General features: G+C 33.9%; 11 protein-coding genes and 2 pseudogenes across 24 annotated transcripts; 3 read left to right on the top strand and 10 right to left on the bottom strand.

Moving 5' to 3' along the window:
- Window positions 1–13,455: 13,455 nt before the first annotated feature.
- LOC107946809 (protein BREVIS RADIX) lies at window positions 13,456–18,813 on the top strand. 2 transcript variants are annotated; one of them, XM_016881272.2, is made up of 7 exons: window positions 13,456–13,644; window positions 13,780–13,847; window positions 15,168–15,349; window positions 17,125–17,519; window positions 17,645–17,774; window positions 17,882–18,189; window positions 18,290–18,813. In XM_016881272.2, the coding sequence occupies exons 3-7, from the start codon at window positions 15,233–15,235 to the stop codon at window positions 18,366–18,368; spliced, it is 1,029 nt and encodes a 342-aa protein (XP_016736761.1). In that variant the 5' UTR covers window positions 13,456–13,644; window positions 13,780–13,847; window positions 15,168–15,232; the 3' UTR covers window positions 18,369–18,813. The 2 variants fall into 2 exon arrangements, with proteins under 2 accessions (XP_016736761.1, XP_040939281.1); XM_041083347.1 differs by lacking the exons at window positions 13,456–13,644; window positions 13,780–13,847 and adding an exon at window positions 14,050–14,180.
- Window positions 18,814–19,193: 380 nt separating this feature from the next.
- Window positions 19,194–24,563, bottom strand: LOC107946808 (cyclin-dependent kinase F-4). Of its 3 annotated transcripts, none has more exons than XM_041083345.1 (19): window positions 24,309–24,563; window positions 23,372–23,632; window positions 23,254–23,304; window positions 22,598–23,152; window positions 22,434–22,512; window positions 22,260–22,328; window positions 22,095–22,184; window positions 21,870–22,008; window positions 21,674–21,776; window positions 21,532–21,584; window positions 21,377–21,443; window positions 21,105–21,213; window positions 20,900–20,965; window positions 20,746–20,814; window positions 20,557–20,620; window positions 20,347–20,463; window positions 20,105–20,136; window positions 19,912–19,990; window positions 19,194–19,643 (listed from the first exon to the last, which is right to left on the bottom strand). In XM_041083345.1, the coding sequence occupies exons 4-19, from the start codon at window positions 22,603–22,605 to the stop codon at window positions 19,489–19,491; spliced, it is 1,299 nt and encodes a 432-aa protein (XP_040939279.1). In that variant the 5' UTR covers window positions 22,606–23,152; window positions 23,254–23,304; window positions 23,372–23,632; window positions 24,309–24,563; the 3' UTR covers window positions 19,194–19,488. The 3 variants fall into 3 exon arrangements, with proteins under 3 accessions (XP_040939279.1, XP_040939280.1, XP_016736760.2); XM_041083346.1 differs by having other exon boundaries at window positions 23,254–23,281; window positions 24,309–24,469; XM_016881271.2 differs by lacking the exon at window positions 23,254–23,304 and having other exon boundaries at window positions 24,309–24,491.
- Window positions 24,564–25,810: 1,247 nt separating this feature from the next.
- LOC107946807 (probable methyltransferase PMT21) lies at window positions 25,811–30,211 on the bottom strand. 5 transcript variants are annotated; one of them, XM_041083343.1, is made up of 9 exons: window positions 29,852–30,197; window positions 29,666–29,714; window positions 28,452–28,751; window positions 28,217–28,365; window positions 27,917–28,112; window positions 27,578–27,788; window positions 26,678–27,353; window positions 26,506–26,583; window positions 25,811–26,425 (listed from the first exon to the last, which is right to left on the bottom strand). In XM_041083343.1, exons 3-9 carry the CDS (start codon window positions 28,728–28,730, stop codon window positions 26,203–26,205), a joined length of 1,812 nt encoding a protein of 603 aa, XP_040939277.1. In that variant the 5' UTR covers window positions 28,731–28,751; window positions 29,666–29,714; window positions 29,852–30,197; the 3' UTR covers window positions 25,811–26,202. The 5 variants fall into 5 exon arrangements, with proteins under 5 accessions (XP_040939277.1, XP_016736758.2, XP_040939276.1 ...); XM_016881269.2 differs by lacking the exon at window positions 29,666–29,714 and having other exon boundaries at window positions 29,852–30,211; XM_041083342.1 differs by lacking the exons at window positions 29,666–29,714; window positions 29,852–30,197 and adding an exon at window positions 29,052–29,581.
- Window positions 30,212–36,679: 6,468 nt separating this feature from the next.
- Window positions 36,680–39,703, bottom strand: LOC107946810 (uncharacterized). The gene is made up of 4 exons (XM_016881273.2): window positions 39,252–39,703; window positions 38,477–38,643; window positions 38,029–38,322; window positions 36,680–37,608 (listed from the first exon to the last, which is right to left on the bottom strand). The coding sequence occupies exons 2-4, from the start codon at window positions 38,615–38,617 to the stop codon at window positions 36,958–36,960; spliced, it is 1,086 nt and encodes a 361-aa protein (XP_016736762.2). The 5' UTR covers window positions 38,618–38,643; window positions 39,252–39,703; the 3' UTR covers window positions 36,680–36,957.
- A 287-nt stretch (window positions 39,704–39,990) lies between these two features.
- LOC107946806 (replication protein A 70 kDa DNA-binding subunit C) lies at window positions 39,991–43,860 on the bottom strand. The gene is given in 4 exon segments (XM_016881268.2): window positions 39,991–40,296; window positions 40,404–41,089; window positions 41,092–42,701; window positions 43,323–43,860. Coding segments are annotated over 3 exon segments (2,415 nt in total). The 5' UTR covers window positions 43,640–43,860; the 3' UTR covers window positions 39,991–40,296; window positions 40,404–40,601.
- A 3,029-nt stretch (window positions 43,861–46,889) lies between these two features.
- Window positions 46,890–47,699, bottom strand: LOC107944267 (protein BOBBER 1). The gene has a single exon (XM_016878092.1). It carries the CDS (start codon window positions 47,697–47,699, stop codon window positions 46,890–46,892), a length of 810 nt encoding a protein of 269 aa, XP_016733581.1.
- Window positions 47,700–51,171: 3,472 nt separating this feature from the next.
- LOC121211090 (ATP synthase subunit d, mitochondrial-like) lies at window positions 51,172–52,103 on the bottom strand (annotated as a pseudogene).
- A 3,338-nt stretch (window positions 52,104–55,441) lies between these two features.
- LOC107946816 (protein CYCLOPS) lies at window positions 55,442–58,787 on the bottom strand. Its single transcript, XM_016881279.2, has 11 exons — window positions 58,172–58,787; window positions 57,999–58,054; window positions 57,775–57,915; window positions 57,643–57,691; window positions 57,504–57,556; window positions 56,704–57,374; window positions 56,469–56,512; window positions 56,307–56,355; window positions 56,143–56,191; window positions 55,877–56,005; window positions 55,442–55,722 (listed from the first exon to the last, which is right to left on the bottom strand). Exons 1-11 carry the CDS (start codon window positions 58,490–58,492, stop codon window positions 55,599–55,601), a joined length of 1,686 nt encoding a protein of 561 aa, XP_016736768.1. The 5' UTR covers window positions 58,493–58,787; the 3' UTR covers window positions 55,442–55,598.
- A 15,211-nt stretch (window positions 58,788–73,998) lies between these two features.
- LOC107946817 (uncharacterized) lies at window positions 73,999–78,118 on the top strand. 2 transcript variants are annotated; one of them, XM_041083339.1, is made up of 10 exons: window positions 73,999–74,185; window positions 74,620–74,743; window positions 74,971–75,109; window positions 75,235–75,312; window positions 75,471–75,834; window positions 75,972–76,084; window positions 76,322–76,486; window positions 76,637–76,776; window positions 77,440–77,532; window positions 77,618–78,118. In XM_041083339.1, exons 2-10 carry the CDS (start codon window positions 74,670–74,672, stop codon window positions 77,775–77,777), a joined length of 1,326 nt encoding a protein of 441 aa, XP_040939273.1. In that variant the 5' UTR covers window positions 73,999–74,185; window positions 74,620–74,669; the 3' UTR covers window positions 77,778–78,118. The 2 variants fall into 2 exon arrangements, with proteins under 2 accessions (XP_040939273.1, XP_040939274.1); XM_041083340.1 differs by lacking the exon at window positions 74,971–75,109 and having other exon boundaries at window positions 73,999–74,743.
- Window positions 78,119–78,744: 626 nt separating this feature from the next.
- On the top strand, window positions 78,745–83,498 carry LOC107946818 (ribonuclease H2 subunit B). 2 transcript variants are annotated; one of them, XM_016881282.2, is made up of 10 exons: window positions 78,745–79,274; window positions 79,376–79,435; window positions 79,557–79,658; window positions 80,239–80,315; window positions 80,934–81,057; window positions 81,408–81,472; window positions 81,853–81,922; window positions 82,435–82,510; window positions 82,669–82,762; window positions 83,004–83,498. In XM_016881282.2, exons 1-10 carry the CDS (start codon window positions 79,223–79,225, stop codon window positions 83,127–83,129), a joined length of 846 nt encoding a protein of 281 aa, XP_016736771.1. In that variant the 5' UTR covers window positions 78,745–79,222; the 3' UTR covers window positions 83,130–83,498. The 2 variants fall into 2 exon arrangements, with proteins under 2 accessions (XP_016736771.1, XP_016736772.1); XM_016881283.2 differs by having other exon boundaries at window positions 78,794–79,274; window positions 83,007–83,498.
- A 1,089-nt stretch (window positions 83,499–84,587) lies between these two features.
- Window positions 84,588–86,808, bottom strand: LOC107946820 (probable carotenoid cleavage dioxygenase 4, chloroplastic). The gene has a single exon (XM_016881284.2). It carries the CDS (start codon window positions 86,618–86,620, stop codon window positions 84,809–84,811), a length of 1,812 nt encoding a protein of 603 aa, XP_016736773.2. The 5' UTR covers window positions 86,621–86,808; the 3' UTR covers window positions 84,588–84,808.
- A 25,784-nt stretch (window positions 86,809–112,592) lies between these two features.
- On the bottom strand, window positions 112,593–119,222 carry LOC107946821 (probable apyrase 7). 5 transcript variants are annotated; one of them, XR_005906466.1, is made up of 5 exons: window positions 118,933–119,222; window positions 118,410–118,640; window positions 115,031–118,312; window positions 114,572–114,745; window positions 112,593–112,949 (listed from the first exon to the last, which is right to left on the bottom strand). XR_005906466.1 is itself a non-coding variant. In XM_016881286.2 (5 exons), exons 3-4 carry the CDS (start codon window positions 118,251–118,253, stop codon window positions 115,053–115,055), a joined length of 2,229 nt encoding a protein of 742 aa, XP_016736775.1. In that variant the 5' UTR covers window positions 118,254–118,320; window positions 118,410–118,640; window positions 118,933–119,221; the 3' UTR covers window positions 114,428–114,745; window positions 115,031–115,052. The 5 variants fall into 5 exon arrangements, 4 of the variants coding, with proteins under 4 accessions (XP_016736775.1, XP_016736774.1, XP_040939272.1 ...); XM_016881286.2 differs by lacking the exon at window positions 112,593–112,949 and having other exon boundaries at window positions 114,428–114,745; window positions 115,031–115,354; window positions 116,327–118,320; window positions 118,933–119,221; XM_016881285.2 differs by lacking the exon at window positions 112,593–112,949 and having other exon boundaries at window positions 114,428–114,745; window positions 115,031–115,354; window positions 116,327–118,312; window positions 118,933–119,221.
- An 820-nt stretch (window positions 119,223–120,042) lies between these two features.
- LOC107946822 (WAT1-related protein At4g19185-like) overlaps window positions 120,043–121,896 on the bottom strand; it is a 3,447-nt pseudogene continuing 1,593 nt past the window's right edge.

Raw genomic sequence — 121,896 nt, 5'->3', positions numbered from 1 at the left:
AGAGCTGCGAACTCCAAGCACCCTGGTTATTACCATTTTCTCCTCTTCCTGCATATTGGAACTGAAAAAAATTGTGGATTTCGTGTAATTAACACATTGATCAGAACCGAGTTCATATTTATGTAATATCCTCTTTAATGAATTTGCTCATCTCTCAGTGGCTTCCCCAAACAAAATACAATCATTTGCAAAAAGTAAATGCGAGATCTGTGGCTCGCTTCTACTAGCCTTAACTCCTCGAAGTAAATTCCCTTCTGTGGCTAACCTCATAAGACTAGATAAGCCTTCTCCACAGAATAGGAATAAGAACGGGCTCAAAGGGCCGCCTTGTCTAATATCTCTAGAAGGGATAAAATTTTCTCCAATAACACTATTAAAAACCACTGAATATAACACTGTGGTTACACATTTCATTAACACATCAACCCATTTTGCATCAAAACCCAGTTTCTTCATAATTTGTTCAACAAAACTCCATTCTACCCTGTCATACGCTTTACTCATATCTAATTTCACCGCCATACACCCTTTCTTCCCTATTCTTTTATTCTTCAAAGTATGAAGAATTTCATATGCCAATAGAACATCATCACAAATAAGTCTCCCCGATACAAAGGCACTTTGTGTTAGATCAATACATTTATTCATCACATGACGAAGATGATTAGTAATAACTTTAGCCAACAGTTTATAAAGCACATTACATAAACTGATTGGCCTAAAGTGGGTAATATTCAAAGGATTGGGGATTTTTAGAATTAACACAATATTTGTTTTGTTTATTGAGCTAATTACCTCTATTCAGTTGAACAAGACAAAATGAGGTAACTTCCTCCCCAATAATTAGCCAACATTTTAGATAAAACAACGCCGAAAATCCATCTTCACATGGAGCTTTTGTTGGACCCAACTCTGCTCGTGCTTCGCGAATCTCCTCTGCTGTATACCGTGCTTTCAACCTTAAGTTGTCCTCATCCAAGATGCAACGTTTAATTCCTGCCAAAATATGATCAAAATCACCCCTCCTCCCAGCAGAAAATAACTGTTGAAAATACAATCTGGCTATTCCCTCCATTTCCATAATATCTTCTGTGTCTCTACCATTATCAAATTGCATTCTACTAATAAAATTCCTTTGTCTTTTATGAGTAGCTTGTTTGTGAAAAAAGGCAGTATTCTTATCTCCATTCTTCAGCCAGTTAACTCGTGCCCTCTGTTCCCAATAGTGTAACAGCCAATTTTGGCCCAAATCAACAAACCAAAAATAAAAACCCAAAATACAATGAATAAAATAAAAGTCCAATAGTCCATTTACAATGTTAAACAGCCCAAAACTTAAAACCCCCATCAGCCCATTATCTTAAACATTTTAGCAAACAAAAAAACCCTACCGATAGCGGAAGTCTGTAGCCAATTCAAGATCAAACATCATAATTCATCACCATATCGCCCAAAGCTGAATGGTGCAGTGGAAGCGGCGAATAAGAACATCAAGAAGATCGTAGGAAAAATGACTGTGACCTATAAGGATTGGCACGAGAAATTACCATTTGCCCTTTATGCAAACCGGACGTCAGTCAAAACTTCTACCGGAGCAACACATTTTTCTTTAGTTTATGGAATGGAGGCGGTTCTGGCTATTGAAGTCGAGATTCCCTCTCTACGCGTGCTGTCAGAACTAAAATTAGATGAAGTAGAATGGATCCAGTCTCGATACGACCAGTTGAACTTAATTGAAGAAAATAGGCTAAAGGCTATCCGTCATGGTCAAATGTATCAAAAGAGAATGATATGGGCTTATAATAAGAAAGTTCGCCCTAGAGAATTCCATAAAGGAGACCTCGTATTGAAAAAGATCCTCCCCATACAAAAGGACTTCAGAGGGAAATGGATGTCAAATTGAGAGGGACCTTATGTGGTAAAGAAGGCTTTCTCTGGAGGAGCTCTGATTTTGATCGAGATGGATGGTAAAAGCCTGCCTAATCCCGTGAATTCGGATTCGGTCAAGAGGTACTTTACCTAAAAAAAAGGAAAAAATGAGAGGCCAAGGCGAAAACCCGTAAAAAGGCGCTTTGAGACCAAAGCGGTTTTGAATTGAAAACCCAAGAATGGACAATTCAAATTGAAGTGGGGCATCTAGTTGTATTGTCTTCTCTGAATTAACAAGAAGGAGGGATGCTACATATTGAGGCATCAACAAAGTATCCTTGGCCGTCCAAACACATACCAAGTTTCAAAAGGTCCTCTAGAGGATTTGTGCAACAAAGCTCATACTGCGATATCTAGGGCACTTATTCTTATCTCATTCATTTTGTATTCTTTGGAAAAATATGCTATCTTGATTAATTAATTACTTCTCATTTTGTATCTTAGCAAATTTGCTATCTCAATTACCCTATTCATTTCGAGCTTTGCTCTCAATAAAATTCCATTTTGTCTAAAGCGATAATCTTTTTTAAGCATTTTTCGTTGAAATGATGATTAATGGACTAATAGTATTCGCAAAAGAGTTCTGCATATTACTCTGAAATGCTTCGAAACAATACAAGGATCTGAAATGAGACTAATTAGTTTGAATTACCCAAATTCAAGGGTTGGAAGCGTTGGGGAAAGAATAGCCCAAATTGTGATTATTCTTTGGGTTTCCTGTCAGAGATACCAGTCGAAGAAAAGGCAGAGTAATACGTCATTGATAAAATCTCGGTGAATAACGAGTAATATCAAATCAAGTATTAAAAAATGATGACATTTTGCATTCATGCAAACATCATTCATGCACATCTAGCTAGGAGCATTTGATTCATTTTGATCATGACATCCTAATCATTTGGCATAAATAGGTCCATGAAATAGATTCAACAAGTCATGTTCTCTAAAGAATAGTGTAACAGAACAAAGAAATGAAATCCTACACCCCTGAAGATGCAATGGGACGGATTGAAATCACCATGGCGAATCTTGTCTCCCTGAAGTTGCAGCGGAGCAGATTAAAATCGCGAATCTCATCTTCTTGAAGTCACAGAGGAATAGATTAAAGTTGCAGATCTTATCTCCCTGAAGTTGCAGTGGAATAGATCGAAGAATAGCGAACCTTATCCCCCTGAAGTTACAGTGGGGCAGGTTAAAGTTACAAGTCTTATCTCACTGAAATTGCAGTGGGGCAGACTGAAGATAGAAAATCTTATTCCCCGGAAATTGCAGTGGAACAGGTTAAAGCTAGGAGTTATAAGTCCTATACCTCTGAAGTCGCAGTGGGTCGGATCAAATCTACCGTGGCAAATCTTATCTCTCTAAAGTTGCAGTAGAGCAGATTAAAGCCATTAATCTTATCTCCCTGAAGATGCAGTGGAGCACTTTGAAATTACCAAGTTTTATCTCCCTAAAGTTGCAGTGGAATAGACTGAAGTTAGCAAATCTTATCACTCTGATGATGCAGTAGAGTAGATTAAGGCTATGAATCCTATACCTCTGAAGTTGCAGTAGGTCAGATCAAGTTACCATGGCGAATCTTATCTCCCTGAAGTTACAGTGGAGCAGACTGAAGCCACAAACCACATCTCCCTGAAGATGCAGTGGAGCAGGTTGAAATTATCAAGTCTTATCCTTTTAAAATTCTAACGGAGTAGATCGAAGCTACAAGTCTCTTCTCCCTGAAATTACATTGGAGCAAATCATAGCACCAGTCTCTATACCCCTGAAGATGCAGTGGGATAGAACGAGGCTTTTAGAAGAAAAGAAATACCAAGAAGCCAAGATTCAGTGAGATTAGGCAAAATTGGCTCCTTTAAGGTCTTTGCTCCATTCACGTTACACGACAATGAGCAAAGAGGGGCAGCTGTAGCAGCCAATTTTGGCCCAGATCAACAAACCAAAAATAAAACCCAAAATACAATGAATAAAATAAAAGTCCAATAGTTCATTTACAATGTTAAACAACCCAAAACTTAAAACCCCCATCAGCCCATTATCTTAAACATTTTAGCAAACAAAAAAACCCTAGCCCCAAGGTGCAGCCGCCGTCCCTTCAGCCACTAGCCTCTGCCATTGACCAGCGTCGTACGTCACCGGCCCTCCACGCCTCTGTCATAGCCATTTCACACTCATCTGATGTCTCTCTGACACCACCTGCAACACGCAAAAGAAGAGGACAAAGAAGAAGAAAACAAAATAGCAGCAGAGAACAAAATGAAAACAAACAAAAACGGATCTTAGCATTGGCTATAAAAGCCAAGACGAATCTTTTGTACTTTTTTTTACAGAGATTATTAATCAAAAAGAGAACAAAAAAAGTTGTTTTCATATTTTCTTTTCTTGTTTTTTTCTTTCTTTAGATTTCTTTTTTTATTTTTTTGTTTCAAATCTATTTAAAAATAAAAATAAAAAACGAAAGAGGGGCTAAAACTTACCTATTCTTCGCGCCCCGCCACCATCGGAGATCCCCCCGATCCAAAAGAGCCACGAAACCCCTCAGGTTTCTCATTTAAGCCATGGAAAAAGGGGGGGACGAGTATCCGGAGGGCGAAATAAGGGCTTTCTCTCTTGAACTTGGTGTGAGGGAGGTTTGTTTCAGAGAAATGAAAATGAAAAGGGGGAAAGAAAGAGTTTTTTAGTTTTTTTCTCTTGAAAAAAAATGGAACCAGCAGAATGGAAAAGAAGGAAACCTTTTTTTGTTTTAAATCATTTGAAACGGTGTCGTGAGTGTAGTGGGGGGTTGTGAATTCTCCCTAAAAGGGATATTTATGCGATTAGTCCTTTTCATTCACAACTCCATTCAATCGGGCCCCATTTCCTGTTTTCTTTTGTATTTTTTTAATTCTAACCCTCAGATTTAGTTTGATTTTTGATTAGGTCCCTGATTAACTTTCCAGTATTTATAATTTTGTACCCCAAATTTTAACTTGTTTTCAACCATGTCCTAAATCTATTTAATCCATTTATTAACTTTTTAAAAAAAAAACATTTCATCTATATGTTATTTCAAATATTTTATATGTTATTTACTTTATATCTATTCCAACTTATTTTAATGTATTGTTTGTTTAAATTCTTATTATTTATTTTAACTTGCTTTATGCATATATTTTATCTTGGTCTATTTTATATGTATTATTTATTTTATATTCCTTACCTATTATATATATGTATACATATAGTTTACTCTAAGCCTCTTTATATATTTATAATTCTTTTAAAAATCGTTTTGTTATATATTTATTTTAAATTATTTTATATTGTTTATTTTTAAGTTATTGTACATTATATATTTCAAACAACCTTTTTTAATACCTTCGAACCGCTATTATCATAAAATATATTTATATTGTCTCTTTTTTAATTCTTTTACATATTTTTTTTAAACTTGTTATATATCATTTTAAATTAACTTATATATTACTTATTTTAAAATTATTTTATATACCTTATTTTAAACCCATTTTACTTATTTCAAATGATTTTATTATTATTTATTTTAGGTTTTTTTTACATATTATTTTACCCCTTTTATATATACATATTATCTATTTTAAAATTATTCATTTTTTTAAAAAAATTCTACTTTGTGTGGTTATGGATTTTAAAATACTTTTTTTTACATTACTTATTTTAAATTCATTTATTACCATTCTAAAATTTGGTCACACTTTATTTATTTAATTTGTTTTATACCTTTTTATCATTTAATTCAATGGCCCTTATTTATCAATGTTATCATTTAAATGTTGTATGATTATTGCTATTGCATGTACTATGATTCGTTATTTGTATTTTCATATTATCGTCATTCACTTGTATAATATTTTATTCATGTATTATTATTCCACGCACTATCATTTTATGCACATTACTATATTTTTATCTCATGTCATCGTATCGTGTATTAAACTTCAATCTTTTATCCAATATGGATCGTTCCACTTTTACTCCAAACAACTAATACACGTCGTTTAAATATTGTATTCGCTACTATTTAAAAACGAAATTTTCCAAATAAGGCAATGTTTTGCATTTTGTAATATCGAGGACTTGTGCCCTAACTTACGGGGTTTCGATTTTCTCGTTGTTTCTAAATAGTTAAATATCCTTTTTAAGTTTTATAACACATGAAATTCTTATTTAAATTAAAAGACGACCTTGCGCTCGGGAATTCATGGTATTGTGTCCTAACTTACGGGATGTGATACTCCGATATCTCAGGATAATGAAATCTTTAAGCAATCGTTTTAAGCTAATTCAAGAATTTTAAAATCGATGTTAATAAAAAAGGATCGTATTTCAAATCCATTCCCGATTTTCAATTTTCTACATTAAGACACTAACTAATCAATTCGGTACCAATTTTTGGGCGTGTCGAGGGTGCTAATCCTTCCTCACACGTAACCGACTCCCGAACTTGTTCTCTTGAATTTTGTGGACCAAAATGCCATTTTAGTAAACTAAAATTGTTTTATTAAAACAAATGTGATCCGATCACACCAAATAAAGATCGGTGGCGACTCCTGTTTTGATTTTCGTCTTTAAACAAAGTCGATTCCCGTTTTTCAAAAAATGGTTTCGATAAATAGCACTCATCTTTTTCAATCTCAAAATTAAGTTGGATTTTCGTATCTATGAGTTCTGCCAAGGTTTCATCATTTCTTTCATTCTCCTCAAACCATTCCAATTTTAAAATCAACGCCTCTTTCTTACATTTCCTGTTACGCTGGATCTCCTCAGCCCATTTCTTTAGACCTTTCTTAAGACTTTCAAGCTTGCACAATAGTTTTCCTGTAGTACTTTCCCAGATATTTCTAACCCTTGTAAAAAAGGTTTCCTCCAACACCCACCATGCTTCAAATTTAAAACTACTACTCATTCTCTCATGTTCCTCTCGTTTTGTGTTAATAAACAAAGGGCAATGATCTGAAAAAGAATGAGATAAATGTCAAATGTGGAACTTCAGAAATAGAGATAACCAATCGTCAGTAGTAAATCCCCTATCCAGGCGTTCCTGAATATTTGTTTCTGGCAGATTTCCCCTTTCCCAAGTGAACCATCTTCTAGAAAAACCCATGTCTTTTAATTTACAATCCTCCATGGCCTTACAAAACGCTTCCATTCTGCCCTCCTCACGAGGTAAACCTCCATTCTTTTCAAAACTATACAAAATTTCATTGAAATCACCACAAACCATCCAAGGAAGCTCCCCACCAGTACGTAATTGCTGCAATAGATTCTACGATTCTTCTTTATCATTTGAAGAGGGGGACCCATAGAAGCCAGTAAACCTCCATTTATTACCTTCATCTGTATCCTCAATTTCCACATCAATATGGCTTTTTGAATAACTTTTAAGCCTGATGTTAATATCGCCACGCCAAGCCAAGCATAAACCACCACGAGATCCTATCGCATCAACATCAATGCCATTTAAAAAACCACATCATCTTCGAACTCTTCCATCCTCCTCCTGTTAATTTTTGTCTCCATAAAGAAGACCAAATGGGGATTGTATAACATCAGCCAATGCCGAAGCCTAAGAACAGCCCGTGGGTTCCCCAAACCACGGACGTTCCAACTTAATATTTTCATTGCGATTGGTCGGCTTGCCTCCTAACAGCCGCCGATAATAAATGATTAGCTTCCACTACTCATCTATTTCTTATCACCAAAGCACTAATCTCTTCCTTGGCTGATCCATCTTCAATCTCTCCTCTAGTTTTTTTTCCCTCCTCTCCAATTAGCACCCTATCCTCCGAGTCATGATCCATTGAGGTGTGCGATAGACTTATAGTTGAATTCTCACCCCCATTAAAGGCTTTTGATTTCCCTTCCAGATTAAACCCCAACATTGGATCTATATTATTCAATTGTCCCATACTTCCCCTTAAAACCCTGCCACTAGGGCCTAATGCTTGGGTTACCCCACGATTTCCCCTCCAATCTCCTTCTTCTCCATGTAACCAAACACTACTCATGGCTATAGCTCTTCTCAATTGCGCTCGCAATGATAAATCTCAACCAATATCAGCAGCTTCCACGCCTAATCCCATCTTCGATTTACAAAAAGAGTCACTATGCCCTAGCTGTCCACAGTAAAAACAAAAGAGGGATAATCGTTCATACTTAAATTTAACATATAAACAATTACCAAAAAACATAATCTGCTTCTTCCTTTTCAGAGGACGTCTTATATCAACTTGAACTCTTATTCTCATGAAATTTTGATTTTCTTTTCCCAACTCGAATCCATCATACTCTATAAAAGAACCTATGAAATTACCCAACTGTATTGCCAACCTTTCAGAGAAAAGACCGATAGGAATATCATGAACCTGTACCCAAAAAGGTGAAGAAATCAAAGGGACTAGTAAAGGGTCCTCCCCTAATTGTAACTTGTAAAGCAATAATAAATGGTTGTTGAAAGTCCACGGTGACCCCTTCAATACCCTCTCCATATCCATAACATGAAAAAATCGGAATAAGTACATTTTCCCTCCTAAATCTCGGATTTGTACCTCCCTAACGGGATGCCAGAGGTTTGCCATCGTACTTTTCATTGCTAGAAAATGAATAGTACTAGCAGTTAAGAAACATCCTACTAATTGAAAAACCCCACATCCTCTTCCTGTTTGTGGCTCAGGTTGGATCTATAAAACTTCTTCTTCCTCCTCATTAAGTGTTAACCCAGCAAAATCAGACTCCATACTGTAAGATTAACTATATCGTAAAGAAAAACCAAATTACCAAAGAAAGATTGAAAATCTAATCACCGACGCAAACAATGAACAAAACCCTAAATCTTGCCAAATAGAGCAAACAGAGACGTACCAGAGATGGCAGACCTATACTTTTTGAATCGAGTTGTTACACTAATAGTAAAATTTAAAATAATGAATTTAACCGTAATAGTTTTGTGAGGCTATAATTTCAAATTTTCAAAAAATATAAAGACATAAAATTATAATTTATGCATAATACAAATACGAAAAATATAGATTATAGTAGAGGCGAATATAAAAAACATAAGCCTAGGTAGTTTCTATTGGGCTTCATCTTATATTTTCTAGATTTGAACAGAAGAGCCCAATATTTGGAGTTTTTGAAATGGGCTTTGTCCAAGCCTGCAAAGTACAAACGTTAGTTAGACCGTATAAAGTTGTAATTAGGGATGAGTGTGTTGGGAAGACTCAAAAGATTGGCCTGTTTTTCCGGGATGCCTCTTGTACTTTCTCTTTTTCATTGTTGTTCTCAGATTTTGCCCACTCTAACAGTGAAGTAACTTTATTTCAAAGAGAAAAAAATAGAATGAATAAAGAATTTGGAATGTAGCTCTCTGGCTTTGGAATAGCGTCATAAAGTTGGAGTGACTGCTAAAAGGAATGCAGCAATGTTAATGTAGTACCATATATGCTTCCACTCACTGTTCTTTTTTGAGAATCATCCTAAGCCTGTCCCAAATCTCCGCAGCTAGATGATGTTATAATTGGGTTTGGCCTTGTTTCTTCTTTTCTCGATTTGTATTTCAATAATAATGATTGGAGTATTTGTTTCCTCGGACATCATTAGTAGAAGATTTCTCAAAAGGGGTTTAAATTCAAATTTTAAATACTAGTGTTGTAACTTTGACTGCTGAACAATTCCTAATGCAAAAAGGAAGAAGAATGAGATTCTTCCCCATCAACCATGAAAAAAAGGGGACTTCTTTTAGTGAAGAGTGCAGTAATAGGGACGGTTTTGGGAACACATATATGTATCGATTTATTTTGAAATAAAGGAATATTTGGTGTAGTAGTAGTTAGTGTTAAAGAAATTAGCAAACCTTGCCTGCCTGCCTGCCTGCTTTTTTTCATGTATGAGATCAACTTTAATGGGCCATATATAGGTATGGGCTACAAATCAACACAGGCCGATATAATGATTGCAGGGGAGATCAGATCATCATAGATTCTGCTATTTTTTCTTTATTCTTTTTCTTCCTTCTAGATTCTGAAAGAGACTAGAAGATATTCATACATTTATGGAGATTGTGAATAACACGAGGAAGCAAGTTCTAATGTTTTAATATTTCCCTTCCTAGTACCTATATAGCCCTATGATAAGGTGTACGGCATCTTCAAAGTTAAGCAAGCATATACTTAATATAATATTTGAAACAAGAAGAAAACAGTCGGTCTCTTCTTTTAAGCAAAAAATAAAAATGGGAAGTGAAGCCGGAAATCAAAAGAAACAAGTGTAATCAAAATTAAAGTAATCAGAACATTGGAAATGGGGAAAGAGTTGGGGATTGAGATTACATTAGATCTACTTTAGAATGGATCGCTGAATGGCTTTATAATCACTTTTCAAACTACATTCCTAACGTTAAAACCATACCCCAACCCCCTGGCCCTACCTTTCATTTTTCAAGTGCCATCAAACTGTCTCACTTGTGCCATGTTTTCATGTTGCTACTACTTCATTTTGTTAAAACCTCTCCATCTTAATGTTTAGGAATAGGATAGGGGTTTATTTATTTATTTATTTATTTATTTCTGATATGCTGACTGGTACATGAAACATATATTAAATATGGTTGTTCCTTTTACATGCATTGAGAATAGATAAAGAGACGTGAAGAAAATCAGAAAGTTGGGTAATTAAAGTAGTAGATGGTATTTTTGAAATTGCTAAACCATGAACCAAATAAATAGGTAAGGGAATGAGTGGGATGGCTTTAAACCTTGACTATGCTTTTCTTGCTTAAGAAGAAGTTGTCTTTAACCAAAAGCTTAGCAGTGCCATGCCCTGCCATGTGGCCATCTCAACCCGGGGGGGGGGGATGGATGTTGCATATGTATTAAAGAAGAATATTGATTCAGCTTAGCCTCAAAAGAAGACAGTGGTTGGCAGTGTAGTGAAGAAAGGTTAGGAGATGGCATTGAGTTGTTTTGTTGTCCCTCTATCCCAAGCATTCTTTGCTTAAAGACAGGTTAGCCCCAGGAATAAAGCCAAGGCCAAAAACAAAAACAATACCTACACTGTGTGGTTAAAGTTAAGAAATATAAAAAAAAAAAAAAGCACACACTTGCCCATGATAATTCCAAAAAAACACCAAATACAAATAGCAACCAATGCTGACAACCGACAATAGCCAGTTAACATCTCTCTGGGTTAAAAGTTCTGCGTCTGCCATCTGTGCCCGAAAAACAGAAACAGTTCTCAAAAGGATTAGTGACCGGTCACCGGTCACAGCCGGTTTAGTTTAGTCAGTGACCAGATGTCTACTTGAAGTACAATAATCTCTGAAACATTAATGGAGACTTGGGATGGTTTCTTCAGTCCGTGGCCATTGCTCAGACAAATAAGAATCTACCATAACCGTAACCCCCCCAAACACCCTTTTCTTCTTAATAAAAAATTTTTAGTTTAAATTTGGTGTTTCTTATTAGAATCCATTTTTGCTATATATATATGTTGACAAGATAGGAGATCTTCCTATATTCCAATTTGGATTTGTAACAGTGTTGATTCTTTCACCAGCTGCGCATCCAAGTACCACACCTCCTTCAGTCTGATTGGACCATCCATCCATGCATGCACTCCAACCCGGCCCCCCTGTCTTCCCTATAAAAACTCCCTACTGTTTCATATATATATATATTGATGAAATACCAAAATACTGTTTATTTTAATATAGATATATATATGCAACAAAGTTTAAGAAGTACGTGGATCAATTGGTACGTGAAGCTGTTCCTATATATAATATTTTGACTGAATGTACTCGACCTTTCCGCTACTGATGTCACCGTCTACAGCAACCTCATACATGCCAGCTTAACTATTATTACACTAATAGCAATATACTACACGTATAGTTCTTCTTAGTGGTTAGTAATTCCTTAATCCTTACACATTTAAGAACGATTTCCACATTCATGATCGATGTATGCTTCAAAACTTGGCAACCTTGTTATTCCCTCTATTTCTTAATTCTTCATTTAATTACTTTAGTTTTTTTTCATTTTTCTCATGGAAGAAAGCGTGCATTAGGTTGCTTAATTACTTGGATTGCCAAGTGTTAAAAAAAGGTTTTGCATGTGCACAATTTAGCTACCCCTACCCCAAGCTATCTAATATAATATATATGTGTGTATATAGACACCTAAGCTAACCCTAATCTAGCTAATATATAGTTATTCTAAAGCCAAAACTTAATATTAACCAATGATTCTATACTTGATGGGTAGTAAACTTTTGTCATCACTTTTTAAGAAAAGGTTTTCCTTGTCTCGAATGAATGAATGACCAATCCCTTCATACACTTAACCTAAAACCAAACGTACTATTAGAACGTAAGCACAAACACTAGTTAAAATATTGAAGGCAGTGTCCATGATTGGCAAACACGTCTTTCTTAAGTTGGAAATAATATTAGAATATCCAGTGGTTTTTAAAATTTGTTGTTTGCGTATATAAAAACAAAAAGGAAAGTATCTTAGAAAGAGATATCATGGAATTACTTGATGAATTCCAATCCATCTGATCATATCAAAATTTTAACTTAACTTCCCCATTACCTTTTCCTTTTCCTCTTTTTCTCTTTTTCTTCACCTTAAGGGGGAAGCCATTAGCCAAGCCACAATTTTGTTTACTTTCTTCCATGGATGCACTAACAAAAATAATCGATATAGATTTTGCATGGTCGTGATGCCAAATTTCAAAATATTTGAATCATAAAGCTAATTAAAACGGGTGATAAAGCCAACAATATCTCATCTTTTAAAATGAAGATTGATGACAGCTAAAGAAATTTATATCAACAAAAATATTCACATAAAAAAGTAGAAATGTAGTTGTTGTTGTCGTTTTGGAGAAAAAAAAATTAAAATTGATAAAAGTCTCCTTTCAATAATATTCACTCTCTTTTTTTATGCAAATATTTTTTTCCCAGATAGTGGTGTAACAAGGACCCATCATCAGGGTGTCTTTAATTAATCAATGAGTTCAATTATTCATTTAATTTCAGGAACTGTGATTTTGAGGGATTTCTTTCGATATAAGATGAAAAAGGAGACTAGGTTTATATTAATATAAAAACAAAAATGAAATGGTGATGCGACGGTTCATCATAACTCGCAACTACTAATCAGCAGTCAAATTCTAATCACTAATCTCATAAGGAAATCCCAGCCATTGCTGTCGACGATTGAATCTAAACCAATACTGCTTCGCCACGTACCCTACTTACAATACACGTAAGAGATCCCAAAACTTTATTGCATCAGCAAAACACGTGGGGCCAACATGTCCTCCCGTCTCCCGATCAGCACCGATTTGTTGCCTCTAATAGCTAATAAGAACACATTTTTCCGTTTTTTAACGGCAGAATCCACTGATGCCGTCAACACCTCCTAACCCCGTCTCACAGTCTGAGTCAAGTAGTAGGGTGTCTATTACTATATAAATACCTGGCCCTCAATTTGTTTGCGTCTCCTTGTCTGTCTGTCCGAGTGTTTTTGTCTTAACATATATTTATTTTTAATTAGCTATTTTTGGCTTCATTTGCCGAAATCTAAATCCCCGGGCTTTCCATAAACAAAACATTCCGTTTTTGGGAAGGTCTGGGATTCTCGGCCGATATATCGCCTGCATTTTTGTCACCCAATCCGGATATATATTGTTGTACGTTTTCTGTTTAATCTGCTATCTTTTCCTTCTTCATTTATCAAGATTTTTTTTCAGCTGTAATTCATTGGATTTTCCATTCTTAAGTTTTAAAGCTTTCTTGTGTTCTTTTTTTTTTTTCTGGTTTCAAAGCTTCAAGCTTCAATCTTCAATCTCCAAGACATTCAAAGCTTTACTGGGTTATTAAAGTTGGCCAGTGGGTAAGTGGGTCTTAATTCTTTTTTCCCTAGCTTTTATTTTTCTTTAATTTTTTCTCAGCAACCAAACAAAGCATTACTTTTCCTTTATTCTTTGCATCATTGTTTACGTAGTGTAATTAAAGCTATGGCTTCTGAGTATGTGTTTGAATGAACGAGAAACCACCAGTTTTGATATTGTAGCTGTGGGAAAAAAACAGAGTAGAGCAGAGCAGAAAACAGAGAGCAGAGGAAATGAAATTAGAAAGAGAGAGAGAGAGAGAGAGAGAGAGTGAATTAGAGATATAAACAAAGACAGCTAAGAAAAAAAGAAGAGCAATTGAAGGATATTAAAGGGTAAGTCGTTTTCGAACAATAAATGATGCCAAGTAGTAGTAGTTTTCAGGCTTTCAACTGAAACAAATCTCAATGTCCAACAGTTGCTACTCAATATTCTCTCGTCACTTTGTCTATTTGTTTCTCGACACTTGAAATAGGCCCATCTTCTTCTTCTTCTTCGATAAATATACATTGGTCCATCCATCCATCTATCTCCCACCAAAAAAGAAAAAGAAAAACTACTGTGCTACTGCTCCAATGTTTCTCTATATTATTCTTGGGTTGCTTTTTTGCTTTTGGTTTTTTTAATTCAATTTCGTTCATTTAAATTAGTATGTCAGAAACATCGGCTTGCTTCAACAGATCATTGTTTTATTTTGAATCTTTGCTGGTTACGTTAAAGCAAAGCATAGATTCCAACCTTGGTCCTTGTTCAATTAGGTTACTTTCCAATTGCTTATGTCCCATTATGTTTCCTTTCCTTTTTTTTCTTTTAAAATTTTCCAATAATTGACTGCTTATTTTATTTGATTTTATTTATTTTTTAATATAGCAAGGAAACACTTTTTGGGAAGGTGTTGGGGGGCCTTACTTCTCTGATCCCAAGCTCTTTTTCTTTTTACTTCTCTTTTCCTTTCTGTCGTTGTCAAAAGAAAAAAAAACTCGATTCAATAAGGTATGATGCTGATGCAACATTCACACTTGTTGGGGATTGTTTTCTTGTATGGTTTTGATTTTTTTTGGGGGGGTTTTCTTTGTTCCTTTTCCATCCATTTGTTTTGTTTTTCTCGGGTGCCAAACATGCTGGAATTAGATCCTTTGTTTTTATATGAATGGAGCAGTCTTTTATTTTTATTGTAACAATGTCTGCAAGTATGACTCCCCATCTCTGAACCAACCAGTACTGCATGAAGGAATCTTCCATGCGTTTCAATTGACCATCATTACCCTCACCCCCCAAACGTGAAATAAATTAGTAATCTACAATTTGTTGCTTCTTTGCAGAGATAAGTAGACAGCAAAAACGAAAGGAGTAATCAAAAGCAAAGAGATTTTTTTAAGAAAAAAAAATGTTTACGTGCATAGCCTGCACAAAGCAAATGGCGGATGGAGGTGAAGAAGTAGAAGGAGCGCGTGGAAGTGGCACTCCCAGCACCAAAGAAGCTGTCAGAAGCCTGACCACGCAGGTTCTACTTATATCATCTCTTCGCTATCTTTTTTTTACAATGCTTGTTGGCATGGTCTGGCCTTGAGCCTTCCTTCTTTGCTTCATTCATTGAATCAATGGTAGCTTAGGCTTTGCTTTAGTTCAGTTTCCTTTTTTTCTACTTTGGGCTTTGTTTGTGAGAAAGAACAAAATCATAATCCCAATTAGCCTTGGGGGGGGGACCACCTTTTTCTTCTTTGGACGCTTTTCTCTTGGCATCTTTCCTTTCACGTTTATTCATGTATCTACACTACTGTTTTAATTTAATCCTATTACTTAATTACTATACTGTAAAAGCTGTGCATCGAGTGGGGCCTTTTAACCATTTCTTTCCATGTAATTCTGCTGTATTCAAGATATCGGCTATACGCAGTGATCCTCAAAAAAATCAAAAGTAGTGTTATAGGATGAGAGTAAATGGATGGATTTTGGGTTTGGCTTTACTCAAAACCAGCTTTAGGCTTCAGCCAGAGCATTAATTAAGAAAGAGAGGATTTTGGGCATGAAAACATGGGCAACATCCTTGGAAGGATCCGATGGGGAAACAGGGGTTTTAACAAAGTGGCTAAAAGTGGGAACCTTTGGAGTAAAACGGAGGGGTTCCAGTACAGTATGTATTTGAGTACAGTGCAGGGGCTATGGCTGATGGGATTTGAACCTAGGCCGCACTAGGGTGTTGGTATATGCTGGTAGATCTTTGCGTGACTTAGAGCAACAAGAATCCCGCCACAAGCAATCCCCATCCGCCGTTACCCTTGTACTAATTTATTAGTTTTTTCCTTCTGTTTCTTGTTTTAGACCTCTAGGAGTCTCAATATGTCTACTAATATGGGTGTTACTTATTCTCTGGGTTTTTAGTTTAGATTTCGATGGATAGAATCACTTCCATGATTCCTGGCCAAAGTTCTCCCTCCCTATGTTCCTTGTAGGATTCAAGAAAACAGATGTGCCTGACATGGACAGTTTCAAATTTTATTTTATGTACTTATTCAAGAAAAAGAAACAAATTTGTTGTTTTTACTACCCTTTTGACTGCTACCATTTCTCTTATTCCCTTGCAGCACTGGATTATTTTTGGGGGGTATGTTTAAATGGCTTTGAAAGTAAAGTCGAGCAAAATGCAATAAGGGGGATTAGGAAGTAAAGTAGGGATATGTTTAGTAAAGACAAAATGGTGTAAAAACGAAGAAAAGACTCCCAAGTGTCGTGGGCCTGACCCACCATTGAATTCTTGTCGATCCACTGTGTTTGAAAAGTAAGGGAGGGGGAGGATATGGGAAAAGAAAAGGGAAATTCTATGCGTGCTAATGGCTGAGCAAGTGAGTGATATCTCATAAATTGACAGCTAGAATAGAACAGCTCTCAGGTGGTAGCAGAGAAGTACATTTCTTTTATGATTTCAGACTGTTAGACCAACAGTGTTGACTGTAATAATATTCCCCATGATATTCACAGTTGACAATCTCCTTTTGGCGTGTGTATTCTATCCCTTTTTCTTTTTCGTAGATCTTCCTGTCGGCCTCTACTGTGCACACTAGCTTGGATTTGGACTTAAACACCAATCAAATAAACCACTTCAAATTTCTGCATAATTCTAGGCCTTATATTAACTTTGTAGTTTGAAATCAATAATTCGTAACAAGATAGTTAAGGTTTTGATTATGGTTGTTAGATTGAACACATCAATGCAGTTCCAGGAATGTGGAATTTTTGTTTTTGGCTTCTTATTTAACTTTAAGTTTTGATAATATGTAGATCAAGGATATGGCATTGAAATTTTCTGGAGCTTACAAGCAATGCAAGCCTTGCACAGGCTCCAGCAGCTACAAGAAAGGAAGTCGACCATATCCAGATTTTGATGCTGCTTCAGAAGGGGTTCCTTACCCCTACATGGGTGGAAGCTCTAGCTCAACGCCTGCATGGGACTTTACCAGTGCCAGTCATCATCCAGGAAGGTCAGATTCCAGATTTACAGGGGCATTCAGCGGTGACAGAACTCCTGGCTATAGGGAGTCTTTCTCGGTCCAGGACCTGGTGTTAGAAGATGAGGATGAGCCCAAAGAATGGATGGCACAAGTGGAGCCTGGGGTTCATATAACATTTGTCTCTCTCCCTAATGGAGGAAATGATCTAAAACGGATTCGATTCAGGTATACATGCCATCAACTTATCCATACCAGCAATGGGAATGTACTTTTTGAGCTGTTGTTAGTGAAATTTAATGAGGCGTGTATATATACGGAAACTGACGTTGCTTAGGCTTTGAATATTGAAGCCGGGAGATGTTTAACAAGTGGCAAGCGCAGCGGTGGTGGGGTGAGAATTATGATAGAATCATGGAGCTCTACAATGTACAGAGATTTAATCGTCAAGCATTACATACTCCCCCAAGGTCTGAGGATGAGGTAAAACACATTCTGTTAGTTGCATATAAATCTGGTGAGAATTATCATGTAAAACATGCCCTTTTATTCCAAGATGAAATCAGTAACAGAAAAATTACACACTTTAGACGCAGAGGGATTCGACATACTCGAGGGTGGGATCGGCAATGGAAAGCCCCATGGCTCATTGGACGCCAAGAAACAACTATAAGCCTTACAGTGCAGGGCCTAGTGGGTTTTGTCCGGGTGGCACAAGAGGGGATGCATCATTTGATGCTTCACGGACGACCACCTCCTCTAGAGATGAGCCTTCTGTTTCGGTGAGCAATGCGAGTGAGATGGAGGCAGAATGGGTTGAACAGGATGAACCAGGGGTTTACATTACCATCAGACAGTTAGCTGATGGCACCAGGGAACTCCGGCGTGTCAGATTCAGGTAATCTATTTACATTTAGGCTTAACTTGAGATTATGATTTAGACACGTATACCAAGAACATGTCAAATTTTGATGTATTTGGGTTATCAAATTGGGCAGCCGCGAAAGATTTGGAGAAGTAAATGCAAAGCAGTGGTGGGAGGAGAACAGAGAAAGGATACAAGCACAATACCTTTAAATTTATGATAGTATTGCACCAAAAAAAAAAAAGAAATTTAAAATTACAAAAAGGAAGAGCAGCGGTGGATCCAAATGTGTTACCAGTTGGATGTTCCCTCTCAATTTTGGTTATGATAGCGGGTAAGAGTAAGATTTTACAGGGCAATTGGGGGTTTTGTCACCTTTACTTTGTAACTGATCTAATAACATTAGGTCCTTTCACTCGAAAACTAATCTCAGTCAATTTTTCATTCATGGTGACAGCCCAATTGGGTTTTGTTTCCCAGCTGCTGCTGGCCAAATTTTTTTTTTTTTGTTGGTCTGCCAATTTTTAGGGGGCTTTTATACCACCACCTTAGAAGACCTTTTGGGTCGGGAACTACCTTCTCCGCGGTTGTTTTGTTTGTTATTTTGTAATACAGAACTTGATAGTTGAAGAAATGAAATTCACATTATTGTTGTTATGTTTGGATTCCATTGACATTGCTGTCTTTGTTTTCTTTTTCTTATGAATTAGAGAAATTACACGACACTTCGAAGGTAATAAAATTTTTGAAGGCGTAGCAGTTAAGCAACCATTCTCTCAACGTTGGAATTCAATAACGATATTATCTCTAGTATCTCATATATTAAACTGGTTTCAACATTCACACTCGGAAATACGTCCTTGACTAAGAAAAGCGAATTATAACTGCACTGAGATTCCGGAACTTTTGTTTTCTGAAAGACCAAGTTTATTTTCTTTACAATAAAATAATTAAAAAGAATAAAAGAAAACCTTTCACCCCAATACCGGAGATTCAATTATCAAGGAGAAGAAATTTCAACATGCAAACCAAAATCATTGACAAACTGGCACTTCATTATCAAAGCAAAGGTCAATAGAAACCAAGCCACTCTCTCAATTATTTGTAACAGAACACAACACATGTATCATATCATGGTTATTGTTAAGAAAACACACAAACGGAAGACATAACTGATAAAACCAAAGCTCTCTAGCTCATTTCGATATTTGGACTCCATCAATATATAATACCCCAAGATATGCATTATTATTAAAAAGACCATCTCATCATTCCACGCTACCTTCTTTCCGGTGATCAAGTATTAGTAGGGTTGGCAAAAGAAACATGTCGTTAAAATCCGCAGTCCACAGAACCCCAGCCTTTATATTCAGAGTGCCTTATTTGCCCAACATTCAGCCGCCGATTTCCAATTGTAACATTTGCCAACTTCTCCGCTACATCTGAAGCTCCAATGGCATTCCTATCCTTGTTGATGGATGTGGCAACTGGACCAATCATTATATTTTCATGTCAATAACATCCAGAATACCAAACAAGACAGTAACGCAAGAACATCTTTCCAGCTCAATTACATTCATCTTCAACAACCAAAATGTGTAAAGTATTATATCGTCGACTTTAACCTTATATAGAGTTCATTTTCCTTATTTTTAAAAGGGCTGTTAATATAGTCATGTACTCATAATATGATAGATATCTAGATACAATGAAAAAGCAACAGTTCAATACATACATAGATATATAAATGCTTACATGGACTCTTTCTTCCTGGTGGTCGATACCTTGGTTGTTTGGCAAAGCTCTTCAAGGATTTATCATTCTTATTAAGATCCTTTAGGGTGGAACAGGAAAAAAAGAAACAAAGAAAAAGACCATATTTAGAAGCATTGTACAAAAATCACTACTAGATAAGTAGAACCACTGATACACATTAGATTACAATTACCTGATTAACCATCTCCAGCTTGCGTTGCACACCTGCATGTATCAACCATAAGTAGGGAATCCCATCATATAAGATCTTGTAGGAAATAAACAGAATTTGGAGTTGCAATTTGGACGAACAAAACAAAGGAACAACCATATACAGCTCCATACAATTTAGTTGCTAATACCATCACTAATCAGAAGACCAAATCCAACGTCATTACTGAACTACCCCAGCAATTACACATTAAAATACATTACCTGTGCCCAAAGATGCATTTGCCTTCAGAGTAGAATGATTGCCAGTGAGCTTTGCATTAGGTAGAAACCCAGAGAATCTCCTAGGTGATTGCTGTTCCCATGTTCCTTTCACCCCAACTATGCATGCAATTAAATATTAGGAACAAACTAAACCAGATAACGAATTCTCTCAAAAAGAGTAAGCAAAATTGGTAAGAGCTTTGAACAAACCAGATGGAGGAGTTCCAGACACAGCTGCTTTGGGACGAAGAGAGGGTGGAACATAATAACAGCTCTGCACAACAAAGAGAAAATATGTCAGAAGAGCACTAGCAACAACATAATTGTCATTTTAACCTCGTAAAAGAACACCCCAGAACATTATTAAGAACACTGAAATAACTATAAAAGACACACCACCTGAAAGAAAGGATGTCGAAGGGCCTCAGCAGCCGATGGCCTTTTGCAAGGATCCCATGAACAGAGAGACTAAAAACAAAAGCCAAGCAAAAGTCAATTTGAACAGTCCCATCAAAGATAATAAAAAGCAACAAAGAGCAGACTTGCACTTAACTGTAATAAGGTTGATTGCATCATCACTTGCTGATGGTACCAACAAAGACAGATGCACACCAGGGACCTTAAATGTTCAATAACACAGATGAAAAGAAAAATCAGATTCTACTCTCTAATAATATGACCACACTAACTTTACATTGGTAAAATAACTTCGAATTAAAGCTATGAAGCGTGTAATCACAATTAAGAGGGAGTAAGACCTTTGGGAATTGGTAGTTTATAGATCTTGCAAGGTTAAGCCCGTCAGACCACGTATACTTAGTTGGAGTACCTAATACACTGCAGATTTTGTAGATTTCATCTGCTTCACTGCACACATAATGAAAGGTTAGCATCAATCCTGTGAACAACCAGCCAATTACCCCTAGTTGCAGAACAGACTAGTAAAGAAAAATAAACATCACCCATGTCTAAGATGGCATAATCTCGGGGGGAAAGTTCACAGCAAAAATAATAAATTAAAATAACATACCTGGCACCAGGAAAAAGAGGACGTAAGGTGAACAACTCGGCCATTATAGCACCCATCGCCCACATATCTGTAAGCAAGGAGATAAAGGCATAATTAGAAGGCTGCTAGCATTTCCATACATAAGTGAATAAGAACCGATTACACAGAGAACTTGCCAACTTTTGAAGTATACAGGTATGATTGAAGAAGTATTTCAGGCGCACGATACCTAAACAAGTCAAAGTTTAGATAGTAGTAATAGAAAAAAAACAGAAAAAAAAGGAAAACAAAATAAACTCTCAGAAGTATCAAACTTACCAGCGTGTTGAGACATATTCTGTGTATGGAGGATGTGAACTGATTTCACGTGCAAGACCAAAATCAGCAATTTTGATTATGTCTCTAGAAACCAACAAATTCTCTAGAAAGAAAAGGGCAGTTAGTCACATAATATATCTTTGAGTAAATGTACAGAGAAAAAAACATGAATCCTGTAGATTAAATTAAACAATACCTGGCTTTAGGTCACGATGAAAATATCCACACTGGTGCATGTATGCAAGACCTTGAAAGACTTGGAAGCACCAATTTCTGATTTCAACTTCTGAAAAATGCTTTTCTCTGTCTTTCATAAGCTGGTAAAGATTGCATTCCTGGATAATTGCATGTTTTCAGAAAGATAGCTAAAGCTCCAAAGATCATAGAGCAAGTTATAACACAAATACAAGCAGTCACTTACCATATATTCAAACACAAAGTACAGAACATTATTTTCCCTGATGACTTCCTTAAGCTTCACAATATTGGGATGATTCATTCTCCTCAGAGACTGTCAAAAGAGATAGATTATAATGCATATGAAAAGAAAAAAGGAGTAAAACCAGAACAAAGGGACTCATATTACCTTAACTTCTCTCAGATTCACACACTCTTCCCACGAGCAATATTTCTTCTTCATTTTCTTAATTGCAACCTTCAAAACAGATGATACATATTTGAAAAGGATATATCAGAGTCAACACATCAAAAGAAACGTGTTTTTACAATTTCAAATAAATAAAATTGTGGGCATACTCACAACTTCACCAGACAGCTTATTAATAGCTCTCCACACACAACCAAATGTCCCGTCACCAACTTCCCTGAGTAACTTGTACCTAATACCATCCAAAATTGATAAGCAAATCTTAACTTGTAGAAAATAAATATACTGTCTAGCACATCACAGATAAAACAACATACCTCTCCATTCTTGCAGAACAAAAAGTAGCCCTTTCTTTATTCAAGAGATGTATAAGAAACAACGATAGTCATATGAGATATATCTTCAGAAGAAGATTGCTTGTATTAGAAACTATAAAAACATCAACTGTGCTGCTGGTCAGCTAAATCCACCATTAATTTCCTCTGGCAAGATACAAAAGCATAAAACCAGAAATTTTATTGTTGATGGGCTTCAGAGCTTTATTTGTTACTAAACCCACAGCTTCGAGCAGAGAACAGGTATCAATTGAAGGAACAGATGAACTCCACAAAACATACTGATAGGACACAACCAGAATGATGTGCTCTATCAAACAGGAATGATCCCAAGCTCAAGATACACTTTACTTGGTTCAAAAGCTTCATTGCAGTCAACTCATCTAGGATAAATAGAAACTGTTGCAGAAAGCTCAAAACACCAACATCTCATCACTGATCAGTGCCCATCAGGAGCAATAACAGAAAACTAACATAGAACTACAACTGCTACAGGCTTAGCATGCAACTTTAAACTGCCTATCGATAGAGTCAGACCTGTGATAACAGAAGAACAAGAAAAATATGATAGAGATCAGAAAAGGTTCAACCAGTTTAACAGATATGGGCGAAAATGATTATGCAGATATATGGAGCACCTGAAAAGCATTTTCCCAAAATCCTCATCTGGATGTTTTGTCATCAATTCACTGCAAATAAAATATTTAGATCCTACTATCTTATTTTTAATCAAACACAGAAGACAGAATTGCTTACTTGCGGAAATGTGCTAAAAATCCAACACCTATCTCAGAAAAAACTAGCATTCCAGCTCCTGTGTTGAGTGTTAAAAGGAGACTGAGAACTAAGTGCAATTGACAAAGGAAACCAAAAGAAAATCTCCACGGGCAAGGAACCGCCAATCGAGTACTTCTTGGAAGAAAAACACTCGGAAAAGGTAGCAATTTGACCAGAAGCACACTTGTTCCATGTCTTGAAAAGGAAACTAAATCCCTCTAAATCCAAGTCAGGTACAAGCTGATATTAAAAAAAAATCAATCGAAACTTTGAGTTAAGATAGATCTAACATGGGCACATTGAATTTCTACAAGAAAATAAGAAAATAGTAACATAACTCATCAACAATACTTAGACAAAGCTTACTGTTTCTTGCCAGAAAAGAGAGGATAGAAGTACAGTATTACTCAGAAAAGAGTATACACTAATTCAAGAATACAATATGCAACAATGAAAAAAAACTGAAATAACTTTCAGTCTAAGCGATATATCTACAAAAACTGGAATAATCAATCAACAAAATCCAACTAGCGTCGACTCGGCAGATCAGGACAAGTCAATGCCCAATTCCAGTTAACAACAATTCATATTCTCCGATTATAGTAAACCAAACAAGCAAGCAAGAATCCCCGTGAGACAAGCATCATAAAACATCAAGAGCAACTAATTAATTTAGGAAAAGATGAACAAACCCCAAGATGTTATCTGATAAATCAAACACGGAAACCCTTATCGATGAAATCACTTAATTCAATACGAATCCCTCATTATGAAACAGGCGGAGAAAACAACGTGTCTATATCAATAAATTGGAAAATAGATTGGATAAAAAGAATCCTAATAAACCCTAAACACGAAAAAGAAAAAGAGAGAAAAAGAAAAGAAGGAAAAAGAAGAGAAGGTGTCAGATCTAAACCTGAAAAAGAAGCGGCATAAACACCGTCGCCAAGGACGGGAGGAGGTGGAATCCAGAGCGTCGCTATTTCTCTCTCGCAAAAGTAGAATTTTTGGGTGTCTTTTTTGTTTGTTTTGGAATTATTATGGTGCGAAATACGGAATGGCCTTTAATATTGTTATTGGTTGAGCCAAAGGGGGGTTCATCTTGTGTGTGCACCAAGAAAAAGCTTAATTATGTGGGTAATTTTTATTTTTATTGTTTGAAAATGCGTGTCTATACTGGGTACGGTAGTCAATATTCCTCTACTTGTAGTTGGCCCGTTCCTTCGCTCTCTCCGTTTCTTCTAGATTTCCTCCTGTCATTCTGATCATATTTGATGGGCCCAAATCCAACTCCATTGGTAATCAAAATACATTGTATATTTCTTTTTTAAAAGAAAATATCTTGTATATTAAAATAAATCTAAAAACGAGTTTAAACTTTTTTAAATTTTAATCTCATCAATATTAATATTATCTATCTGATTTTAAACCAGAATTTTTTAAAATGCAAATCTTTGCCACTATTTTGTTCAAATAAATAAGTTTTAGGTAAATTTAACAATTTGAATTTTATGAGTTAATATAATTGTAAAAAAATAATATAAAAAATGTTGTATGAATATCATTAAATTTATAAGTATATAGTGTAATTAAATAGATTTTGAAAGCAGTGAGATTAGATTTCTTCTTTAAGCATTTGAATCAAGTTTAAATTTTGAGTTCGACATGATAAAAAAACAAATAAAAATATATTTTTTAATATTTTATAGTGTAATCATGTGTTAATTAAAATAAGATTATGTGTTAATTAAAATAAGATTATAATATTTAAAAAATAATTATTTTAAATGAAATTTAAATAAAAATGGAGTTAATCAAATCTACTTTTAAAATTCTTTATAAAAAATCAATCCCAAATACAAATATTCTTCAAAAATACCTTTTTTTTAATCATTAGAAAAATGAAAACAATGATGGAAAATCAATGGACCACTTAAAAGAAGAGAAAAAGGGGAATGTAGTTTAAAGCTTGGTAGGTGCGTGGCAACATATTCAACCTCGCCTTGGGTTGCTGTTAAATGAAGTTGGCATTATATTTAGGGAGTTAAAAAGAAGAATATTGGGGTGAATGCTGAGGTGTTGTGATTGACTCGTAAATTGGCGCCACCTGTCCAACAAGAATTCTAGGTGTAGCTGTAGACTTACACGTCATTTACAAACTGACCGCCCCCTTTTTTTAATTGCAGAATACAACTAAGCAGTCAAAGCACCCGGAAACTAGGCGGCCATTGTGATTGCCACACCGCTATTCCCAAGCGCCGAGTTAAATATAATTTATGCTTAAATTTGAGTTCGGCAAATAGACGGTGCCCTCCGTCCCTACTTTGTTGGGCCTTCACTTAGTCCATAATCTTAATGGGCTGGACCTATTTTTTAAGAATGCCTTTGGATTTAGGGTTTTAGTCTAATAAAAAATGATTTAGAAAGCAGAAATAGTTTTCATTACACTTGTAAAATCACAACTGGGAAGGATGTGACAAAATAATAATATTTCCACAGCCATCCCAAATTGACAACATATAGAAGAAAGAAAATAAGGCCCACAAAAAAAATAAAGAAAAAAAAAATTAAAAATCTGTGTATAGAATAGATAGATGCCTTACAAAGAATATATATCTATAAAATCAACTATTATTGGGGGGAGGCTAACCCTTCAATGGACGAATATGAATCTAGAGGCTCTTTGATTTCTATGGATATGCTTGTATCCGTATGCAGCTTCCATCTTTCAGCTCCAACGTTACGCTTGGAAGAACAATAATATTATATTATATAGTACTTTTTAACTTAACCAGGCAAAACATATATTGTCATCTTGAACTGCCGCTAGCGGAATACCAGAGCTTTTTCTGGCAAACTAATAACTTCTCCTTGGCTACACCATATTCGGTGTCTTCTCTACGGCAGCTCCACTTCAATCCCTTGGCAATGCTGGCTATTGCATCAATAAAATAGCTTGATTCCCGTATTAATGCATAACCCTTGGGTCGCAGGATTCGGTCCATCTCCAACAGTACATACTTCATGTCACACCTGCCAAAACCAAACATGCAATGTTCTCAACCCAGAACAAAGCAAAGAACATCAAATGGGAAAATGCACCGAATATCTACCTGTGGCTCTCAGCTGTGAAGAGGCCGTCAAGGTGAAGGAGATCATATGTTCGAGGATATGTTGAAAATGCTTCACACCTGGAAAAGATACAACAGATTAGACACCCATGAGAAACATCAAAAGAACAACATGACTAGGATTCAGATGCCATGTAAATGCATTTGAAATTACCAATCATGAAAAGTTCCAATAAGACCCCGATCGTAGACCACAGGCAGTGTGTTGGCAGCGTAGGAAGACACCACATTCATGGTCCACAGGGGATCATCAATAACAGCTGCAGCAAAACCTCCATAAACTGTATTCATGTCCATAACATTCCTTATCTCATTGGTCCCAAGTGCAGGGAGTAACTTTTTGTAGTGCTTGGCTCGGACCTTCCACTTGCCGTCATCATGCTTTAAAGCACTGCTACTCCCACCGGGAACATTTGAGATGCGCTCAGGTGCGACTTGCAACCTCTCTGGCCACTTTGGCAGGGACTCTAAAGCTGACTTCTTAAGTTCTGGCTTTGGGACTACAACACACGGGCGGAGTGGAGTGTACCATGCTGAATCTGGTTCAAGACTATCATCACACTTGGCAGGGTAGACATCTGGCTCAGCAAGCTTATTGTAGCAACTACTATCTGAAGATTTCTGCCACACAGCAATATCGTCCTTCTTGGCATACATTTTAAAGCACATCGAAGTCAACAAGCCCTCCAACTTCTCATAATCAGATTTCTGCTCTTCCACAGTTGTATTCCATCCTCGCCAGCGGTTTTCGTAGTTTACAGGAGGTCCGGACAAGACCCAAAAACCACCAGGCCGGAGTATGCGATGAACTTCAAGGAGATATATTCCACCTGAAGGCAAGAGCATCTATGTTTTAAAAACTACAAGAGTGAACAAAAGGGGGGCACTTATTTGATACAATATAACCAAAGTAAAAGCATGCAGCATCAACAATGATAAATAACAAATTATAACGGAATCTCGTACTTTTTTGGCATAAATTCATAGATAACGAGAAGATTATGTTATTTCATAAACAACAGTTAAAGCACAGCTGAGAATGCAAGCTATTTACCGAATTCAGTCCATGGGATAAGGCATCTTGAGCAATGAGCCATATCAAACGAATTTGAAGGGAAAGGAAGGCGCTGGGTAGAAATTACACCAAGAATTGCAGGTATTCCTCGTTCCAATGCAAACTGCACCTGAGCTTCATGATTATCTCTCGGCGCAAGAGAAACTGTCAAAATCCCACGATCTAATAGATCGCCTCCCCAACTTGCAACCTGCAAATAAATCAGAAAAAGAAAAGGTTCAAATTTTGGAAAGAAATAGGAAGTGGGAAGCAAAGAGACAGACAATCAGTTGCTTCCATAAGTCAATTTAAACATCGGAAACAACAACTGCAACTCACCCCACAACCGGTATCAATAGCAGTTCGAACCGTGCCATCTCTCATTTCAGGGATCAAATCTTGCATCAAATCAACATATGCACCAACACCTCTAGGGAACATAGTACCACCACCAGGAAACAGGAATTTCTCTCCTTGTTTCCTCAACCAGTTCTGATTAGATTTCTGCTTATTGATCCAGTTATATGGCACATTCCTGGAAGTACATCAACATGTTATTATACCATGCGTATTTAAATAGATAGATAAATAATTAAACAAAGCAATTTGATCCTCTCAGTCATCAACTAGCTATAGTACCTGTACCAACATTCATCACGGCTCTTTGGCCATCTGATAGGTGGCTTATACCCATCAGGAGGTGGAACCAAGCATTGCTTCCTCTCCGACATCGGAGGACAGTGGCGTTCCAAGAAAGTAAGCCGATGCGAACCATACTTCCTCCACCTCTGCAGCAATAAACACAACTCATCAGCAAAACAATTTAAGGTCGAGCAGCCTTAACTTCATTAAATGAACAGTCATGTATTACTACCCTGGGATCAGTGCATGGAGTGTAATCCTGGAAATCAGCGCTGCATTCCGGGAAAGCCATGGATTTGATTTGAAGGGGGTCCACTGCAGGTTCCTTAGGAGAAGAAGCAGTCTTGGAAACATCCTGCACACTCTTTCCCTCTAGTCGACTTTTCTCAGAACAGAAGATTCCACCAAGATAGAAAGAAAACCCACATAGAACGATAACAAGCAATGTTGCAGGGACAATCTTGAAAGGTTTTTCAGGTTGTGAATGGTATTTTCCATCTTTATGCTTCATGATTTCAGAACTATTTAGTTACTGCAATACAAAAGCACCAATCAGTCAAAACAGAAAAGAAGAACTCAACTGAGAAACACAGTTTCTGATTTTTTTTTCCCCTCGGGTAGATGGGAGCAAGTGAATGGCTGTTGTTGAACAAAATTGGTGTGCAAAAAACTAAAAAAGAAAACCCATCAATATGTAACATGAGGTGCACGTACTGATGGTTTCATTTTAAAATGAGATGTTAGCTTTCTAGGAGAGATCGGAGTGATGGATACAGAAAGCATCCATCAACCCAGGAGAGGACGGAAAGGGAAAGGAAAACCACGCACGCACCACCACACCAGGAATCAAATTTAATGTAGATCTTGCTAGCAATCCGGAGCTTAAAGACAAGACCTTGAAAGCTGTAAAACTCGAGAGATCTAATGCCAACTACTACCGACATATAATACTCTGCATGGTTACTTTGCCTTTATATCTTTCACATGATATAGGGACCCAACTTAGCATTATAACCACGGTCCCCATTCATCCTATATTTGATACACACACTCTCTCCCCCACTTGAGTCAAAAAGGTAACAGAGAAACTACAGATTTGGCTTGCTACCCACAGCATGGAAAGGAAAAAAGGGAACCCAGACATGCTTTATAATCATTTCCTTGACATGGAAGAAAAGGTTAAATCGATGTCAGTGAAGGGCAACCGGATCTTGTTGTTTTGGTTTTTTATTTATCATCAACAATTAACCAATGAACAAAAATGCAAAAAGCACACAGTACCAAATGCCAATATGCCATTTATGCACTAACTTGGAAGCAAAGTAGGGAACTTTTTCTTTATTCAAAATTTAGAAACACCAAGAAAACAGGAAAAGAATAAATTAAAAAAAAAACAAAAACAAAGGAAAGATTTCGCTGGACTAGTAATTTAGAATGGAGAAGAACCACAGTTTGATGTATATAAGGAGAAACCAAGTCTTTCCCAAGTGATTAACTGAGAATAGGAAATTGAGAGAGAGAGAGAGGAAGAAAGAAAAAAAGAGGTCAGATCTGTTGAGGCAATGCCAGAGTTATACAGTAAAGAAAAACAAGAAAAAGAAAAGAAGGATTGTATTTGGACATTGAGTGTACCTTTTCTCACTTCTCTACAATTAGTTGCCTGTGACTGTCTGAGTTACAAAAAGGAAGAAGAAAATAGAGGGGAGGTGTATGTATGATTATGGTACAGGGATTTGTATTAAAACGAATGGGAGGATAAGAATAGAGAAAAATGAGCTGCAAAAACATACAAGTAAACACAAACAAACGCAGAACAAGCTCAAGCTTTTAAATAAGGTGAATGAGGTTCCTGCCCGTTCTTTCTGCCTGGCTGTCTAATCCCCCTCGTCTCCACTAATTTTTATTGCTTTTTTTCTACTAATATGTTTAGGTTTGTTTTATTACTAAAACTTTTGAACTTTTTTTTCTTTTGGACTTAAATCTTAAACTAAAATAAAGGGCATAAAAACTATATATATATATATATTCTTGGCTTTTGTGAGGATATTGCCGCTGCCTGAATTCTTTCTAGATTTGTGTTTCTTTATGTATTTTTCATTTTCATGAACAAAAATTATTGGTTTTTTAAATAATATAAATTAATTACAAAAATAGCTCGAAAAAATTATTTACAAAAGTTGTTTTATATTATTTTTGTAAAAAGCCAATTTTATTATAATAACAACGGTTAAATGCCTATACGAGTTCTTGAAATTCACAATTCTTAGTTGATATTTAAATTTAAAAACTATATATTATGGAAAATTATTTAGTAGATTACTAATGAAGTTCTTAAACTTGTAAGCAGAATTAAAGGGTTAAAAATATTAAAAAATGTATAAATATATCAATTTTTTAAAATTACTCGTGAAGTAAAATAAATATCAATGTTCCAAATACTAACTCATATACTATAACAATATAATATTATAACAAAACCCATTCTAGCATAGTTTATACAGTGTCGCTTGATGCACTAATACGATGACAACGATAATTAATAGGTTTCATTAAAAAAAATCATATCAATTATCATAAACACAAATTTCCGTATTGAAATAAAAAGATTTGACAAAATAAAATCAAGAGAATCAAAGATTACATAGAAATATTGAACCAAATAATTAAGGTAATCAAAGATAATGAAGATTTCCATATAGGTTATGATTTTATTCTGTATTGCTTATTTAACTTGGCTTCATTGTTTAAACTAGAGCAAAGATAAAATATAAGGAATAATATTTATTACACTACTAATAGAGTTTTTAGACTTCAAGGGCTGAAAAGTGTTTTATAATATTGAAAAATAAATAAATATTTGAAAATAAGAGACACGTGACATCTTTTTAAGATTGATTGTGAAATTAAAAAATATATAATATCAGTATACCAAATACTAACATTGAAATAAATTAATTTAACAAATATATGAAATAAATGAGCTATAAAATTATTCATATTATTATTTAATTTATAATAAATTAATATTTTATTTTTTATATTTTAAGATTAAATAACATTAATATAAGCATTTCTATTTCATTATATATATTTAAAAATATTTTTATTACATTTCTTTTTCGAGGAAATTCATTAATAATAAACAAAAATTAATGTTATAACGTAAAATTTTACAAAGTTAGTATATACAATTGACTCGTGCATTCTACGGATATACAAATTAATTTTTAACTAAGTTGATACTTTTTTGCGAACCTAGCTAAATCATTAATTTTTGCATCCGCGTTCATTAAAACAGTTACATGTGTTCAAAATTTTAAAAAAATATTTTTTACAATTTTTTATAAATTCTATATTTTTAAATTCATAACATATTGAAAGGTTATCACATGGTATCATAGAATGATTAGTAATGTCATATCAACACAAACAAACGAGATTAATTCAGAAATACCAATCTAATTGATTGTATATAAATTCAGGGACAAACTAAATAAAAAAATAAACTAAATACCCATAGATAAATTCAAGAGATAAAATATATATTAACCCTACATATTTACACGTAGGAAGGATTGAAATGAGTTGTTGTCTAAGAAAAAAAAAGAAAGCAAAGAGGTTGCTTGTTTCTAAATCTGAACATACCGGACGCATTTCCTGAATATAATATATAAAATATGTATTTTTAATTTTGTGATCAACTTTTTTTATTTATATCTAAAATAATATCATATGGCTTATTTATTTATATATATATACCTTGATATTTTGCAAATTTTTGTATATTTAAAAAAATTAGAAAAAAAAAGTATGTAAAACATTTGAGGACAAAAAATGACAAAATGTATATGTCATGACTGAAAAAAGTTGACCGAAGACTAAAGATACACATTTTGGAAAATTGAAAGACTAGAAATAATCAAATTATGGTAGAAGGACTAAATTCACCAAAAATGTATATATAAAGACTTTTTCATGAAATTTAACCAAAATAAATAAAGAAAACTAAAGAGAGAAGCTTTCAAATCACCGACATTGGTTTATTACTGACTTTATTTTTAAACTTTTGTTTTTTTGCTTTTCTTATTTTATTGTTCTCACAAACGCGTTTTTGCTTTGGTTTTCTTATCCTTTTTCCTTTTTTTGGAACAAGTTGCTTGTTTTATTAATTTTAATAATTTTTTTTTATAATCACAATTACTTCGAAATAGAGATAAGTTTTAATTTTATATTACTGAAATATTGTATTTTGAAATTAGATAATTTAAATAAAATATTTTTAATAGCAAATTTTAATGTTAAATACAGTAATATAAAAAGTAAAAAAAAATTAGTGGGCCCTTTATTTTCGAAAGATTTTAAATACAGAAAATGAACCAATAGTTTAAATATTGATTGGATTTAGTCTGACAAAGTTTAAATTATTATAATCTCGAAATAGACAACATATTAAGTTTTCCATTAATTAATCAGGATATTATGCAGGCTGACATATTAAGCCCTCTGTCTGCCGACAGGTTTAAGGAGGAGGAATATTTATTTGAAGATCACAGGAAGTAACTCGCTAAACAACATTACAGTTTATACCGACAACACCAAGGTTTCAAGTAGCAAATGGATCACATACATGTACATATACAACGTTTAACATATAGATTATTCTAATGAAATGTGATTGTAAGGAAAATTATTTTATAATATTTAATATAATTAAAAAATATTAGTTATAATTTTAAAAAAGTTATATTATTATATTTAATTAATTAAATAAAAGATAATATTTATGTATAGATTAATTAAATTAACAAAAAAGGAAGAAAAAAATAGCATTGAAATATATTTTTATTCACCAATCAGAATTGCCTCTTAAGATCTATAATTGTCTCAAAAAAAGCTTAATGTATATACATTACTAGACCTTTTGAATAACAATCGAGAAGACCTTATGAAAGTTGAACATTTTCGCATAGAAGATGTAAAACTAATATTGGACATTCTAGAAAAGAAGTAGAAAAAGCATTTTGAAATTGATTTATCAAAATTTTTAATCTAATAGATTTTAAACTTTCAGCACAATCTTTAGATTCTAATTAGAATTGAATAAATGTATATAGGGAAAATTCACTTTGACTTTGAAGTGATTATACGCACTGTATAATATATATATATTATAAAAAGAAAAAGCATATGTGCTCAATTTTTATAATAAATATTATTATTAATAATATATTTTAATTAATTATTTGTGATGTTAATTGAAAGTAAAATTATTTTAAATTTATCTTACATTTATATTGTAAATATAATAATGTACATATAAAATCATGTATACATAAAACTTGTTTTTGAATAATTTTTACATATAACACTTAAGAATAATCTATTGAAATAATACAAAATAAATCAAGTAGTAAGACAAAGGAACCTTAAACTGATATAGAACAAAATTAATTTTATCTTAATATTTTTTAAAAAATTTATTATCTACATGAAAAAAAAATATTCTCACATTTTATCATTGAAAAAATAACTATTAAAGGAAAGTTAAACTCCAAAAGAATTAAATAAAATTACTGCCCATGATACTACAGGCTACATAGTTTAAAGCTGATTGTCTATTTTGCCCAGTTGGGAGAATTTATAATGTTTGAAATTTGAGCTGATTTTTCAGGTAGGTGTTGTAGTAGTCGGTGGTCCAAATTTAATTTTTAATTCTTCTAGACAATGGTTCCCCTGGAAAATGTGAAAAATATATAATATGTAACACAAAGTTAAAAAAAAAACTTAGAGGTTATTAATATAATTATTTATAATGTCTGATTAGCATGTGAAGCCACAAATTAAAGCTTAAAATAAAAAATTTAAGGAAACTTCCTTTATTTGTATTAATTTCTCTTTAAATAATTTTTTATGATGACTACTATAATTCCAAATTATTATTGCTTAAAATTAAAGAGAGTGTTACGAAGATATTAAATTAATTTATTTTTGGCTAAAATAAATTTTTGATCAATTTAACACGTTTTGAGAGACTATAATAGAAAGGTTGATAATAGTTGTATCATATCCACGGGAGCCTAGATATATTATTGCTTGGAGACTTGGTAAAGAATTAGCCTGCATATGTAAAAGCAAAACAGGGTCAGATATCCTTTTATTTTTTCCCCAAACAAATTACTATCATCATATAATCAGAATAGCATGCTTTTCTTTTTCCTTTATGACTAGTAACCTACCTACTCAGACTTGTAATTTTGAATTAATAAAAATAAAAATATCCAAAATAAGGAAAATTTCAACCCTGATTAGTAGTTTTGACTTTTTATTATTTTATGTCCAGTCTCCAACTACTACTTAGTATGTTGGATTTTCACCCACTAAAGTCAATAATTATGCTTAAAAGGGTCGCAATCTGTAGGACTCAAACTGAATGGTATTTGGTAGATTAATTAAACATGCTTATTAAGTCCATTCACCCATCATTCAGTGGAAGAAATGAAAAGGTGAGATTTTGAGAGATATGGTCACCTCTTCATTTCTACTTTCTTTCTTTTATTTATTTTTAACATCTAATTCTTCATTAGTAGTAATTAAAGTACACATATAGAAGGGAAAAGGTTGCAGCTAATTAGACGACTATCTCTTTTTAATTTCAAAAGGTATTTTACTAGTTTAGTACAAATTAATATTTAAGTATTACCTTAATTTAGAAGTTGCAATTATTTTACTTTTTTTATCAAATTAATTAATTTTAACAAATAATAATTAAATATGGTCAAACACTGGGGACGAGACATTACATGAAAATGGGAATAAGGGGGAGAGAGGATAGAGGAGAAGTTAATGAATGATTTCACATGGAATTAGGGAATAAATGGCCCCGAAATGACGGTGTGGCTGTCACGGAGTCATGAGATGAACACGTTTCCTACCATTTTAAACTAAAAATCAAAGAAAAGAAATATAAATATACATGCCTGATGCCTGCCTACTATCACGTAATTTGCCGTCGCTACATATATTAAATTAATTTAAGCATATGATATCGAAAGGGAAATGCACCACATGGCATGTTATCACCATGTGCCATCCTCAGCCTTGCCTGCCTCAATAATTGCCCTTTTCCCTTTGCCTTTGGCAATTGCCAGCCTTTCTTAATTTCAATGTCCATATTTATATATCACAACAAAATCCATCTGCTAATGTTAACCTTGGATTGGAATTGGATGCATGTCTTTCACCACTTTTTTTGTACGTTGTACTTGTCCTTGGCCTTTGAAGGACAGGATAGGAATGGAATATATTATTTTTAGACCCAATTTTTTTCTTACATTGAGATACTTAATTAGGATTCAAATGGCTAATTATTGTGCAACAACATGCCTCAATAAAGTATAGCATGCTTCACCAAGTCGTGCTCCACATCTTAATTAAGGTCAAACTCTTTTACTTCACTTTTTACTCCCGTTTTGCTTGTATTCCTTTCATTACGACATTTTTATCCCATGGCCATGGTCATAACCCATTCAAATGTTTACAAAAAGACACATACGGATTAGTATAAGTTTTAGTCTATAAACTTGATAATTAATTTCATTTTAGTCCATAAAATTGACAATTGTAAATAGTTAATTTTTCGATAATGACACAGGTGAAGCCATACATTATTTTTAAGGGGCCGAAGTTAACATTGTATATTTTTACAATAGTAAAAATGCGATTTCACCATTTTAATATCTATATCTTTATAATTTTTAAAAGATTAAATTAAAATTTTATTATTTTTAGGGGGCCAAAGTGTAATTTTACTTTTACTAATTTAAAATTTTTATAAATTTTAAAGAGACCTAAATGAAAAAAAATTCATTTTAAGAGGGCCAAGGGCCTGCCAGCCCCCAGCTACACCCCTGTAATGACATTTAAAAGTCTATGCCACATCATCAATTCTTGATAGGATCTAAATTAAGAACTGAAATAAACCTAATTGCTAAATTTAAGTATCAAAATGAAAAAAAAAGAGTATAAATGTTTGTTAGTAGTGAATATTATGAATATTAACCCTATATATTAAATTCTAGCTAGCGTAGTAAAGCAAGTGTTTTTAACGAGTAAAAAACTATTATGTTTGAATAGTGGAAGCAAACTCTTACAAGGAAAAAGCATTCAATTGTTTTTAAGTGAATGTCCCTCTCCGGTAGCGTCGGTTCCTACTTCTGAATTATTTGAGAAGAAAAAATCTAGCTCAGCTTGCTATTTCCCACAACGCATGTTCTCCTCAATTCCCGGAGATGATTACTACTACTACTACTACTATCCTTTAATATTATCTCTGTATTCTCAACCATACTTATATTCCCGGATAACTTTTCAACCCGGACTGGCTCTCCATGTGCTTAAAAGACAACTTACAAGTCAAGGTTCAAAGTTCAAACACACCAAATTCATCAATCAATGACTCCGTAACACAATAATATTTATATTATATGCACTTCAAATCAAAAGTAGTCTTCTTTTTACAGTAGAAACAGGAAAGTACTATTCATATCTTACACAACTGTCTCTAGCAATAACTCTTTACTTTACCTTAGGAACTGCCATATTACTTTACTACATGACCTTAAGCATTCCCAAATTCTATAAAAATGGAACTTTGCTCAGGCCATTTCTACTATATAGTACTTAAAGTAGCCCTTTTCTTTTATTTGCTTACCTCACTCCACTAGTTACATCTACTGATGTCAATAGCACACACTGTCTGATGAAGAGGATGGTCGACCCACCTTCACTGGAATGGGTCCCCAGATAGCTCCTTCTCTACCACAATGGCTTGCACCGGATGGATCAACCTGACTTAGATCATTATACCCAGCCACAGCAGCAGCAACGGCTGTTTCAGCTGCCACCTTCTCCCTTTCAGCCACTGCTTTCAGCCGCTGCCTTTCAGCTCTTGAACCAATAACCTGCCCCAGGATAGAAGCCCCAATTGTCAGGGCCATAGCTGTTTTAGGCATTACGACGGACTTCCGAAGCATGGCTATGAAGGGCACAGCTGCATGCACAGCTACAAACCATGATAAAGAAAATTTTTCAGTGTGCTCCTTCCAAGCACCCAAAGGCACGTTAGCTGCCATGCCCAAGAGAGCAATAACAAACATCTTTGCAGGCAGTGGCTGAGGGCGTAAGTTTTTAACAAGGGCAGTGCGTGCTAGGGCAGCCCTTGCGGCAACTACAGCAGGGGGGCATCTAAACTTCATTGCAGGTGAGAGATGAAAAGGTGTCGCCACAAGTGGAAGGACACGACTCACTGCTCTGTAAGATTTTGCAATTGGGCAATTCCCATTTTGTAACCACTCGTTTCCCATTGCATCATGATTTGATGAATTTCCTTTCTGAAGGATCACAATACATCTCAGAATCAGTGTAGCTTGCAGTGATTATCAGGTATCAAATACATCATCTAATGGTTACATGGAAAATTATAATTCATACTGCTAAGCTTGTAGAAAAGATCCATTGATTCATTTCTCTAGAAGGCATCAATGTATTTCAGAACTAATGAAGACCAGCCTAAAAACGTATACCGAAACATAACAAGTATAAATCTTTTATGGGCTCATAAAGACAGTTTCCTCCAATGTTGATGTTGAGACCTCACATCATGTTATATTTAGGCGGGTTCAATTCTTATTTGCCAATGCAGCGCTGCGGTGATGATACTTTCACTCATCTCTTCATTTTTATATTCCTCAAATTGTGTAAATCATTCTTCTAAATTAAAACATTGAATAGGTCTAAGGATGTATGATTACCTGAGAAGAGGGTTCTTGTTTGTTAGATGAGTCGGATTTCTTTTTCTGGTTCTTCCTTTTATCTGAGAAGGGACCAAAGCTGAAGGGCCCTCCTGAGCTAAAAGCTGAAAGGCTAATTGTTGCAGCTTTTCCTGCTAATGGGTTAAATTGGATGGTAGGCTCCTGTTTGTCTCTGTCACAGGGAACATCAGACCTCCCTGAGAGAGGTACAATGCCATCCTTCCCATGAAAAAGCTTAAATGCCATATCAAAATTTGGACCATCCTCAAATAAAGGACCTCTAGCTCCCTGTACCTGCAGAAAGATATTGAAGAAATCAACTCAAGGGCAAGGGCTATTTAACAGTTCAGAATTTATATATGTTTGCATGCATATAATATATATACACACAGACACCAATGCATGAATCCTCCAAAAGGAGGATATAAAATGGACTAGAAGAACTCACAGGCATGGGAAAACTCATTGAAGAGAATGAAAAGTTGGTGGGTTTGTTAATGTTCTTAAGAAATGGACATTTCTGAATGTCTGTCTCATTAAATGAGTACGCAGATGTGTCCTCACTGATTCCCTTGAACCAGAAGTCCATTGTCTCCAGTAACCAAAACAAGTTACCTGCAAAGAAAGCTTCTACACTTGAGAAACCAATGGTTGAATTCACATGAGGGAAGGGAAGGCAACCACCTCCAATTTTGAGATTACAAAAAAAAAAAAAAAGCCAGATGCAAAATAAAGGATGTTGAAGGTTCCTTGCTAAGCCCAGAATATAGATTGCATTGTTTTGAAGAATGAAATTTGATAAACAGGAAATTTTAACTAATTGCAGAAAGAATAAGGCTAGAAATGAAATTTGATAAACAGGAAATTTTAACTAATTGCAGAAAGAATAAGGCCAGAAGCAGCTCCTAATTAAGGGTATTGGAACGCAAAAGCATGAAATCTATTTTCATAGGACTTTCTATCTATAGTTTATATGTCTAACTGAAAGAACAGCGAGTATACATGTACAATAATTGCAACTGAATGGTTCAAACAAAAGCAATTGAAAGCAGATTCCAACACAAAACAATATTAGTAATTCAGATGGAAACAATACGAAGCGTTCGCAATTTATTTATTCATAATGGCAATAGCAAAATTAAGGAGAAGAATCGAGAAACCCTAACATTTTAATTGTAACCTAAGAGGATATGAAAAGAAACGAGAGTAGGTGGAGAAATTACTGGATGGATGTTGTGTCGTGAGATTTCCTCGATGTTGAGCTCCGCCCTGAAACTTGGAAATCCGACGGAGAAACGCAAGATTACTGAAAACCAACAGCAAAAGGACGTGTGGCTCACACAATCACCAAATCACGATTCGCCAAAGCGGCTTTTTTTAAATTATTTTATTATGTCTGGCCTGTGTGGCTGTGGCTGTTAAACCAATGACCATCACAACAATTTATTTTGCCACGTTCGACTATCCGCTAAGGCCTCTGGGCAGCCAATGTTTTTTTTTTTTTTTTTAAATAAATGGTCGAATAATAACTATAATTTGGCTGTAATTAGTCATTAATTATACTAATAACTTCCTAATTTCTTGTAGAATTTTGGGTTAGAAAATACCTTTGCGGTTTTTGGCTTGGAAACTTGGTTGGTTAGGTTCAACTAAGTTATCCAACGAGTTTTGGATGGGAACACTTGATAGTAGAATTTCATGTTTAATAACATTGTCCTTAGTTGGGAGCGAGTACACCCCTATTTTTTTACTACAACTAAATTCAGAGTGCCTGGCTTGACTTGAACAGCTCCGACGGCCCTCATCATGCCTTTGCCTTCCATACAGATTCAATTGCTTTCTAGTTTCTACTGCTTGTGACTTTATATAGACACATTTTTAAAAACGAAAATTTCAATTTTCAGTGCAAACCAATGGAAGGTGTTTGTCATAAAATTCAGGAACACGCAATGCAACAAAACGTTAGTACAACCAAAGATTATACCACAATCCAACTTTTTTACATGTAGAAAACAGAACCATGTAATATGTAAAGATATAGAGTCGGCACTAAATACACCGAAACCAAAATGCTTGAAAAGCTACCCTTTCCAGACTGCCAAGTTCATCAGGCTTTTCGCATGCATGACCCCAATACAAAATGAAAGAACCTGTGCCACCGCCATCTCAAGTCTCTACCAGAAAGCCCTAACCTATTAAGTTCACTTTAAGATTGTCCAAATGGCATTCCAGCAGCAACTCATGCCTCCCAAGTCCAATGTCCAACTCCTGAGAAACCAATAACATACAATTAGAAGGGATAGATGATATGCTACAAAATGATGGGCTGATTTAATGTTCAATGCATATTCCAAAGAACTTCAAAACCAGCCTACCTGTTGCCTCTGAACACCTCCATATCTTCCTGAAGAAAAATCAGTGCCTCAATGGAGGTAAACGTCCAGAGTTTGGGCAGTCTCTGGCCCAATGTCCAGTTTGATGACATTTAAAGCACTCACTTGAGGCACCACCAACACTTGCCCCAGAAAATACTCTATCAGAATAGCCCCTACCAATGGACTGTACTGGACCATTCATGATGGTAGGACAATTTGTAGAGCTATGACCTGTAACCCACAACTATTACAGAATATATCCATGTTCGAAGCAGATTCTCTAAGCCCAGAACCACCATAATGGTTTCCATATTGACCCCCTTGGTTTACTGGTAATCCATATTCTCTACTAGCAGTTGGTGGTGCAAGATCCCTCCTTCCATCAATCCCAACTCCGGTGTAATCCAGTCCAGTATTGGGAGTGGTAAACTCTGTCTTTGGTGCAAAAAGACCTGAATCATTTGCTTTAATCTTATCAATCAAATCCAAAAGGTACCTCGCTTCCGACGAAAAATTTACTTTTTCTACTTTCACCACTGTTGATTTCACACGCTGTTCATCACTAAAAGTTTCCTCCTTTACCTTTAACTTGAATATGTATTTATTAAACATAACTCGACGAGTGATTTCCATAAATTTTTCATCATCTTGGTTTTCATACCTCAGATAGTACAAATCTTTTGCAGGCACCCCATGATATCCTGACCAGATTCCTGAAAAGCAGTCACCCATATTATGCCTGTATGATCCTGTATCTGCAACTGAATTATATACCTGTAGTCACATTCATCTACTGACCTATCACATTTATCACACCACCACTTCCCATCTCCATTATTTGTAACCTTTTTGTTGCATTGACGATCCCCATTCATGATGGGACAAGCTGTATAGCAGAAATTGTCCAACTTGATGTATGCAATCCTTGCTGCCACTGTAATCCAATCTGGTTTCTCAGAAGTTCCGAGCTTCTCATCTTTGATTTGTGATAAAGTTTTTCTATTATCTGTTCTACTCACACTTGACGTTTCCCTGGAGATAGAGACAGTAGGAGTGTTCCTCCCATCAGTGACAAACCAATTCTTTAAACTATAAGCCTCAGGAAAATCAGGATCTATAAATAACTGGGTTGAAGAGATAGAACCCACTGCCTTCCCATTAAAATCATTCACCCTACCAGCTTTCACAGCCAGAACTGGAAACTCCCCAGAATCACACAAAGATTGGAGCTTTTGTCCTTCAGCATTGCATAAAGATCCCCATAAAGTTAACTCAACACTTCGGCCAGACATGTCCTTCAAATGAAGGGTTCTCTTCTGAGTTTCAATACCATTTTTTCTCATTATTGAAGCAGCAGGACTGATAAATGACACCACACCAATTATATCCACAATACTATTGTTCTCCATACCTTCAATATCACTTATGGTACGGAAATGAAATTGCTGTCGTGGAATTCTGTTGTCATCCTCATAACATGGCTGTATCGTTGATGTGCTATCAAGAAGTATTTCATGCTCATTATTAAGGTGATTAAATGCCTTCTGAGCGGGTTTTAGACTTCCCCTAGAAATCAAATATATCTTACCAGTTTCAATCTGGTTATAGAATTGGTCAACCACAGTATTAAAGCAGGTCACCCGTATTTCTCCACCATCAGAATCAAGGAGGTCAAACGAGAAAACTTTTCCTTCACCACGTGCATTGTTATAGCGCCTAAGCTCTCCCTTTGCTGTTACTCTGGCTTTTATTGTCCACCGGCCCTGATATGGGTTCAGAGCAGAAATTGGGATTATCCTGGGTGGTGCCTCATTCTTGGCAACAGGCCCTCGGTTAGTGTACATTGGGGATGGCTGTTGATACGTAGGTACGGATTGGTAGTTAGAGGTGCTTAGAGGACGTGAAGTTGCTGGCCTAGGATTATGGAAACCCGTACTCTGAACACCATATGGTCTATCTAGAGGTGATGATCCAGGAAAACCAGCAGAAGGATCTGCTTTGGGATAAGAGGGTGGTGCATTTGCAGCAGGATAGTTTATCTGATCAGATTCATTTGAACGACAATTACCATGCCATTGATTCATTCTAGGCTGTTGCAGAGTGGTCCCAGCTGAGTTCAGCCTATCAGCCATGCCGCCAGCAACTGAGCTTCCCCCTAATGAATTGCTCTGTGCCATCACCGTCCCAGGTTGATCAGTAGGGGCTTGTGTTAGCCTAGAAGATCTTGGTGCTGCTACAGGCTTCCCAATAATATCACATTTTTCAACTATCACATCCAACTCAATGATAATAACAATCCTGCATGCATGGGACAGAAAATAAGGTCATCGGGAAAATTAGCAGATTGACCTACACAGAGATGCAACAAAAATCACAAAGCTTGAGCAAAAAGCTATGCAGACACAAAGAAGGATCCCTCATCAGAGTTTAAAGTGTGAATTGTGAACAAAATATTCAATTACTTTGAGAAATTAAATTTTAAGTTCAAGAAGAAAAGAACCAAATCAATGGATAGATATATAAACGTGCCAAGTTAAGAACCAACAAGTCATTGTCATCCCACTAAAAAGCGATGCTATAAACTGCAAGTCTAAAAATTGCAGACTCGAGAAACTGTAATGGTTGAATTGATTCTTTAGAAATAAATAAAGCTAGAAAAGTGCATTACACCCAATTCAAGCTTCATCAATTAACAATGAAAAGAAGAAAAATATATAAACCCACCCCAAAACATAAAACAGACAACTAATCATGTCGTCACAGGTTGAAAACCCAACAAATATAAGTTCTTTATATACGCAAAGGATCATCAACTGAATGGTGAAATAAACGAAATAGTAATAAAGAAGAATATCCTTCAATCTTTCATCGAAAATATGTCCAGAAATAAAATATAAAGTGAGAGAAAGAGGGGTATACATGCGATCTTGGATTACGTTGCAAATGTACTGAGTCAATTGAATAACGGAGCCAATTTGCAACTTCGAGGATTTCACAAGTTCATTCTTACTGGTAGCGAGCATCCCTTGCTGCGTCAACGACCCATCCGACAGCAATAGCCTATACCTCTCGCTCTTTTTCGGTTCTTGCTGCTGCTGCTGCTGCTGCGGATTCTTCGACGTCGTTTGAACCTCTTTCAACTCTATGACTTGAAGCAAAGGTTTCAAATCCTTCTCTGTCGACACCTCTCTGTTTATAATACGAGCCACCGCCCCTCCCGTCAGATTTACCTCCATCGAAGCCCTCAAATTAGGGACTTTTGGGCACAGATAGATGTTTGGATAGAGAGAGAATAAGAGAAAACTAGGAATGATGGGTTAAAATTTTGAGAGGAAACTGAAGAATTGCAGGAGAAGGAAACCTAGGGCAAAATGTTAGAAGCGACACTTCACTTGGCCAGTTAATTGAGAGAGAGAGAGATGAAGTGCGCCAAATCTAGAGTTTCGGAAATTTTGGTTCCAATTTGAGGGAATGATGTTTTTTGAATTTCCCAACGTGTCCCTACTTCCACTGTACACTTGTTTAACGCATTTTGTTAAACATAAAATACGGTTCGTGTCATTGGAAAAATTAGCCCAAAATGTCAAATTTGAAAAATATTTAGTGAAGTATATAGTTTTTTTTTATTTAAAGAAATAAATAGATTTTGGAGAGACGGGATGTATTTTAAATTAAGATGATTAAAAATACGTTTTATAAGACTCGCTTTTAATATCCCCGCTATCACCTTAGTAATTTTTCGTTTAATGTTTAAATTTTTTAAATAGTTAAAAAATTCAATTGATAATTTCTTTTAAACGACTAAAAACAACTAGTTTATTTGTTATATAAACTTAAGTCATTTTTTTTTAATTTAAATCATATTTTTTCAATTCTCTCAACTATTTACAATAGCTTTAGTTCGCTGGAATAGAATAAGACTGTAATAAAATAGTCATTATGTGAGAATGAAATAAAACTGTAATGGTATTGAATAGACATAACAGTGATTTTGTTATATGAAATGAGTATTTTAATAATATTCATACATTTGATTGAAAAAATAATTATATAATTGTAAAAAAATACTTAATGACAAATATTCCTTTTAATATTTTAATATATATTTTACATCAATTTAATATTAAAAATAATATTAATATTTAATATTTAAATAGTATTTTATATTAAATCATATGAAAAGATTTTTTATTTTTATATTTTCTAAAATTTGAAATTAATATTTTATATTATATTATATTAAAAGATTTTTTTATTTTCTCCATCTTCATCTTCGTTGATCCCCTCGCTCTCTCCAAATTCTTCTTCATCATATTGCATGAGCAAAGTGGATAACTTTTTGATATCTCGAAAATCATGATATGACAATTATTTTTAGTCCTTTGACAATTAGGCACCAAAAACGTTTGACCACAAGTAAGCTGCTTATTCAGGCAGTAGATTTCATATTTAGTTGAATTTAACAAATTAGAGACACCTCAAGGCTTTCCTTCAACAGTCACTAATGACAGTTATTAGTACGAATAAAGGAGACTACTGAGATTTTTATCCTTCAAGTAACAAAGTAAATATGCTTCTGAAATCACCCAATGAGGATATGATCCTAATTAGCAAATAGTATAGCTGACTAATTTGTAAATGAACATGAATAACATCAAAATGCAGAAAAGATAGCATTCCAGAAAGCTTTGTGAACCATACGATATCACAGCTGCGATTTGTGCGAAGCACTAACTGTTATATGGAAAAAAAGGAAAAGATGTTGAAGGAATGCGACCAGTACTCTAATCCATGTATTAGGAAAAAGAATATCCAGGAACCTCTCTCTGCCTTTGAAGGACCTGCTCTGTCAAAACAACGGGTACCACATATTAGCAGCTACACAATAGCCATTATAAAGGTTTCTAAAAAAAAGGGCAAATATCTCAGTGCTGATTACAGATTTTAACTTATGCAACTGGAAATACCTGGTTCTATCCCCTAAAAGAAGAATATTACAAAAATCAAACTTAAAGAAAAACTCGACCAACCCATCACCCTTCACTTGAAAGATTTCCGGAACAATTAAGAATTAATTTAATCATGCATAAAGAATGTTCAAATCAACTAAGCTCTCCTAGCTTAAAAGCAAAGAAATGAAGAGGAAGCAATTCTGTTAAAATCAATTGTATTTAATCAACACTGACCAAAGAAAAAAAACCTTGAAATCCCTCAAAATAACGCCCCATAATAACCAATAATCCCACTAAAACTCAGACCTTGATTTCTAGAGAAACTAATTCCCAAAGCCCTAAAAACCCCAAACAAGATACAAAGCACAACAATCACTCTACAATATCAAAATAGTAAATTAGCAATTAAAAGAAACAGAGCAATTGATTATGAAACAGTAAAATGTAGCAGAAAAAAGAAAGTAAGGGGTGAAAATTGCTTGCCTGACTGTCAAAGTGAGAGAGTGAAGGAGAATAAATGGAATTTGACAAAAGAGAAGCAGAGCAAAATAAAAGTTTTGTTGAGAACCGATTCTTTCTTTGCTTTTTCAGAAGAGAAAAGAGTAGAGCAATGAAGGCTATGTGAGAGGGGCTGCTGACGAAGGTTTTAGAATGTTGAGGGTAAAATTAAATTATTTCGGGCTAATTTCTTGTTCCACACACCTTGAATCGCGTATTCAGTGGGGAGGTTCAAGTCCATATTCAACACGAGTCATAACCGTCAACCAAACAATAATTTGATGGTGGATTCGCTAAATTGGAGTGTAATGGATTTATACTTCCCAAAGTTTTCAATTCTTATTTAATTTCTCTCGTTTTTTTAATTTTTCATTATAAAACGCAATCATAATGATTTTGAAAAAAAAAATTAGTGCATTTCCGAAGGATTCTACATATTATGAAGGAGAGACACCTTGTTCATTCTGGATAATCGCAAAACATCCGAGCCTATTCCCGGCCTCCTGTTTGCAGACATAAAAGCAAATTTCCGAATTGACCAAGTCGTTGTAGAGAGGAAGGTAGTTTGCGCCCGAATGGGTTCCATTTGTCAATTGGTGGTGTCTTATTTGGTCAAAAGATTCAGCCTATGGATTGATTTCTTAACAATGACCTCATTTTTGGCTTTCCAAATGATAATCAAACATATCTTTTCTTACGGGGTGGTCACTATTCATTACACTTGAGAGCTAAGTCATGTGGGTCTTCTTGCATGGGATTTCCTTAATCTCATGATGATATTGATTAGACCATGTGCTCCTCTATAGGTGGCAAGTGATCTTCATATTTGAATGTTGGCAACATAAGGAACTTTTGCTATTGATATAAAATTCTAAAACTAAACACAAACAAGCCGCAACGTCGAATATAAATCTTTTGATAGAACTGCCATCAAATACAAATCTAAGAATTGAAATCAGTCTATTATCAGAACAATTGAATTAAAAGCTGTAAGAAGTTGCAGAAAGTAAAAAGTTGGCTGTTGAAATGAATCATCTCATTTACTTTGTGGAAGGTTCAAATATGGATGGTGAACAATGAATTTCTGGAGCACCTCCGGGCAATTATCGCTTGTTGGGAGTCCCTTACACTTCTGCCCATAATCAAACAACAGCTTTCTCATGTGACGTTCCGCTTCGTAGCCCAAGCCATCCAACCGTCTCAGTCCCGGTTCACATCGGCTAGTCTCAATCCCTCGATCACCTTTCACCACTGATTTCCACCATTCCCACGGATTACACTTCGATAACAGAATGGTAACTGTTTCATTATCTTCCAGTATCCAATAACTCTCACAAACTTTCACCGCCTGGAATAACTCGCCGTCGATCAACAACGGCTGACCCTTAACCCCCACTCGTAGAGACGTGTTCTTGATATCGCATATTACGACTTTCTTTTTGGTTCCGAAAGGAACTGGGACCTGAACCATGACGTCTCCTAGAGTTTGCGACCATGAATAGTTCTTCATGTCAAGACCATTGTTTTTGTTCGGCGGCGACGGATCGTCATGGGATGGCTTTTTGGTATCTGCTTCCAATGTTCTCAATCTCTTGTTCTCAGCATCTTCTTCTTCTTCTGATTCATCTTTCTTTTCCCGTTTTCTTTTCTTGATATCATCAAGAAGTGACAAGATTTTGTTCTCCATCTTATCTTCTTGATTGTCGTCGAAGATATCTGCAGCCATCTGAGATGCGAAGGCGAACGCAGATTTGAAAAACCCTATACGATTGGAAGGGTCGAAAACTGAACTGAAAGCCACTGGCGAGGCGGAGGGTTTCGACTCGTTTCCATCATCGACTTCCATGATTCAAGTCTGATCTGTGACAACCTTTGACGTGTAAACTTAACTCGAAGATACGAAAAACTAGGGTTCTTTCGGGTAAAAGTACCAGGAACTCCCTTCGGCCTCTATACTAAAAAATGGGGTAGTCTTTGAGTTAAAAAATTTTGAGCATTCAACTTAAATATTTAGTATTTAAGTGAAAATTTTATGGGTAAATTGTAAAAATAGTGATCTGCTTTTGATTTTATTTGGATCACTTAATTATTAATTTTTTATTTAATCATTCAACTTTTTAAAACTAAGAGCACGTTTGGTTCGCTGTATTGGATTAGAGGTGTATTGGATTAGAGGTGTAATGGAATAGAGGTGTAATAGCAAATCAACTGTTTGGTTGAATGTAATGGAATAGAGGCGTAATAGTAAAACTGTGTTTGGTTGAATGTAATAGAGGTGTAATAGCATAATGGAGAAAACTAAAATGACCAGAATACCCTTAGCATAAATTTGTTTTGGTAAATGATTATTGTTATTGTTATTTAAATTTTAATAAGATTATTTATTATCAAAAATAAATAATTTAATCATATTTAAACATAATTATTATTAAATATATTAAATATATTATAATTAAAATATATAATTTAATAAAATTCTTAATAATTAATATTCTTATATGAATTTACTCAAATCATAATATATGATACTATAAAAGATAATTTGAAATGATTAATATTAAATATATTTTAATTAAAATATATGATTTAATAAAATTTAAAATAATTATAACTAATAAATTATCTTATATGAATTTGTATAATTTAAAATAATTATTATTACATATAATTTAATAAGATATAATTTCATAAAATTATTGATAATAAATTTTCTTATATGAATTTATATAATTTAAAATAATTTATATAATAAATCTATTGTATAACTTTCTCAAAGAGGTTCTTTCATCGTCGGGCATGGGTGTTTAAACCAGATACTTTAAGAAAAATGAATACTCTGACAGGGGTATAAAAAAGGGATACTTCAAGCAAAATGAAGAGTCGGAGAAACATAGCTCTGTATATTCTCTCAGTTGCTATATTTTTTGGTTTTCTTACCTTATTCTCTGAATTTTCTTCCTCAATGAGGTTCTTTTTTATTTTTTGATTTTAGCTTTGCCCCTATGGCATGAACCTTGTGATGAATTAAAAAATTAAAGAAATATATAAAAATGGGTAAAATTACAATGAATCATTACTCCAAAGTTATAAACTAGTTATTCTAATATGATATTAGTTTACATGTCATAATATCCAAACATAATATTCATATATTAATAAAAGATTAATTTACTTTTTAATCTAATATATAAAGAGTAATTTACTCATTTTTCCAGTGGAAAGGGCAAAATACAATGCAACTCCTAATATAATGGCTTCTATAGTACTTTTACCGTTTTATTTGTTTTTTAAGTATTCTGAAGGAATTGGATTGCTTTTAGCATAGAACAGAGACCTATTACTGTGCAACTTATCAAATGGAGAATTGGAAGGTTGTTTTTTGGTAACTTTGATGTGCAACATTTGGATTATAATTTCTTTTGCAGAAATGATCATATGAACGAATTTCTTCTTCTATTTTTTGTTCATTAAAACTTGAGAGAGATTTCCCACAGACAGGATGGCTGTTAGAATAAAGCCTCATGGTGAATTCTATATTATATATTGGGATGCCTGCATATAGATCAGCCAAGTGCTAAGAAGAGCCAAGTAAACCGCAAGGAGAGTTAAACTATACTTCATTTTCTGTCAAATTAAGACCATCTCAAATATGCACAAGGACTTTGACAAATGTTGGTGAGGCAAATTCATCTTTTGCACAAGGTAACTTAATGACATTTACTCGAGCAAAATCAGAATATAAAATTGGTGAATTCACTCAAGGGTATGTCAAGTACATACCTATATCTAACGCTCATCAATTACATCCAGTTATAGATGTGGAGTATCTTTGCTTTTCTAAACTCAAAATCAATACTTGACATTGGTTTGCTTAAAAAATGTAAATAGTAATAATGTCTATCAAAATATCAACAACAACAATAATTAGAAAGGTTTGAGAGAAAAATCCATGAAAAAGAATTAATATGGTCATTCATGTGCCAAAGAAGTCCTAAAAAGTGCATTTATATGAAATAGAAACATTGGAAAATCAGCCTGTTTACTGCTGGAATTAAGGTAAATGATCAGCTACACAAAGCCAGCCTAGAAAAGTAAATCAACAATATAAAGACAAAAGATGAATTTTTCAATGAAAATATCCATGAGATTGCACATTTCTCATCCTGAAAGTTATTAAGACTATTATGACAGCTCAAGATACAATCTGTTAAATATATGCATAAAACAAAGTCAAATCAGTACCTCTAGGAAATCTAAAGTAGCCGAGGCAGAATTGAACCCTGTTCTTGGATCTTGACTAGAAATTCTTTCATTGCCTGTTTCTGACAACCGGCTTCTGAGTTGCTTTATAATGTTGTCCTTAAGTTCTTTGTTTGAATCCTTGGTTTTACTTGAGAATTTCTCCATACAGTTGAATTCAAATACTAAAGCAAGAGCCTCACATGCTGCTGCACATAGTGCTTCATCGTTACTGTCTAATATGTTGGAGAAGTATGTAATTGCCCTGCATCCAAATTTGCAGATCTATCAATGACATTTCAAATTTGTTTGTAGATGGAAAACAAAAAGAAAGACGATAACTATCTAGAGGTTGTAATTGTTAAAAATTTACAATAAATGAGACTTTTTAATTAAAAGGTAAATCCCTCAAAACTCCATCCAAACCTTATAACAAGCATGATAAATATGATTACTTCGACTGCTAGAAATTGCAGACAAGTGAGAATTGAGTAGCTAGATGTCTATATTTTCTTCATTCTACTTTGAACATAAGTATAGGAGTATCTCAAGTTTTGGTCTCCAGAAGAATCTGATCACATAATAGCATTATTGAAATGAAACATCTACGGCATTAATCTGAAATTGTTAAATGCTAATAGCATTCAACAAGTGAACTGCACACAAATAAGAATTGTATTTGCAAACAAAATAGCAGCCAATTTAAACAATGTCCTCATTGGCAATTGATTTCCATTTAACTTTCAGTGAAGTATGGGGCATGGAACTGATCTAGGAAAGATCAAGGAGATCTGGAGCTGGAAAATGATTGATAACTGTGTTACGCAAACTTGAGTGCAAGTGTCAGATCAGGCTAAATGTCCAAAATGGGTATGTTCGACTTTTTTCCAAGAATTTGTAGGGTCCTTGAAGGGTCATATCCCCATATCTATGGTCCAGATATAGGTCAGGCATTGATATTTCCGTAAAAAACAGTCAGAGAAATATAAAACAATAGCAATAAAATCCATACTTTACTAATACCCTTTCTAAAACCCCAAAAACTGAGAGTGAAGAAAGGAAAGAGCTAGCTACTTAAGGTGACCATATCAGTATCCAACTAAGTAATAGTTCCCTTGTACCATAGAGATGATCTTCAAAGTAACAAATTCAGGAAGTGGCACCGCATGAGGAACACAAACATGTGGAAGCCAAACAATTTATGATTTTACAGACCTGCAACTGATCTAAGCATAGCCATATATAGGATGACTGGAAAATTGGATAGAGAGTAGGCCAAATATGATAACTATCAAATTAACTTACTCTCATATGCCTCTTTGTACATATCTATCAGGCGAGAGCCAATTCCTTTTCTATAGTACTCCCAGTCAATGGGTTCAGGTTCCTGCTTAAGAAATCGGATTATTAACAAGATAGGACTGAAACCTTGAACAAAACTAAAATTTCCTTAAAAATGAGAAAAAAAGGTTCCAAAATCAAACCTTGAACAAAAAAATTCAACCTTATTGAAAATTTATTTCAATATAAAATATTAAAATCATCATTAAAAAACTAAAACCCTAAGATCTAATCAACGGATTAACCCAACAAATCTATGAAAAAAATCAACAAAAATGCTAAAAAGGAGCTAGGGATTAGAGAGAATATAAGAAAAAGACCTGGCTGAATTTGGTTTGTAAAGTAGAGTTAACTTCATCAAAAGTGCGACGAAGAGTAGCGAACTCTTTGCGAGCCTCATCGGAGACCAAAAGCTTAGCCATCCCTTCCCAATCAATGTTCTTTGATGCTTTGAACGCGACATCGAGACTTTCTTCCCCGGTCCGCTCATTTTTCTCGCACTTTCTCGCTTCCCAAACGCGAGACGGTGGAGATTTGGTTCGAAGAAAACTGCTGTTGACGTTGGGAGGGAGAGGGTGGGGTGGAGCAGCAGATTTTGGCTGGGGAGGGTAAAACAGAAACGATTAGCTAATCCTTACTTTTGAAACGGATTGGCTAATCGTTGTTCAAGCAGAGAAAATGAGTATTACATCCGTGTTGTAATAGGCCTGTAATAGGCAATACATCAAACCAAACACGGGATTAAGTGGGGATTAGTGGGGCCCACGGATTTGGGGTATATTGGTTAATCCAATACACCCAACCAAACATGCTCTAAATATTTTAAGCTGAAGTGGACTTTTTTATTAATCTAATAATAAAATTAACTTCTAATATTAATAGATTGTATTCATTTGATCCTAAATATAATAAATTTAATAAATTTAGCTCTCAATGTTTACAAAATTAGTCATTTTAGTTTTAATTCTCAAAATAATAATAAATTTGGCCTCAATATTTAAAAAATATATCAATTTAGTCCTAACTCTAAAAATTTTAAAAAAAAATCATTTTTATACTTTATAACCCATCAAGTAACCTATGTGAGATATTAAAATAGGAAGAAAAAAATACATTCTTTCAAGTCATTTGCAACATTTTTTTTACAATAATTTAGGCTACACATTAGACCAAACTAATTGATTTGAAACTTAAATAGAATAATTGACTGCATTATTACTCGAATAGATAACGTTTTTAATACATTTATTTTCTTTTGGATCCTAATTTTTTTGTATTTTATCTCAATTTTTTAGAATTCTTTTCCAAGTAACTTGGAAACGAGTACTTTTTTTTTCTTATTTTAATATCACATGGGTTAGCCATATAAAAGACAAAAAAACCTAAATTTAATCCAATAGAGTCAAATTTTTTTATTAAAGTTGAGGGTTAGGTTGGGGTGGGTTAATTTTAAAAATAGTCGGGTTGGGTTTAGAATGAAACCGCCCACCCTACCTCGAGATATTTATGAAATTACCATCTATACCTATTTAATATTAAATTAAATTAAAAATCTTTAAAATTTATCACTACTAATCTCATTCTATGGCCTCTATACTAATCCCATTTTACCCTTATAAGGTTATTTCTCTCATTTTTTGGCTTCTTAATTTAATAACTTATAGAAGGAATCTTTGTTTCTTTTTTTTCTTCTATGTTGTAATTACAACATGTATGTGTAAATATACATCAGCACACAACTCCAAAAATAAATTAAAGTAAATTTAATAAGAAATGGTGTCAAAACTTTTTATTTAAGAAAAAATAATTGATCACAATTTTACAGAAAAATTAAACTCAGGTCGGATTGGATCAAAGTCGGGTATGCTATTAATTTTCAGTTTGGCGTGGGTAAATTTTTTTTAGTCAAGGTCAGAGATAGCCACGGGGGGTATGCTCTCAAATGCAATTTTGATGGTGCTATTTTTGTTGATAGTGGGCATATGAGATGGGACATACTTGTGCGCAAAGAGGAGGGGGATTTTGTGCAGTGTATCTTCAGTTTTATGAAAAGTAAGGTTGATCCTTTTATGGTGGACATTTTAGCGGCTCGTTAGGTTTTGTCTTGGTTTCAGTCATGTCACATGGATGACATTATTCTTGAAATTGATAGCCAAAGATTGTGACAAGCTCTCTCTTCTGGTGCTTTGGAAGTTTCTGGTTCTAAGATATTATTATTGAATTGTCATAATCTTATTTCGGGTTTTCATTCTTTATCTGTTTAGAAATGGTGACTTCATTTAAAGCGAAATAATTTGGTTGTATTAGTTGTCTTTCTTTCGCTGTTGTTTTTGTTTATGCTAATAGATTGGAGCATTTAGGTAAAAAACGAGGAGTTTAAGGGGCGGTGTATGAGGTAAACTTGTTGGGTTAGATACACTTGTGTTCTTAATTGTTTTCACTTTATTTATTTTTTCAATTTCTTTTTGTTTTTTGTTGATATGATTTTATTTCAAAAAATTAATTTATTTTTATTTATCAAGACCACAGTCTTTATCATTAAAGTCAACCTATTGCAACAACAGTAAAGAGGCCAATAGTAAAACCGATGCAACATCAAATAAAATTTTCAATGAAAATCTGTTTATTTATTAATATATGATTACTATAATTTAAATCAGTAATTAAGTTGATTTTCAATTCAATTAAAAAATTATAAAAAAAACTTATTTATTTTATTTAATAATATTTTTAGAGTGTTTTTACCTTTTTTATATTTTTAGGCAAAATCCAAAAAAATTAAATTGAACCAATAAAAGGATTATATTTGTTATTTTTTATATCAATTTTTTTATAAATATATTTATTGTATAATTTTCTCACTCACATTATAGGGTGTGCCGTAATTTGGTATTAATTATATTAATAATTATTTTTATTTTTTGGAGTTAGTTATATTAATACTTATTTAAAATGATAATATATATATATAATAATTAATAACCAATTAGCAAACCTTTTTTTCTTTTTACTATTTCTCCTTTTGTGTCTGTATATGTATTACTGTATGCGAATGAAAAGTGTAAATTAGATCCAATTTGATATTATTATTCCTATAAAAATGTTTACCTTCTTTTTAAAATAAATTATCAAATAATTCTAATCCATTCCTCTACAACTCATGAAAACATTTTAATCTCACAGTCCATTATTTAAATTATTTTTTTAGAATATATTATTTTATTTTTGAGTTTCAAATATTGTAGATGTGATTAGGGTTGAGCATTTAATCAAATTGAGTTGAATTAGTAAATTTTTTTTAATCGAAGTTAAATAAATTTGTTCGACTAAAATTAAAAAATTAAACTAATCGTATTGAAATGTTGTTGACCGTATGAATAAATTTAAATTAAAAAACATAAATAACATATATTTAAAAAACATTTGAAAATAAAATAAGAGAAAAAAAATAAGATAATTAGTAGGATAAACTTAATTTGGTAACTTACTTGTTTTACATTTCAAATTTATCATTAAGGAACTTTAATATATATATATATAATTTAGTATTTTTATATATTTTAAGATTTCTTAATAATTTTTAATTTTTTTGAACACATTTATTTATAAAATTTTGGGAGAAAATATTTTATAAACAATTTAATATTTTAAAGATTATTTTGTAATTTTTTTAGAGGAACTAATTTGCATATTTTCAAAAATGTTAGAGAGTCAATTTGTTATTCGAATTGTTAAATTCAATTCAACTTAACTCGAAAAATCGAGTTACTTCTTCGAGTTGATTTGAAAAAAACAAATAACTCAGATAACTCGAAATTAAAAAAAGAAAATTCGAATTTTCAAATTGAGTTTTACCCATCTAATCTCTACTTATTTTTGATAAAATTTAAGAACTAGTGACTAAGAATCTTGAATTTTGTTTCGCTTGTGGAAACTAAAAGGCAACGTTTTGATGATTTTGAGGGTAAAATCAACAAACTCTTGGGAGCTTGAGTTTTGGAGAACAAGTAAATAATGGCCATACGGCTGTGCTTGTATATACTTTCATACTTATGTAGAATGTTGTTTGTATGCGTAACATTGTTTCCATCATAGATATTATATAGATGGCCAAGGCTGAGACATCTGCCCTGCCAATCGTTGAGTCTATCAAAGTATATATGTTTTACATGTTGCCTGAATCCGAAATGATCCGTTCAATCTCTTCTAAGAGCCGCTCCTTTTCATCTGTCAACTCCTCGTTCTGCTTCTGCAATTCTTCTATCTGCTTTGTTTGTTCCGAGTCCTTTCTGTAATTAACATAAAAAAAATCTGAGATTTAAATTTTCACTACAATGCCAAATTGATGAACAGGAAAAAGGAAGAAAAAAGAGTAAAATATCGTATTCTTTACCTATATGTATATGATGAGCAAGTAACATAATAAATTTGATGTGAAGTTACCTGTTCATGAAAGACAAATTAAGCTTGAGTGAACGCACTTCCTTCTCGAGAGTTTCACAACGCTTTAAGACTGCTTGCATGTCGGATGGGATTGGTGGGGTCAAATTCCTTTCTTTTGCCTCTGCCATCCTGATTCATCAAACAATAAACACCTTTTTAACTATGACTATGGTGATAAATAAAAAGCTTGATTATATTCTTAATTGGAGAAGACAAATACAGAGCTCATTGCCAAGGAAAAGCATAGCACAGATGGTTTAACTTACTTTCTTGACCTTTCCACTCTTCGTTTTTTTGTAGGGTCTGTCCTATCCACTGCATTATTTTTGGTTAGATTAGTGTCTTAGTGAAGATTACCAAACCACCTCAAGAGCGCACAGATTTTGCCACCACTATTCTACGATAGAAGCCAAATAGGAAAGCTGAGTACCTGAATCTGCTGATGTTACAGACCCGTAGCGAACTAGGCCTCCCCTTTGCTAATGATTCCAGGGTAAAAAGAAAAAAGAAGTAAGTACATTGTACCAAGGTTCACAGTTCACACCATAGTTTGGGAAGTACGTTAAATTCATACCAACTAAAAGAAGTATACCTTCCGATCATCTTTCAAGTTGTCAATTATCCTTTCTCTGAATTCTGTTGTTGAATAGAGAAAAACCTCATATCAAGTGATGAGCATATGATTATTATAAAGCTGGTTATAGGGTCATAATTTTATGTGAACAAGATAACGAATCAACCATAGGCAACTGTAAAGATATCTGTTTGGGGAAAATTGATATAAGCTCGGTTATGTGTAATGTGAAACTTCAGTGCATAATGCATACCTTTAGATTTAGAGCCATTTTCTGAGTTCCAGTTGTTTCCAGCTTGTTTCTTTGTGCTTTCACATATGCTTAAGGTTTGACTTGAGTTGCTCGGGCCGTCACATGCATCCAAACCAGATGAAATCACCGGTGCAGCAGCCGAGGATTCGCTTTGAGAAGCTTCTCGAGAAACTGCGCTCAACTGAATTGTGTTTATGGGATTTACAAAAGCTTCCAAGTCAAGATCCATAGGCCCCTGAACAGCTTGTACAACCCCGGGATTTGTTACTTGGCCAAGGGGTAAGTCTGCGAAACCCCCTGGAATTTCATGAAAATGATTCCCTTGTCCTTGGTTGAAGGTGCCATTAGGCACAATAAAACTATCTTTGACCGCTTCTTTCTCGATTTGGTTGCCGAGCTTTTTACGTTCTAGTGTACCCTTTAGCATGCTCACAACGGAAGAAACTTTATCTACATTTCCAGTTTGGAGTGCATTAAATGTAGATGAGGATGAATTTGATGGAGACATGAATGTGCCCAACTGATTAGGAATCTCAGACATGGTGATATCATTGAAACCATTCGGATCCGGTAATTCTTCTTTCATTTTGTTGACTCCATTTCCATAAGGATTGAGTACAGCCTCCATACCAAGCGATGTTTGAGCATTTTGCATGGCAGCATATCTCTTCCTATGAAACACAGGTTGATTAACGGACAATTCCTTATTGAAAACCGATGAAAATGTACAAAATCATTGAACTTCCGAGGGATTAATGGAGAGGTAACTCCTATAAGCCTAAACTAGAAATTAGTATTACCTTAATTCAGAAGATCTGCTTCTTGTCATGGGCTGTGAACTATGAAACCATGCCTGCATTAAGAAGTGGGATAACATCAGAAGGTGATGGACCTTTGTTGATTTGATGTTTGTGTGAAAAAAACTGTTTACACACTAACCTTGGCCAAATATAAATTACTAGCCTGAAATCCCCTTTCGCCAGCAGTTCTGAAGAGAAATGAACTAACAATGTAAAAAACATGCAGAATTGTAAAATAAAAATAGCTTTTACAAGTGTGATGCAGTGTCACCTGGCTGAATTTTGATTCAAGTCCCCTGATGTTTCTCCCCCAACGGAATTATTTTGCAGAAGTAATACATCACTGCTCTTTTTCTTTTGAAGCAAAGTGGTAGGCTGTTGACTCGACAAACTGGCCATCTCTGTTGATAATCTGCACTCAGTTAAATAGTATGTCAAGTCTAATTTTCAACAAGAATCTTGAATAAATACTAGCTTGAGTTCGGATATATATACCTTCGCGACGCTTGCCGAGTACGATGTGCTATATTAGAAGAATTGTGACCCTGGTTCTGAAACACACAAACTACATCAGCCTCAAAGTTATAAGTTCCCTGGTTAAGGTTTGATGGAAACTTGTAGTAGTAATGTAAAATTTGCAAAACCAGTGAATAGTAGAAGTTTCTTGCCTCTCCATTGGTGAGCCAGCTTCTGAAAAGCTCCTCACTATCAGCACGAAAATTCTGAGAGAGATTCTTAAACCCCAACATCTCCATATTTGGAACTGGCATCCCCATTGGACTCTCCATCAATGACTTTATAAAAAGCTCCTCACTTGAGTTCCTATAAAAATCTGAAAATTGTCTCCCTTCTGTCTCCATCCCACTCTTTTCACCGTAACTTCTGTGGCTCGGAGGCAATTGATATGACTCAAAACTCTGCTTATTACTACTTCCTGGCTTTAGCAAAGAATCACTTGGCAAGCTTCCCTCCTTCCCATCATTGACCATATTATTACCTTTGCCCCTCTGTAGTAAACAAATGGATTCTGTGAATGATTTGAATCTTTGCAGTAGTGTAAAGATCCCTGGAAGAGAACTCTGTTAGTATTATGTTTTTTGTTAGCTCACAATCTCAAGAAACCCAATTCATCCAACTCTTGAATCAACAAATGCAAAAATAGTTTCAACAAGATCAAGCTGAAAACGAGGCCAAAGCTAGGAAATTAGACCCAGCTAGGGACTAGGAAAAATAAACTTCTTTAAAAATAAGGGTCTAATGCAAGTAGATTAAACGGCATACCTAAGCCTACAAATTTTGTTTTGTTTATTTGAATAATTAAGGGTGTGGGGTTAGCATAAACAAATGCTAAAAACATGGGAATCTTGGAATTTTGAGTTTGTTTAGATTCTAACCTACTATCAATTGTCTTTTTCAATATTAACTTTCTGGTAACGGTGGGGAGTATTGAGTGAAATTTTAAATTATAGCCTACATTACATTAGTTGGTACACATCTATGGTTAATTTGATTATTAGTGTAATAACGTGAGAAAAAAATTATTTAATGTGCATATATTAAAATAGAAGATGAATCTCATAGCTTAATGGTTAGGGTGTTTATTGCCTTAAATGTGGTCTGAGTTTGAGTCGCGCTAATTTTATGACTAAATTTAAATTAAAAAGGATAATATAATTTGATGCACCGTTAGTGAATAATTATGACACATTACTATTAAATTAAACAAATAAATATGGAGGGCTGCTAAATAAATACTAATAATTTTATTTCAACAAAATTAAACATTAATAATAACTATTATAAATAAATATTAATAACTTTCAGATTCAAAATTCCGGTATAAAAGTTTAAGGTCTTAAATTTTTGAAATTTGAGTTGTAACATTTATTTATAAGTAATTATTATTTAATTATGTTTAAATAAGTTATTCGTATTTATTGATAAATCCTCCACTATTTTTTTATTAAACTTAATGATGAGGTGTCATGTTATTATTCAAAAATAATATATGAAACTTATAGTATAATTAAAAAATTTATTTAAATCAAATTCATGAAATCCCAAAATATAAAATCTCTTCTATATTTATTTAGTTTAAAGAGATTGAAAAATGCTAGCGCGGTAGCCAAAAAAGGAGAGGTTTTGCGTGTTGAAGTTGAAGGCATTGGGTGACAAATAAATTAGAAAAAAATGAAGTGACGACTAGCATGAAAAAGACAGCATTTTATTTCTTTCCCTTTAAATAAATGTGTAGTTGTTGAGGGGCATTTTCAACTTGCATTTTCATATTATGCGTGTGATTTCAACTTGAATTTCTATATAGAATGGATTTGAGCAGCAATGGTGCCTTAGTGTTTTCTTCATAAAAAAGGAAGGTGGTTTTGTAGTTTAAGATGGTTAGTGTTGGTAACTATATTTTTACTATAGAGTTTAATCATTAATGATTAGGAATAGGAGAATCTTTGTTTTTATTTAGTTTCATCTTTAGGTTAAGTTAAATCAATGATTTGTGCTGACTCCAAAGTTTATTATTTAGGCGGATCGGGTTGTATAAAATATGAAGGAAGGAAGCCGACGTACGCTTATAAAATAATTAAAGAAATAATCAGTCAATTTGACTGAAGCTTTGTTTATGATTATGAAGGGAGCAAATGGGCGTTGGATTTTGATTATGGTTTATACGACAGGTATTTGGTATAATTCCATAGAATCTTCATTTCATGAATCATCATCACTAGTACTATTTGGAATGCCGACTTTTTGGGTGATTCCTTGTCAACTTAGGGTTTCTCTTTTCTTTTAAGAATAATATCGGGATTTAATAAAAATGTGTATGCTCTTCTTGTATGGTAGCAGTTGCTGTGTATAAAAAAAGTGTTTGTAAGTAAAGTAGTTACCTCAGGAAGAGAAAAAGGGTTAATGAATCCTTGTTAAGAGCTGGTGTGTATAAAAAAAAGGGTTAAATCTCATGCAAAAGGCGTCATATCAAGGTATATTCAACTTGAGATATAAGCTCCTACATTAGCTACACTTCAAAACTTACCCTTGTCTTTTATCTAATTTATGCATTATAAAGTATTCATAAACATAAGATCTCATCACATTTGATCACCTCAACTTGTTTCCATCCAAAAGTGACTGAAACAGTATTCATCAATACTCGATGACTCAACATATCAAATCTGCAATTGTAAATAGAGAATATTAAGATATTTATTAAATTGAGTCAAATAATAAGCTTATTTGTTAAAAATGATAAAACTTTCCAAAATTTGTATTAGTTTTAATATGGTATGGATAAGAGTTCTCGACAACTTAAAATTGTTGTGAATTAAAAATTGTCTAATGGTCTTATAAGTTTTTAGTTTTTTTCAAAAATATCAATTAAGTCCCTATATTTTTTGTGCACTTTCAATTGAGCCTTTGAATGTTAAAATTATAATCTATTAAGCCCTTTGATTATCAATTGTCAACTCTTACAGAATAGAATCAGGGGCGAAACCAGAAAAACTTTTTAGGGGAGCCGGATAAAAATTTAATTTTTTATAGTTTATATTTTTATAATTTGTAAATGATTAAATCAAATTTTTATAATTTTAAGGGGGGCCAAAGTGCAATTTTACCTTTACTAATTTAAAATTTTTAAAAAATTTTAAGGGCCTAAACTACAATTTTACATTTTAAGGGGGGCCGGGGCCCATGCCAGCCCCCCTGACTTCGCCCCTAAGTAGGATAGCTATATTTTCTTGGATTTTTTACCATGTGGCAAAAATTGGTATTTTATATAAAAAATCATTAAAAATTTATAGAAAATCATAAAAACTATAAAAAAAATTTAAAGTTCGAATTTATAAAAATATAGAAAAGTATAAAAGTTATTATAAATGAAAAAACAAATTATAAAAACTTTGTAGAAAAATATAAAAAATTATTAACATAATAAAAAATATTAAAAATATATAATAAAGTGCAAAAAATTATAAAATATTATTAAAAAGTACGTCAATAATAATATAAAATTACAAAAAATAAAAATTATAAAAAAAAATAAAAATATGAAATTTACAATTTTATATACAATCTCGACTTACCTTCTCAACTCTTTTCCCCATTCAATGTACCCATGTTGTGGTTCATTTAGAGTACTTTTACAATTCAATTTCATCGCAGACAATGTTTGGATAACACCCCTGTGGATTCTTATGGTTGAAAAAATAAATGATTTCTAACCGTTTTCTTATCCTATAACAAACATAAATCAATTAGATAACAAACGATAGGATAGTTACATTGATGAATCTGCTTGTCTATGAGGCATCTATTCTTTTCTTACTATAATACATTATTTTAACTGCATCGCACTATGTATCATTTAATAACTAAATAGATCTCCTATCTTTAGTTCAAATCGAATTTGAAAGGGAAGAATTTCAAGTATATTTAGAACTAAATAAATCCCATCGACATGATTTCCTATACTCACTTATTTTTCATGAGTACATTTATAATTAGATCCATTAATGATTTCAATCAATATTCGATTTTTGGGCACAATAATAAATTGTATTCTTAAATGATAACGGAAGTATTTGCATTAGTGAAGCTGCACCCCTAGTTTTGCTACAGTGAAAATTTAAACGTTTTCAACGCAGCGTTTCTTCCAATTTTGCCCATATATTTCGCTTGTTTTTTCTTACCGTCCAACTATACTACCATTATTTCAGTAACTTTTTAGTAAATATATTTAGATAAATTTTATAACAAATCATTATAAAATAAAAATAAAATGATATGTATCAATAATTTTATTAAGATTATTTAATACTACAACTATCGTTAAACTATATATAAAGATACTACCTATTATGACCCCCTTTATTTTCTAAAGTTTTAAATTATTTACTTTTATTTTATTAATATAAATAAAGTCTAGTAAATTTTAATTATATTATATTAATATAAATTTGATTTTTTTAATTTTAATATATATGAATACACATTTTAATTTAATTTCCATAATGGTTATTTTTTGTTTTTGCCTCACCGTTACAGTTACGTTTGAACTGAAACATACACCCATCACTATTTTTAATCTCACTGTGTAACGACCCTAACCTGAATCCATCACCAAAACAGGGTTACGGAGCATTACCGAAGTTTACAAATTAATTATGAGACATTTCATTTCATCTAGCATTCATATTTGAAACCAATCAAAATCATACATATTGTCCCTTAAACAAGCCTTCGAGACCCAAATTTACGCATTAGAAACACATAGTGACTAAGTCGAAAACTCAAAAAAATTTTCGAAAACATTTAAAGTTTCTAACACTGCAGGGGTCACATGGTTGTGTGGCCATGCCGTGTGACTCACATGGTTTGTAGGCACACCCGTGTCTCAAGTCGTGTGGGTATTCGAAATAGGGACATACGGCCGTGTTTCAACCCATGTTCGTGCCCCTGTGAGTATACTAACTTGGGTCACACTGCCTAGCACACAGTGCAAATTTAAGATATAGGGGACACACGACCATGTCACCTGGCCGTGTGTCACACACTGTTGAAACACACACCCGTGTCTCTGCCCGTGTGGACGAAAATAGACCATTTTACAAGCCATATTTCTCACTCAATTTTGTGTCTATCTACAATCAACGTTACACATATCAATAAGCCATAACTAGACATTCAAAACAAGCCAAAATAAGTGGCTAAACTCAACACACTACATATAAGCCATCATTAAACAAAATATCTATACATCTCATTATAACCAAAATCAAAACATTTGAAAATACCAATAGAACTGATGGATAGTGTGATATATTTCCGACAAGCCTCCAACCCAATCGAGTTTTCGATAATCTGAAAAGTAGAAGAAAACAAATACATAAGCAATGAATGCTTAGTAAGCTTGTATAAACTTTAATCATAATACCTCCTTTTCAAATATGAAATTTATACTTATCAAGAATAATCTAATATTGCTACCACAGTACTCATGAAGTTATATTTAACAACTCACTAAGTGAATAAATCTACAGTATCACTTATACATAGTATTCCTAGTATAGTAGGATTTTAAACAACTTCAACTCTTCCAAAATTTCTTTATTTTCATTTGCGTTTCTTTACTTTCCACAGTCATTCCATATGCATAACATACCAATCATAAGCATATCATTCAACCATAGATACAAGCTAGTGCATTTAAACATAGACCTTTTTCCAACTAATCACATGATAACTCATTTTATAAGAAATTGCATAACTTAAAACTTACCACTCTTTCATGAGCACAAGTATATTTTCATTTGAGCACTTACCCTTTCAACGCATCATATAATAAACATATTACCATTTAACCAGTAACTTGACACTTGTCTAAGTGACAACAACAACACTTGTTAGCATATTTGAACATATTTCATATAAATTCAACATTAATAAACTTATTTTATCAACATGTCACACTTGAATTTATTACTCATCACAACTTACATAATTTCCATGTATCAACATATCAAGATATTGATATATATATATACATATCATGACACATATCATTCTCTTACTATTTCTTCATATACATATATCATCCAAAAACAACTCCTGTTATCTTACCATTCGAAAAACGACTTACGGATATGAGTACATCATTTTCAGAAGTCCGAAGGCTGAACAGAAGCTCACAAGAGATAAACAGAAAGTAAACACGAAAGTTCGTAACAAATGCTGAACCTCGGTTTACTTGAGTAATTCACCGTCAATTTATCCTTTACATTTTTCGTCAATTCATCATTTACATTCGTAGTGCCATAACCTAGTTATCGTCTTATCATCAGCATGTTATAGCCCGGCTATAGTCTTACATATAAACACTGCCATGGTTCAACCATGGTCCTACGTTCATAGTGCCATAACAAAGTTATGGTCTTATCCGTCAATTCATCCTTTGCTACAGAACGATTGTACTCAATCCCACGTTCCACTTGTTTTAAACATTTAATTCAATTTTATAATTTAACAATAATTTTGTTTTCAGTAATGGATATGAATAAATACATAATATCATTCATCAATTTAAAAAATAAACATTAAAGTTTAACCATACAAACTTACCTGAATTGAGTTGTAATAATTGCAGTAGTTCAGTGACTATTCTGCAATTTTTCCTTTTTCACGAGTATCTACGAAATCTTGATCTTGTCCTATTGATTTCAATCGTTAACTTGATTTTCTCTCTCCTTCAACTTCTATTTCTTGAATCTAACTTGATATTCGAGCTCACCATTGTCTCATTATTATTTTTCTCTCTTAGTTAAACTTACCTGAATTGAGTTGTAATAATTGCAGTAGTTCAGGGACTATTCTGCAATTTTTCCTTTTTCACGAGTATCTACGAAATCTTGATCTTGTCCTATTGATTTCAATCGTTAACTTGATTTTCTCTCTCCTTCAACTTCTATTTCTTGAATCTAACTTGATATTCTAGCTCACCATTGTCTCATTATTATTTTTCTCTCTTGGTAGTTATGGAAATTCTTTTGATTTCTAAGTGAAATGGTGAATTTTTGGTAAAAAGACCAAATTGTAAAGAAAGGAAAATTTTGTTCTTCTCTTCTCTTCTCACATGGGTGCATGGAAAGATGATGAAAATTCATCTTTCTTTTCTTTTATACTAAATAAAATAATAATAAAATATCTCATTAAAATATTAATAAATAATATTTATCTAATGAAATAATTATAAAATATTATCAAAATATCTATAATATCATTATTACCTTCTAGAGTTCTATCTCTTTCTAATTGCTTATTTTACCCTTTATGATCTTTTAAAATTTCATCATTGAGTCATCACTTGATTTGGTAAAATTGCCATTTAGTCCCTTATATTCACCTATTCAATTTGGACCTAATTCATTCATTTTCCTTAGTTTCTAGATCATTTCTCCCTTAAAATATTTTCACTATTGGTTCTTCAACTTTTTCATATTTACACTTTAACCTCTCAAAATTTGAGTATTTACTATTGGGCAACAAAACTTTTCTCACTTTTGTGATTTAATCCTTTCTTGAATTAATATGTCATAATATATTTCCCAATGTTGACATAACTAAAATTTCTCTTTTTGTCACTTTATTTCCTTATTTTACTATATCAATGATACAGTCTTACTTTCTTACTGTAGTAATTTTCGGGTATTACACACTGTTACCATTATTTTTAACCTCACCGAGAGCAAACTCAGTATCCATCCAAATGAAGCCTTAGTTTACATTTCAAAATACTCTCCTGTCATCGACGATGGACAAATGACGTGCAAACTTTGGAAAGGTCTACGGTGGATAAGCACAACAAATAGCTTCATAAATCAAATAAATATTTTTAATTTTATAAATTTTAATTGGGGTTGTAGTGTTAATGATGGTTATTGTCCAAATGAAAAAAAAAGTTAATTTTTAATTTTTTAATTTATTTATTATACTTCTTATAATATTTTATTATTTTTAATACTCTTTATAATTTTCTATATTTGAAAACAATTTTTATATATTTTTAATATTTTCTTCATAATTTATATTTTTTTGTAAATTATATATTTTTATTTTTAATGATTTTTTGGTATTTTTTAATTATTTTTTAAAATATATTTTTTGATCATTTATAATAATTTTTATAATTTTATAATTTTTTGCACTTTAATATTTGTTTTATAAATTTTAAAAATATTTTAATAATTTTGATTTTTTTATGATTTTCTATAAAATTTTTAATGATTTGAGTAGTATATTTTCATATTGAACTACATTAGATGGATGTCAAGCATGTGTCTCTCAATGGTGAGATTGATGAGACAACTTATATCATGCAACCAACAAATTTTATGTTACATTAGATGGATCATTGGAAAACAATCAAAATGTTCATACATTATTTTCAGGGAACAAAACATTACATGCTCACATATCAAAGGTCGGATAAGTTAGAGATCATTATGTACACAGACTCCAGTTTTTATGGAATATGAATGCAAAATTTTGTCACTAATGTGCAAACTGTGAAAATTGTGACAATAAATGACAAACATTTATTCCAACAACAACAGTAACACAACAAAGTCAAAGCACGTAAACTTTAGATTCCTGGTTGTTAAACTAACAGCTCAGAGTGGTTAGACGTCTATAAAGCATATCAAGACAAACTCTATGATTGCATATCCACTTTCTAAAGGATTACCACACAAGGTTTTTCATGAGCACATTGCCCATATGGGTGTAATGTCATTTGAGGATGTAACAGCCCGATTTTGGGCCTAGTCGGAACAGTAGTTTCGGGACCACTATTCCGAGGCCAGAGAAAATTATTTTAGTATTATTTTGTGTTATAATATAATTTTATAAGTGCATATAAATTTTGGTAAGTTAATTTTAGCAATTTCTAGTCCAATTTCGAAAAAGGACTACATCGCGTAAAAGGTAAAAGTTGTGTTTTAATACCTAAAGGTGTTAAATTGCCTTGTATCTTAAATTTGGGGTCTTTAAAGTGAAATTAGGCCATTTAAAGAGTGATGGCCGGCCATGAGACAAGGAATGAATTGGTCAAACATGTTAGGTAAGTGTTGGGTGACTTATTTGACAAATAAGTAATAAAATAAAGAAAAGAAAATATCATCTTTTCTTCATCTTCTCTCCACCGAAAATGGCAGCAAAGAAAGGGTTTAGAAGCTGGAAACTTTCAGCAAAGAAACTCCCTTTATAGTAAGTGATTTTAATGTTTTTTCTTGATGATTTTTATATTTTTGGAACCCCTAAAACATGAGCTTTCATATGAGGGGTCTATTTTGCAAAATGATGAAGAGTCTAGGGTTTTGACATGAGAGTAAATGTGTTGTTTGCTGTGTTTTTATGGAAGATTATGAGTCCTAGTTGTCTAATAAACAACTTTTGTGAAAGAAATTGCATGAAAACACCTTAAAAAGAGTTAGATTGCTAAGTTGTAAAATGAGTTGTAAATGTGTGAAATAGTTGAAATTATGAGTTGCTATAGTTATGAAAATGGTTCATCTAGACTCAAGGAGTAAATAAATGTGATAAAAATTATTTTACGAGCCTAGGGGTAATTTGGTAATTTTGGCAAAATATAGGGGCAAAATTGTAAAAATTGCCCAAGTGTGTCAATGGACTAATTTGATCAGTACATTGTTTTAATAAGTTGAATGTGATATTTTAGATGATGAAAATCGAGATTTGGACCTAGAACGGAAAGAAATCGATTAAGGGATAATTACGTCTTTTTTTCACCTTTGTGGTATCGAGGTAAGTTCATGTGTAAATAATATAGCATAATTGTTATTTTTAAGTTATTGATGTTAAATATATGATATGCTGATTTTTATCATGAAATATATGCTTTGTGGTTATTTTCGAATAAAATGCAAGTTATGTGTATTATCTGTTAAATATAAAGTGCTACCGAGTATTGGTTTCGGTATTTTACGGAAGATGGCAAGGATATGTGTTCGAGGAAAATCTCGTTTGAACCTTAGGAATAGATTAGGATACAAGTGACATGTCACTAGGATGGTTGAGCATCCGAACTCGTTGAGTTGAGTTCGAGTTCACTTATGGATGCGAACGCCCGAGCTCGTTGAGTTGAGTCCGAGTTCACTTATGGGCGGGTTACATGGTAGCTTGGCTACATATGTGGCACTTATGTGCAAACTTTCCATGTATCCGAATTATATTCCAATGTGTTCAACGGGTAAAATTCTACTCAAATGGAGGAATACTCGAGATGAAAGGGATGTATTGGTAAATGTTGTGAAATGGATACTTTGAACAGGTATGTACTTAACCCTCGGGTTGAAAACTCGACATAACAACAATATGGTAAGATGGTAAATGAAAATGTGATATGAATGTCTCGGTGATGATTATACAAACGATGTTGTATTAATTTTGTGAACAATGATCATGAATGAGTAATTTAGCCTTGACAGGCTTGAGTTACTGCAGTAGTGTAACTTTGAAAATATACTAAAAATAGTGAAAAATGAGTTAGAGGCAGAATAAAATATGTGATTAAAGCTTAATAAGTCTATTTTCACATGAAAGAAACAGGGGAAGAAAAAGAATTCCATATTGTGTGATATTTGAATTTTGTGAAACAGGGTCTGAATGAATTCGAGATCCCCTGTTTTGACTTTAGAAATTCACCAAAAATTATACAAAAATTATTAAGAGTCATACCTTACATGCATGGATTCCTTATTGAGTCTATTTTTAGGGGAAATAAACAGAATGGTCGTTGGAATTGTGTATAGGGAGAAATTTGGTTTGTAGTGCACAGGGGTTAGAGTGGTCATACCCTGAAACAGGGGAGACTTTAACTAATAAACTGTACTAATTGGCTCAACCAAAAATTCTAGAAAAAAATTAGTAAGTAGAAATTTGAGTCTAGTTTCAAGAGAAATAGACGAGAACATTGTTCGAGTCTTGTACTATGAGATAATTGAACTTTAGTACAGAAGGGTCGGAACTGTCAGATAGTGAATCAGGGGTAACTTTGAGGAATAAACTGTACTATTTGGCTTAACCAAAAATTATGGAAATTTTATGGAAGAAAGGAAAATAAGTCTAGTTTCAGGGAAAATTAACAGAACTTAATTCGGAGTTTCTTAGCTCCAGATATAAATAATTTAGTGACCGTTGCTCAGAAAGACAACTTGTAGTGAACTTGAAAATATGTTGTAAACATTGATAAAACAAGTTAATGAGTTGCTTATTGTTTTCATATGAACTTACTAAGCGAAAGCTTACCCTCTTCTTTCCCATGTTTTCTAGAGTTTCCAGGTTAGCTCGGGTTGGAGGCCGTCAGAGATATTATCACACTGTCAAGCTAACGCTATTGGTGTAGTGATTTCAAGTACTTTGAGCCTATGGCATGTATAGGAGTTTAAATATTAGAGTATGTGATATGGCTTTAACCATATGTGTTGGTCTATTTTGATTATGAGATTGTAAATCTAAGCTACCCAGCTCCTTATTTATGTGGGAGCCATAAATGTTTTAATCCTATTTGTTGTGATGTTCATGAATGGTTCAGAATATTATAAAGATTTTAATCTGTGGACCATTGGGAATGGCCTTACTTCGTTGGTTTGTACAAGTATTCTTGTATCCAATTTGAGTACCTCTACAGGATAGACCTCAACAGAAAACTGAAGAGTAACGGCAGCAAGTGATTGAGTTCAGTAGTTCCTCATATAAAATTATTGACTCTAGAGATATAGTAATATGGAGAAGACAAAATTGTTTCAAGCACTGACAGAACCAGAAGCGCAAAATAGAAAAACTTACATTGGGTTTAGGGATAATCAGGCTCGAACTGATGACTTCCACCACGTCAAGGTGACACTCTACCGCTGAGTTATATCCCTTCCCTACCCCCATCAAGAAATAGAACTGACTAATCCTAAGTCAAAGGATCGAGAAACTCAACAACGCCACTATTCTTGAACAACTTGGAGCCAGGCTTTCCTTTCGCACTTTATGCATGCATGTGCTATGGTATTATGTGATGAGTTTATAATGATTATAGTATGAATGTGGTAAAGATGTGAGTAAAATCTATGATATCTATTGCATGTGAAATTGCCATAATCATGACATGTTAGGAATGTTTAAGTACCTAATTTTGCCATGTTGTATGTTATTGTATAAGTATGCGTGTATCTATTGTGAGTGTGACAAAATAGCTTGGAAAATAGCCTCATATTTGTCCAGGTTTTGGACACGGGTTTGGGACACGGGCGTGTCCCTAGCACACGGGCGTGTGCTCTATACCCACACGGGCGTATGAAGCCTTGATGCAAGAGATTTTCTAAGTTTTTCATGAGTTCTCGGTTGGGTCCCGAACCACTCCGGATGTATGTTTTGGGCCTCGTAAGCCTGTATATGGGACAGATTGTATGTGAAAATAAAAGTTTTTAATTATTTGAGATTTCATGGCCCTGTTTAGTATGGAAGTGTTAGTAAAAGTCAGGTAGCACTTCGAACCCCGTCCCAGCGTCGGATGCGGGCGAGGGGTGTTACAGAGGATATTCGGTTTTAGTAAGAGTTTGTAATTTTAAATACTTTTTTGTTATAGACACATATTCAGTTATTTCACTTTACAATTTTAAGGTTATTTTCTATGAAATAAAGTTTGTTTGATTTATTCACATTCTAATTTTGGTAAGGTTTGATCTCACTAAAATTAATGAGTACCAACCAGTTGGAAATAAACATGTTTAGATCATATTGCATATAATTTCCATTCTACGCACTTATACCTAATATATGTCATTTGGTTGTGTTGATATATATATACATGGTTGGTGATGGATTTAGTTATAAAGTTGCATTGATTCTATGTTAACATAATTAATAGATGAGATTATTCGGAATAACTTACGGATATAATAGTCAAGTTTTAAGCTTATAAAGTTATATAATGACGTGTAAATTTGTAATGTATATATATAATAACAAAATTACATGTATTATTTACTATCATAAATGACCCAAATTAAAAGTAATCTAATTCGGTTAAAACTTATTGGACTCTAGTTATTAAATAAAGTATGGGTAATATATCTGCAGATACTTGGAGTAACTAATTTCTAATTTATAATGGGCTGATTAGAAATTAAGATTAATGTGCCAAAGTTATATATTACGGGTGTGATTACGTAGTTAAACATACCTAGAGGTGTTCTTGGGTTGAGTGGGGCCTATGCATGATATTAATAAACATTATGCTTGCTCAAGCCTGACCTGACCTAAAATATTGGTTTAAAATATTGCCCAAGTTTGCTCATATTTGTAAATAGCTAACCCCAACCATTTTAGGCCCACCCATATTATTTAAAAAATATATATATTTATATTATTAAAGTTTTATATTTAATTAGCTTAATTTTTTTTAACAATTTCATTATAAGTTCTGATTATATCTGTTCTTTTTGAAACAATACCTATAATGACCCATTGTCCCTCCCAAACTCATAAATAGGAGAATAATACACTTGAGCGCACTCGAACCTAGGTCTTCCTGCATTGGCAACAATGCCCATGCCAATCGAGTTAAAACTTAATCTGCTTATCTTAACATTTTTAATGTTTACATTATAGTTGTATTATATATTACTGTAGATTTAATTTTTATGTGTTATAAAATATATAATATATAAAAAAATATAATATAAAATATTACAAATTTAAAAGTGGGTCAAGCCGATTTAGGCCTTGAATGTTCAAGCCTTAGCTTGACCCATATTTTAAACGGATCTATTTTTTGCCCAAACTCATTTTTTGGGCTTGATGTTTTTAACCAAACCCTCTAAATTTTCGGGCGAGCCTTTGAGTTTACAGAAATAACTTGACCCTTGAACAGATCTACACGTATCTAACCATTTTGACATCCAATATTCAAAAAATAAAGAACCACATTTTCTAAAATACTTATGCCGAAATAAAATCACAAGACTCCAAAATTTCAAGATATCACTAAATTTAAATATATTTCTAACATCTAGTTTTTATTTTTGATGATGTAATATAATTTACTAAAATCTATATTAAAATTTTACGGTTGTAAGTTCCGCTACTCAACATTTATGATGTCGAGCCATGGGACCTTCCACGTATTGTTTTCTTCCCTGCCCGTTACATTCATCGGTGCTATATGTATACAAACGCTTAAAATGACCGGTATAGTAAGGTAACATGTTATTTCTTTTGTCGCAGAGCTTGCGGGGGGAAGCTCCTTCTGGGATGAAAACCAAATGGAAGATGAGTGAGTATAGAAGTCACCGAAGTTGTGGCCAACTCTTTTTTTCTTTAATTTTTAAATATTATTATTAATTATGTGCTTATGTAAAATCTAAAAAAATTTATGAAATTTTTATAATTTTTACAAATTTAAATAATTATTAATAAAAAAGCATTGATTTTAAAATATTTTTATATTTTTAACTATTTATAATTTTTTATAATTTTAAATTTTTTTAAAAATATTTAAAATTATTTACACGTTTTAATATTTTTGCAATTTTAAAATGAGTAACGAAAAAGATGAAGAGGAGATCGTAAGGAAAAGGAGACAGCCCAATATGAAATAGTAGTATAAAACCAAATTTTATGGAGCCATCAATTTTGGGCCACAACCACGAAACGATAGAAAGAACACAGACAGCCTCTTGTAAGCCGAAATTAAATATACGTTACAATGTGAGATAAGAAGAGAGAATATTGAGCAGCATGCTTATCGCCAAGTATCAATTGTGCCTTAGTTTTTAGTAGAAGGGGTCAATGGACCACCGCCTTGAAGGCGCCACGACACGGTTGTCGTTGTCAGAATTCATTAGTCTAGGCTGCTATTATTGACAATTGTCTTCACAAAATCAAATAACTCTATAAACAATATAATTGACATTGAAATTGTTTTTGGTCATATATGTAAAAAAAAAATTGGTATAATGAATTCAACCATATGCTATCCATTTCCACATATAGCGGGGTAGGTAAGATTAGGGGGAAAAAAAGAGAAAATGGAATTAACATAATGAAGATCCAGAGTAGGAGGAAGATGCATGCACCCATGGCTGCTGCTTCTCTGAATGAGATTCCATTTCCAAAACTTTTAGCAGCAAATATTTTATAAATGGCATTACATTTTGAGTGCATTGTATTACTGTTTATGTGCTGCATGGCTACATAGGTGGGAAGATGGTGGGAATCCAAAGCAAAGCTAGCTAGTTAGGGTGAAGTAAGTATGGAGATGCAGTCGTAAGAAAGGACAAGAACAAGAAGAAAAAGCGTAACCCTAAACGTCAGGTAGGGCAATGGGTAACCCCAACTTGGGTCCAATCATATATCCAATCACTGCCATTTATTTTCTCAAGAAAATGGGATATGACTGTGAAAGCAATGGATTAGCAAGCACTACACCAACTAAAGTATCTCCCTCCGTTCCCATCTAATCTATCCCTGCATCATATTATTTTAAATTCTATCTCATATGCACTTCATTTCTGTAAGCCAATGTTGGAACTTGGAACTTGTAGTCAATCGGTCATACTCAATATCTATAATTAAAATACCCGGCAGCAAAATAGATTTCTTTTGTTTTTTTCTATCATTACAGAAAGATTTGGAAAACGTAAAAGTAAACTAAAATGTGAAAAATTATATTAAAACTTAACCATCATGTTTAATAAAGTTTCCACCGTTTACCCAATAATTTTCCTTCTTTTTATCATGCATTCTTTTTTCCATCCCAAATTTATTTACTTCATTGACTACTGATAATCTTTCTTTAAAAAAGTTAAAAGAGATTTACCAATCAAAAAGATAATCTTTTATTTGAAGAGCTTATAAAAAACCCAAATTGCAATGTGATTTGAAAATATATATTTGTTAACTTTATGTTCATATTTGAAAATAATGAAAATATAAAAATAAAAAAGAAGAAGAAGAAGAAGATAAGAGTGACTGAATTCCACACTTTATTCTACATTTTGTGTTTCATCCATAAAATTTGGCATTATCTTTAGCTTATTTATTTGCTCCCACTACCATGTCAGTTATCATCAAATTCTCAGTTTAATATCACAACCAAATTTAAGGAGGTAGAAGGAGGAGTAATTTGCCTTCCAATCTTCTCTACCTCCTCCTTGGCTTGTAAATTCCAAATTTGTACCAACCTTTTTTCTCCTTTGTTAGGCACAACTTACATTTTAGACAATTGGGAAAAAAAGAAAAAGGAAAAAAAATTAATTTGGAATTTAGCTCCAACTGATTATGGATTTTGGGAATTCTGGTTTCTTTTCCTTAATTCAGTGTTGTTCATTTGGTTCATCTGATTATGCTTGCTTTAATTCATCTTCAAGGCCGTATATGTTGTGTTTTACAATTGGAAGTAGTTATGTAGAACCCAAGATCTTGAAACCCTCTTCTTCTTCTTCTAAATTCACTGCTGCTTCGTCCCCCTTTAGAGAAGACGCTTGATCTTCTTCCATTTTTTACCTTTTTTTTTCTTTTCTTTTCTTTTCTCTTGCTGTAGGTATATACTGTTTCTTTTAGCTTTATTTTTTTGGCGTTTCCCCCAGAGCAATGTTGTCCACATCATACTGGGTGCCAACGGCAACTATGGCTTTTCAAACATTTCCAGATCATTGCTTTTTCAGGTGATTTTCCGATAATCGAACTTGTTTCTCTTTTATCTCTTTTCGCTTTTTTTTTTATACTTAGTAGTTGATTTTGGTAAGTGGGTTTACTATAATTTGACTGTTGGGTATCATCAAAGGTGTGGGAACTAGGATATTTTAGCAGTAGTATAATGAATTAGAGAGGGAAGAAGGATTTGTAGTTGGAAAAACCCCTGGAATATCCGTTTATTCTTTACGATCATCAGGTATGATCATCACCATCGTAATGATCACAAGGCCCTGAGGAGGTGGAGGATTAGGACCACTGCTGCTGCTTACCCTCTTTTTTCCAATCAGATTCAGCTAACTAAAGACTCTTCTTCCCGTCACAAATTGTATCAGGAGGTTGATCTATAAACAATGTGTACACATATGTTCTTCCATTCTGGATATCCAGATCACCCCTCATTAGTTTTACTACTTACACCATATTCCATTTCCATTTTCTAATATTCAAATACAATCCACAGGCTATTAAGACTTCAAGGGACAAGTTCACTCGGGAGATCTCCTTCCAGTCCAAGGATAAAGACATCTCTCTTGCTAAGGTACTAATATAATGGTCAATGACATTGTCAAATGGTCTACCCACTAGATAGTTACAATGTTTGGCTATTTCATTGTTTATTGGTGACTGATGAGGAGTGAGATGCTTTTGATTATTATAAGTTCGAAGTTTTATTTTGCTTGATATCTTTTGGTGTAGGCTTTAATTTATGTTGCAGCTGAAGATGAGGTATTCATGTCTTTCAACCGAGAGATGGATGCTTGCTCTATCCTGAATGAAAGGAGAAATGTTTCTTCCCCATCGGAGGCCATAGACTGGGATTCTTTGGAGCAAATGCCTTTAGGTGGAAAGACCATACCTGAATGGTTAAGTGAGTTGGATGCAATTGCTAAAGAAGTTGAAGCTGAGCTGGTTTCGAGGGACATAGGCTGCCATCTGGTTGAAGTTCTGGAAGCAGTCAATTTAGTTCTTTTTGAGTCAAGAGGCTTGACAAGATCCACCGTTCTTGTAGATTCTAAGCATTCGTACTTACACTCAGTACTGAGCTCCAGATGTGGCAGTGGTAAAGCCTTATTCTACTTCCGTTTTGCAGTAACACTGCAAAATATTTTTCCTCCAAATTTTGCCGCAGAACATATGCTTCCTCAGCATTTCATTGTCATTTTAGGCAGTCTACTAATATGATTTTGGTAATTGCAGCAATTTTGCTTAGCATAATTTACATTGAAGTTTGTCGGCGGCTTGGTCTAACCATTGTGGGATCTCGAGTTGGGGAAGATTTTTTGATATGGCCCCAGACAGGGTACCCAGAGGTACTTAGATCTCGGAATTTTATTTCTTTTTCTTATTTTCATGGTATATAGTTCTCTTTTTCATACTTGTAGAAATGTACGTTTGATGTCTTAACCAATCCGTTGTAATGTTTCCTGCTTAGGAAAATTGCAAGTGAGTCTCTTCTCTTTTGGCTACTTGCCAAAGGTGACTTTAAATGCATGCTGCTTGCTGAAGGTGACTTCAAATGTACTTAACTTCTACTCTTCTCTCTGTAGGAACTCTTCAAAGTGACTTCAGGACACAGCTTGTTTGCTATTGTCAATGGAAGGTGTGTGGAGGACCCTAGATCAATGGCATCAGATTTAACTGGTACTTCACTGTTAGGGCTTGAGATAGCTACAAATCGTGATATTATTGGGATTGCATTAGCCAATTTGATTGTAAGTCCTAATCTTTATCATCAAGTTGTATACCATATGCTGACATTTTATAAACTTATTCTGAACTATTCATGCCATGCCTCAAGTATACTCCCAAAATGTCTTTTCTACATATGAAATAATCTTAAAGGGTGAAAAAAACACCTGCAGAGGCTTCACTGGAAGCGTGCTTCAAGATCAAATCATGGATTGATGCTGACTTCTCCCCTTAGGCATGTTAATGATGCCGGTGAGAAACCCAACGTGATGGATAAATCCAATGTCCCTCTGCTGCGCCCGCAAGATCTTAGGTAAATTCAAATTTATTTTTATGATTAGTAGCATAACTTCCCAAAATTTTCCTTTCTGTGGTTGTTTTGAACTGTGGCTTAGCAATTTCATTATGCGTATGAAGCTGAATGAACTGTAACTCTGTTTTTCTTTTGTGTTATGCTTGGTAGTGGGATTAGGCCTTTGTTCTGCTTAATGAATGACTGGTAAAGAGCTGCAGTATTGAAGATAGCTCATTGACAATTTTTACTGAAGAATAATTGATCCTCGTGCATTATGTAGAGAAGATACTTCTTTATGATATGCTGATCTGACTTGATTATGAAAAATCAGAACCTGATGGTATCTTAAATATGTTTCCGTTTATATACTTTTCCACGATGACAGTGTTAGTGCCATATTAATGTGGTAGGGACTAGGAATGTGATATGTGGTGCAAAGTAAGTTTGAAGGTTGCTCTTAAAATTGATTCCCCATTTGACACCTTTCTTTAAATTATGTAGTAATGTTTGCTTCATGTGGGTGAGTTTGGTCTTTGTTATGGGTTTATTCTTGGTACCTCGGTTAGTATTGGTGCAAGTTTGACAGCTAAAACTTGTGCTGAACTTGTGCTTGAAGTCAGTTGATCTGGTTTATACTTCGCTTCGTAAATGGCATTTTTAAAATGATGGATTTGTTTGCAGGCTAGCTATCATGGCTTCAGAAAGATTGTTGATTCTGCAGCCACATAATTGGGTGCTGAGGAGGGACCATGGCATGATGCTGTATTATAATAGGTATAAATTCTGAAAAATCTAGTGTTTTGAAAAAGAAGGTTTGGGTGATAGATGGTATTAAATTTGGTAATACAAAAAATGGCAGGGAATATGGAAAGGCAGTGCAAGAGCTGAGCATTTGCATGGCCTTTGCGCCGGAAGAAGAGGCAGAGATTCTTGAACCATTTGTTGAGAAATTGCATTTGATGCGGCTGGAGTCAACATGGAAGTCTTTGGGACACACAGGTCGACTCACTGTGCCTTGAATTTTGTACATAACCAACCTTCTGTCCATCTGAAATCCTCCTTGTATTAAGGGATGAATTCTGCGATTGTGATTAGCATTTGGGGGGGGGGTTTGAGCAGATGAAGTTGTTTGTATTGGAGATGTAAGCAAATTCTAAGTTGAACATGTCTTCATTTCCGGTGTCTCATATGTTGTTATAACATGGAGGAATTAGGAGCCTAATTATTAGTCGGAATGGCTGTTTATGGAGCAATTAGATCCCACATTTTATGGTGCTGGCATATTATATTTGTATTCTGGGTTCTATGTATTGATGGCATAACATTTATCTAAATCACGCCTGGAAATAGGTTTACAGTAGAGTCTATAGACGAAATCGCTAATGAGCAGTTGGGCCTGGGAGAACTGGATACTGAATCCAATGGAAATTCCAGTATTATTCCTTGAACTAATAAAAACCTTTTCCTTTTTAATATTTATGAACCATGTTGATGGAAGAGGGAAGAAATATACTTAAAATTAGGGAGGAAAGAAGTGTATTTTTGTGTATGAAAAAGAAATCTTATAATCTTTACACTGAGCGGAGATGTATTATTATAATGATTTATTTATTCCCAAATATATTTTTTGAATAAAATAATTTATCTAAAAGGTAGCTGTCCAATAAAAATTAAGTGTTTCAAAGAAAAACAAAGATTCTAACTTCATTTACTTCCGAAAGTAAAAAAGAACCCAAATAGAGTAGAAGGGTTTTGTAACGATAGTTTCTAGTTTCAAAAGGTATTCTGATTTTCATGGAGAAAACGTGAGAAGTTTGTAGGTGAAACATCGTGAATGAAAGGTCTGTAATGAAAATTGGATAGGCAATTGGGGTAGTAACTCATGTGATAGAGACATTATTGTGTTTTTAGTGTGTATAAGTATTGACATGGCAATCTGGTTATTTGGTAATTGAAGCAGCAGCTCATGGAAGAGGTCTGGGGTTGAGGCTTCTTGATTACAATTGGCATAATATATTGTTATTCATTTATCAGAAATAATGGATCATTTGGTTAACTGTGACCAGAGATGGAAGTCGAAAATCCATGTCCAGGCTTCCATCCAGTCCACTCCGTTTGGATTTGTCATCCACATTGAATATTGTTTACCCAAGCCGAATACTTCGATGGAGATTGAAAGCCGATTAAGCTCCGTGCCTTGATGAAACCCAACCATGCTGGAGTTGGACTATATTGGGCTTGATTATTTTTCAAAGTCGGGGAGGGTACGGGCTTGAAACCAAAACCCGGATTCCGGATTTATTGTAGGGGCGCTCTTCGTCTTTGCCGTTCTTTTGCTCCCGCCAATCTATCTGCCTTTTTTCACTTTTCAGCACTCCTTTCCCCTAATTTATTCTCCCGCTAGCAGAGTCCCAGCTTGTATCATTCTTTGTTCTGCATCTGCATTGCCTCTGTTCTTTGACTAATGGGGTCTTGCTGGGAAGGCATTGATGAGTCCCGTCTTTTAATTGCTCCGGGTAACCCCCCTATTCTGCCTGCATTTGTTTTTCTTCTCTTAGAATTAATCGTGTCCTTCCTTTTGCAATTTATCTTAATGTTTTCTTCCCATTCCTTGCAGTCCCTGGAGCTAATGGGGATGGTTCCGCTCGTTTTCTATCACTTCGTCACCCCAAAACTGGTACTTTTCATCGCTATGTTTCAGAATATGGAACTCTGATTTTTGAAATTCTTGCTCATCTTTGTTTTATAGCTTGACCCTCCTGATTTCTACACAAAGTTCCCTTTTTTTTTCTTCACAGGAGTCAGTACATCCTATCTTTTATGTAATGGTTTGCTTCAAGAACTTCACTGGTTCAAGCAACCGTATGGGTCTTGGTTCTTGGGAGATTATGTTTCGGAAGGTAACCCTTCTATTCTTATAACATTCATCATGTGTCATTAGGCAAGAGATTATTATTTCCGAAGCTCATACGTGTATATATGTATGAATGTATATATACATGTATGTACACATATGATGCTTGTGGTCTATGAAAGGAAAAGAAACTTAGTTTTCTGTTTTAATTATGAGCAGAAGAAGCCCACTAATTTTAGCGTTTCGTGGCTCATTTTCTTAGAGTTGCTTGGGGTGTTGGTTTGATTTAGGTTGTGATATCCAGCTATTCTAGGGTTTACACGCAATGTTTCAGAAAGGGTATAATTTGTAAATCTTAAACAATAATTTTAATAAACTGTACGTCAACTATGTATGTCAAACTGAATATATTATACGTAAATCCAAAATTGATGGACCTTAGTGGGATTATTATTTGCAAACCTTAATTCTTAGCCTTATAAACTAACATTCAATCATACAGTTTTATTCAGTTTAGTTTATTATACATTGAGCACAGCTGAATGGCTGGTTGCACATGTTTATTATAATCCCCAATTACCTTGCTTTTTATATTATCCTTACTTTCCTTTTCTATTACTATGTAGATGGGAGCCTATATACTGCTACTCCTATTGATCCTGTTTTCATCATGTTGCCTCTCTTCGAAGATGCAAGAATGAAGGTATGATCCTTACTACTTTCCCTTAACTAGAGATGCTTGCCTATTTACTTTGATATAACCAATCGCTCAAATAGCACCTTAGAAGTCCTCAATGCAAGGCATCTTCAAGAATGTATTCTCCCTTTTAGCCTAGCCAAGTGTCTCAAGAGGCTAAGAGAAAAGACACTTGAGAAACTACGCCATTGAAACGTTAAGTCCTACATGAAATTAGTTGATGGTTCTTGCTTCGTCAATTCTTAATTTTAACAAGGGGGGGCAGGGGGCATTATTTGATCCCTACTAAAACAAATTAAAATCCTTCAACAATAACTTCTGAGTTGTAAGGATTGCAAGATTCTTTAGTCTCTGTGCTGTATTGCATTATCTTGTTTCAACTATATATTAGGATCTTGTTTCTCATTATCATAATAATAATAATCAATCTCCCGCTTTCTTTGACTTTATCCAGCCTACTGTCTTTGGTTTGCTTAGATTGTGTGCTTCAATAGTGGTTCTTACCTATTTTTAACTTGCATGGTTTTGCCTTGTTGTTGATTTCATTTTTTGGTCTTCTTGTTTTTCAAATCTTTGAAGTTTTTATCTTTCACCTGTAATCATTCAATTTTGATGTAAATGCAGAAAGGGGATGATCCTGGAAAGTTTAGGCAATTAGATGAGATCCTCTTCGTTAATGACTATCCTGGATATCAGCAGTTATTCTCCATTGCGAGGGACTGTATGGAAATTGTTTGTGAAAGCAAAGGTTTCCTACTACCTGCATATTCCTGTGAACATCTCTTTGAGAATAACTCCAAAATGCTTTCTTTTAAGTCATTCTGTCCTGTCAGTTTTTGTATTTGTTACAGGGAAAGAGATCTGTTTTTTTTTCCATTAAATATCTTGTCATAAATCTGATTGTGGCATGCGGTTAGGGGATCCTGTCTCTACTATTTTCTTCTGGTGGCAAGGGTTTAGTCCTGTTTTTCATGGAGCGTAGATGCTAATAACTGCATTACAAATTGTTCCATTAACTATATGTCAAATCGTCAGCAATAATTAACTACTGCAAATACACATATATTAATTATTCTCACCTGCTCTGTAAATATGCAGAAATTGGATCAACAAAGTTTTTCAGGCTTGATGACAAAATGGTTTTTGCTTGGTTACATTACAAGGTTGGTCTTCTGTTGTAACTTTTTTTTTTCTTGTGTTCATCTATGGAACGTTTAAAACCGAGTTTTTGTTGGTTGCATAGTTATCTTACTGTGGATGAGTAGAGAACCCAAGTGTGAGTTCTTGTATTAGATATTTCTGGTGTCTTCAATTGGAAAGAAGATAACTGTCCTTTATAGGTCAATTGAACATAATACGTGCATCAAATATCCACTTGGGAAGCAATACACTTCTGTTTTAAATGGCTACCACTATTGTTTTACATCATTGTTCTTAAACTCATTGCAACGTTATATGTTAGTTTGTACTAGCTGCTTCCATGATTATACAAATTCTATAAGTCAAAACTGTTTAGTGTTTTATAATTTCTCTTGAACTGCAGGTATGCCAGTTGAAACAGACTCTACCGGCATTGGATCAAAACTATGCTGCACGTGAAGAGAAGGATACATGTATATTTTCTCTCAGAAAATAGGTTATGATATTCATCTATTTTTATTTGTGACATGCAACCATTCACCTTAACACACGATAGACATGTATGTAGTTAATAAAAATTTTAAATGAAATTTTCTTAGTCTTATTGGATAGATAAGTGCAAGAAAGTGTAGGCTTAAATTTTTAGAGGGGACGAGCTATGTAATATGTAAAGACTGCTTCCAGTAACTTCCTCTTAAAGTTCCAATTTCTTATGCCGTAAGTATATGATGACTACAGTAAGCTTGGGTGGTAAAGCTATCAGCCCAAGGGATTGCATATATGGAATTGTTATTATTGTGTGTTCGGCTCACAAGTATGTGCCTGATCAGCTCATTTCAGTAGTCACTGGCATTGAGTAAAAGCTGTAAACAACGGTTCTAATAACCATATCTTAGAAAACCTGTGGAGTGCCTGATTTGGCATGAAGTTAATCTTGATTTAACAACATATGTCACAATTTGATTTACCTCTTTTATTGATGCAGTGGCTGATTCAGTATCAATATTAGGGGAGTACTTGAAAGATGACCCTTGGTTGAAGCTTTTGTGTGACCATTTTAAGTATCGTCTCAAACCTTTTGAAAATTTCAATTCTAAATGTATATTATGTTCAACTCTGTTTATTCTGTTCTAAGAAATTAGGATATCAAATGAATCTATGCAGAGTTTTTTTTCCCTTCTTGATGCATTCGAGCTGTATATTGCTGAGCGATTTGCAGGTTGAATTTACCGGAGGCGAAAAGAATAGCAGCAGATATTGAAGTTTGTCCATCAGCTATAGAAAGCCCTGTTGGTTCTTCCAACTTCTCACAGGTATTTTAATAAAGCTTGCCAATTGCTTCTTTTTCTTTAAATTAGGGATGTTGCTGGTATTGCTTTCAACTTTTTCCCCACTCATTAGAGCGTGGGGTGTGGCTACCAGCTTACCACTAGGCTAGGCTAATGGCTTATACCATAAATGCTTGTCAGAGTAAACTTTTTACATTTGCAATTCTTGTCGATTGATACTCTTCTTCCGTATATGTAAGTTAATGTTTTTATGAATTGAATTAAGCAGGGTAAGAATACAAGTGAGAAAAAGACGGGAAGAAATGTAAAGCAAGCCAAAAAGGCTAAAGTTGAGACAGAGTCAAGGAACATCAAAGAAATGTTCACCAGGGCTTCACGGAGGAGGAATTGAAGTTTTGTGGGATGGATAGGATCGAACAACATCCATTAAATCTTCAGATTTTAATATTTGGTAAAATTTGATAAGAGAAATTAGAGATCAACAACACAATGTTTGTAAAATGTAATCCAAAAGGGTGGGCTTGTGGATTAAAAGGCAAAATGGAGGAGGATAGAAAATTGTTTGTTTGATTGTGAGTGGTTTAAGGCATGTTTTAGTAGTAGATATGAAGGTGCCGCTTGTTTAATGATATGTTTCGGCATTCCCATAAACGCTACTGACAGTCGTGGCATAAATTGTAGATGAGGTGTCTCCAGGGACCGTCTCAGAACCAATTAGGATTGCATTGACTAAAAGTATAAAGTGACTGTTTTGAAGAAACCAACAGTTTGAATTGTGAATCCATAAGAGGAGCCTAAACCCTAGTTGTATTTGTATGCAACACATCGTGGTTTGTTTAGAAAGCCGGACCACATCCTAACTTACTGTACTAGGAGATATCTATTTACAGCTTTCCGAGTTGTTACTTGTATGGCCAAGGTGAGATGGGGCTGATAGATAGATAGGTAAAGCCGAAAGTTACATCTCTTAACTTCCTTTTAAAGAATACAGATGGGACGTGCGAATCAATATTGTCTTGAGAAATTAAAGCATCCGTGCTTATCCCACCTTGTTACCCGTCATTTGCCAAGCTGTAATTTCTTCCTTCTTTTTTAGGTTTCACATAGCTTTAGTGAAATTAAAAATAATGGTAATATAGCAGTGAGATTAAAAATAACAATAAAATTAGTTTTTTGGATTCACTCGCGGTACAATAAATCATAATGAGAATGAAAAATGATTATTGAGGATAGTAATATTTGTGTTGTAGAATTTATAGCATATTTAAAAATATAATAAATAATTTATAAGGTTAAAAACACTAAAATATAGGTGCTTTATTATATATATAAATTTAAATATTTTGATTAATTAATAAATAATTATGTACATTTATTTATTATATTAAAAATATTGAAAACCTTTTAACTCGAAATAATTGAAAAACTTTATATAAAAACAGAAAATATATATTAAATTTAAAAGTATTTAAAAACTTTTAAATAAAATAAATAGCAAATGTAGCGTATGAGAAAAAAAAAGGGTAAACATACAGCACAGGACAAAAGAACAGGAAAATAATAAGTGGGCGGCATAGACGAATGTTGTGAAGTTCCGCTGGACTTCCGTCAGAAAAATCAAAATCAGTGCGTCGGAAAGGGAATAAACTGAACTGAAGTTTGCAATCCAAAGGATTGCTGAGGTACCCTTAGGAACAATTAAAGCAAAAGCAAAGAAAAAAAAAAGATAGATTCTTGCAAGCCACTGTTTGTGTGTGTTAAAGCAACTTTATATGAGAGGGATTGAGGTTGGTTAACAGCTAAATCTATACGGCATAGTGTATGAATGACCGATAAAGAATTCACTGGATTATATAATTGGTTATTTTAGTAAGGTAAAATGTAAATACAAGTATTACATGCAATGATTATGATATTGGGACTTCAATCATCTGTAACAAAATACTATATGTTTATACAAAATGTTGTAAACGCCTTGCAACTTTCATCTGCTATGGTATTCACTGCTATTATGTGTGTGTAATGAATGATCATCCACCTGAACCCGACCGAGAGGAAGTGAATCTACTTCTACAGCTTATTTAGGTCACTTTCCCTCACAAATAGTCCATGAAAACCGTAGGGAACCCTACGTGGCAGCTTCACGGCTGCCACAATGTCAAGATTGTGTGATTGTGCGTCCATCACCAAGAACCTTGACTCTCCTGTGTTTTCATTGTGGACATACGAAACCACATATCCATCATCCTCGTCTGCCTCAGGATTTTGTGGCTCCTTGGCAACAAAGAATGGCTCCCCACCAAAGCAGCCCGGCCCATACATTCTACTACACTCCTGCCGCTCTCCCTTAGACACATCCAGTTTCACCACTCCTGCTATTTTTGGCATTGGGTCCCCAACCGCCGCGTACACATATTTGTTCTTCTTTGCAACATAAGCTGGATTTAATACTGCGAAATCCAGATTTCTTGCTGAAATGGGGTGCCTTGTTACTAGCCCTGTTCTTAAGTCGATTCTAACCTTCTCCACTAAAGCATGGACCAGGTCCATTCTCTCCAGGGTGTGCTCTACTGATAGAATGTTGGGTGCCAGCAAGACTATGACGTTGCCATCATCTTCATCCCATGCATTGATGGCATGTATGAGGTTGAAACCAGGCACATCAAACCACCTGATTTCCGACTCGTCTTTTGCATATCGAGGGATGATTCCGATTCTAGGTACCTTAGCTGGGTCCGTTCCCACCGGAGATCCACCTCCAATGATCATGTCCATGGGGTTCATCCCTATTTGTATATCCGCAAATATAGCGTACTTCTTTGTAATTGCAAAGTCATGAAGAAAAGATGGGCGGGTCATAGAGAATATAGGCACATCTGGTTGCTTATTTCCATTAGCATCAAAGTGAAAATAAGTTAGATATGGAGGCACAGGCCCATATCGGAAAGCAAAGGCCTCGCCGGTGTCATCGTCTATCTTAGGGTGAGCAGTCATGCTCATGAACAACTTTCTATTAAAATCAATGCGACCCAATGTTTGTATATCCCCTGTGGATGTTAAGCGTATGGAGTAAGGTAGATCTGACTCACCAAGCGCGTAGAGACGGTTCCCAAACAAGGCCAAACTAGTGTTTGCAAGACCAATACCGTTTGCAGGATTGAACTCACCGGACAGAATTCTGACAGCGGAGAGAGCACCGCGAGTGGCAGCGGCGGTTAGGCCGTTAAAGCCGGAGAAAACATTGGGGAAAACGGGAGAACCCATTTGGTTTTCAATGGAGTACTTGTACGTCTTTACATATCTGCTACACAAGGTGGCCTTGCCCTTGGAGATTCGAATGGAGTGAAGCATACCATCACCATCGAACAGGTGGTAAGGTCCACGAGGGAGGAACTGAGGGTTGGGGCCATTACGAATGTATGCACCGTCAAGGCAAGGCGGGAGGGATCCTTGTATAACTTCACAGGGTGTAGGAGGAAGCTCATCAACAGGAGCGAAGTTGTGGGACAGGACGTGCTTGGGGTCGACGGATGGCCTGAGTGGAGGGTCTATGAAGTTGTTTATAATGTCGTCAAATGTATTGAAGATCATGGTGGACAGCCTTGGTTCTACTCTTTTCTTGGCTCCAACTGATGGAGACGCATAGGATGGCGCTGGTGGAGGCCAAGCTTTAGGAGATTGGGGTGGTGGTTGATGTGATGTTTTGGTGGTGGTTGTGGAGGTTGGAGGTTTCTCTTCAATTCTGACAGAGGAAATGTAGGGGAGAGGAGCATAATAAGGTGATGGGGAAGTGGATCTGAGAGTGGTGGTGATGACGGGAGAACGGAGTTTTGTTGAAGGTGGTAGGGTGGAGAGAAAGGAGGAAGAAAAGGCATCCATCATAACTCATTCACAGTGTTGAGTTGCTTTAATTTGATTTGCGAATTGTGAACAATGCAGGCTTTTGCGTGATCCCACATGGAGAATATATAGAGAACGTAATAACCATAATTAGCAAGTGAAAGGATATTATTTGATTCATCCATCTTTTCTCTTAATCTTCTATCCTAACGGTCAGTAATTTCTTGATATTATTTGATTCATCATCTTAAAGATTTCATATTTTTTAATTTATTTATTTTTAATAGGTTTAATGATATTTTTTATGTTAAATAAATTGTTAATTTAAAGACAATTTAATAATATTATAAATTTTTAGTTTATTTCCTTGTATAAATTAATTTATCTTATTTAATTTGATAAACGTTACAAATTATAAAAATGTCAACGCCTCTAATCCGTTTGGATCACAAGCATATACCTGTTGTTCAATTAAAAATTGTAAGAAAATATTATTATATTTTTTATTTTAATTAATATCATTATTAAGTTGTTAATATTATTTTTTTTTAGTTTTTTATGTTTATATAATTAAGACGAAGATCAAATTATTGAAACATATATACACAATTTAAGGGCGAGAGCACCACATGTTATTGAACAATACTTGAAAGAGGCGGGATTCTTACACGTGTCCTGTATGCTCGACGAGACTAAATTGCCACCACTTATTAGTGTATTGCTGGAGAGATAAAGACCCGAAACACATACATTCCATCTTCTATGGGGTGAATGTATGATATATATGTATGATTACACTTGAGGATTTGGCATTATAACTCGGTCTATCAATTGAGGGGACAATTGTTACGGGTTAGTGCATGTTGGGGATTGGAGGCCAATTTGCCACCAACTATAAGGCAAGGTACCAGACAAGTTTATTGGTAATCGGATATATATGAAATGGTTAGAAGAGAATTTCTCACATCTTGGCAACTCTTCTAGTGCAGTTGAAGTTGATTGTGGGTCTTCTGATACCAGATAAATCTCGAAATCTAGTGCATTTAAGATGGCTCCTACAAATCTACCTAAAAGAAATCGAGCAATTCAGTTAGGGATATTTTGTCTTGACCACATTGTACTAAGAGATGTGTCGGGCAACTAAAGCATAGAAAATTAAAATTGGTGGTTGTATACTCCTTTTTCGGTAGTGGGCATGATATTGCTTACCATTTTTACGTCCTTGAGTAAAATTCCCTTAACAATTTCCACCCGTAATAACGTAAAATTCATTTAATAATATAGTTATCATATTATTTTTTTATTATTATATTTTTGGAATAACATATTATTTGAATAAATGAAACAATAACGTGAGTCATATGAGTATACCGAATGAGCTTGAAGATATCTGGTTATTGTTAGATCAACGATAAGAGGCCGAGGTTAGTTTTTTTAATTTTTCAATTACATAATAATTACATAAAGATTTCAAATTTAATATTAGGTACGTAACGAAATTTATAATTTCATACTGTAGTTTGAATGGATATCATACTATGATCCGATAATTGAAGAATGCATCCCGTTCAAATTTTTGATGAATCTTAAAATTTGGCATGTCAAAGTGCCATTGATAGTTTTTGCAACAATTGAGATGTATAAATCTGATCGAGTGATGCGCTAGTTTGGCTTTGTGCAAAATATTTCACCTTCACCTCAAAACCTCGATAAACTTCACAAAATTGACTTGTGGAGCAGAATTGATGAAGATTGACCTAAATTCCATGCCAAATATATAAACTTGTGGGAACATAGATATGATTTTATACCTATACACAAACAAATTGTCAGACCAAATTTGACAACGTTTTTGGATTAGATAACATGCTTTAGCCTTAATGGTTAGTCATATCTATCTCCGGGAGAGGAAAGGAGTAGACAAATTCATTATAAAAGGCCAACACGATCCCATATGGCCGCGATTAAGAGTACATACATCAAGTTCATCATCATCAAATCCAACCCCAAATCCTATACCAATGGGTGCACCTCCAAATTAGTACAATTTATATTTTTTTTGGTGCATTTACTAAAAACCCCATGCTTTTCACACAAGCAACAAATTATGCACCATCATCGATATATGCCTCATCATCCATTCTACCATCACATCATTCATCAACACCTTCCCTAGGAATGTTTTTTTGTATCACCTCCATTTGCAAGAGAATATGACATGCTACTACCGTAAAAAATACCATATATTTGTTTGTCAATAGTATCGCAAACACCACCAAAACCATGGTTCTTCAAAGGTAGATTATCTTCGCAACCACCTACTAATAAAACCGACGGTATACGATGATAACCTAGGACGCAAATGCAGTCTAGCACAGAAGAATAAGATGAAGATAACATTGGATTTGAAGATCAAGAAGTAGATGAAGATGGAGATTGAGATGGTGATGAAGATGATGATAATGATAATGATGACGATGACGAAGTAGGGGGAGATGAATCTGGCGATGATGAGTTGAAACCCTAACCATAAAAAAAATTCTCCTAATAACCGACACCCATAGGGTTGTGACGAATATTTGACCTGATAATAGAGATATTTTTTTCATATTAATTTTTTTCATGTACATCATCATTTAGTTTGTTAACTTTTACTTTTTAAAATTTATATATATAATGTTTCCATTTATATTTGTATTGTATTTTTACACCATTGATCTACTTATTTACATTTTGTCAATTTTTTTTTGTATGTCCAATAAGATTTTGAATTATCCACTAGTTTTAAAATTAGTCAAACATAATATTAAATTAGATTACATAATTATCCAATAGTTTTAAAATTCGTTAACATATTATTAGAGTAGATTACATGTCTATGATCCTCTATAACGGCCCAACTTTCAGCGGTGCCGGAATGGTGATGTGAGATCACTAAATCCGACATGTGAATTTAGACATTAGTAAGTAAAAGTTAAGTATGATTTTAGAAATATTTTTGAATTAGTGATTGTGAATTAAAGGAAATTTCTAGATAAAAACAAGGTATCGAGACCTCTAATTCATAAACCGAGCCATAAATATTTTTAGAAATATTTGTGAAATGTTATTAATTTAGTATTAAAGTTTTGTTAAGAGATTTTAACATTTCAGTAATTAATTGAAGGAAAAAGGCTAAATTGAATAAAGTGCAAAACTATAAAATATGATTAAATAGTTTAAGAGATCATTAAGGAAGGAGTTAAAAGGTAAATAGATCCAAATTGGGTAGGTTGGACAGCATGAGTGTACAGGAAATGTAAAAAAAAATCAAGTGTGAACAAAAGGCAAAAGTGGAAATAGGGTAAATTTTAATTGTAAAATATGATGTAATTGGTAATTCTAGAGAATTCATCATTTTTCTTCTTCATCAGCTAAAAACACCATTAGAGAGCTTTTAAGAAGCTGGTTTTATATTTTACAGCATGTAAGTTCAATTCTTGATCATTTCTTGTAATTTTTGTGTTTTTGAGACTTTTACAAATAGGTCCTACTATTTAACTCATTAGTTTTTGTTTTTATGAATGATTTAGAAAGTTTCCATGAGTAAGAGCTGAAATTTTATGATGAATTAGTATGATATTGGGACTCTAAGTTTATCATATGATGATTTTATGAAGAGATTTTATAAGAATTGATTTTTAGGACTTAATTGTGAAAGTTGTTGTAATTAGGGTTTTGTGTTGAAACTTTGAATGTCAAAGGCTTGGAAGTAGTTATAATGTTTAGATAAAATGATATTTGAGAAGAATTAGTTCAATTGATGAATAAATTGAGCAAGGACTACAATGTAAAAATTGAAAAGTTTGGGGAAAAAGTGTAATTTTGAAAATTAAAGGGCATAAATTGTAAATTAGAATAGAATTGAAATAGATGCTAATGAGGGAATGATTTTATAATTATAGATCAAGAAAATGCAGTGAATCGTGGAAAAGAGAAATTGCAAGAGTAGTCCCTGAATTTTCTACGACTTTTTTAAATCAGCCCAGGTAAGTTCATATGGAAAAATTTAATGTTTTGTTATGGAAATAATATGATTTGCTAAGGTATATTATTGTAGATGAATACTATCAAATTGTAATAATTATGAAATAAAGTAAAAGTACAAATTAGTTGGAACAATGGATTTGAGTGCTTTTGTTCTGTGACCATAATGAATTGACGGAAAAGATGTGATATGTGCGCTCGTATAAGACCACAGCTGGGCTATGGCATCGGTACAGTGTGTTATGTGCTTCCGTATAAAACCATATCTGGGATATGGGATTGGTATGATATGTAATCCGTGTAAGACCATGGTTGGGCTATGGCTTCTGTGTGTGATATATGTGACTATGTGCAAGTCCCTGGTTTTACCATGGCAATGGGATAATGAAGCACTCAATTCCATTATTGTTCCCTAATTTGACTATGAAAGTAAATGAGAAAAAGGCTCAAGAGATCTAAAATTGGTGAAAAGTGACATTGAAATCAGTCAAATGAGTTTATTAATGATTTTGTGATTTACAGGAAGGTTTAGTGAAATTAAATATTATATGATTGTGTGCAATATTCGGTAAGATTTATTTTCTGTGCCTATAAGCTTACTAAGCTTCAATAAGCTTACTTGTGTATGTTATTTGTTTTGTAGATTAATTATATACATACGGAGGATTGGATCTACATCGAGGATCACACTATCCAGATTTATTCCAGTAGATTTTGTTAAATAATTTTTTTGATTTATATGGCATGTATAGGGGTTGATTTGATAATGTAATAGTATGAATGATTAAGTATGTAAAGTAAATTGAATGCAATGGTTGTGTTTGATAATGAAATATACATGTTTTGGCTTGAAGTAATTGATTTGTTGGACTTTATTAGTGTATAAATGTAATTTTGTGCAGGAAAATATTAAGAGGGTGAGAAAAGTGGCCTTAAATGGCCTATTTTGGTCCACACGGGTAGATACACGGGCGTGATACACGGCCTGCCATATGGTCATGTGATAAGGCCGTGCGTCCCCTACAACTTAAAAATGAGAAACAGAATGTCTAGGTTTAGGCATACGACCTAGCACATGGGCGTGTGGCTTGGCCGTGTGACACACACGGTCTTTAACATGACCGTGTGGTACGGCTGTGTAAAGTCTACACTTAAAATGTGAAATTTAATTATCGCACGGCCTCACAACACGGGCGTGTGCTCAGGCCGTGCGGCTCAAGTTTCTTCTTGAATGCAAGTCAGAGAGCTCCACAGGCTTGGGACATGGGCCTGTGTGACCACACGACCTACCTACACGGGCGTGTGACCCTGTTTCATGATAATTTTTTTTTAAGTTTTCTAAAAGCTCTGAAAGTTCTTAGTTTGGTCCTGATCTAATTCCAACGTATATTTTGGGCCTCGTAGGCCTGTATAAGGGACTTTAAGCATGTGTTTGAATAATAGTTAATTTGGAATGAAGTTTTATAATTTAGTTTTGTATAATGGCCTAAATTCAAAGTTATCAGAACAGTGGTTTCGTAACCACAAATCCAATTTAAAGAGAAATTTATTTCAATATTTTTGCATGAAAATTGATATGATAGGAAAATCGTATGAAAATATTGATAGAAAAATTTTACCGATTTAGTGGTTAGTTAGAAAAAAATTATTGAAGAAATTGAGTAAAAACAAGGTACCAGGACCTCTATATCGTAAAATCGAGTCAAAAATAATTTTATAAATGTTTATAAAATGTTAGTAATGTGGTATTAAAATTTCGTTATGAAATTTTAATGTTTGGGTAGTCAATTAAATGAAAAGGACTAAATTATAATAGGTGTAAAAGTTGCTAGAATGATTAAATAGCTTAAGAGTCTAATGAGAAAGGATTTAAAAGACAATTAGACCCAAAATTTATTATGGCTGGACGGTAAGGGAATGAAATCAGCAGGAAAATTGATAAATTAAGGGAAAAATTGGAATATTGCAAAATTAACTAAATAAAACTAGGACTAAATAGGAAATATCTAGATTTCTCTTCATTTCTCTTCAATTACAGCAGCTAAAAATGCCATAGGAGGGTTCTCTAAGCTGGTATTTCATAATTTTTTCATCAAGTGAGTTAATCCTTGCCTTTTTCTTGTAATTTTTGTGTTTCTAAGACTTTTACAACTAGGTCCTACTATTAAATTCGTTAGTTTTTGATTTCATGGATGAATTTGAAAGTCACCATGGTTGAGTGCTGTAAGTTTATGATGAAATAGAATGAATTTAAAGCTTTAATTTGTTTATGAGATGATTTTATTAGGTAATTTCAATAGAAATTAATTTTTAGGACCTAATTGTGAAAATGCTTGGAATTAAAGTCTATTGCTGAAATTATGATTCCTAAAGGTTGTAAACTAGTTTAAGGTGATATAATAAAATGTTAATTGAGAAAAATCAGCTCAATTGAGAGGCTAATTGAGTAGGGACGAAATTATCATTTATTAAAAGCTTAGGGGAAAAATGGTAATAAACGGCTTGCACTAAAACAGTTTGGACAGCAGCAGTAGACTAACTTTGAAAACTCACCATAAATTGTAGAAATCGAATTAGAAGATGAAAAAAATATGTAGTTAAAACTTATTGAGTCTAGTTTCTTATAGAAGAAATAGTGTAAGCAATGGATTTGTAAATTTTGAGATATAATGAATTTTGTGAGACAAGGTCAGAATAAATTTGGGTTCCCCTGTTTTGACTTTGCAAAATCATAAAATATTGAATAAAAATAATTAGGGGCTTAAATTTATATTTCTAGAATTATGAATGAGTCTAGTTTCAAGAGAAATAAACGGGAACATCATCCTAATTTTTTATGAAGAGATAATTAATTTTTAGTGAAGAAGGGTAAGAACTGTCAGACAGCAAAACAGGGGTGACTTTAAAGAATAAACTGTACTTATTTACTAAACCAAAAATTCTGAAAATTTTATATTAAGAAGATATATGAGTCTAGTTTCAGGTAAAATTAACGGATCTTAGTTTGGAGTTCCTTAGCTCAAGTTATAAATAATTTAGTGACTATGACTCAAATAGACAACTTTGAATAAACTATAAATAATAATAATGAAATTATAGAAATTGTTGCATGTGAACATGAAATGTATTAAATTGATAATTAAATTTATTTATTTAGATCCAGAAGATTCAAATACGAAGCTAGATCGAGGAAAGGAAAAAGTTTAGGATTAGTAGATTTTTGTACACGAACAAGTATCAAGGTAAGTTCGTGTAACTTGAATTATATTCTTAAATGCTTGAGATTGTATGTTATTGATGTGAATATGATTTGAATGTTCATTGTATGAAAACTAATGAAACATTGACATATTTGATAAAATGGGAAGAAATCCCGGTTGAATGAAAGGAAAATTCGATGGATCTCTGAAAAAGAATTGACGGTAAAAAGGATCTAGCCCGGACGGGTGATCCTATCTTGATATAGCCCTCCCGAAGAATATGTGTAAAATGGATTTAGCCCGAACGGGTAATCCGAATTAGGGTCTGAATTTAGCCTGGACTGGTAATTCAGATCCAAGCTCATTAGAGTAATTGTCGTTGCAGGGGATTTAGCCTGGACTGGTAATCCCGACAATACTCTATGAGTTTATATTACAGGGGATTTAGCCTGGACTGGTAATCCCACTGTAAGAATGAGGTTCGCGGGAGTGTGCTCTCTGAAATGGAAATGTGCGCACATGAATGTGAATTGACGGACCCGGGAATGTACACTAAAAGTGTACCTCTGAAAATCCATCGAATATTCCAAGAAATTCAACGGGATAAATATGAAAAAAAAATATAAGGAAATGGAAATCATGTATTGATGAGCTCATCAATCATAGTGTATATTATTGGTACATGGAAATTATTGTACTAACTTGAATGTTGAGTTTGTGCATGTTAGGGTAATAATGCATTGAATGGATATAGGAATGTTTCTTGTATTGTATTGAAAATATTAGGTAAGTATAATTCTTGTTATATGAGCTTACTAAGCATAAAGTGCTTATTATGTAACGCCCCCTTACCCGAGACCGTCGCCGGAGTCGAGCACGAGGCATTACTAAACTTATTTGAGCACTTAAACAAATTTGGACAAGCTGTCCAACTGCGTCATAGTTTCTTAAAAATTCATATCTCGAGTTCCGAAACTCGAAATCCAATTCCGTAAATTTTTCCTGAAACTAGACTCATATATCTATCTACTAATTTTTTTCTAGAATTTTTGGTTGGGCCAATTAGTACAGTTTATTAGTTAAAGTCTCCCCTGTTTCAGGGTTCGACTACTCTGACCTCTGTGTATTACAAATCAGATACTCCCTGTACAGAGCTTAAATGACTATGCCGTTTTTTTCTAATAAAATTAGACTCAATAAGGAATCTGTACATATAAAGCATGACTTCTAATTATCTTTTTAAAATTTATGGTGAATTTCCAAATTCAAAACAGGGGATCCAGAAATTGCTCTGGCCCTGTTTCACAAAAATTTAAACATCTCATAAAATATAGATCATATACCTGTTTCGCTTCTTCCATATGAAAATAGACTCATCAAGCTTCGATCCCATAACTTATTCATTATTTAATTCCATTTTTACTATTTTTAGTTATTTTTCAAATTCTCATCTCTACTACTGTCTGAATCTATTTTATGGTAAATTTTACCTATTTCATGGTTTCCATGGATTAGATAGCAATTTGACATACATAACACCAAATATGATCATGATTAGCCATTCCAATGGCTAATCATTACCAAGCATTTCCATACCACTCAATAACCATATCATAAGACCATATATACAAAATGATTATAATGCTATACATGCCATACTCAAAATATACAAGCCATTATGCCAAGATGGTATACGGATAGTGTGAGTGGGCCTCCGACCGTTCCCGATTTCCGAGCTAGCTTGTCAAAACTATAAGGAATGAAAAGGAGGGAGTAAGCATAAATGCTTAGTAAGTCCATATGAAATTAATAAGCAATTACCAACATGCTTTTAAGATAAAACACCACAATTGTACAATTTCTAATGATTTTCTAAAATCAGAACAGGGGATCTCGAAGTCATTCAAACTCTGTCTCACAACAATTTAAATATCTTATAACATAAAATCCAATTGCATGCACCGTTTCCTCTATATGAAACTAGACTCATCAGGCTTTAATCTCATATTTTATTCAGCCCTTAACTCAATTTCCATAATTTATGGTGAATTTCAAAAGTTACACTACTGCAGTAATCCAAAACTGCCAAGGCCATATTTATTCATTCACCACTATTATTCACTAAATCCATACAATATCATTTCATCCATCATGGTAAGAATACATAATTATGCTTCATAAGCATAGATCCATAATCTCAATGTCATCAAGTATCAAGAACTTATTCCAAATCGTGTCATTTTCATAGTATTCACCAATTCTTAATCTTTTCGGGCCATTTTACATTTTCGTTCATAATCAAATTAGGGAACAACTACGGAATTGAGTACCTCATTATCACAATGCCATAGTAAAATATGGTCTTGCACATAGTCACATATCACATACCGAGGCCATAGCCCAGCCATGGTCTTATACGGATCACATATCACACTGATGCCATATCCCAGATATGGTCTTACACAGTAGCACATATCACATTTCTCCGAAGCCATAGCCCAGCTATGGTCTTATACGGAAGCACAAATCACATTTCTCCGAAGCCATAGCCCAGCTATGGTCTTATACGGAAATCACATTTCACATGCTGCCATGGTCCAACGATGGTCTTTTCCGTCGATTCGTCTTAGCCACTGAATGAAAGTACTCAAGTCCGTTGTTCCATTTAATTTGTACTTTTATTCAAATATCATTTTACAATTATCACAGTTTAATGACATTTTATATACAATAATATACTATATCATTCATGAAATTTTCATTTCAAAACATTAAATTACACATTGCATTATTAAAAATCATATGAACTTACCTCGATATAAAATATTAGCAATCGAGCCTATTCCTCGTAAACTTTATTTTTCCCTCGATCACGACTTGAATCTCGTTTCTCTTGATCTATAATATAAATTATTTCTACTCATTAGCATTTATTTGATTTCTACTTCACTTCACAATTTATGCTGTTCAAATTTTGAAATTACACTTTTACCCTAAAATTTACAGTTTTTACAATTTAGTCCCTACTCAATTCACCCATCAATTGAACTAATTTTTTCTCAATTAACACTTTATTTTATCATTATAAATTATTTCACAACCTTTGATATTCTCAATTTCAACACCAACATCTAATTCACAACTTTTTCACAATTAGGTCCTAAATACCATTTTCTATCAAAATGACTTAATAAAACAACCTTAATATGAAATTAGAACTTCAATTTCATAATAATTCATCATATACTACCCTTACTCAGCCAGGGTAACTTCGAATTTCACCCACCAAATCAAAAACTAATGAATTAGATGATTGGACCTAATTGTAAAAGTCACCAAAACATAAAAATTACTGAGAAATAGTAAAAATTGAACTTACATGGTGTAAAAATATGAAAAACCAGCATAGGAGACCTGGTACGACGTTTCTGGCTAAGAAAGATGAAGAAAATGTCTAGATTTTTCAATTACATCATTATTTAATTACTAACTTTAATGCTATTTCCAATTTTGCCCCTTGTTCAAATTGTTTTCTTGCTTATTTCATACCCAAACCGTCCAGCCATTAACCTTTGGGTCTAATTGCTCTTTAAATCCATCTTTTTAAATACGTAAGCTATTTAATCACATCTCACAATTTTACAATTAGTTCAATTTAGTCCTTTTCACCTAATTAACTACCGAAATCTTAAAATTTCTTGACGAAACTTTAATACTAACTTATTTACACTCCATAAATATTTCTAAAAATATTTATGGCACGGTTTATGAATTCGAGGTCTCGATACCTCATTTTAGACCCAATTTACTTATTAAATTCTTTTCTCTCTTTTTTTTACACAAAATTCACTAATTCAAAATTCTTCTAAATTCACACTTGACTCATAATTATTAATTTATTAAATTTTTAAACATACTTGTCGGATTTAGTGATCTCAAATCACTGTTCCGATATCACTGAAATTTGGGCCGTTACATATTATACATGAGCTTACAAAGCACAAAGTGCTTACTCTGTTTCATTTTCCCCTATTTTGTAGTATTAAGAGCTCGGAGGTCGGATTTAGTCGAAAACACATCACACTATCAATCTCAGGATTTCGGTATATAAAGAAACTTTATTTTGGAAATCAATGGCATGTATAAGCTAATAAAGTAAATGTTAACGTGAAATGAATGTAAAGTTAGCCATTAGTATGGTTAACAAACCTGGTTTTGGGTATGTGATGATGTTATTTTATAAATAAACATGAATTTATCTTGAAAATATGTTGAATTGGATTGGTTGATGTGGATTGTTTTTGGTTTAAAATTTCAGGGAAGGTTAGATATCTATAAAGGGGTTATATTGTGTTGAAAAAATTTAATTCGTAAACTCCGGTAATACTTCGTACCCTATTCTGGCAATGAATACGGGTAGGGTTATTACATTTATTGGTATCAGAGCTACGGTTTAGCCGGTTCTAGGACCGATGTAGCAAATACGGGATTAGCTATACATGTCATTTAAATTATTGATAGTGTGATATCTCCTTACCATTTAAAATGTGTTTTTATTATAGTAATGTCATCCGACCGAGCTCAATCTGAGGAAGCTGGGAGTCATGCTCCGGCTTCAGTACAAAGAGAATAAACTAGCAGTAGAAGGCCCGAGACAAAGGGTCGAGGGAAGGAGGCAAAATAGCCTTCTTTCAAATGATGAATGAATGGTTTAGTCAATACTTAAGAACTAACCCTGTAGTGCAGCAAGTTCAAGCTCCCCCTCCTGCTCCTCCACCGGTTTCCGAGATCCCACAAGGTACAGGTACTGAATCTGTCAGAAAAGGGAAAGCACCAGTAGAAAAGATTCAAAAATATGGGGCCGAAGAATTTCGAGCAGCAGTTGATGATGATTCTGAACGGGCTGAATTCTGGTTAGAAAACACTACTCGGGTTTTGGAGAAATTATCTTGTACACCAGAAGAATGTCTGAAATGTGCAGTCTTACTGCTAAAAGATACAGCTTACCATTGGTGGAATACTAAAGCTTCAGTTGTTCCGAAAAAAGAAATTACATGGGAATTCTTTCAGACCGAGTTCAGAAAGAAATATATCAGTCAGAGGTTCCTTGACCAGAAAAGAAAATAATTTCTTGAGCTGAAACAGGGCAATAGATCAGTATCTGGGTATGAAAGAGAAATTGTTCGATTAAGTAAATATGCTCGAGAATGGGTACAGTCAGAAGCTGAAATGTGCAAACGATTCGAAGAAGGGTTGAATAAAGACATTAAGCTACTGATCGGAATTCTTAAAATTCAAGAGTTTGCTACATTGGTAGAGAGAGCTTATAAAGTAGAAGAATTGAGCAAAGAAAAGAAACAGGCTGAAAGAGAAGCTCGAATTTTTAGTAAAAGACCGATGGGAAAATCCCAGTTTTCTGCTCCAAAGAAATTGAAAACATACCAGGATCGTTCTACCTCAGCCACTGGGTATTCGGGTAGAGAGCGAGGTTCTCAACACACTAATCCAAGACCTTCCACTCCATCAGTTACCAGTGTTGGCAGTGTTACTACCCCTAAGCCGAGATGTTAGTACTGTAATAAAATCTATTTTGGTGAATGCTGATTTAAGAGTTGGGCTTGTTACCGATGTGGTTATTTCGACCATTTCCTTAGAGATTGTCCAAAAAGAGGTGAAAAAGAAGCTGAGCAGATATCGAAGCTAAATAATCCAGTTTCGAGGGGTAGATCACCTCGACCAGCTGGTAATGTCAGTGGTAGCCGAGGAGCTACGAAAGATATTGCAGGCAGTTCTGAGGCACGAGCACCTGCTAGGACATATGCCATTCGTGCCAGAAAAGATGCCTCAGCACCTGATGTTATTACTGGTACATTTTCTTTACTTGATACTGATATTACTGCATTGATTGATCCTGGTTCTACACATTCATATATATGTGTTAAACTTGCAATTGTTAAAAATTTATCTGTTGAACCTACTGAATTTGTGGTTAAAGTCTCGAACCCCTTGGGCCAGTCTGTGTTGGTGGATAAAATTTGTAAAAATTATCCACTGATGGTAAGAGGTTATTGTTTCCCGGCTGATTTGATGTTACTGCCATTTGATGAATTTGACGTGATAGTGGGCATAGATTGGTTAACCCAGCATGATGCGGTAGTAAATTGTAGAAAAAAATATATTGTGCTAAAATGTCAAAATGGTGAGTTGCTCCGGGTTAAATCTGACCAGACAGAGGGGTTATCTAATATGATTTCAGTAATGGCAACACAGAGGTATGTCAAAAAGGGGTATGATGCTTACTTGGCTTATGTACTCGATACCAAAGTATCTGAGTCAAAAATACAGGCAGTTTCAGTGGTATGTGAATTTTTCGATGTGTTTCCAGAGGAATTACCAGGATTGCCACCAGAAAGAGAAGTGGAATTCTCTATAGATTTGATTCCGGGAACTACTCCGATTTCCATAGCTCCGTACCGGATGGCTCCTACATAATTAAAAGAGTTAAAGACATGTTGCAAGAGCTTGTTGATAGGGGTTTTATTCGACCGAGTCATTCACCTTGGGGTGCTCCGATTTTGTTTGTAAAAAAGAAAGACGGGTCTTTGATATTGTGTATCGACTACCGGCAGCTTAATAAAGTAACCATAAAGAATAAGTACCCGTTACCCCAGATTGATGATTTATTTGATCAGCTAAAAGGTGCTACTGTGTTTTTAAAGATTGATCTTCGATCGGGTTATTATCAGCTACGGGTAAAGGAGTCAGATGTGACAAAAACAACCTTTAGAACTAGGTACGGATATTATGAGTTTCTGGTTATGCCGTTTGGGCTAACTAATACACTTGCAGTATTCATCGATTTGATGAACCGGATATTCAGACCGTACTTAGATAGATTTGTAGTAGTATTCATTGATGATATTTTGGTTTATTCTCGGATGAAGAAGAACATGTAGAACATTTGAGAGTTGTGTTACAAATTCTGCGAGAGAAGCGGTTATATGTTAAATTCAGTAAATGTGAATTTTGGCTCCGAGAAGTGGGTTTTCTTGGACACATTGTATCTGCTGAAGGCATCAGGGTAGATCCAAGTAAAATCTCAGCTATTGTCAATTGGAATCCACCAAAGAATGTATCTGAAGTTAGAAGTTTCTTGGGTTTAGCTGGTTATTATCGGAGATTTGTACAGGGATTCTCTATGATAGCTTCTCCGATGACTCGATTATTGCAGAAAGATGTAAAGTTCGAGTGGACTGATGAATGTCAGCAGAGTTTCAACCGATTGAAAGATCTACTAACGAAAGCACCTATATTAGTGCAGCCAGAACCAGGTAAGGAATTTGTTATTTATAGTGATGCCTCATTAAATGGTTTAGGTTGTGTCTTAATGCAAGAAGGTAAAGTAATAGCCTATGCTTCAAGACAACTTAAACCACATGAAAAAAATTACCCAGTACATGATCTTGAATTAGCTGCTATTGTATTTGCACTGAAGATATAGCGGCATTACTTGTACGGTGAGAAATTTCATATTTATACTGATCATAAAAGCTTGAAATATTTGATGACACATAAATATTTAAATTTGAGACAGCGCAGGTGGCTTGAACTGATAAAGGATTATGATTTGATTATTGATTACCATCTGGGTAAAGCTAATGTTGTAGCTGATGCTTTGAGCCAGAAATCTCTGTTTGTTTTACGAGCTATGAATACCCGGTTGTCATTGACTGATGATGGTTCAATCCTAGCAGAATTAAGAGCTAAACCGACAGTTTTACAGCAAATATGTGAAGCTTAGAAGAATGATGAGAAGTTACAGGTTAAACGGGCACAGTGTGAGTCAGGTAATGATTCTGAATTTCAGATTGGTTCTGATGGTTGCTTATTATTCAAAGGTAGTGTATGTGTACCTCAGAATACAGAGCTGATACAGAAGATTCTACGTGAGGCTCACAGCTGTACTATGTCTGTACATTCGGGGAGTAATAAAATGTATAATGATTTGAAAAAGATGTACTGGTGGTCGGGAATGAAACATGATATCTCTGAGTTTGTATCAAGGTGTTTAATATGTCAGCAAGTTAAAGCTGAACATCTGGTACTTTCGGGGTTACTTCAGCCAATTACTATACCAGAATGGAAATGGGAAAGAATCACTATGGATTTTTTATCGGGGTTACCTTTGTCTCCGAGGAAAAAGGATGCTATTTGGGTGATTGTTGACCGATTGACAAAGTTAGCTCACTTTATTCCGGTATGTATGGATTATTCTTTAGATAAATTAGCTGAACTATACATATCTGAGATTGTCAGGCTACATGGAGTGCCTGTCTCTATTATATCAGATAGAGATCCCCGATTTACGTCTCGTTTCTGGGACAAATTGCAAGAAGCCTTGGGTACTCAGTTGTATTTCAGCACTGCATTTCATCCTCAGACAGATGGACAATCTGAGCGTGTAATTCAAGTATTGGAAGATATGCTCCGATGTTGTATACTAGAGTTTGAAGGTAATTGGGAGAGGTATCTACCTTTAATTGAATTTGCTTACAATAATAGTTATCAGTCGAGTATTAAAATGGCTCCGTATGAAGCTTTGTATGGTAGAAAATGTAGAACACCGTTATATTGGACAGAGCTCAGTGAAAGGAAGATACATGGGGTTGATTTGATCCAGGAAACAGAAGAAAAAGTAAAGGTTATTCGAGATAGTCTAAAAGCAGCTTCCGATCGTCAAAAATCATATGCCGACCTTAAACGAAAAGAGATTGAATTTCAAGTCGGTGACAAGGTATTCCTGAAAGTGTCTCCTTGGAAGAAAGCCCTCTGATTCGGTCAAAAGGGTAAACTGAGTCCAAGATTTATCGGGTCATATGAAATCATAGAAAGAATTGGACCGGTCGCTTATCGATTGGCATTACCACCGGAACTTGATAGAATCCATAATGTTTTTCATGTATCTATGTTATGACGATATCGATCAGATCCTTCACATGTTATTTCTCTGACAGAAGTGGAGATTCAACCGGATATGACTTACTGTGAAGAACTGGTCAAGATATTGGCACGGGAGACAAAAGAGCTTAGAAATAAAAATATAAATTTGGTGAAAGTATTGTGGCAAAAGCACAGGATTGAGGAAGCGACATGGGAACCGGAGGAGGCAATGAGGAAACAATACCCAAATCTCTTTACTGGTAAGATTTTCGAGAACGAAAATCCTTAAAGGGGGGAGAGTTGTAATGGCCTAAATTCAAAGTTATCGAAACAGTGGTTTTGTAACCACAAATCCAATTTAAAGAGAAATTTATTTCAATATTTTTGCATGAAAATTGATATGATAGGAAAATCGTATGAAAATATTGATAGAAAAATTTTACCGATTTAGTGGTTAGTTAGAAAAGAAATTATTGAAGAAATTGGATAAAAACAAGGTATCGAGACCTCTATCTCTTAAAACCGAGTCAAAAATAATTTTATAAATATTTATGAAATGTTAGTAATGTGGTATTAAAATTTCGTTAGGAAATTTTAATGTTTGGGTAGTCAATTAAATGAAAAGGACTAAATTGTAATAGGTGTAAAAGTTGCTAGAATGATTAAATAGCTTAAGAGTCTAATGAGAAAGGATTTAAAAGGAAATTAGACCCAAAATTTATTATGGATGGACGGCAAGGGCATGAAATCAGCAGGAAAATTGATAAATTAAGGGTAAAATTGGAATATTGCAAAATTAACTAAATAAAACTAGGACTAAATAGGAAATATCTAGATTTCTCTTCAGTTCTCTTCAATTCCAGCAGCTAAAAATGCCATAAGAGGGTTCTCTAAGCTGGTATTTCATAATTTTTCACCAAGTGAGTTAATCCTTTCCTTTTTCTTGTAATTTTTGTGTTTCTAAGACTTTTACAACTAGGTCCTACTATTAAATTCGTTAGTTTTTTATTTCATAGATGAAAGTGAAAGTCACCATGGTTGAGTGATGTAATTTTATGATGAAATAGAATGAAATTAAAGCTTTAATTTGTTTATGAGATGATTTTATTAGGTAATTTTAATAGAAATTGATATTTAGGACCTAATTGTGAAAATGCTTGGAATTATAGTCTATTGCTGAAATTATGATTCCTAAAGGTTGTAAACTAGTTTAAGGTGATAGAATAAAATGTTAATTGAGAAAAATCAGCTCAATTGAGAGGCTAATTGAGTAGGGACGAAATTATCATTTATTAAAAGCTTAGGGAAATATGGTAATAAACAGCTTGCACTAAAACAGTTTGGACAGCAGCAGTAGACTAACTTTGAAAAATCACCATAAATTTTATAAATCGAATTAGAAGATGAAAAAAATATGTAGTTAAAGTTTATTTAGTCTAGTTTCTTATAGAAGAAATAGTGTAAGCAATGGATTTGTAAATTTTGAGATATAATGAATTTTGTGAGACAAGGTCAGAATGAATTTGGATTCCCCTGTTCTGACTTTGAAAAATCATAAAATATTGAATAAAAATAATTAGGGGCTTAAATTTATATTTCTAGAATTCTGAATGAGTCTATTTTCAAGAGAAATAAACGGGAACATCATCCTAATTTTTTATGAAGAGATAATTAATTTTTAGTGAAGAAGGGTAAGAACTGTCAGACAGCAGAACAGGGGTGACTTTAAAGAATAAAATGTACTTATTGAATAAACCAAAAATTCTGAAAATTTTATGGTAAGAATATATATGAATCTAGTTTCAGGTAAAATTAACGGATCTTAGTTTGGAGTTCCGTAGCTCGAGTTATAAATAATTTAGTGACTATGACTCAAATAGACAACTTTGAATAAACTATAAATAATAATGAAATTATAGAAATTGTTGCATATGAACATGAAATGTATTAAATTGATAATTAAATTTATTTATTTAGATCCAGAAGATTCAAATACGAAGCTAGATCGAGGAAAGGAAAAAGTTCAGGATTAGTAGATTTTTGTACACGAACAAGTATCAAGGTAAGTTCGTGTAACTTGAATTATATTCTTAAATGTTTGAGATTGTATGTTATTGATGTGAATATGATTTGAATGTTCATTGTATGAAAATTAATGAAACATTGATATATTTGATAAAATGGGAAGAAATCCCGGTTGAATGAAAGGAAAATTCGATGGATCTCTGAAAAGGAATTGACGGTAAAAAGGATCTAGCTCGGACGGGTGATCCTATCTTGATATAGCCCTCCCGAAGAATATGTGTAAAATGGATTTAGCCCGGACGAGTAATCCGAATTAGGGTCTGAATTTAGCCTGGACTGGTAATTCAGATCCAAGCTCATTAGAGTAATTGTCGTTGCAGGGGATTTAGCCTGGACTGGTAATCCTGACAATACTCTATGAGTTTATATTACAGGGGATTTAGCCTGGACTGGTAATCCCACTGTAAGAATGAGGTTCGCGGGAGTGTGCTCTCTGAAATGGAAATGTGCGCACATGAATGTGAATTGACAGATCCGGGAATGTACACTAAAAGTGTACCTCTGAAAATCCATCGAATATTCCAAGAAATTCAACAGGATAAATATGAAAAAAAATATATAAGGAAATGGAAATCATGTATTGATGAGCTCATCAATCATAGTATATATTATTGGCACATGGAAATTATTGTACTAACTTGAATGTTGAGTTTGTGCATGTTAGGGTAATAACGCATTGAATGGATATAGGAATGTTTATTGTATTGTATTGAAAATATCATGTAAGTATAATTCTTGTTACATGAGCTTACTAAGCACAAAGTGCTTACTCTGTTTCATTTTCCCCTGTTTTGTAGTGTTAAGAGCTCGGAGGTCGAATTTGGTCGAAGACACATCACACTATCAACCTCAGGATTTCGGTATATAAAGAAACTTTATTTTGGAAATCAATGGCATGTATAAGCTAATAAAGTAAATGTTAACTTGAAATGAATGTAAAGTTAGCCATTAGTATGGTTAACAAACCTGGTTTTGGGTATGTGATGACATTATTTTATAAATATGCATGAATTTATCTTGAAAATATGTTGAATTGGATTGGTTGATGTGGATTGTTTTTGGTTTAAAATTTCAGGGAAGGTTAGATATCTATAAAGGAGTTATATTGTGTTAAAAAAAATTTAATTCGTAAACTCCGGTAATACTTCGTACCCTATTCCGGCAATGAATACGGGTAGGGTTATTACATTTTGGGTGTATTTAATTGTGTTTAAGTTTGGTAATACCTCGTACCCTGTTCTGGTGTAGAGTATGGGTAAGGGGTGTTACATCCTCGCTTCAATGTGTCCGCCAAATGTGGACATGTTTTCTTACTATGTCCTAGGTTCCAACAAAATGTATATAACCTTGCTTGGTCTATCTTCTCTCGAATATCCATATTATTGCATATTTGACTAGAATTTAGCCGACCTTTTGGCTTGCGACGCAATTCAATATTCAATAGCAATTCGAATAGAGCGCTCGAAACATGCGACCATCTACCTTTATTTGGGACCGGTGGGAATTCAAATGTCCATACTTTATATATTTGTTTTAGTTTGTACACTTCATCAATATACTTCATGCAATCAAGATGTGTCGAGGCACATGTAGCAATTGCATGTGCACATGAAAATGAAGTGCTTGAAATCTCTTCCAATCATTACCCACCACCGTTTGGTCGTATACTAATAGCTTATTTACTCAATCAGTCCTTCAATTAATTAAAAGTTTATAATGATTAATTTTTATCACTTTTACAATTTAGTTCTTATACCTTTATTAGTCACTAATTCGATAAAATTGCTTATCCAAAATTCAATTCACCTATACAATAACTCCGTAAATATTAAATAAAAATATTTACGGACTCAATTTATAAAAACGATGTCATGATACCTCATTTTTTAAAACCATTAACTTTAGGGTTAAACTACTTGCACCTTGACAACTAACCAATTAATAAAATCTATCCAAACAAAATTGACCATAATATTATATTTAACTCATAAATATTAATTACTAATATTTATGAGTTCAGTCGTCGGAATTGTGATCCCGAAATCACTGTTTCCAACGTCGTTGAAAAACGTATTGTTACAAGAACCTTTCTCATACTCATCCAAAGCAATATCCATGCTTGTGTTATGATCCATGAAAATTGATCCTTTTGAAGTTCGTGACTGCTCCTTCCAACATTGTTTTCATCAAGGTTTGAACTTGAATTCTATCATCACTATAGGAAATTAAGGTTTTAGCGACGTACAATTATTACATGTAACTCTTTGTGTGTGAATATTTATAATTTAAAAAATATGAAAACTAATATTTTATTATCTTTAATATAAATTTCATTGAATTATATTTAACGTAAATAATAAGAAGATGAAAACTTACTCAATTTGGATTTATGATTAATTTAAAATTAAAAATACATTATATAAAATATATTACATTTATTAAAAATAATGGTAAAATTTTAAGGCATTCATGTGTAAAAAAAATTAAGCCTTTTCACATAAGATTGTCTCCATTTTTCATGAAGGCGTTAGTTTTATATATCATATGTAAGATTTTATTATTTAAGTTGTTGTCTTTTTCTGTTAACAATATGATTTCAGGATCACAACTAATTAATTCATTTATTCATGTCATAAGGTATTTGTTTTTTTTTAAACATGCATCACAGTAAATTATAATGCAAAAATATTATTTAAATAAAATTTTATAGTGCATATCATTTATAAAACTTATTGAGGATGTGAATATTTTATTTTAAAACATAGGTTATTCAATTATATAAATTCAGATTCACCAATCTAAAAGGTGATTACAATCGAATCATGCTTTAAATTGGGTTTAAATTAGACTTTATCGAGGAGGTAATTAAGGGATGAGGCCTCATTTCAAGCCCTCCTTCATCTATAAATGGATAAGTAAGATATAGTGTCTACACTCTACTTAAATACAACCTCAACACCCTTACACCACCATTTCTAATTGCTCTTTGCACCGTTTACAATGTGAACCTCGTTTATTTCATTGACTTTTCACACTCATATAGTGTAAACAACTGCATTGTATAGTTCTACTTTTGGTATTGTTATAATAAAGTGAAAAGATAACATCTTCCTTAACTACTTCGAAACAGTTTCCCTTTTGAACAAATTGAGAGTAACTACTATATTAAGCCACATTCGTTATGAATATCCTAGTGGAAGAGTGATACAAGTTCACAATAACCACTATATCGGCAATGTTAGAAGTTACCAAAGATGCATCACCTTAAACAATCACTAATATCTACATCATAGCCTCGTCACTGTGAGGTTATGTCGGCAACAAACTCCAATCAACGATGAAAATGCCAAAAGCTCCTAAAAGACCCTTTTGCATTGATGATGCACAAAAGCAAATTTCATATAGCCCAACATCCTCCTCTTCATTTTGAAAACCAAAACCAACATACTAGAATTGAACAGCAATTAAAAGAAACTAAAACTAAAAATAGTGTCATGATTTTCAAAGAAAAAAAAGTGAATTATTGACACCACCATTGCTTACAAAGAAAGTATAACGAATTTTTATTTATGTACATACTTTTCCATTAAATAGTGTTTTCTTTCGTTGAAACTAGAGTGTCTGCTGTCGATGGAAATAACTAATCTGCTCGTCATGAGTATTCTTCAAAGAGATAAATGACTGGTCATAAGGAAAAACAGTTGAAAACGAGAGTAAAGAAAAAAAATCAAAAGTGAAAAATAAACATCAAAGAAAAAATTATACTATTAATTTATCGGGATATTGAAGTATAACAATTTCTTCAATAAATTAATTTAAGTAATTCCATGGTTTTAGGAATTAGTGGAGATTGGCATGGGAAACAAAATATTTTTTTTTTTACTTTTAAAAATAAAAATAAAAATAAAAAAAGGATATTTTGTACAAGTGAATGATATGATGAGTGAAAACACCCACACAATCCAGGTCCAAACCAAGAATATCTTTAGCCATGGGATGGAGATGGGATGAAAAGCAACAATTTAATAATTTATAAAATGGATTGCTAAATGGTTTCAATTAAAGGTCTTTTTTGTGTGTGTGTGTGGGGAAATTTTATAAATATCATTTAAGGAAGGTAAATTTACGTAATTTATTTTAGTCAGTCTGTTAATTTAATGATGATATTAGGGAACAGTAATTGTACATATATTTTCAATTAAATCAAATGCTTTAACTTGTCTTTGCTTAAAAGTAAAGCTTGTGCTGTTGTTTTCAATACAATAATACATGTACAAAATTATCTATACAACTGTGGATAAAATGAAATTTGTGGTCCCAATTTGAATGAGTGGAAACACATGATTGGGACTTGAACCAGATTTTTTTCAATTTTTGTCTCTCAATCCTTCCTTGAATGCAGGAGAGAGAGAGAGAGAGAGAGAGAGAGAGAGGCCACGCAGCCACAAAACTCTAAAATCATAAATGAATGATAATTTAACGGTTATAATAATTTTATTTTGATGATTTTTAAAAAAAATAAAAATTAAAACTTATTTGGTCAAAAATAACATATCTATGAATTTCTTCTTCTTTTGTACTTTTCAGGTCAATTAAGTCATTTAGAAAAAGAAAAGAAAAAAAGTAAAGGGAATAAGAAAAAAGGAAAAATAAAAGAGAGGAAGGTTTGGTTGTACGGATTATTTTTGATAAGATGGTGATAAAATGAAAAAAAAATATTGCCCACAAGAAAGAGCAATAAAATTAATTCACTAAAATTATTTTAGTAGGCCCCACTCCCCACCAAATCACGATCGTCAACTTGCCCAATATCTGCAAAAACACTAACCGCTATTTAATGCCAATCCCAGCCCCCAACAAACATTATATAATGCTTTGATATTATACACTTTTTTCTCGTCTAAATGTTAGCATATTATTATATTTTTAATAATATTGTCAAATATTAACTGAATTTTTACAATAAAAAACAATGTGTTAATAGATATAAAATTGATTTGTTATTTTGGTTGGATGAGATTGAAGGGACAAATTATATATATATGTCGTTTCTAAAAAAATAAAATTAAGGTTTAAGTTCGACTTTATTGGATATTTAGGGAATTAGATTAATTTTGGAGAGAAATAAAAAATGTATTCTTTTCAGTCAACGGTAACTTTTCTCATTATCGGATTTAGATCCCTCTTCGTTATTAGCTTCTTGCTCATTATCGATGTCTCTTTGCCTGTGCAAATTGTAGGGAGCACATCATTTGTTCTTGTATACCTTATATTAAAACCAAAACCACTTGCGGATTGCCCACCGGTGTAACTTGATGGCATGCTTGTACAAGTGTTTTTAGCATAGAACATCAGTATTTGTAAGTTGAAATCAAAAGCACTCACAAAATGTTGTGTTGAGGTATCGAAGTCTGGGTAACCAAAAAACCCCGACTGCTGGATGGACTATGCACCAAAGTTGAAATCAAGGGCTGAAACTGATGAATGTCTTCCCATTGATGATTTCGACATTTCATGGTAGGAGTTTTGTAACCATGATCTGAACCTACCACACAACCGTATGGTTAGACTTTTTTGCTTTTTGTTTCATTCCGGCATTAACTAGAATTGTTGTCAAACTCGGACCACCTTCATCAACGTCGACAAAGTTGGCACATAACTCTAGTATAACTCTAGTATAGCTGATCCACTAGAGCAATGCGAATCGAGCATCACCTCGACCTTTATGTCGCCTCTGAGCTTAAATATATCATATCTAATAGAATTCAATGACGTTAGGTATCTATATTTCAAGTTCGAAATTTTTCTCCGGCTTGAACTCGCCACTTTTCTCCTAATTTTTTTATCGAAGCTCCTACAATTTTATGCTCTAATTGTAAGCCAATTCTATAGATTGGGTTGAAACGACCCCAATTTTGGTGTCATAAATTTGACTGTCATAATAAATAATGATTTTGATCCGTCTACTCATCTTCAACCAAATAACTTATTTCCCATGTTTAAAATGAAAATATTATGCAAAAAAAAAGTACGAATTATCCAAAAACAATAACAACAAAACTTACTTCAACTAATTTACTTTATTAGGTCAATTTTTGAAATTTAGGTCTTTAACATAAACAATATTCTTCTTATACAAATCTCCTTATAAAAACAATATGCTCGAAATTTTAGCATGGAAGTTCTCCAACAGAATGGTGGCTCATTTTATAGAAAATACTACCCCGAAATATCAAACATAATTAGAAAAGATTAGACATACAAGTATGAAAATCACTTCTAAAAGAAGTGTTTTCTTGAAAAGTCTGAGTAGTGATGTTTAAATTTTATTCGGGATTCTCTAGCTCGAGAATCTCTGGTTTAAGATTAGGTTTAGGGTTTTAGAATTTTTGCACCGGTTACGGTTAGGGTTGAAAATTAAAAGAAAGAAAATGCATTAGCTGACTTGGCAAAAGAGCGCGTTATAGGGCGTGTTTTCAGTTGAGGTGGTTGCCATGCAGGTTGAAAGTGCTCATTTCAACACCCATTTTCAACCCTAACCTTAACCTGTGAAAAAATTTCAAAACCTGGAAATCTGGAGAATTTCGGGATAATTTTCAAACATACTATCCTGGGAATCCTGATCATGGGCTCCCACATTTTTTTTTTCAACTTCCCTCATGATTTCCTATATAAAAGGGGGTTTTGCTCCACCTCCTCCATCAACTCTCTCTGCCACTGTCTCTTACAAAATAAAAAAATTTCTCCTAAATTGTTTTCTTTTTGGTTGATTGTTGAAATTTTTGGACGGAAAGATTTATTTTTGTTTGTGTTTGAAGGAGACATTGTAATAGTTTAAGGTGTGTTTGAGTTCACAGTGATGCAGTGACGCTCGGAAACCCTCACATTTCATTTACGGTGTAGGGATCGAACCATTACCTTGGAAGCCTATCGCATGACAACTTGGGTTGAAGTATAACTAGGGCTCTCGGTTGGTGGTGGTTATACGATCACGGGTTGGAGTAACTTGGGAGCCTAGTTGACGATAATTATGTGATCACAAGTTCAAAATTAATGTTTCCGGAAAAGATTGCTTTATAAACCTCATACATAAGTTTGAGACAATAATCATAGGGGAAAACTAAGGGGTTTTCCAGTATAATCAACTTATTTTTTTCTTCATCTTGAGCAAAGTCGTATCTTTAACCTTTCTGTTCGAAACTTGTGACGGAGTTGAGGGTAAGAGGACTTTCAAGAGGAGGAATGACTATGTCAGTAGAGAAAAGATGAAAGTCCTTTCAGGTTGATAGCGGTTGTTGTGATTAAAGAACTCGTTAATAACTACAATCGTTGTCGCCCGACTCAAGTTTTATTTTCTCTCCACTGCCACAGTTACTCCCCATGAAAGTCCTCTTGCATCCAACTCTACCACAGGTTTCGGACAATTAGGTTAAGGATACTTTTTTTTATGGAGATGGAGAAAAAAAATAAGTTGATTATACTGGAAAATCCTTTTGTTTTTCCTTATGGTTATGATATCAAACTTATGTATGGGGTTTATAAAATATCATCTTCCTGTATCATGAAACTTGAACCTGTGGCCACATAACCACTGCCAATTGGGCTCCCGAGTTATACTTTAACCCGTAATTGCATAACCACCGTCAATTAGGAGTTCTAGTTATACTTCAACTCGTGATCGTATAAGCATTGTAAACTTGGAGTCTGAGTTGCAATATGATAGGCTTTTAAGGAGATGATTCATCCCGATACGACAGATGAAATGTGGGTCTATAAAGACTATTGCATTACCGTAAACTCAAATATGTTAAAATTATTATAATGTCTACCTCAAATATAAACACAAATAAATCTTTCTCTCAAAATTTTCAAAATCAAACCTATTTTCTAAAATATCACAAAAATCTACCTAGAACTCAATTTTTATTTTCAAAATCGATATATACTTCAAATTTAGCCGAGATAGAAGTTAAGGGTGCGGTTGATTATTGAATAAGTGGTCGAGTTGCGAGGGCAATGAATTGACATATCGGATATATTCATTGTAACGCGCGAACATGATTTGCTCCTTTAGCTTTCAACAAGTAATAATAATCTCAGTCGTTGTCATTTCAGAAACCCTGCAGCAAAGGATAGCCAATATTTGATCCATTATATCCACTACTTTATTATTATTTATGTTAAAAAGGTAAGGGACAGTTGTTTTAATGGGCAAAAGAATGAGTGGGTTGTTTTGGTTTCAGGAGCTCAGTTAAACCCAGTAATTCTACTGTTCTCTTTACTAAAAAAAAAAAGAAAAGGGAAAGCTTCTACCAGGTTACAAATTAATACCCAAAATTTAATGGTTCTTTTATAGAAATTTTGGTATAATTTAAGATATTTTAGAAATTTTGGTAAAGCAAATCAAATATATTAAAAATTTCAAGGGACAACCATAGAAATTTTGATATAACTTTATAAATTATGGTATACTAAAATGTTGAAATAGTTGAGTTTAGGACCTTTAAGAAAAGTTATAGAAATTTTAGTAAATTTTTAGACTGTGTTTGGATGAATAATTTTAAAATTTTAGATATTTTTAAAATACTAGCATTTTTAAAAATTCATTACTTCAAAATGCTTGCAATTGCAATTGAATAAATATTTATTTTATGAAAAATCAGGTTATCAGTTATAAAAGAAAATATTTAAAAAAATAAATGATATTAGAAGAATCAATAAGGGTATCATTATAATTGTAAAAAATTATAAATATATAAGATTTAAATAAAAATGGTTTAAGAAAAATCCACCCACCCCACCTTAATACAATTATCAAAATACTCTTTGTATATAATATTAGTTTAAAATATATGATAATAAAATTTATATTAATATTTGCTCTGCTAACAATATTAAATTAAAATAAAAATAGAATACTTTTAGAATAAAGTAATATTTAAACAATGTAACATCAATTACATTAAATAAAAAATATTAAAAAAATCTATATTTGTAACTTAATATTTGCTCAAGCAAAGAAATTTTCGACTTTTAAAGATTTTAGATTTAATGACATATACTGTATTATTTTATTCTAGAGCAGATATTACTTACATTAAATAATATTATGTTATATATATTTGCCGTATTAATTTTCGATGGAAAGAAAATTAGATAACCATATATGATAATATATTTAAAGGCATTGGATAATTGTAACCTGAAATGGTAAATGAAGGCTTTATGAGAATCTATTGCAAAATTGTTTTTAAACTTATTTTTGAGATATATATGCCATTTAACATCCTTTTTTATTTTTTTTAATATAATTGGGATGGGAGTTATGAAAGCGTTACCCATGCTTAATTTAGTATTTAAGATACCCTAAAAGGAGTTAGCATCAAGTCAACACAAGTAATGGGTTTTCCTGGTTCGACATCCTGCCAAAATATTAGCTTAAATGGAGATAGCAGATAAAGGCTCACAAAAACACATCTAGTTGACACCAATCTCCCTCCACCCTAACTCCTACCCATATCAAAAGGGGTTTTGTATGTATATATATTAGGATTTACTGATAATCAATGAAATCAAAATCATTTCTGGTCTTAGGGAGGAAAAGGAAAAAGGGAAGAGTTATACTATTAATCTAGCTGTGTCTGTGTGATGACAGATGATGCTTCAGGTATAGGCTGTGCAATATAAAACTCTAAGAGGTACAAGAGAATCAAATTAAACAATAAGTCAGCACAGCACCTACCATTGTGGAATATGAATGAATGGTAACCAATGCTTGAAATCCCAAGAAATATGCAATTTAAAACGCAGGTAAGTCGAGGAGGGCTGCCTTCTAACCAATCTGGACCAACCATCTCATCATTGTTTTGCCTACACTCATCCCGCTTCACATCAATTCGGTATTTGCTTGTAGCATCTGCCAACGAATTCAATGCACTTCATTACTTAAATATCTAGTAAAAATCACTAATGCTGATGACCAAATATTTTGGTTTTTTAGTTTTGGGGTCCAAGCATAGTAATGAGAATCATATTCCTACTCTTGGTTGAGCTGTTCTACCAAGGTTATATGGTCATGATAAATGAATTCCGAATGTTACAAAAAAGAAGCCTAGAATTTAATTAGAGAAAACAAATCTTGTAAATTTCACATGTCCTTTCTAATAAGGTAAGATGCAAGTAGGAGAAGATATATGCATACCAAAACTTCTACAAAGCCTTTCCTAAACTTTCACCATTTGTGTCTCAGCTAGTGAGGAGTTAAGGTCTTCTCGTGACTGTGATCTCCTACTTTGCAGTCGCATCTGACTTCTGTGAGGGGACCAGAATGAACCCACGCTACTATTGTCAAATTGCATCTGCCCCAAGCTACTTGAGGAATAACTATGTGAAACACTGCTGGTTGATGGGTACAAGGAAGACTCAGTCAGCTGGATACTGCTGCCAAGACTATGTCCCAAGCCAAATGGTGTCTGTTGACTACCATGAACAGTTGGACTTAGTGGCATCTTAACTCTTCCATCCCCTGTAAAAGAAAAAAAAAAGAGAGGATATTTCCTTCGCAGATAGATTGAGGATCATAGAAACAATCATAATGAATCCAAGTAATAAGAAGTGCATTAGGGCAACAACATTCAAGACCCTTAGAGTGTGCTTGGTTGAGTGAAAAAGTATAAAAATAGGCTATTTTCCGTCCTATTGCATAAACACAAATAAAAGGAGAGAAGATGAGAGAGGGATATGCATTAGTTTAAAATTATGCATTTTTCAAAAATTTCATTTTCTTTCCTCTCATTTTTCAACTCTACCAAATAATGAATAGAAAGAAAATTATTTTCTTTCAAGCCACCTTTCTATTTTTCTACTCTTTCAATTTTCACCTTCCAAATTTCTTTCTACTCTACCAAGCAACACTTTACAGTGAAGCTGTAGATCATAGAATTAAAGAGCATATATAACATAAATTACAAGGCCCATATACTGAACTAACACCTAAGTTCATTAAAAGTATGTTAAAGGGATCCTGCAGTATGCAAATTTAAAATAATATCCCTTATTTGCCGACATAAATAGCTGAGAAATTACTGTGTCCAAAAAATTCCTTGAAACTGAAGAACTTTTGAGTGCTCAAAGATATATAAAGCTAATGCATATAGAGTACCCAAGTAATAAGACACAGGAGACTGAGAACTTCATCATCACTCACATGCATGTCCTGAAAATATTGGAGAGGCATCCATTTGAACAGTAAGTTCATAAGGCATGCATCATTTTAAAAATCTTACAAGAAATCAGCATCATTGCTTTTCTAGCCTGTTTTGGAGCATTTTGCATGAGGCATTATTCAGATGGACAGCTGTGACGAAAATTTGATAGTAGGTGCCCAACAAGGAAGTTCATTAACATGTTTGAGAGGATATTTCTCTCCCACGGAAAACAAAGCAAGGAAAAGTGGCAGAGTTATGCCCTAAATAATAGGTCATAGAAGAGATCTTACCAGTGTTCATAGGGCTCCAGCGCTTTAACCGGAAAGGAGATGGTATATTAAGGACAGATGTAGATGCACTGTTATGCCGGAAAAGAGGAAGATATGACCTCCGGAAAAATCTTGGCATCCAATTACTAACACATGATAACGCACAAACAAGCAAAACCAAAGACATTAAAAGAATGGCAATAAGAATCATTGGATCAATCTTGGCCTGCAGTATTTGATATCCAGGGAGCGCTAGTCTGCTTGAAAATGACTTCCCAGCTTCCAACAGTGCAACACCCATTGTCCATGTAATACTTCCAGAACCAACGACAAGTTGACTGTCAGAGATGTGCAAGCCCTCTCTCAACAATGATACTATATATGGTGCTCTAAAGCAGTACTGTTCAATAAAGGGCTGTGGAGCAACGCTCTTTTTGGCTACTTCCCAGGGTTTTTCACAAAATTCCCTACCCTTCTCTAATACATCATCAAGTGCAGCTTCTGGAGACAAATTGAAGAACCGATATACAACAAAAAAGCCAGATAAAGCATAGAACTGGCCATAAGGACGAGGCAAGCTATCCGGAAGTGCACATGGTTGCAAATCACAATCAATACCTGGGTATAGAGTCGACCATTCAGATAAATTGACAGCAGCTTTGGCAATTGCACTACATTGCTCCCAATTTGGAGCACCAGTAAGATGCACAGGTATTCCAGATTTCCCCCCTTTGTCCAAAATTTTCCCTTGAACTAAAGGACTTCCACTTTCTTGATCTTTTGAAGCACATTGAGAACAGATATATCGTTCTTTGTAGCCAGAGTGCAAGCAAGGATGTTTAATTTCTATCATTCCATTAACCAGATTGGCATTGGAGCCATCTGGAAGGCTCCTTAATAAACGAACTACGGACTTGTCAAATGCATCATTCAACCCATAGCCAGAAAGAGAGTAAGCACTAAGGTGATGCGTAACCGCTCCAATTTTAAGGTTTAAATTGGTTTCATTATGTTGGCGGTGCTCATTCTCAAATGTAACTTGTAATGATGATCCACCCAAATCAAGTGCACCAAATGTTGCCTTCTTAAGAGTGGCTCCCAACATGCTTGTGAGATAGTTAAGAGCTGTCCACCCAAGGTAAGCTTCCTCTGTCCCAGTGATAATCTTAACCCACTCTTTGTGGCACAAAAAAGGTGAACGCTTTAGTATTGACCAGGCATTTTCCAGAAGCCATTTTGAATCAGCATTGGGCAACCTGCGAACTCCAGCTGTAGCATACAGGAAAAGAAAAGTATTCTTATGCTCACGTTCAGGAATTTGCTTCTCTGCCCATGAGATAAGTGGGTTTAGTGCAGCTGCTAAGCCCGATTTATTGTGCACCAACTTATGAAGCCCAGGCTCAGTTTCCATCCTATCATAAGCTCGTCCACTTTGTGTGCTTGGTTTTCTAGAAAGACCTTCTGTTAATGATTTCATGACAATTGGCAGGCTACCATCATTCTTGTGACCAATTGAAGCCTTATACACATAAACTCGAGTTCCAGTACTTCCACAATCAAGAACAACATAGAACTTGGAGGCTCCCCTAGACCAATTCGAATAAATAAACATGCAAACCATGTATGTCAAAAAAATTAACAAAACTAGGCACAAAAGAGCCATGATTAACCGCACCCACTTTCTCATTAGAAATGGAGTTCCACTGGGCAAACCCTTCTCCTTCGAGAAACTTGCTGCGGCATTTTCTCTCTGTAGAGGGGGTTTCGAATAGCTCATGCTCTTGTCAATTTCAGAAATAAGATTAGCTGCTTCTGGATCAAGACGGCGATATGATGAGAAATCTTGGAGTGATGCGGAGAGGCGCAAATTATTTTTGATTCCAGAGTTAGCAAAACCAAACCCATGGGGTAAATTTTTATCTGGCTGTGGTGACAAAGTCGGCGACATCTATGAAGCTGCAGAAGACCGCGTAGCAGATAAAAGCTTTGATGCACCAGTTATTGGTTCTGCAATTCTACCAAACACCATTAATTTCATTTTGCATACAAACTATAACAACTTTTCACCGGGCACATTTTGTCAATGTTGAAATTTGTAATTTACCTGCTGTGCTGCTTGAATACTAGCTAAGATGGCCAACATCAAACTTGCAGTCGCATTGGAATTGAATTCGAAGATTACATTGATTGGGACAAAAATGTCACTGGATGAAGGTATCACAAAGTAACAACCCAGCAGTGATCATGAATCTTAATGGCCAAAATCCAATGATAGAAACCTAATCAGCGGCGTACACGATACAAGTCAGCAAACCAAGACATCTAAGTTTGACACCTGGATCAGTAGGGCAAATGCAGAACGTATTAAGCAGCAATGTTTATTAAATTCTGGGGTTCGTCCCAAAACTACAAAATTGATGATTTTGATAAATCTAAAACAACAAACCCAAAAAGCCTGCGGCGCTGTTGCCACACAAACAAACATGGGAATTGCAAATCGACAAGAAAATGTAAACGAAAAATCATGTTCATATCGCAAAATACATTCACGATGTTGAAGTGCGCGAAGATAGATTGATCTTTAATAAAATTCTAAGTAAGGGACTAAAACCAAGTTTGAAGAATACCTGCAGGCAAGCGTTGATAGCGGCAGTTCCTCAGATCTCTGCCTCGTCTTCACAATAAAAAAGAAAAACCAAAACTGTTTAAAATCAAACTGTCAGTTGGGGATTCAGTATCTCAGATCCAATAGAAAACAGAAGACTTTTGGGCCTTTGGGTCTATCTTCTTCCTTATTTTCGTTCTGGTTTCTGTATTTCACTATTTCTTCTTCTCCTTATTTCATCAGGAAACAAGATTGAAAAAGGTTACGGCTTTTTTTTATTTATTCTGCCTTTCCCACTTTTTTTTCTTATTTGTTTAGTAAGTTTTCAGTTTCTAAGATATTAGTTTCTTTGTATTTCCATTAGTTACCCTGTCTTTTTCTATATTTTCCACATTGACCCCTTCAAGTTGTTGTTAGTCAATTTCTCCATCACATCTATTTTTCTCTCTTTTATTTCTTTATTGATAACGTTTTCTATCTTTAATTGTATGCTATATATTTTTTCATTTTTATATGCAATGTTCTTTTATAGATAAATAAATAATTTTGATTGATAAGATTGTTTCTAATAACAAATTAAACCTAATGGACTTTTTCTAAAAGATATAGTTTTTCAGTTTTATGATCTTTCTTTATTTATCTGCTTACCAAACCTTACAACCTACAGTTTGATTTGATGATTTCATTTTTCTAATAATTATAATTCAATATAATTTTTTAGGTAATGTATAATTAGAATGTTAATATTCACATATGGTATGTATATATTCACACCACACATGAATGTATTAGGTCCAAAAAGAATGGTCCAAATAAAAGCCTAACTAAGTGGATGCTTATAGTTGAGTTCTTTTGTAAAATGCATCTATATTATAACTCGGATAAGATGAAATGGATAAAACATTTGTAGATACGTAATTATCTTAAATAAATTAATGACTTCTCACATTCTGTAAACAATCAGAATATTGAGGAATATCCAAAAAAGCACTTAGAAAATTGGCTAACAGTATCTACCGATCTTGGGTTTTGGATTTGGTGGCATAAGCAAACTGCAAAGTTCTCTCTGTAGGAGAAATTGAGTTTTTTAAGTTACCCAAAGTCCAGTAAGTAGTAATTTAGGAAATTCACATCCATTTAAGAGTATTTATTGTACTGAAGTGTATAAATCATACAAAAAAGGAAAGTTTTCCTACAACAAATTTAGACAGCGTATAGGAGCAAACTTATGTTGCATGTTGAACATGTATTTAATGAATTTGCCATGTACCTGAGGAAAAGAGAATCATATAACTTTACATCACATTTCATTACAGAGTTAATCACTGGATTTAGGTGATGAAACAGACGGTTCAGAGAAAACGCGTGCTCTCTGGTACGGGTTCTTGTTAATTGATACATCTTTGTGAATGAGAGGTTCGGAGGACCGAACATTCTGAGGCATCATTCCTTCTGCGCATCTTTCGCTGTAGGATGCCCAAGTGACCGTATACAGACTGGCAATTATTAGAAATCCCCCAAGAACACTGTCACCACATACAAAACAAAACCAATTTAAGCACTCTTTTTGTACTAGGTGAGAGATTAAGTTTTAATTTGTAGTGGAAAGAAGAGACAGAAGTCAAACCTTCCCAAAGAAATCGAACTTCCGAGGAAAATTCTCGACAGAAAGGCTGATGCTGCAGGTTGAAGTGGATTATAGAGAGCAACTAAAGAAGGCCCCAAGATCTTATTCGACCACGTCAGGAGCCCGTAGTTAAGAGCTGATGCTACAACTCCCTGCCAAACCCAAACATCCAATGAGAGCACAAATCAGTCTAACGATATTAAACCATTATTTATGGTGCTTCTGCTTTTTATAAAAAAATGGAGTGAAAATAAGAACAGAAAACGAAAGACCTATAGCAAAAAGAAAAGAAATGCCAAGGAGACCCCTTCTACCATCATTTTTCTTGAACTTTCCATATTGAAATTATTCCTACATTTGCTACCTACTTCTTTCTCCGAGAAATCATGCACTTCCCTCTTCTACAGGGAAAGTGCCTTACCACCTTTTATAATAACTTTTCTTAACACTTACAGAGCCTTGTCATTAAACTAGCGTATCAAGTATTGACCCAACATATATCAAATAACATTTCAAACTCAGATAAACCTAGAACTTTGATAGTGGCTACTACTAAATGGACCTGCGAATTTTTAAGATTCGAGATAATATAAAATCCACAAGAAACTTACAGCATACACAACAGCAAAAATCTCAGACCGTGTCAGATTCCAATCCGTTGACTCATTGGTGAAAAAAAATGCTGTTGCTACCATCAATATAGCGCCAAAAAAAATAGGAAAGCGCGGTGACAGAAATGTTGGCAGGATACTTGGCTAAAACTGGAGCCTGGCATTGTTAGAAACAGCGAAGTTTCAGATAAACAAGTACTAATAACAACAAGATACACAGGCAAAGTTTTACATTAAGTTAAATTCAGCACTATTATTCATGAAGTTTAATATAGTTGTTAATGATGAAAATTTGTAAGAACCACTCCCATACTACTTGTGGAAGCAATTAAGCAAAAGATAGCATTGACCAAGCAAAGACAGCCAGAAAGCATAAAAGATGATTACCGGGAAATGATTAAAATAGCCATCACGAAGCATTGAAATGGACCTAAACGCATTTGAAATGCTGAAATTCAAATCAATGCCAGATGTATGATCAAGGCTAAATAATAGCTTCCTGAAAATAATAGACAAGATGATATAATTGTATAATCTTAAAGCCTCTTAGAGGAAGGGAATGGATCAGGATCACTAAGAACCTAACGAGTTATATATCAAACAGGTCAAGGAACAAAGAGTGGCAAACAAACCTAGAATCATATTCAAGACCACAGAGGTTATTTCCTCTTTATTTTACTCAAAACAGATTGCTTCTCAGTTCCCTCTGGCAAATAAGATATGACATTTCATCTACTACAAACAAAGA

Source organism: Gossypium hirsutum, chromosome A12 (assembly GCF_007990345.1).
Source record: "Gossypium hirsutum isolate 1008001.06 chromosome A12, Gossypium_hirsutum_v2.1, whole genome shotgun sequence".
In the NCBI taxonomy this organism is placed as follows: Eukaryota; Viridiplantae; Streptophyta; class Magnoliopsida; order Malvales; family Malvaceae; genus Gossypium; species Gossypium hirsutum.
Note: the sequence above shows the minus strand (reverse complement) of the source record. Positions and strands in the feature narration are given on the sequence as shown.

What these genes read in the sequence shown, in the direction of transcription:
- LOC107946820 (XM_016881284.2), bottom strand. Translation starts at nt 86,620, where the DNA reads ATGATGGATGCCTTTTCTTCCTCCTTTCTCTCCACCCTACCACCTTCA.
- LOC107946818 (XM_016881282.2), top strand. Translation starts at nt 79,223, where the DNA reads ATGGGGTCTTGCTGGGAAGGCATTGATGAGTCCCGTCTTTTAATTGCT. An exon ending in CCGTCTTTTAATTGCTCCGG is followed by an intron (nt 79,275 to 79,375) that starts GTAACCCCCCTA and finishes CATTCCTTGCAG; the next exon opens with TCCCTGGAGCTAATGGGGAT. An exon ending in ACTTCGTCACCCCAAAACTG is followed by an intron (nt 79,436 to 79,556) that starts GTACTTTTCATC and finishes TTTTCTTCACAG; the next exon opens with GAGTCAGTACATCCTATCTT.
- LOC107946808 (XM_041083345.1), bottom strand. An exon ending in GTCTGGAACTCCTCCATCTG is followed by an intron (nt 20,464 to 20,556) that starts GTTTGTTCAAAG and finishes TTGCATGCATAG; the next exon opens with TTGGGGTGAAAGGAACATGG. An exon ending in ACCAGGAAGAAAGAGTCCAT is followed by an intron (nt 19,644 to 19,911) that starts GTAAGCATTTAT and finishes TGATTGGTCCAG; the next exon opens with TTGCCACATCCATCAACAAG.
- LOC107946810 (XM_016881273.2), bottom strand. Translation starts at nt 38,617, where the DNA reads ATGGACTTCTGGTTCAAGGGAATCAGTGAGGACACATCTGCGTACTCA. An exon ending in CAATGAGTTTTCCCATGCCT is followed by an intron (nt 38,323 to 38,476) that starts GTGAGTTCTTCT and finishes ATCTTTCTGCAG; the next exon opens with GTACAGGGAGCTAGAGGTCC. An exon ending in AACAAGAACCCTCTTCTCAG is followed by an intron (nt 37,609 to 38,028) that starts GTAATCATACAT and finishes GTGATCCTTCAG; the next exon opens with AAAGGAAATTCATCAAATCA.
- LOC107946809 (XM_016881272.2), top strand. Translation starts at nt 15,233, where the DNA reads ATGTTTACGTGCATAGCCTGCACAAAGCAAATGGCGGATGGAGGTGAA. An exon ending in CTAAAACGGATTCGATTCAG is followed by an intron (nt 17,520 to 17,644) that starts GTATACATGCCA and finishes TGAATATTGAAG; the next exon opens with CCGGGAGATGTTTAACAAGT. An exon ending in CTCCGGCGTGTCAGATTCAG is followed by an intron (nt 18,190 to 18,289) that starts GTAATCTATTTA and finishes CAAATTGGGCAG; the next exon opens with CCGCGAAAGATTTGGAGAAG.
- LOC107946816 (XM_016881279.2), bottom strand. Translation starts at nt 58,492, where the DNA reads ATGGTCAATGATGGGAAGGAGGGAAGCTTGCCAAGTGATTCTTTGCTA. An exon ending in GTAATTTATATTTGGCCAAG is followed by an intron (nt 57,557 to 57,642) that starts GTTAGTGTGTAA and finishes TTCTTAATGCAG; the next exon opens with GCATGGTTTCATAGTTCACA. An exon ending in AAATGGCTCTAAATCTAAAG is followed by an intron (nt 56,513 to 56,703) that starts GTATGCATTATG and finishes ATTCAACAACAG; the next exon opens with AATTCAGAGAAAGGATAATT.
- LOC107946821 (XM_016881286.2), bottom strand. Translation starts at nt 118,253, where the DNA reads ATGTCGCCGACTTTGTCACCACAGCCAGATAAAAATTTACCCCATGGG. An exon ending in CTGGAGCCCTATGAACACTG is followed by an intron (nt 115,355 to 116,326) that starts GTAAGATCTCTT and finishes TTTCTTTTACAG; the next exon opens with GGGATGGAAGAGTTAAGATG.
- LOC107944267 (XM_016878092.1), bottom strand. Translation starts at nt 47,699, where the DNA reads ATGGAAGTCGATGATGGAAACGAGTCGAAACCCTCCGCCTCGCCAGTG.
- LOC107946817 (XM_041083339.1), top strand. Translation starts at nt 74,670, where the DNA reads ATGTTGTCCACATCATACTGGGTGCCAACGGCAACTATGGCTTTTCAA. An exon ending in GAGCTCCAGATGTGGCAGTG is followed by an intron (nt 75,835 to 75,971) that starts GTAAAGCCTTAT and finishes TGGTAATTGCAG; the next exon opens with CAATTTTGCTTAGCATAATT. An exon ending in CCCAGACAGGGTACCCAGAG is followed by an intron (nt 76,085 to 76,321) that starts GTACTTAGATCT and finishes TTCTCTCTGTAG; the next exon opens with GAACTCTTCAAAGTGACTTC.
- LOC107946807 (XM_016881269.2), bottom strand. Translation starts at nt 28,730, where the DNA reads ATGAAGCATAAAGATGGAAAATACCATTCACAACCTGAAAAACCTTTC. An exon ending in CTCCATGCACTGATCCCAGG is followed by an intron (nt 28,366 to 28,451) that starts GTAGTAATACAT and finishes TTATTGCTGCAG; the next exon opens with AGGTGGAGGAAGTATGGTTC. An exon ending in CTATTGATACCGGTTGTGGG is followed by an intron (nt 27,789 to 27,916) that starts GTGAGTTGCAGT and finishes ATTTATTTGCAG; the next exon opens with GTTGCAAGTTGGGGAGGCGA.